Genomic DNA, 129,076 nt, shown 5'->3' with positions numbered 1-129,076 from the left:
TATTCATCTGTAATGCTTTTTGATTTGCGGCATGTGTTACAGTATATCTAGATCATATACTGTGGAAACTTCTTCGCTTTCTGTGTTTCTGTAGTTCAGGTTCAGCTATAAACGTGATGTGAGTTTTGTGTCCTAAATTCTTTAACCACCTTAACAAACCCTTATTACTTTATTCCTGGATTTTTATTCCTGCACTCAGTTTAAGTTTCTTTTAAGTTGAAGATTGAAACTTTCCATTAGTTTCTACTTGTACCTAATTCATGTGCCACTATTGATTCTGAAGAAGTTCAGTGGGTTGACTTTGGGGATTTAAATCAGATTTGAATACTTGAATCAGGAACCCTTGTCTTCTGTTGAAAACTAAAAAAGTTTGTTTGCTTCAGCAGCCTGTTAGTGTAGGGCATTCCCTTAAGCCCAAGAATCCATCTGGTTTCTCTTCCCTGGACTAATTCCACTGCAGCAATATCTTTATCCAATGTGGTAACTAAAACTGTGACATGTAACAGGTAATAGAGTGGCACAGTGTTCCAGACATGATCTGGCATACTGGCGATTGCAGTGTATTGTACAATTATAACATAACCTCCCTTAATTTAAGTTCTAGACTTTAAACTATAAATTCTACCATTGTATTTACCTTACAGTATACTGTATGTGCTTCCCGGTCTAGAAGATGTACATGATATACTGTATTAACATAACCACCTAATTGTTCTTATAAGTCACTTCCTCAAACTCATTGTTTCCAATTTTATATTTGACATCAAACTTAACTAGTTTAGTCACTATACCAGCATGTCAATCACTGATATAAATCAATAAGATATAATCAATACATGTCCCTAATACAGATCCCTGTGGTACTCTGCTAATTACACCAGACCCAATTCAAGCTGTCCATTATCCAGGTGTTAGTCCAGGTGCATGTTTCCTTGAATCTCTATCACCTGTGTTCTCAACAACCTGGAAGCTCCTGAGCCATTGGAAGCTCATGTTAGAAGTGTCACCTAACATAACACTGTCCGTTTCAGGCCCTGCGATCCTGTAGCCTTGATAGATGCCTTTATTTGACCACAGTGTGTCTGCTGCAGCACATTCTGGAGGTCGTGAACCCACTGAAAGTGCTCTGCATGAGCACACGGCTCCTGACCTGTGGAAGGTGCACTGGCTTCTTGTGATGTTCGTGTGGAGTTGAAGGCTCTCCTGCTCACAAAGTCACATACTCTGTTGAAGAACAGGTGATGCGTGCTGGGTTCCATCAGACTAGGGCAGAGGTACCAGCTGTGCCCTAACTCCCTGAGAATTAATCTTTCATTAGGAATTTTATTCAACTCCTTCTGAAAATCTAATTATACAGTACACATCATATGCTTAGTTAGTGGCCATTACTGCATATGGTGAAGTTGGTTTGTCTTAGTTGAATCACATATTGAGATTTCATATACCCGCAGAGGCAAGGTAATCCTGCACTACTGGGACTTTGAGCCTGGTTAGAAACATACAGTATCAGGCAGCTAAAGCACATTTGTATGAAGTTATATCTGCGGGATGCAGGTTAGTCTTTATCTTGGTGTTTTTTCTTGGTTGTTTCTTTATATTACAACCCATATATTAGCAATGCTAACCACAGCACCACTGTGCCTCTCCTCATTGTGACTCTTTAATTCTTACTCTGAATGGAGAAGAAGTGAACACGTGCTGTATCTCTGTACACCCCTAAATCATAAATCCTTCTGCTATCAATTATGGATATTGTTGTTTGTATTTCCTTGTGAATAAGACTCTAAAGAAAATACTTTAAAGATTGTTTGGGGATTTTTTCCTCTGCTATAGTGTACTGTATAGCGTGTTGAACAGATGGCTTACTTCAATTATATATATTTTGATTTTGGAATAAGTGGTTCAATTATGAAAACAGAAACATGCCCATAACCTAAAATCAAAACCTTTAGAAGGAATTTGGAGAACAAATAGAAAATAATTACATGCTTGCAAAAATACTTTTATGCTTTTGCTTTTGCAGTATATAGAATGATTCCAGACTTGTCTGTTTTCATGTGTGACTGTGGGAAATATGCACGGTAGTGTCCATCACCTTACTGGAAACGTAATTTCTCACAGTCAGTACTAAAGATTATTTAAAATGTTATTACTAGTAGATTTATTATTTATTATTGATTTATTTTATTACTGGTCTATATCTATCTTAAATTGCCCTTCATGGAATTAATAAATTATTCTGAATTTAATTGGTAAACTAAAATTCTATTGAACTTAGATCAGACCCAACCTTTCATGAGGAATGAGCCAGGGTGCCGCTGCAAGAGTGTGGATGGAGTGATGGGAGGAGTGTGAGAGAAGGCAAGGGTGTGCAAAGGCAAGCTCAGAAAGCAAGATATATATATATATGAGAGCAGAAGTGGGAGAGATTAGGATCTGACCTTTGTCCCAAATTTCTGTTAAAAATTCCATAATATTCTCAGTTCTGTTCTAAGAAGTATGATGTATGAAAAATGAAAAAATAGTATATTTTGTATAAAATGTATGTGAAAAAATAGTTAAAAACCTGCTATAAACATAAAAAAAATCATTTTATTTTAATATACTGTATTTGAAAATATTTGTCTGTAATGAAGTTTAAAAGGTGGACGATTTTTTAGGTTTTTAATCTAAACAAAGTGTTGGTTTATTTTTCCCTCATGGACAGTTTTTTAAAAATGTTTTAGTCTAATCTTTTTAGTGGAGCATACAAATGTGCTAATTGTCTTACTGTTGTTATTGTTCACTTGTTTCAGCTTGACCAACTTCGTATTGGAGACTTGCGACAATATTTTGATCTAATGAATACAAAATCAGTATTATAAAATGTTCACTCACCAACAGATTTGTTGAAAAAGATATTGTGTTTGTCTTGGTGTAGGTTACAAGCAATGGCATTTCCTGTCTTCTCTTTTTTTTTATTCCTTCAGCTTTTTTCAAAGATTCTTTTTCCAAAGAATTGTGAGTGAAGATCACAACTGAGCAGATTCCCAGTTGTAAAGAGTGAATATTTGGCACAGTTTCATTTTTGTTTAGCCAACTGGAAATAGTTTTCTGGTGCAGTGAATATTTTGTTTCTGTAGTGGACTATAAACTAAGTAGCAGAATGGAATGATAATGCTAAATATTACTGGCTTTACTGAAAAAAAGCTGTAAAATGTCTTTGCAATTTTTGTAATACACATTGTTAATTAAATCCTAATTGACAGAAAGAAAATAGGAATTTCTATATATATAAACATACATTATATATGTGCACATAGTTATGTGTACAATATTATTATTATACATTTGAATAATATATAATTTTACTCAATTATAAACGCATTAATGTTTTATCATATTGGACAACATTTTGGAAAATTGACAAACTAAACTGAGACAAGACTGAGGCCGTACTCACAGGCTTCCAACATCAGCTTCGTGAAGTTGTGGAGCTAACTTCAGTGTTGTTGATGGTTATGAAATGATTCCTCTTGTGGAAGCCAGAAACGTTTGTGTTGCTTTTGACCTTGTGTGGTCATGTTAGAAGCATCCACTGGGAATCTTTTTCTGCATCTGTATAACACTGTTATATGCGATCCTGTAGCCTTGATACATGCCTTTAATTCACCACAGTGTGTCTACTGTAGCACTTACTGGGGCTCATGAACCTACTGAAAGTGCTCTGCATGAGCACATGACTCCTGACCTGTGGAAGGTGCACTGGCTTTTTGCCCCCAAGCTCTGGAACTCTCTCCCCAAGGATATCAGAGAGTCACCTTCTCTAAACTCCTTCAAATCCAGACTCAAAACCCTCTTCTTCAGAAAAGCCTTTACTTAACTGGTTCCATTCTTTGCCCCTCTGCTCTTCTTAGTACCACCATCCACAGTCTCCTCTATATATTTTAATTGTGTTATATCTTGTGTATTCTTCTTATTTATTGTGGTTGTCATCCTGTAAAGCGCTTTGAGAAGCCACCTTTAAAGGCGCTATGTAAAATAAAGTTTATTATTATATTATTATAATTATTATTCTTGTGATGTTCGTGTGGAGTTGAAGGTTCTCCTGCTCACAAAGTCACATACTCTGCTGAAGACCAGGCTGCACACACCAGGCCATGGAGCAGGAATGTATGCCAACTTTCATCAGACTGGCACCAGTCATTGTGACAGCCATTCTTTTCACCCCAGGCCTCCTTTCAGGTTGCTCCACCTGGTGGTGAGTGTGAGCAGTATTCCCAATGGGAATACCCAATACTTTCACAGTATTCCCAATGGGTCAGGGCCCGGCGTCCAGTCCAAAGTGGGGCGCCCTGCTGCACTGCCCGAGTCAGAGGGTCAGAAGGTTGAGCCCCTCGGACCTTATGACCTGCGTTCCTTCCTCAGTGCTTCTCAGATTTGGTATTGAGAGGGCTCAGGTCTCTCCTTGCCAGATCTCCAGGTTGCCTGCCTCCCGATCATTTTCCTGCAGTTTTTTAAAAAAGCGAAAAATTAAAATCTGCCAGTTTGGGGGGAACAATAACGCTATATTTTCTGAGTAATTACTAAAAGTTGGCTTGCCACAGATACATGGTTAAAAGTGTCAGTTTAACTCAAAGTATTTTATGTTCAAATTGTACAATGGGGGATACTAAGACTAAATTTAGAACATTTTGTATAATCTTGGTCTCAAGACCTAGATTATACTGTTCTAGTGGAACAGTGGAACATGAACCGTGGGACACTTCTTTACACAAAGGGTTGTGGGAGTGTGGACCAATCTGCATCACGTCTTTCAAAAAATGGCTGGATGAGATGCCCTGATCAAGTTCTAACAACCAAATGGGTTAGATAGCACGAATAGTCCACATTCATTTGAACCCCTCTAATAGTAGGTTTTTTTCCAGTGCATCAGACATTGCACTTCTGAATTCCTACTATGAATACAATTAATTAAAAATGATAAATTGCTGCTGTGGTTAACAAATTCCATGTGCTGGGAATACATCTGTATTTCCCTGGTAATCTTTGTAAAATCCCAGCTGTAATCACCAGTAATGATCTCACTTCAATTACAACACATGTAAACAGAATATTTCTTAAGTCTGGGTGCCACTTTCTGGTTATTTGTTTAGCATTTGTTTTATACACATTTTAGCCAAACTTATTGCATAGATGTTGTCTCACAGCAGATTGTATAAAATCAAAGTCTATATTGAGGATGCATCAATATACAAAACTCTTTTGTTGAGGAAAGAGTGTAATGAGAAAAACGAGTTACAAAAAAGGTAAAATATATTTTTGGAACAATGGTATTCAGAGGAGCTATTAAATTATATTTAAGATGGTGTGGTGGCTGTGGGCTGTTAAGGGAGCTGTGGACAAGAAGGCTGTAGAGATCAGGTGGTCAGTAGTGTGAGATGATGATGTGGAGATCAGGTAGGTGGTCAGCAGTGTGAGATGATGTAGAGATCAGGTGGTCAACGGTGTGAGATGATGTGGAGATCAGGTGGTCAGCGGTGTGAGATGATGATGTAGAGATCATGTGGTCAGCAGTGTGAGATGATGTAGAGATCATGTGGTCAGCAGTGTGAGATGATGTAGAGATCAGGTGGTCAGCAGTGTGAAAATGACAGGCTCTATCACCAATGATAGAGGTTTCAGATGAAGGGTCACCCTGTGAAATGGAGATGTTTTGTTCATTGACCCTGGGAATTGAAGGGGTGTTGGAGTGGAAGTTGGAATGCAGATCTGGATGTGGGACTTCCTCTGGGGTTGAATATTTTTTCCACCATGCCTCGTTCCTTCATACAGCATCTCTGTTCTTTTTCCCCACACACCTAAGGAAGGCTCTCCTTCCCAGTTGTTTTTCTTTCATTTACGGTATTTCTTTTTATTTTAGCTGTGACATGAACCTCTGCTTCTTCCCTTGCAGCAAAAAAGGCTGGAAATACCTTCTAGTTTATTAGAGATCTAGAGATCTAGTTTATTAAATGTTCATCATTTGTTCTGAGGTGCATCTTAAAAAACACAAAGGAGAAGCAGTCAATCCCCTTTATCCTTCTTTGAAATTAGACCATAACTAAATTAAACAAAGACAGGGGCAGATAAAGTCAACATTAAACCAGATCTAATTTCAATACTTTCAAACCATTGCATGCTGGTTATAAAAATGTCAGTTCTAATTGAAAAATGATTGGACACAAACAGGAAAGTGGAAGGAACTGATATCACTCTTGGGACAATTAAAACCTACATGAGATTCTAATTTCTAAGGTATGCAACTACCATAAGAACACAAAACCAGTCAAGACAGGTTGTGCAGTAATTAAGTTGTATAATTCACTGAGACATTAATTTGGAATATTGCAGACATTTTATTTTCCATATATCACAGTTGGTAAGTATATCTTAAAAGAAAGACAGTAGTTGTATTCTGAGGATGCTGAGTCTGAATTAAAGATTAAAATGAAAATGATTTCTAAATAGGGAGATTTTGTAGCACTATATCAAATACTTCAAGGAAAAAGCAACCATTCAGTCTGTTCATCAGGAAAAATGCTGACAGAAAACAAAAACACAGTTACTTCACCCTCAACAAACTTAAGGAAGAAGTCTCAGGAAGGCTACTTGTAGGTGAAGTGTTTGTTGTTTGTTGTTGTTGATAATGACCTTAAACATGGAGCTGGGATACAGCTAAAACACATAAAATGCAGAGACGACAAAGCAGTGGTTTATAAAACCTTAAGCTGACATTAAGCCCATTGTAAACCTAGAATACGAGCAGGGCAGGAAACTTAAAAAGGTATCATCTACCAGTATAAACAGCCCCTTTAGCTGAATGGATGTATTAAGGAGAGTGTAGCTCACCCCCCTCCACTCCCCCCATCTGGGGCACACCTCTGTGTCCCCAGGTGTAACAGTAATAGACTTAGGAAACATTTAATCTCCTCTGCAAAATATCACTCTCATCTGCTGAAACACGGTTGTACTTTAATCTTTGTTGATGATGTTTGTCTGTGCTTGTATTGTTGTGTTGGGCTCTGCCGTTAAACACATTTCCCTCAGAGGATAATAAAGCATGAATAGAGCTGACTAAATGGAAGGAGGGTTGATACACTGTTAATATTGTCAGACAGGATGCCCAGGATATGTACAGTACAGCGTTTATTGATGAAAGTGTGTGTTGGGGAAGGTTGATCTTATAAGCCTTAAGTCAGCCATCAGGAAAATTTCTTGTTGTACTTTCTTTTGAGAAATAAATCAACACTTGTACTCATTCTACCTTTCTTTGTTCTAGTTTATTAATTATATAAACTTATTGGTTAATTTTGACTGCCACTGTATACAGTAGGTATCCTCTGAGTAATATATAAGCACGAAAACAGCTATAAGATCAAAATAGTTTGCCTGCAGAAAGCAGGTTTGCGAAACATCTGTGTGGAAGACAGCTCTTGAAAGCGTTTACACCCCATGGATCATTACCATTCCCAAACACCCTCTGGGTTTACCAGCAACACATGCACGCTGCGTATTTCCGAGACTCCTTCGCTGCATGTCTTAAAACAGAGTGTGTTTAAAATGCACTTTCCCAGCCGAGCTTTCAGAGTGATTTGCTTTGCATGCCACATTAATCCACTCCACATTTTCAGGGCTGAGCTGTCACAGCTCCACTTGTGAGGTGATTTTTTTTTGTAGTCAGTTTTTTTTTAGGAGCGTAGCAGCAGGGTGTCGGCTTGACAGGCTCCCAGCGGGTGGTGGGCACAGCTAGCTGTCGTGATAACGTCTCCAGCTTTTCAGCATCTCCTGCATGCAGCCAAGGTTTGTGGTGGGCCCTGCACTGCTGGTAGGAGGTCCAATTATATTATCTAATTTGCTCGTAATTATATCACACAGCGACTTTAAGTGTCGTTAGAGAATGCTTATTTGTGTTTTAAAATCTCTAAAGGGAAAGGCGGAGCTGGTCCTTCTAAGGTGGTAGCACTAGACAGGCAGGCTGCAAGAGAACCAATTCTATATAGGGAGCAGAAAAAAAATGTTCTTCGACTTTTGTTACATTGAAAAACCCCTAACGTTCACACAAAAAAAGAAAGTAAAGGCAGGTAGTCAGAATGTTTTCTAAATTTAGTGTTTTGTTTTATTTAACTACTTAGGTGAGCCTGTACACAGTCGATCGTGTTTATTAAAACAAACTGCACACAGTCCTGAAACCATCCATTCACCCCTCTCCTCGCTGCTTTATTCACTACAGGGCTGCAGGGGAGCTGGAGCCTATCCCAGCACAACGCAGAATGCTTTCTGTATGGGACACCAGTCCATTGCAGGGCACAGACACGAACACGCACACATCCACACCTAGGGGAATTTTCCCAGTGCCCAATCAACCTACCAGCATGTGTTTGGACTGTGTGAGGAAACCAGAGCACCTGGAGGATACCTGTGCATACACAGAGAGAACATATCAACTCTATACAGATACTGTAGCACGCCAGGAACTGAACCCAGGACTCCTAGCAATGCAAGGACTCAATGCTAACAACTGTGCTACCATTTCATCCCACAGGTTAAACTGTCGTAGAAAATATAAAAAATGACCGGAATAAAAATACAGACTCAGGCTATGACACAGTTCCCAGATGAAGACAAGGACTCTTGTAGACAACAAGACAGAAAGTTCTAAGATTACAGTGTGTAATTGGTGAGTGGGGTCAAGTTCAGGACTACTTTAGACAGCTGCAAACATAATGGACAGTTTTCAAAAGCACCATGAAGAAAACTTCAGATTAATGGAAGTTGCAAAGTGTTAGTATTGATAAACATGGAAATAATCCTCATAAAAATTGAAAAAGGAAATGCAGAATTCAGGTCTGTAGAAAAAAAAATCTCATTTTTCACCTTAATTTAACAGAACATCCTTTCCCAAGACACTTTAATATACAGATATAGGTGTATGAAGTAGGATTCAAAAAGACAAGTTTCAAAGAGGGAAAGGTTTTAAATTATTGTAAGCAGCCTAAAAACACAGTTTAATTTCTTCAGAGTTAACCAGCTCAGCTCAGAAGACAAGCCAATGTTTGCCAATGAGTAGCTAATTTAGTAGCTTTCTTTTAAGATTTATTTGTGACATTTGGAGAAAAAATAATATCTATAATACTTCAAATTTAATTTAACTCTGGATTATAGATCTTAATTGCTAGCCTTTATTTCATTTCCATATGTAAGTCAGTTAAAAACCAATTCTCATTTATAGTAATGACATGGAAACATGTGTACGGTATGTTGCGGAGAATTTATTGAGGTAATCTAAGTGGAGCAGTTCTAATCTTGCTCAATAATAGAACAGTAGCATTGCACCTGGGATATGAACCTACGTCTAAAGCCAAACTACATCTTCACACTGCTGCCAATATAAGAAGTCACTTGGGTGGTAGTATTATGCAAATAGGAGCCAACTGCTTACAAGTCAGTTATGAATTACAGGAAAGGTCTTATTAAAAGTACTTTTATGGTATTTCTGACAAAATTAAGTCAATAACATTATAAAATAGAACACAATACTGGAAATACAATAGGCTCCTGTGGGACACCTTGAACAGGGCAAGAATTGATCTAGTGGTTTGAAGACTAAAATATGTTATGTTATTCAAATAACTCTCAGAAAAGAATATTGAATTCTGAGGTACTGTAAAACCCAATACATTTTGCATTAAGTGGGAAAAATAAATCAAAATCCTTTGACAACAAATCCTCACTAAGGAAGATATCCATAGACATATCCACAAAATTAGTTATTTTAAGCAAACTAGTTCAAGATTTCCTGAAACTATCCAACTGCACTGGTAATTTTACACAACACATAAAGACTTAAACAACAGAAGCAGTACTGTATGTTTTCTGTACAGATATTCAAATATATAAAATTATACTTGAGATAGTGCCGTAGTTTAAATTTGTGACAAATCTTTTTTCCCTCTATTTTATTATTTTTAATTTAAATGATTTTGAGGACAATACAATTCCAAGTTAGATCAAACTATTTCAACATTGAAAAATGCCAAGTGAATAATAAGAGTTTCTGTCTTGTCCACATCGGACAGATGTGGTACCGCAGAAACATTCACAAAGGCTGAATGAGCACAGAAAAACCATCATCATCAGAAACATCATCATACAAAGAAATAGGATCATTCACAGAAACATCACTGTCCACAGAAACAGCAACATCCAAAAAACAGTATCATCCACAGACACATCATCATTCACAGAAGCATCATCATTCATAGAAACAGTATCACCCACAGAAATAGCTACATCTGCAGAAACATCATCATTCAAAGAAACAGCAACATTCATAGGAGTCTCTGCTGAAATTTAGTTCAGTAATTATTTTGTCTACTTCAGCACTGCTGCTGTTACAATAAGACAAAGTGGGTGAGTGGGGCTATCTGTTTTGGACAATTACAAATTATACATGCAGATATACAAAGTGAAAGCAATCACATTCAATTCAATTAGCCCTGTGTAACTTCTTGTCTCTGGACATATCATCTGTAGTTTCCTATTTCTTTTCACTTACTGTATGTACTGTACTGTATGTGCCTGTAATAAAAACTTCAAAGTTTAATTTCAGTACTAGGAGCGTTTTTAAGATCTCTCTGTAGGTGCGTCAGTTTCTGTAATTCTACCTTCTGCTTGTAATAGTCACCGGAGGCATGAGTGCTGCCAGAAGTCAATGTCACTATTGATGTCTGCTGTGATGCTAATGAGTTTGCCATGTGAAAATTCATTCTTCTTTACTTCTGTCCTGGAATTATGACTGTTGACTGTCATTATGAATGCCTTCAAAGGGTGAAATACAAATATTGTATTGTCTTTGAAAACAAATCTGTTAAACAATAGTTTTACAATTGACATTGGTCTGCTTGTGGCCCGCCATTATTTTGACTTATAGGAATGAGTTATAGCCCTGGATTGCTCATATATTCAACTTCCTCCCTCTAAGAAGTACAAAGACTTTAAAGCGTCTTGGGTAAGCTGGAGTGGTATTGTCTAGAAATATCTCTGTCTGTTTTTCTCTCTACTGTTGTACCTACACGGGCTTCTGCTTTGGACAAGAAAATGCACATCAACAGAGAATTAAAAAACAAAAAACTCAATGCAAAAAAAATACAACTGGCTTTTTTTTTGTTTTACAGACATTCCAACACCTCCAGGAAACTTGAACTCCTACCAGAGGGTCTGACATTCATTTGCTGCTACATCTGTACTGGAGCACATGTGCACACACAACAGAGATGGAGCCACTACAATGGAAAAAAACGCCCTGGCCTTGAATTACAGCACCCACATTCTCCTTCCGAAACCACTGCGCTTTCGCCAAGGACTAATTATTCGGAGTCACACCAAAACGGATTTAACCCTGCAGGTCACGAATGAGAAAAACATCTTTTCAAATAGAACCATTAACTGCAGTTTGAATGATATTGCTGATGGTACTTCTATGTGATAGCGTTTTTAAAGCACAATTAAATATATATTTTTCATATTTGCTTGCCATAATACTATTTGTGTTTTTTGTATGTGAAAAACAGCAAAATCAATCACAACTTAAAACGATTGGCACAGAAGCGCAGTAATCTGCTGGTTAGTGTAGGAGTTCATTTCTGCCTACTTTTAATGAGACCTTTTGATACCGCACTGCACAGTGCATTTTACCAATTGGCCTATTTTTATTATAATCTGATTTTTCTTTACTTACTGCTCATTTAAGAGGAATTGATAACAATTGATAACGATATCAGCTTGTATTGATTAATAACTGCATTTGATTGGACTGCAAATGATAACTGCAAACTCATAACATCATGCACATGCTGTGTCTTGCATTTATTAATCAAACCTGTGATGTGTGCAATTTTAAAAGAATCCTTGGGTGTAAGAGTCATGTCTAAAGCATTGGGATTTCGCTATGAGCGCTTGAATACTGACTGAGGCTGGTTTAACTAGAAATGGGCTCTGTGACAAGCAAGTGGGGAGGATGTGTGGGGTGTGAATCATTAATTCTCATGACAGCACAGTTGTCAAAAAAGTGAAAAAATAAAGAAAATAACACATGCTAATGATTAATGATCATTAAGGCACCCAAATTCTCCTTTATGTCTCCAATTTTTTTTTATACTCAGCTGTGGAACCATTTGATGGCAGTGCTGTTCTGCTGAGGACTGATTAAAGAACGACCGCAAGAAATGGCCAAATCCTTGCCTGGAGAAACAGGCAGAGCAAACCCGACAGGCTGGAAATCTTCACATGTTCCTCAGCGAGATGGAAATAAGAGAGCAATGATGTTGGGGGGGGGGGGGGCTTATTTTAAGATCTTGGCTAATTCCCACAAATACAAACAGATGTCTGTAATATTTTAGAAGTCAATATGTGTCTTAGTTTAGTACTATTAGCAAAGGCAATAGAAGGGACATCCCTATTTGCTTATTGATGAAAGATCTTACAGAACATTCACAAAACCTTGGTTCCCCATTATTTTATTACAGACAAATGTTCTTCCGAGTCCCACCTTTCTTTCGTTTGACCACTGACTGAAGTTGTTAAAGTAGATGAAACATCGAAGACATGTCCTGACCTCATCAAAAATTGTTCTTTGATAACGCACTGGAAAAGCAAGGTTTTTGACTACTAGCAGGATAGAAAGGAGCCACAAGGAAGACCTGGTTTTTGGTTTCTATTTATTCTTACGTTGGGTGTACCTGCAGCACACAGGGCGTTGATTGTGAAACAGTAATGGATAAATGTGGGTGAAACATGTAAGATGTTGGGAGTAATTCCGTACTGAGAGACCAAAGCATAGCATGTGGGACCTCTAAGCAGTTTTCTTACAATTAACCAACTCTGAATGTAGCGCTGCGCTTTGGTGAAATTTATTGATCGCCTACAGTTCTAATTGGTTGCTCTTGACTTGACCCTGCATAGATGTGTCTTTCAGCTGTTGTCCTCGTGTCTCGCAGGCCACAGCCGGCATAGTTTTGGGTCTTGTGAGCAGTATTTATATAACTGCAATAAATCCTTGGTCGTAAGTTAGTTAATGTCTATATTATATAAATGATTTTGTCAGCATACTGTTGGGTGTAACAGAATACTTTCTAACCAAAGTTTATGTCATTTCCTACTTTCAGACCAGATATTACAGTATTGCTAAGGTAGAGATGCCAAACTTAAGTCTGAGAATAGAGGGACTTGCGCTTAATTTAATTAAAGATGTAAGAAAGAGGCCCCTGAAAGTTAGACAGCTCGGCCAGTGTAATAGAGTTTTCCCCAAACTATGTACCACAAAATATTATGTGGTAATGCCTGACCATGTAATTCTTCCGGAGAAAAAAAAAACAGGACTCTTTCTAACGATGAGTGCCACATCCACCAGCCAAAGACCAGAAGGGATCAGCAGAAGAGGACGCCTTATGATTTATGTCTCTGCTCTCAGACACAGAAATTAAGCTGGCAATCCGCGTAAGAAAATCTCACATTTATTGTGCTGGTTAAAACATTTTTTATTGGTAAGATTAGTTTCCCTTTTAGATGTCAAAGTTATTACAATTTTTGTTTTACAGTACCATTTGATGATGGTGTTTTAATAAGGTTTGAATATATTTTTTTCACATTTTAAGAGTCTGCAAGAGTGTGTTAAAAGATTTAACAAAACAGCATCTACTGCAAACTCATAACTGTAGTTGCATGAGTAAATCTAATGAAAACAATACTGTAAATACGTTCATGCTGACTACGTACAGTATAATGTTAAGAAATAATTTCTGTTAAGGCTGTCTGATGTGTCATAGTGTCCTGGTACTTGCTGTATGAGTTTTAATTCAGAATTCGACAAACACCATGTGAAAATCATGGGTGAATTGAAAAGACTCACTTGATAGTTATCAAGATGTCAACAAGACCAGTTACTGTAAAATAATAATAGTGAGAGTCAATTTGAGGTGTGATATACTTTGATACGTCTATAATGCACTACTATTTAGTGTGATTAAACAAAAAAAAGTTTGATTAAGCAAAACACAATATTACGTACTGTAAATACATAAATGAGTAGATAAGTATTGTATTTTTAAATACAATACCAAAAATTGTACTGGTACCAAAATAACAGATCTTTTCTGCTGATAGGAATGTAACTGTGTTCACAGAAGAAAAGGTGATATTTTTGGAGTACTTCATTCCTATAGTCAGGTGTTATCTCTGCCATTAGCTACCAAAACTGAAACCAGAACTGCTTCTTTTAATGACATGACTTAAAGCTTTTTCACAGCCACTGTATTTCTTTGTTCAATAACCAAGGCTTCCAAAGAATATTTGTACACCACATTTTCATGAGAACATTAATTTGGTTATAGTCTTTATTGCATGTTCTGGGTGGCACAACATAATGAACAAATTCTTTCGTCCTATACAAGGAGCTTTGCTACTGCAAAATCACATATGTTTGGCAAAGCCGTTTGGAAGTGAAGGGAACAGGATTGTTTGCATTGTTTTTGAAATTCCCAGACATCTGAAGTACATTCTGCAGTCTGGGAAGGGAAACCAATGTCTACCATGTCAATCTCAATACCAGTGTAGGACATGATATTAATATGTACAATGGGTGGGCATCTGTCTCTGAACACCTTTCCAGTTTATGGTGTGTTTTAAGAGCAAGCAGTGCCTATGAATTATGGGAATGAATAGTAATTCACTCTCACCCTCTCTTTACATGCTGGAAAAGACAGCCACCTTATAATTCTGCTTTATTTATATAAAGTCAATGTTAGCAGCTACAGAAAACTGTGTTGAAGCTTGTTTAGAGGGCTCTGCTTTTGTGTGATGAACACCCCACATTCTCTGTTTCCATTTGTGTGCCTAGTTAAATAAACCTTGAGCTTCATCTGCATAAGAACACAATGGGGTTTGCAAACATGCAACACTTTGTTAGTAGTTAATTGATCCAAAGGTCTCGGCCAGCTCTTTGTTGAAAGATGCCAGGGTTCATTGGCTTCACCAATATGGCTGGGAAGCTTGTTCCACACTCCTATAATCCTGTGTATGAAACTGTTCCTCCTGCTCTGTGTTTTTAATGCCATGTCAGGTTGTTTAGATTTGTGTTCCCAGGTCCATGTTTCTAGAGGACAAACTGTGAAATTCAGGACATGAAACCTGTAAATCAGAATGGAGTATTTATCAGATATTTATCAGGAGTATTTATCAGAATTAGGTTCTAATATATTGTTTTCACATTTTATGAATCTGCAAGAGTGTGTTAAAAGATTTTACAAACCAGCATCTATGCAAACTATATAATATACAGTAGGTGGAACCAATCTTGAATAGCTGGCTGAAAACAAATACAGTACGTGAATTTAGTGACAAAGCTGTGAAGACGGGTGCTTGCAGTAAAAAAAAAATGTCTTGACTGAAATAGGAGACAAATTTAAAACATTTGGATAAATCAAAACACTGGCCAAACATATCACAAATGGGATCTACTATCCTCATGTATTGATCTGATTCTGCTGAAGAACTCACTGACCATGCTGAGAGTTTAGAATTGCCAGTAAATGAAGCCCCAGTTGACAGTGTCAGTATTATCAATGATCGAGCAGACTGAATATGTTGACTGTATTTATGAAATAATTAAATAACTACAAAGTCATGACTGATATTCCCACGGATTATGGACAGGGTGCTTTTATTCCAAGTATGAGCATTATGCAGAGTTGTGAGCATATTGGGGGTTTACTGATGAGTTCATTACTTAAGAATCTCAAGACACATCGTTTTTACTTTATGTATGTCTCTCATTTTGGTTTGAAGAACCTGTCTTTCAAATCGAATGCAGATTCCTCGTGATTATTCCTGTTGCATCTGGCAGCACATTAAAGGGAAATCGTCATCTAATAAAAATTCAGACACTGAAACATTGGCGATCAATGTGTTAGTGTGGTATCTCAAAGGGAAAGACAGTGGAGCAAATAATTAAAGGATGATGCTGAAGGAGATGCAATCTGCCAGACAAAGATGTAGCAGGTCTTGCAAATGTAATCTGCTCCTAAGTGCGAGGTTATGTCAAGCACTAGCAACTGCTTTTCGCGTACTGTCTGGCACAAAGGTCACTGAAACCTCTGTGTCCTTCACAAGCGTGTTGGATTGTCTCCCTGAGCTTGAAGGAGACGGACGCACCCCATTTCTCCCACTGAGTTAGGCATCGCATGTGTTTCATTAAAATAGGGAAAAAATCTGACGTCTAGGATAATAAAAAATTGTACAAGACAGGGAAATTGTTTGCAGTCTACCTCCTATCCCATATTTTTTATGCGTCTCAACCTTTTATTTTTTCTTTTGGTATTTCTTCTGGCTTTTGCTCTGTATTTTTGTATTACATATCCTACTTTTACTTTCATCCTACTGGCAGTGTACCATCCAGAAGACGAAATACAATTGAAATGAACTAGAGAATGTTACTCCTTTTCTAGCCTAAACAAATAAATCAATAGATCAGTTGAAAGATTACTGTCAAACTCCGTTAAAGATGGTGAGACCTAAGGCCACTCTAAATGTAAATTTCAAACTTTTTTATATAGGATAATATTTTTAGATTTTTCCTGAAGCATTCCGAGAAACCGATTTATGACTCTGTGTTTAATGATGTCATAAAAAAGGTGAAATATTAATTGATGATAGACAAAAAGGCACATCTGATAACTTCTCTTCATTTTTATAAATGTGTGTTAATGAAAATAAATTGTGGATTTAAAATTATCCATGTGAAATTAATATTCTTATTAATGAACAGTATATAGCTGATGCCTTTATCAAGGGGGACTTAAAGGAAGTGTAAAATATTAACCATGCAAAATGCAATACATAGTGTACGATAAAGAAAACAATATGACGTAATACTGGATCTCATGATGAAATTTCACATTTTTTAAAATAATTTACACATTTTATTATACTCCAAATGTCTAAGAGTATTGTTTACATTAACGGAATCATAAGAAAAATGATACGAAGCACAGATATTATACTTTTAAATCACGCACTCTAAAGGAAGTGTCTATGTATATATGAATAATAAGGAGCAGAATGTAGTATTGTTTCATATTTTATGTTCAGATTAGTCTAGATTAGTCTTCCCAATGCACATTTATTCATTTTATCAATTTAAATCTCTAAACACAAAGTGATATATATCTGCCCCAAACTCACAACATTCATACACTTGGATAAAGAACAAACATTTTTTAAATTTTTTTATAGACAGGAAAATACATATAATAGAGGGGAATATTATGCAAATAGCTCATTGCTCTCTCTTCCAAACACTTTTCTTTCCTGGCGAGGGCTGTCCTGTGAACACATAATAAAATACAGCAAACTTGTGTATGTGGATGCTACAGAAATCAGAAATTTTAATGGCATAGCCATTCTTCAGCTTGAACATGTTTAAGTGATTGAAATTTATTTGATTAAAACATGCCAGATGGTATAAAATACCAAAGACCGTAAAACTCAGAGCCTTTTTCCCTGATCTCCTTTCTTGTGGAGAGCACTGTGCAAACAATTCATGCCCTGTTTTAAGTCAAAGGTGCCACAAATTTTATTTTTTAAACTGTTTACAAAAAGATGATAGTTAAAAATGATGTAGATTTATAACATATTTACTTCTGAACTCCATCCGTGCATTCTTTTCAACTCTGAAAAAGCTGATTAACTGAGATTAAACCCACCCACTGTTCCTGACACATAAACAAGTCACGAGCAAAATATAATCAGTGTAAATGTTATAATTTTGGTTTCGTAATTAGCACATTTTCAACTAATCAGGCCCTGTAAAAGGTCAATCTAGTTTAACGTAAACATGGCAATATTGTATGATACAGCCCATTTACAAAGAAAATCGTGCATTGTGCTGTGTTTGATCGTGAGTTTGCAGCGTTATTTACAGTACAAGACTCACCGCAAGTATGGTAAGACTGCACAAGTTCCGCTCCGACATTTGTATCTTTTACCAAAGCTGGTTTTAAGGGAGGGAGGGATACTAAAAAGCTTTTTTACAAGAAGAATAACAGAAATACAGCACTTTGTGAAAAATAAATGAATAAATAAATGAGAAAACACAATGTTTCGGCTGCGAAGCCTTCTTCAGAAACCTTGTGTTTTCTCTCTTCTCTTTTCAGTATGGAATAAACCTATTGGAGTGTATTTAAACAGGTGCAGCGGAATATGCAACACAGTGTCCAAAAATGCCATTGTACAGTATAGGAGCTCACTTAATTTCTACCATAATTATTAAGAACCATGCTTTTCAATCTCTCGCAACAGAAATCCACTGTTTCTCTTCATCGAAAGTATGGATCTCAGAATAATATTCCAGCTGAAATAACAATCTCGCATGGAATTGCAGCTGCCCTCGGGATGGAACACAACAGCCATTTCTGAGCCAGGAGGCTGCACAATAGCAGGATCATGGGAACAGCTCCAGCAAGGAGTGGGCTGGGAAACTAGCAGTAAACCAAATCAAGCATGTGGAATTCAGGCCGCATGGATTTCTCCAACCTGAACTGGGTTTGGCCATGACACCGGGGACAGAAACCCCCTGCTCTTACGATAAGCACAACAGGGTTTTTTTCAGCCCTGAACAATTGATGGGGATCTTGTTTTCTCACGTGACCATTTCCTGAAAGAAACCGTGGTACACGTTATCAGCTACACCAGCATGGCTGAGCAATTATTTAACTTATTTATTAGTCGCATTTATGTGGCATGTTACGTACATATGGCATAGCAAGTAGCGCAGGATCCCTGAGATGGAAAACATTGAAATACCGGACAGTGTGATGTTAAGTCCTCTTTCATAAGAAGCTTCCTCACCCCTAGTGTTCCTCATCTTATCTCCAGTACCTCTCCACTTTCTAACCATTTTATCCAGTACAGGGTTGTGGGGGAACCAGCGCCTGTGGTGGCGAGCACTGGGAGCAAGGCAGGATTCACCCTGGCTGCGTGTCCTTTGCCAGCCCATCGCTGGACACACACTCATTCCAGGGCCAAACTACCAGTGTGTCTCTGGACTGTGGGAGGAAGCCAGAGCCCCTGGAGGAAACTCAAGCGAACACGGGGAGAACAAGCCAACTCCACTCAGAGAGCACCCCAGGGCCAGAATTGAACATGGGGGGGGTGGGCCCGGTGCCGCAAGGCAGCAATGCTAACCATTGTGATGCTGTGCTAGCCTTATCCGTCGTATATTTATAGATGATGCTTCCACTGTCTGCTTGTGACAGTCTGCACTTGTTGAATGTCGTCCGCTGTGTGTTTTCCCAGTCTTGATTTGTAGTGTTTGATGAACCTCCAAAATCAGTATCATCTGTGGGCCTGACTACATGAATTACTCAGGAACAAGTAATAGGTTTATTCCATGCTGGAAAAAAAGAAGAAAGAAAACACAACGTTTTGGCCGTGGAGCCTTCTTCGGGTGTGAACGCTGAAGTACATTAATTACTCTACCAGCATACGGATTATGGATATAAATTAGGAAGAGCAGTTGTCCTAATGCAGGTACACCACTAATTACATCACTCCAATTTGAGTATTCAGCCTCTTCCCATATCTTCTGTTTCTTATCCATTATCTGGTTCTCAGTCCAAACTTATGCATTCATTTAAATGCAGGAATTCCGCAATTTGAGAATTAATCTTTTATAAGGACATTTATCAAGTCTTCTGAAAATCTAAATATCAGAATTTCTGTTTGTATCCAATACTTTGGAGCTTGTTAAAAGAATAAGGTAGTCACTTTATTAATCTTTGCATTTTGCATTCTTTTGCAATACAGATGATCCTGTAGTTTAGTTTTAATTATTGTTAAAAAACAAATCTTACAATTTTATACCTGTAAAAGAAGAAAGAATTGTGTCATTGCTTGTTTTGGTATTGTCACCCCTTTGATACATATGGATGCAAATGTAACGTAATTACAACGCATTTAGTTAAAGTACTATGGGTATAGCTGGATAACATCAAAGTAAAATAAAGTTTCTGTGTAATTCCTATACTTGAAATGTATTTTCCTGTTTTTCTTTAACTGTGCCCTGTTCCTTTTTTAATAAGGGCCCATTTTTTTTAAATCAATCATACAATGCTTTCTTTCTCCTTATTCCTAAATGTTGTTCCAAGATGATCAAGTCATTACTTTTTAACTATTCATTAACCTCCTCATGGGGTAAGTCTATGCTATGGTTCCAGTGACAAAATATATGAACTCTCTGTCTCAGTCCTTCATAATATTCTTTCCTGAAATTACAAACCTGTGTCTCTGCATTGTACTCTGTATAATTCCCAAAAATACTTCAAAGCCAGACGACACTATGATCACAGTTCCGGAACCGTTCTCTCCCCTCCATTTTCCTTACTCTTTCTTGATCTTTTGAGAACCCATGCTCAATGCAGACATTCTCTGTCGTACTCTGACAATGAAGTCTATAGGCATGTCTACCAGGCAGTTTCTGCAGCTGACATTGTTTTTTATTTGGTTTTGTCCCAGTCTACGTGAGGAAAATTACATTTTCCCATGATTACCAATTCTTTTGTTCCACATATGTTCCTAGTTTTATGATGATTGCACTTCATAGTCCTACTGTATCACTATACATTTTAAATATTTTTATTGCCTCTTAATTCGTCTATGTTGACAAAGTTCCTTCCTTTGCTTGACTGCTCTTTATAATGTATAGAGATACACCCCCTCCTCTTCCATCTTTCCGGTCTCCAGTAATGTTGATTTCATAACCTTTGCTCTCTATTAGCCATTTTAGTGATTCCAATTAAATCAGAATCATATGCTTAAGCAATGATCTCCATTTGTTGCATTTTGGTATAAAATAATCAAATTCAGTCAATTACAGTTATCTTTTCTGTGTTTTTTTTCTGTTCGACAACAGTATTTGAAAGGATTTGTTAATTTATAAATATTGAAGATCTGTGTGTCTGTGCAAAGTGAAACAAAGCCCTAAAACTAATTCCGAGAAGTCAGGGGTTTGTACCCATGCCTTGTTTGAAATAATCATGACACAATAACTATATATAATTTCTAAAAACCTCCATCTATTGTCAGAAAGCTGTTTATTCCTCCAGAGCCATGCTCTGCAAACACAGGGCCCAGGCTGGGACTACACACCTGAGGGGACACCAGTGCATTGCAGGGCACACACACACACGGACAGTTTCAATTCATCAATTAACCTGTCCAGCATGTCTTCAGAAGACTGGAGAAAATCACAGCAGCTGGAGAAAGTTTTTGGAACATGAGGAGATCCAGCAAGCTTGGCTCAGAAGGTGCATCCATCTGCAATCGAACCCAGGACCCAGGAGCTATGAAGCAGCAGTGTTAAGTGCTCTGCTGCCCCTAAAAACTACATGATTGAAATTAATTCTGACTTAAATATTAATATATCAGTAGTATTCATGATATAAAACTGTCTTTTATTTTGAGGTAAAACGAATCCTAAAAATGGTTAAGCTTAACCTGACCAGTGCATCCTAAAATTACATATGTTTGTGAGGAAAATATACAAACAATTGCACTTTTCGGAAGAGGAGGAGACAGTTTAGAATACCAAATGCAAACTACATGAAACAATCAAGACTGATTATTGACTGGATAGACTGGTATAATTGTTTAAAAAACAAACAGTTTCTGATGCTGATTGCAGGGCTTTCAGAAATGGTAGTGTGAGATGCAACAATAACAGCTGTCATTAGCACTGCTTGGGTTTATATACAGTATCTGCTGGAAACTGCAGCGTCAGCTCTTGGAAGATTGGTAAGCAAAACAATGTTTATTTGTTTAAAGGGGTGTAAGAACAATGAGTTATGAAAATGCCCTTTTCCTTATAAACAGTTTTATGGCTTTTCAGTGTCACTGACTTCTAATCCTTTATGTGTAAACAAATCTTATATGTAAAAAGCAACAGTGAATGTGGTTGTAAGCAGAGGGAAGAAATGCACTTTTGCTTTCGATTAAAAACCAGTCTCTCTTCTTATTTGCTTTTCCTTCATAAATATTTTATACTACACATACTGAAATTTTTAGTGACATCACTTAAGGGCTCATGTGCAAACCTCTCTCCAAGTATGGGTTCTTTAAAGGAAAATGTCTTAAATATCTTTAAAATCTTTTCCTTTATAGACGAATGACAGAGTGGAAACAGCAAGTTAATTGATGCCTAGAGTACTGAAGGTACTCTTGGCCAAGTGACAGAATTTGAGACTCTAAGCAAAAGTGTGCCGGATAAAATTCAATTACCTCCATAGAATTAACTGGAAAAATAATTTTCACATTCTGTACATAATTTAAACATACAGTACATTTCATAGCCACTATTTAATAGTACACAGTACACAAAAAAGCACCAACACTGGAAAATCTTATGTACTGTACACAACAGTGAACATACTGTATGAGATGTCACACAACACTACACAAACTATGCCATATTTTCAGACAGGTTTTGAATACTGTTCAGAGCAGAATTGTGCGTGTGCTCTTTTTTTCTTGTATACTACACTATCAACTTGAAAGCACTATGGTTTTCTACAAGAAAATTACATCAGGGCAGCGAAGGATGTAGTTTACATGAATCTTTCATTTTTTGTCTGTTAAATTAACATTAGATTTTAACATGAATAATGATTAATGAATAATAAAAATGATTTCTTTTTTTAAGCAAGTGTGGACCCGAGAAAATAAAAGAGTTTTAATATTTCCCTGCAGAAATTTAATTTCTAAGGATAAGTCATCTCTAATGTCCTACTCCAAAAAATATCAGAGACACAATTGCTCAGTGTTTTGTACAGCATGCTACTAAAACAAGATATATCAATACATCTGTGTATTCTTTTGTATACCTCTGTTGAATTAATAAAAGCCGGCACACAAAAATGCATATGTGAAATCCGACGAGGACAAGGACCATACTGTCCCATATTCAGCCTAATTTCTACGGACCTTGTTTTGGTGTCTTGGTTACTTTTTCCGTGATTGTTCATGTTGGTTTTGGGATGGAATAGTGCAAAAGAAAAATGGTTACTTTTGGGTAATGAGGTAGAGGGATAGTCTTACAGTGTTACCCAATCTAGGCACGTTGTAGGCTGGGCTTCCTGAAATGAGCAAGAGACCGTATTCTCTCCCTCTCTGACAACATCCCTATTGTTTCCTATTGTGTGATTAATATTCTACTGTAACCATAACACTTACGGGCTTTTTTCTTTCTCCCTTTGGTCTGTTTTGCTCTGGTAGTCCAGACAGTACTGACACCGGTTGTCTGCGATGCTGCGGCAGGTTCACGCTCCTGCTGTTTCGGGAGAGCTGTGCAGATGGTGGCCTCAACAGGAAGTCCTCCCCCCTTCCTTAATGAAACTCCAGGGACTGCAGAGAATCCTGGAGCCGAAGCTATCCTTCCCTTCCAAGCCCTCCTCCCCAGTATCCCACAGAGCTGAAATAAACTCCCAGCATTGCTTGCACACTTGCCTGGCCTCAGCTCACTCCTGCGGAGCTGTATGAAAGTGCGATTTGTTGTTCCCTTACAGAAAAACCGAATAGCTGTGTTACAATCAAAAAGCGAGGTGGTGAAGCCCTGCTTTTAAAAGGGTTACTCTTCAAGTTCGAACTGCAGCCCTCAAAACATTACTTTCTTCATGTGAAGGGCATTAGCTCTGCACATTGAAGTTAAGGCTGGACCCATCCAGGACCCTATACACTGTAGAATCACATGTAGTGCAAGATTTGATTATTGAGTGTGACTGGCTGGAACACAAGCCCTTTAAGGGTGTGGGAAGGTAAACTCCTGAACCAATGAATCACAACGTTTTTTTTTTTTTAATGTAAAAAAGGCCACAAATCTGTACACTGTTGCACTTGGCTGGGATAAAGGCATCACTGAGATTCTTTAATTCAAATGGAGAGAAAAGGCTCTGGTTTGTCTTGTGTAGCTAGAAGCTCCTTTCCTGGCGGTGCACTGAGCAGGAGGCATCTGGCTGCTCTCTGACAGTCTGTCAGACTATGGGGCAGCTCTAGAGACGCTCCAGCTAATTATACAATTAAGGGAAGAGCCACAGTTCATGGAAGAGTATTTGCAACAAAAAAGAAAAGATTGTTGAGAGACTATTAATTTTAGCGGGGGAACCAGACGTATTTGTCCAATCCTGGTCGCGGACAGTTCCCAATGCACTGCTTATTAATAGATCTCTAAATCACAAGTTTTTAAACCTTCACAAATACAGTATATAAGTAAATGATCAATTTGCATGTACAAATAGGTCAGAAGGGGTCACCTCGGGACATTTCGAGATGCAGGAATTTAATTGTGGAAATTTAATTAATCTGTTCACAATCTTAAGAAATGGATAAATTAAGGACAGCGCATAAACCTGATAGATTGAGGTTCTGCTAGTTCAGATCTGGACATCCCCACCTTGGGTCTCTTTCAAGGACAGGCCTCTGGCCTGGCAAGAGGCACCACATAGGTCAACAAAAAAAATAAAAAGAATAGACCAAATGATTCTTTAAAGATCAATTTAAAGTCCCAGAAGGCTTCATTCGTGTCTTATTCAAAAGGAACCGTAACTACTGTATAATTCATTTTGGTGATGATTGATTTCATTAGATTTGGAAGCAGGAAGTTATGGGAGCTCTGGCAGAGTCTGTTCAGGGGAAGGAGGGAGAGGGGAAGCCCAAGATGCTTGTGCAAAAGACAATAATGTAATAATTGTAGCTGTCAGAAAACATCAATGGAAACACAACAAATGAATGAAGATACAGTAACAGTGACTGTATATTAAACAATTATAACTGATAAAGAGAAAAGAAAGCACACACACAGCACAGAAAGCTACACAGGATGTCCGGTTGTTTTCAATGTGCTATAGTATGGTCTTCTTGAAGTCTGAGGGCTCATTGAAAGAGCTGTGTGGCATTTAGGAGCTTCACCAGCATCATTTAACTCTTCTTTCTGCTGAACACTGCGGATACGTTCTGATTAACAAACATCTTCTGAGATATTGTTTCCTTTGCAAAGTATCCAAGGAAGAATACTGTATACTATATATGTCTGTATTGGTGTTATCTTTACTTTGTCCTCTGCTAAAATGCAGTATGTTGATATACCGTCCTTGACATATGGAATGAGACTAGACTGAGGTAAAATCATGTAACTCTTACATAAGGTATTAGTACACTTTTTAGTACATTACATGCAACTATTACAACAATATTAGTACTCTTTAATGAATCCTAACTCAAATGATGGAAAACAACTAGATTTGTGAGCTCACATTACTGTCCAGATACTGTGTAATGGTTCAGTCCAGGTCTCCTTCCATAAATGCCTTTTAAGACGTTATGCTCACATCCAGTATATTATTGGATGAATTACACATAACCGCATACAAATTTAAACAGCTTTCACTAAGTGGAATAACATTTGTTCAAAGTGGAAAATCTCAGACTCAGGATTCCCAACTGGAAAAAGAAAATGAAAAAAAAAATGTACGTATCTAAAGAATTTATAAAAAGGCTTAAGGGGAAAGTTTGGCTTTCTGTGATATACAGTAATTAATCTAATTATTTCAAGATGTCAAGACTGCTTCTGCAAGAGCCCCTAAATTCTTGATAGGGTTCATGGGTGTCTACAGTATTACCTTTATGTAAAATTGTTATAAGGAATGTGCCACAATAGTCTTGACTTTGTTTAGGAGGTTCTAGTATTAATCTGATCTATAAATGTAAGAGATGCACGGATTTTGTGAAAGACTAAATGTATTGCATGACTATAGAATGGGATGTCATGATCTTTTTTGACGAATCAGTGAGATCCATTGACGGTACTGTGTGATGACTGATCTGTGCTGCTGCAGATGTGACAGAAGTGGCTGGTCAGAAGCAGCGCTCTCCTCACTTTACACTGCATTCATGCTATTTTGACTAACGTTTCAAAATGTGTCATTGGCTAAAAGATATAGATATTTGCAATATATTTGAACAAAACATTTAGCACAATTCAAAATCTAAAAGCATGATTAGTAAAATTCAAAATATAATTATAGAATTGGATTTTGCCATGTGTTGTAATGCATTTTTTTCTTCTAAATTAGCCCCTTTTGGATGCATCTTCTTGTAAAGGCTAATGAAAACAAATATATTCTTAAAGTGGTCACGAGAGGTACTGTACACTACATGTGAGCTTCGAGCTGTCATGAGTGGAGCAGAGCAGGGGGTTCTGAACTCTGGAGGGTCCGAATTCCAGGTGTGATACTGCTGTTGTACCCTTGAGCAAAGTACTGTACGTTGCTCAAGTTCTTCAGTCTGCATTCTGCTGTACGAGTGAGTCTCCAGGTTGTCCTTGTAAATAGTTGTTTCTCTGTTGTTCTCTTACCTGGCTGAATAAAAAATAATTGATATATTTCTAGATGGGCTGAAAGGTTTCCTCTTGTTTGTATCTTTTTTTATGCGTGTAGAATACTTCTACTGGAATGCAGTAACCACCTTGCATGTAAAATAAATTTATGTTTCTTCATACTGTGTACTGTAAGCTGAGCATATTTTGCATTCTGCATAAAATGTCACATTAAAGCAAAGAGCTGACGTGTGATTTAGCAATATTACTGAGAGGCCACATACTTTCAATGTAAATGTTTTAGATGTGGGAGCAAAATACTCTATCTTTAATTGGAAAAGTCTTTAAAAAATACATTTAAATATAAAGCACGCAAATATTTCAGAAATGGCCCATTATATTGTATCTATTTATACAATATCGTAACAAGTTCACTTCTGTCAAGCCTCCTGGGCTTCCTCATCTAGAAAAAAGTTTGGCCTAATATCCTTCAATTGTTAAAAATTTGCGTCATCGTGCAATCATCTGGAGACCTGGAATTACGAGCTCAATCTTGTTTGATTGTGAAGGGATATGATTGTTCTACATTCGGGGTGGAAATGCTTGAGAACTCTGCTTCCCAATGTGTGTTGTGAATGAAAGGAAAATTGCCCCCCTGAGTCAAGTCAATGACCTCAGTGAGTGAAAAATATGCAGAGGTCAATAAGGTCTATCAGGCGGCAGTTAAATATGACTGACACCGACTGCAATAAACATTCTGCTTTGTGATTGTCCGTTCGTTTTTAAGCACTAGCTTTTCAATACTTTATGAACAACCTTTTTTTTTTCTTAACAAGTGCGCTCTGAAGAAACGAAGAAATGAAGTTCCCTGGATGAGAACTGTTACATCGACGTTAAAGATGAAAAGTACGACCCCGCATTAAAGATTCAAGCAGGAAAAGCCTGTAATATTAAACCGCCCGAGGTGCGACTTCAATGACCCCTTAATGAAATATTTGCTCACGGTGCACTGCACAGAGCCCCGCATAATTGCAAATGCAAAAAATGCAGACTTGATTAACTCGCGCAAAAATGAAAGTTTTTGCGCAATTTAAATCGCTTATCACCAAAGTAATGAAAGGCTCCTATCTGTAGGCAAATCTGCACCTAATCAAGAAACGTAAACTAGTCCTCGCAAATTTAGAAAGAAGCCGACTCCTCACAAAATGTGAGACGTGCAACAGTTCTCTTTAAGAACGCATGCAAGTCTTTTTTAACAGGCATAATCAGGGCGGGAGCTCTTCGTATTTTATTATCAGTGATTTTTCTTTCTTTTAAAAATTACTCAAAAGATGTTTCATCACCGCCACATTTTAAAATTAAATCTTTCAAAACAGGACTAAGAATTCCGATCTTTTTTTTCACAAACCACGGAGATGATCAATTAAGACAACACGATTTTGTCTTTGTACCGCCTCTCCACGCTTGCATAGCAAGTGACCGTACACGCTATGAATAACTACTGTAGATGGGGCACAAAAACAGCAGATGCGAGGTAACTGCATTTTATGACAATCATGAAACAGTGAAGAATCCAAAAATGTCAATGGATTGGAAACTCAGCAAGAGCCCATACCGGGAAAATTTAAACTGTCTCCCAAGACAGATAATCAGACGCACAGGGTGGAACATAGGAAAATGAAATTGTTTGTTTTCTGGATCAACAGAAAAAGTTGCTCCGCCAAAGACGGAACCGGCAGAAGGACTTAGGAGAGGCAAAAAAAAAGGGTTAAAGATGATGATTGCAACACATGGCTGTATAATAATGTTTGTCGAGAACAATATTGTTTTTCAGTTTGGGAAAAAAAAGGCAGGGGAATAAATTATGTCATTATGTCGTGAGTATTGGTAGTGTAAGCAGCTTCAAGAAAAGATGAGGTGGTATGATAATTAAAATATTCTCGTGAATTAAAAGGGTAAAAAAAATCAGGAACTCAACAAACTGAATGTAAAAAAGGTGACCTTAATTAAAAAAAATAACTTGTGGTAATTACAATAAAGAATTGGGCCACACTATAAAAAAGGCAAAAGAATGTAACAACACCAAAAATGAAGGTTGAAGTACTAGACAATCTGAAAACTGTATGACATGAGAATGCACTTCCTACCCCAAAACAAGTTTGTTTACACTTTCGGCACATTCAGTTTTGCAATATCAGTAAATTGTGTAGCGGTGCCAACTATAAATACTAAAAATTAAGAGTTTTACTTGACCAATGAATTATCCATCTCCAACTCCTGCTACTGTACAGTAGGTCTCCCAGGCCAGCTCTGGGTAACTCCTTGTCTAATTGTCTTGGCACTAAGCTCTGCAGCAGTGACTTCCACACACTTTAGGAGGTGAGAAACTGCTTGAGTTCTGAAGCCAGAACCATTCAAGGTAAAGACTCTTCAAAGGCTAAATAATGCCAGTGTGCTGCCACTGCTGCCTAGACCTTGCAGTAGAGTTATTCATAGCATATGACGTTTTGGCAGTGCAACTTATGAGAGAAAAGTCAAATGCATCACAGAGCTCTAAACATAATCTCTTTCCCACCTTCCCTTGCTTCCATGACGTCACCAACGACCCGTCTAGACAACACGCGAAACGAGAAAAGAACCAAAAAAGAGGTCTACCATCAGGTCCTGTCCCACGAAACAGGACAGTTTTAAAAAAGTACCACTCCGGAGAGAAACGGTGCTTCTGACGCCTTGCTCTCGAGAGGGTGGGATGAGTGGCACATCTCTCTCCCATGCCTGCTGGCACCCAGACACCTGGCCCACTAGACCTGAGCCCACCATGGAGGGGTCAGACTACTGTGTCCTACCCTTTGGGGGAATCCTGGTCACATAGGGTGCCTGTTCAAACCCTTGATGTCAGAATCACAGAATTCCTAAGACTGGCTTTAAAAATTGAGTACTTCTTAGGATTAGTATTTCTCCAATGGCAGCAATCTCCCTGCCATTTTTTTTTATTGGTACTGTATGAACACTGCTGCAGACCAATGTGTTTGTCTTTATACTGTATGGCAAAGATTTGTTTTTAAAATAAATACATCACAGTATACAAGTACAACACATATGGCTGGGTGTCCATATTTATGGACTGGGATAGTTAGATCCTGAAAAACAAACTCTTTGCATTCAAGGGACCATTCAGAGGAAGTAACCCTGAGGAACTGAGCCAGTTTCTCTAGAAACTAAAGAGACAAGGAAGCTGTTAAATAAAATGTTGACCTCACTTTTCTGAGTTATTAGCCATATTAAAAAGTTATGTTTCACTGGCAGGAGGGAAATACTGGGTGATGCAATTGGCTTTTAGCAAATTCAATACAAGATCGCATAAGGAATCAGAAAACAATACATTTATGCCTTAGTGATATCAGACATAGTTCAGACTGTAATGCTTTAAATAATTTAAATTATTCAGAACTCCCCACGTGTGTGCAGTGCTGAGGGATAACTCAGGTTTCAACCTGAATCTAAACAGTTTTATTGCCAATTACAATATGTGTCCAACCATGACCCTTCTTCATGTGATAGATACATCGAAAATTATCATCAGAACAGGTTTTGTAGACACAGTATATCCTGTCACACTCCGTCATGTCACTTAAATTGAGAATAAATAAATACATTTAAAAATATAAAGCTTTGATACAGATCTTTACACATGAAATCCCCTCTATTTCTTGTTTAGAAAAACACAATACTGTAGTGCCAGGGATGTTTGTCATTCAGCACTTTCGTATTTAATAAATAATGTAAGAGCAACAACGTAAGCACTAAAGATAAAATGTCATTATAAGCACTGCGTTTTTCAGTGGTAGTTTTTTGTTAAAGTAGTATATTTATATTTATTTTACAAGATTTAATGTTAATTAAAAATGCTTGTTATCATTGTTTAATAGGCAGATGTTAACATGCTTAACTGTAGTTAATTTTGAACTGCAGCTGCTGTAAAATAAAACTCAATTCATCAATAACATAAGGAGGGAAATTAAGGGTGTGCTGCAGAACTACAAGCTGGTGTTGCACACTGGGGTTACACCTCCTGAGTGTAGTCTGTGGGTCCCCAGAGAGCCCAAGCGACTGTGGGGAGCTCTTGCTGAACTCCGCTATGCTGTTCCTGCTGTGCACTAGTAACCCTTAACACTGGTGGCTGTGGGGCAGTGCATTATCAATATTGTGTGCGACTGTTTCCTATCCAGGCTGGCAGAGCTACAAGACGGGGGTAGGTCTAGCAATACGCTTGTCTCTTGGTGTGATACCTTCATCTCTCTCATCCCACAGATTTTTCCACTGGTCAAGACATAAAAAGTTGTTTATCGTTGAGAAAGGCGAGAGTTTGTTTTAAATTTGATATAAATTCTAATCACTGTGTTTGGCCTGTTAGAAATTTAAAGTCCAGAGTTGTTTTAGTTTGTTTTATAGGTGCCTTTATTATTTAAATTTGAGAATTTTTATTGCAGAGCATACAAATACATTTTTGCATTTTAATGAAAACCCTGCAAAATGTACAGATGAATTTCAATACCCAGGATACAACATGAAGTTTCTGAAGCAATAAGTTGCCAATGAGGGATGTCAAAAGGCTGCTGCCTGTAGCTCTTGGGTCCTTGGCTTTATTCCATACTGAGGCACTTTTTGGTTGGAGTTTGCATGTTCTCTCCAGCTGTATGAGTTCTCTCCAGTTGCTCAGGTTTACTGTAGCTAACAATTGCTGCACACTGCACTATCAAATTTTGAATACGATTATGTATATCACTATATTTCCTTAATTAGCTGAGATGCTGTGTCATTTGCTCGTTTAAATGCATCCCGGAGAACAATGTTTAAGAATTATAAATATAAAAATCATCACATCTGGAGGGACATACAGTATTCAAGGTTCTTTTGTCATACTTTGTATTCTCTTGAAATGAAATCAGCCTCAGGAAGCTACATGCATTTTTATGCCCCACCAAAAACAACTCCCTCACTCTCTCACTCACAGTCGTGCGTGATCTACTGAGCATTGTAAGGTTTTAAAATTAATTTGGATTGAAAACCCATCAAGTGTATTAATCAGGGCATGTTGGGTAATTGATTTGCAAGGGAATCAAGGACTCTATCAATAAATCCATTGTTTTCAATTGTATTAGACTATTGCTATATGCTAAAGAATAAAAATAATGAGGCCCTAATAAAATTACTATCACAGAGAAAAGAACATCACTTTTTCAATAATGGGACATTGTGCCTAGTTACAATAGTGTCAAGTGACTAATGTTTCAGAACATTGACATACACACTGATTCTGCATAGGAAACAATCAGGATTTAAGCACCCAAGTGACTTGAATACGAGGCTCATGGTTTGGTGAATTTGAGAGTTCTGAGCAGCTCCACCTGGAGTTCTGTTAATGTGACATTGTAATGAATAGGAAAAATGCGCAAAACTCTTACTCCTGAAGGTACAAAAATAATATTTAAGAGGGAAGAGTGAAGAGAAGTGCTATTGCTTTGTATCATGTCAGACAACATACACTGTACAGTACATACAGCCTTTGTCATGTCGTGAAAATGAATGCGAGCAATTATGTACAGATATTCGAATGAGAAAAGATTTTAGATAAAACAGGAAAAACACTGTGTTTTGCAGTCATTTTTTATGGTTTTTCATGGAAGCTGTTCAGTGTGGAAGTGTACAGTAGGTGGTTACTGTATTTGAAGGAATTACCAAAATGTTTTGCTTGCATGTGTGGAAAAACAAGGGGGGTACTTTTGTTATTGTTATTATACGTGGTGACGTGGTGACATTACTAATATAATATGTATTTTTTTTTATTCCGGCAACCGTTTTCGTTTCAAACCTTTTTGCTTCAGCCACATTACCAGAGGAAGCTGTGCTGGAGGAACATTGATTACTCAAAGGTCTCTCACTATATTTTTTGATCAGAAATGCCCAACAAACAAGCAAAATAAACTCACATGCAATAAGGTCTACATTGAACTGCAACTTTTTGTTAAATTCGATAATAACTGCATAGCAAAATAATGCATAATCTCCGGTCTTCATTGCAAATTCTTGCGTCTTTGCGTTTAGCTCCTTTGAAACCAGGGGCTCTGAGGACTCGTCCTGATACATGACTTTCCCAGACAGCTGCTGTCTTAAAGTGATATTAAACTTCTACTATTCTCTCAAGATCTTCATATCCTGATAGACCTACTCCTGCTGTACTGTAGGTAAGAATAAAAACAAACTGAAGCTGATGAATCTCATGTCCAAGTGGACAGAAAAGCTGCTGGTAACTTGTTTTCTGTTTCTATATGGTATTTTAAGGTTTGTGGGTTTTTTTTCAAGCTGTTGAGTCCACATGCAATTTCATGTTTTGTTAACACTGTATCTCATATTTCTGGACATTGAACAGTATAAATGACATATTAAATGTTTTAACTATGACATAGGAAATACTGTACACATATTCAGTTCTGTTTGTGGATTTCTGTTACAAATACAAAAATGCTCTTAGATAATTCAGACATAAACCATACAAAAAATATTGCTGTAGTAACCAAAACAATTTTACCTCAATTTCTGAAAGTTTAACTAAAGAAAACAAGTTTAAATTTGACATATAATACTATGGTTTAAAATTATTAATGGCTTATTTTTATGCTGATGGTTCTAAATATATTTGGGAAATAAACTCATGTGAAAGAATATTGTATTTGCTTTAAAAAGTACATGTATTACAGTACATTTCTTGAGTCTCATTTTTAAGAGTCCATTCAATGTTAAAATGGCAACAATTTTAAACCCTTACATACAGTATATTAGAAAAGAATAGCATATTGTATATATAACATACTGTACTGTACTGTATATTATAATGACATTTAGGAGTGGGGGATAAGACAGTTGTTATTTTCTGATTTTTTGATTGCTGTTTTTTGATTGTTAATAAAAATAAGTAATATAATTTTTTAAAAGGTACAGTAATAGCATATAAAGTAAGAGATTTCTCCTCTTTTGTTTGGTAATTTTATTATTGCTTTCAGTATGTGCATACCTTTTTTTAATAGGACGTTTACTTTAGAATTGTGATTTTTATTTGAATCACTAGTGAAGTATTTAAATAATTTATTTTTGCCAAAGGACTTATTTTATCTGTCTCCTCAGAGCGATATCCTGAAAAAATACTTAAAAGAGACTGGTGCTTTGATGGCATAAGGAGAATGGAAACTTTCTGAATTTAGTTTATTTTACACTGCTTTTCATCTAATGTTTAAAAATTGTAATTAAAATGCACTGAGAACTTCACAAGCAAGTATTAAAAGCACATTAGACACTAAAAGAAGGGCAAACAGAAACAACTGTAAAAAACCCATCTACAGTAGGGCTTATTTTGTCATTAAAGAAAAATAAGATAGTTCTAAGCTATTAAAATAAGAGTAACCACTGTATCTCCTCATTAAATTATGCAAGTATGCAGTCACAAATCTCAAATAGGTATTATTAAAAAAAACAAAACAAGATTTGACATATTTGTAAAAAACTGTCCTCTGGGACTTGGGACCATGAAAACAAATAAAAAAAACAATACCTATCATGTACCTACAGTATCATGTATATCATTGTGCTAGAAATTCATATGTAACCTACTGTAGGTACAAAGGTTAAAATTGTTTGCTCAATTATCTTAATCATAAAATAGCTAAAGCCAGTTGTATTCCTTGCTTTGTCCTAGTGCTGAAGCTGACTCCTGTCGTAGATCAGAAATGCACATAACTCATTAAAGCTTTCTCACCCATCAAGTCACAAGTTATTTCAGAAAACAATTTCATTTCAAAGTGTATTTTATAGGAGACGGAAGCTTTTCATGAACTCGTATAACTGAATTGTTAAAAAAGCCACCCATTATGTTATATACAGAAAGCCACATAGAGCCCTTTCTGCTTGAATCTCAGCAGTGTCTCTGTAAAGCAGTACTTCAAACAAATTGAAATAGCACCACTTCAAGAGGAAGCACAAAAATACTCTTGGAATTGGTGTGGTTTATTTCTGTTCTTGTTTTTTTGTAATAGAAATGTTCAACAGAAAGTATTTCTGAACTGCCTATTTGTATTCCGTTCTACACAGTAATATAATCATTCATAAAATGTATAAAATATAATTATGCATAAAATGTCTTATACCTTTACAAGTTTAAAAGTAAAGTTTGAAGTGTGAACTGCTTCTTAATACTTATTATTTTCTCCTTGAATTTAAATGCCTGCTGAATATAGTCCAAATATGCTGGATTGGCATTCATTGACAATCTGAAATCTGTAGAAGAAAATTTACAGTAAATAAAAAATACACTTTTGAGCAAACAATTGAGCAAACAGTACCTTTATTTAAGATGGGTTTTTTGGGGGGGAGGTGAGCTTTTTAAAAATGAAATGCACAGCTGGTGCATCAGCTAATGGAATTAAAACGGTCAGCTTTAAATACAGGATGTTTTGTTTACAAAGAACGTATCATACAGACTGTAACTCATGTTCTTCAAATTGTTATCACCCTCGCCACATCCTCCCTGATCAAACTGCACACCCAGCAGGCACAGCTGATGGACAGAAGCAGGTTTTCGGGGATGGTGCAATCTGCTTAGCCTCTAACACTCAGAGCCCGTCAGTGTGTGATGCAGGAGTTATCTAACCTAATATACTGTAACTGAAGAAACATACTCAAAAACATCACAATGAAAATCCTGCAGGAACAGCTTGCTTAAAAAAAATTATAATACTCACAAATCCATAACCAGAGCTTTCTTTTTCACATACAGTATAACTCTTACAAGAGAAATCACTAAAGCTTCAGGGGTAACCACGAGCCAGCAAGAGAAAGTTTAATGCAAGAACATTTCTGATATGCCAAAGAACCCTGGTGAGCTGGATGCTGAAAGAATAAAACCACATGTGCATTAATATGGGACGAATGACTAAATAAACATATAACTTTACGTCGGGACTAATTGCCCTAATTTGTAACGTAAACACACAGTTTTTAACTCACCAGCGTGTCTTGAATGTGGTGTTTCTGCACAGTTTCAGACAACTGGTGGAGCAATAATGAGAAAGTCAATTTTTCAAGGTCTGCAAAAGTAATTTCCCCCCCAAAAGTATTTAATTTCCTTTCTCAAGGAAGCTTCATAAATGTGGTACAACCAAACGATTTGCCTATAGAACTTTAATGGGAGTGCAGTGGCCACGTACTGTATATACAGTACTCATCCATTTGAGGAACATATGCAGATGTGTAGGAGAAGAAAGAAGCCTAATTTAACATAATGTATTCCACCACCACCCCATTTTTGAAAAGACTTTTTAAAATTAATGTCAACCATTTTAACAGTAGCTTATGTGGTGTCCAATTTTAAACTTATTGTAAGGGAAATAGCCAGTGTTTTATAGCTTTAAATTTAAAATTTTAATTTAAAAATACAGATAACCTTTCAATAAATTATAACAACGTAATTAAATATATATATATATTTATCCTGATTTCAAGATATGGTACACAAATCTCTTAACAGCAACTTAACTTTTGTCACTTTTTAAGACATGTTAAATTATCACCGTACACATCTTTGGAGGATGTAATCTCCCTGACTCGTTGACAGCTTGACCCGAGAAGGTCGGGATTCACATCTGGATTCACGTCACACAGCTCTTGTAACTGTGAGCAAGGTACTTCACGGGAACTGTTTCTGTAAAATATCCAGCTGTATCCAGTGAGTGCAAATAGCCATAAGAAAAAAAAACATCAAGCAAACTAAATAACTGTAGGGAGCTTTTGGGGGGAATAACCCCAATCTTCCTGAACTGGTGCAGGTATCATAAATGTCCATTGTTTTCTCTCAAATGCAAATTGAAATGTCACTACTTTCATATTAAGACAAAATGACAGTAATCTACTCTGTGAACTGACCAAACAATTCAATATACAGTAAGATGTTGTAATGTGTTCTAAATATATTCGATTTATAATATTCATTTTTCATGTAGAAAATCCAGTTTTCTTTGTGTTGTATTTCATTTAGAATTTATAATAATGTTTTAAAAAAGATGAGAGAAGAAGAAATACTAACTCACATCATCATCACACTGAATAATAACAAAATTAACACACTATTCTAACGAGTAAGGATCAAATCTGATGCCTGCAATAACAGGTTTAAGTGCAGTAGGAAAGATGTCACAAACTGCATTGGAAATACATTATAACTTAGAACACTGCAAAAGCCTAATAGCAGTTGTTGTAAAAAAAAAACACTTTTTACTTAAAACCACGAAAGTATTAGCACATTAATGAACTCTTGTGCTGCATTTTCATCTCACACTCTGACGCAATGGTTAAAAGAAAAAAAAAGTGCTACCAGGGTCAAGTAGCCTGTGTCCAAAATAAATTGCATGCTTTTCTAAGGCATAACCATTTTAATATTGCAGATTTATTGTAAGTTGCTTTTTGGAGGCAGATCATATGCATGTGGTCAGTACTGAGTCTCTGACCCAGCCTCCAGCTCACATTACACACTATTTATAACATCCCCTCCACTTTCTCCCCCCTTAAAGCCCTTCCTTGGAACCACCTTCCACTGGCTTCAGCCTCCCTTTCTGTCATCTGAGAATCTCTTCAGCGGCTTATCTTGGGCTCTGTGTTTATCCAAAGCAGCCTGGCAACTGTCGTGAATGATCTGGATTATCTGAGGAGCTCCCTTTTTTAAGAAAAAAAAGTTTGCCTCTGTCTTTTTTAGGGGGAGAGAAAAAAGTTAGTTGAGTATATGAGGTGAAAACTAAAAAGGGGTGGCGTTATTGGGATCTTTGTGTTGCTTTTTTTTCCCGGTTTCTCGTTCTTTTCCTCTCTGGAACCTCACGTTTGCATGACATGGATCACACGCTGTTCGGCTGCCTGCGCAGCCCTCATGCCCCCGCGCAGGGCTTGCACCCAGCCTTCTCGCAGTCCTCCCTGGCCCTCCACGGAAGATCGGACCACGTTTCTTACCCTGACCTGTCCACCTCCTCGCCCTCCTGCATCATAGCTGGATATTCCAACGATGAGGGCCTGTTCGCCAGCCAGCATCACAGAGGGCACCACCACCACCACCACCAGCAGCACCACCACCACCACCAGCAGCAGCAGCAGCAGCATCACCCCTCCAGCTGGCACATTCCACAGATGCCCTCTCCTCCCGCTGCCACCCGGCACAGCCTCTGTCTGCAGCCCCCGGACTCCGCAGCCACAGATCTGGGGCCCAGCCCCCCGAACCTGTGCGCGAGCACACCCAGCCTGGGCAGCACCACCCCCACGGGGGCATCCTGCGCACCTGGGGACTTCGGCAGGCAGGCGCTGTCTCCCGCAGAGGCAGAGAAAAGGAGCAGTAAAAGGAAAAGCCACGGCTCAGGTAAGACTGGGGGGCCGCCGTCCTCGTTCTCCTCTCCCCCCGACCTGCTCGCTCCCCGTCCGTCCGCTTGCGGTGTGGGAACGCAGGCGCGTGCTTCGCGGCTCACCCTGCAGGAGCCAGAGAGTTAAAGAGTATTTGCTGCGGGGAACGCTCACTGCTGGCATCCAGTATCAGGCAAAGTTTCGAGCCTGTCTATTTCAGCTGCGTACTGAAGGCTGAGCTCCGCCACATACAGTATTACAAATGCGCAATCGTTTTATGGAAAATATTCTAATTTATGGATTCCCAGGGCTATTGAAAACATTATACAAAAATGTTTCCCTGTGGGGGAATAATACAATATGTCCATCTCTCAGTGACGAGATTGTTAACTGAGTTTTGACAGAACATGGAGCCTTGCGTGGCTTATTTTGAAAGAATAAAAAGTGTAGTGTAGTGAGAGATGTAATGACCTGTAATGGCTGCACACATACTGTCCACAGAAGATCTGTAAGGAGTAGTATAAAATATGTACAGTTTGTAATATGTTAGTTTAATTTAAAGAATAGATTTCAGCAGGCAGGTATGATACAAGATTTGGAATACTATCATGCCTGCATCTCTTAGAAATGTTGGCAGGCACCTTGATTCTGTTCTTACTGAACTTTTGGCTGTTGATAAGAGTATGTAAAAGATCTTTTAATTGGCTTGTTTCAAGGAGCAGGTAGTGTACTATTTTTCAGCATTTAGTTAGTTTGCAAGTGAACCACTTTGTTGACACTGTCACGTAAAATATTTGATTTTAGATTCATTTTGAGGCACGTAACACGGAAAATAATGAGGAGTTGTAAAACCTTCTCCAAAAATGTAAAATTTAACACCTGAACATCTTGGGCCTCCTTTAAATTTTTTCCGACATCTGTGTATAATGGCTCATACCGTGTCAGGCTAAAAAGACTGAAACTTGAAAGAGACTAAGCATCTGAGGCAATCAGATAATTATTTATGTTTACAGAGATAACTATATAATTATTCACAAATATTCTAAAGAATTTTGGTATATAGTATTTTAAATAAGTTGAAATTCACATTACCAAAACATTTAGGATTTTTCACATGATAATGCTGATTATTAAAGTCCACAGTTATATTTTATAAATACTGTAGATTTCTAATTAGGTTAACTACGCAAGGGTGTGTTCCCACGTTTTTACAGGTAATTCAATTATTTTTTATTTGAAATATGATGATGAAATGATGGACAAAGTGCTTGATACATGTTTTCCTTGCATATTGCAGTTGAACGTTTAATTTTAATCAAATAGATTAAAATCTGATGCACGTAATAAAATCAAATGTTGATAAAGTCTCACTGATAGAAAGGATAATATGTACTCAATTATATGCTTTATATCATAGAAATATTTCTGGATTGAATTAGAAAAAACCTATAGCACTGCAGCCCAAACATCAAAAGGGTTATAAAAGTTTTCAGTGCATCTCAGAAAACTATTTTAACAGAAACAGAAGCTCCAATAATGTTTACTATTTGCATCAGACCTGTAAAATTTACACTTTTGTCTGTCATTAGTTAACTTGAACAAAATGCCTCCAAAAAGCATCCATTCCATACAGTATGTACTTCTCTACTCAAGAAAAATTGTAAAATAGTAATTCAGTTTACATTTAAATTGTCTGGGATACTGAAATAAAGAGGAGATTTTTACACTCTGCAGTTTTACTACTGGAGCAGAGTAACAAATAATGTTACCTTGTTAAATAGGATTTATTGTGAACCGTATAATACACAAACATTTAAAGCAATTTTGTCCTAAATATTTTAACATAACACATTTAATGAAAGAATTACAAATTATATTCTGAATTGTACTGCTCATTTTTGTCTCAATAGATTAAGAAAACAGTTGGGATTAAAAAATGGAACAGATTAAAAAAAAAATCTTTGTAAAAACCCCAGGCATCAAATTCAGCACGTTCCATGTCCGCTACAGTGACAAGATAGTCTGACTTCAAAGTCAGCACTTCCTTTCAATGTTATAAATAATGTCACTTAGTGATAGTTAAAATGTAGGAAAACCGTACAAATTTGTCTAATCTACGGCATTAGCATCTGATAATGAACTTTACTAGGTGTAAAATAGGAAACAAAAGATTAATACCTGTACATAGAACTGTAATTGTGAAATTTTCAAAGACGGAAGAGCTAGTCTCAAATATTTCATACTTCTGTGAAAATAAATGTATAAATTTAAATGGAAGATCAAACTTTAATCAATGCTATTGCAGCCCTCTAGCCATAACAGAGTCACGACATAATAACTCTTGGTTTAAACCAGGATTTCATTTTGGACAAATTACTTTTTACTGAATGTCATTTTATTGCAGCCTCTTCATTGATGTACTGAATTTTTTTGTTTCATGAAAGCATTTGCAACAGCTATGACTTTCTCATTACATGCACAAGTGTGGCCGTAAAAGAGGTGCATTTCAAGGCTTGAAAATAATAAAAAGAAAGTGGACTGCTGACATGAATTCTTTATTAACTGTGTCAGTATTTAGTTTTTACCTCAGAATTAGTTATTGTAAATATTGGATATCTCATCCTAACAAATATCCACTCATCTTCAGAGAAAGTAATGCCTTTTTTCTTCTAATTACTTCAATTATTTCTCATCCGTGGATAACTTTTTCTATTTCAACAGCTTCACTTTAACAAATCTCTTGCAGACATTTTAGTGTACACTATTGTAACTATTTAGATAAATGAAAATAGACTTATCGTGCAGCTGTTGAAATGTTTTGTTATTATTTTAAATGAAACTAAATATGAACTTTAGAATCTGAGAAAATGCACTGAATTATTAAAGAATAGAATTACAATGATGATTATCAATCATCATTAAAACAAACAAGGCTTGTTTACTATTTGTTTCTTTGCCACTTAAAATATAAGTTACTCAAAAAATAAGTTCACAAAGGTCAAATGCAAGGACCTAAGGAAACTCAACTAAACACTCAGCCCTGTGTTCAATGCTAGTGATTGGTGTCTGCCCCTCTTTGGTCCAATAGCATTCTTCTGAAACAATTCCCCCTAAAATTGCACTTCATATGGAAAATAAACAGTATTAATTTTTATTAGAATTAATTATAATCTATCCTGGTCTGAATTAATTTCCATCATCAATCAACAATTTAAGACATGTTTTGGCTTTAAATAAAATATATTTTTTCATTTGGTCTTTAACATTTTTTCTCCTTATTTAGATAATGGTTAATTAAGAGTAGTTAAATAGTTAAGGTTAGGGGGGCTCTAGTGTCTAATGAAAACCACGGCATCTGAAATATAAACTTTAAAAGAGGGTCTCACAACCTTTTTTTCATTTTTGTATTCAAATAACATTCGTGCTCAAAAGTATATACAAGAAAAAATCTGTAAGCCACTTGTTAAAATAAGAAGAAAGTTCTTCAAAGCAATGTATTTTCCTCTGATGCGTGTTATAAACCTCACGATCAGTGTCTGCTATCCATGCACTTCCATTATCCGTCATTAACATCTAAGATCAACATTCGTTTTTTTCACCTTCACAAAAGCAAAAAGGAAAAGAAAGACTAAAATGGTGTTCACCATGCTCAGAAATAACCCACTGGACTTAATCCTGGAATTACCAACAGCCTTTATCTACCACTAGGGAGAAAGTGGGCATTCAGAAGGTTTTCGTCTCTTCTTTGAAGAAAACTGGGCGCAATATTTCACGAAACATTTGGAACATAAATTATGAAGTTCAGCGAATGTAAAAGCGCTGAGGTCAGGATTGGATCTTGTCTGTAGAGGCATGAGGCCATTTTCACCGAAGGCTGCAACTGCTGAGAGAGCCCTGCTTGAAATTCTGAAGCTCCAGACTCATTCCTCCATCTTTAACTTCACAATCGTGGTTACAGAAAAGTAAACACTTACAGTAGAAAACTGCACAAATTTTAAAAGTCCTAACACCAGTTTTAAAAGACAGTACAAATAGTTGTATTATCATGGCATCAATTGTAAATCCCTCCTTCTGTGCATTCATACAAAATTCAAAGTGATTCTTTTATTCATGTTGTAGATTGTCTTTTAAAAAAAATAGAATCACTTAATTCTTTAAGTGCCACTAAAATACCGCCGGAGTATGGTACACTCACTTCATCTTCCTCAGATGCTTACAGTCTTGCATCATAGCTTCTACTTGTGGTTTTGTACCAATTTCATCTTCACATTCATCACTTTTCATTGAATTGCGACAAGGTTTAAATCTGTTACAATTCACTCATTTGTCACGGATATGTTATGATTTCCAGCTGTATTTTAAAGATAACAATTCCAAAAAGCACTCCTTCAGTTCTGCTTTAGATCTCCAACAATAAAAGCGAACATGTTATTTTTTATTACTTTTTCCCCACTTCAAAAAAGTATTCCCACAAATGTAGTCTGTTTTAATCTCAGACCCTGAATAGTGTTAAGTAGCAAGCCTTTGCGATTTAAACAGTCATTGGTCTCTTATGCCAGGATTGTACAGTACCTATGCTGTTACAGGCTACTATAACTGCTATTTTTCTGAGAAAACTTTTTTTTTACTTTACCAGAAATGGCTTCAGGCACTGTTTCACTACAGTAGCCTATTATTTTACTTCCCTTGCACAGCACCACTGCATATATAAATCACTTTTAAACACAGGGAATTATTAGAAAATTAAGAAGAAAGACTTGATCTGTACAACGGAGAATATAAGAATTTTATAGCCTGTCTGCTCTTTCCACCTCATAAAGTAATCCTTGACTCTTAATGTAAAATTCAGATAAGCGACAGTTGATCATACCAAACCGTTTGCGTGAAGATGAGTTATGGGTTTGAATGTTAAGGCTCATACTCAGTCATGTAATAAAATAAATGAAATATTTCTACAGTTTTTTTTTATTTTTTGAAATCCTTTTTCTCTGCCTCCAAAGTAACCTGAAGCAAAAATGAAGACAAGAAATCAACTATTATACATTTATCCACCTACATTTAATACATTTATTATACATTTGTTGTGACCATTTGTCCCAGCCTACAGAATAAATACAGTGTTGAACAGTTTTCAATGATCCTTTTTCTTACAATATATGTCTCTAATAGAGAAACCTATGAACATGAATACAACAGACAGTTTTTTTAATTGTCATGGAGCCTTTCCCCTTTATGTTCTGATAACAATATACCTTTAAGTCATCAGTCTTCTTTTAGATCTTTTCTTAGATTTTTTTCTGCAATGAATAGCTGCTTTTTTCACATAAATAATAATAGAAAATATTAGAAACAAATCTGTACATTTATGAGATGTCAGTTTAACTAGGAGGTACTAAAGGGGTGTTTTTATCAACAATTGAAACGTTAATTCAATTATTATATTGAAGTATTATTTTGAAATATTACCTGGAAATGCATTACTGACTGTGAATGGGGTCTCCAGTGCATGACCTACAGTCATCTGGGACAACAGCTGGGAATCTGGTGGTATGAAGTAGGGCTGTATTCGCGCTTGGGCTGAGGCACAAGTTCCATGAATTTTCTTTCCAGGCAGCAGAGCAAGCCGGCAGCCGATTTCAGAGGACGTGTACGTTTTTTTCTTTGGATTCTCTCAGCTCAGCTCAGGTTCAGTGTGCACTCATAGTTCCATATGGTATATGAAGACGGCAAAAGCTGACTGCATTTCTGCTGTCTGTCAACTGGCATTTCTACGAAGGTTTCAATGAAAACATCTAGCAAATCCAAAACAGCAGGAAAAATAATTTAAATGTAGTGCATCAAGCTGTTTTACAAAGGGTTCCCTTTGACTTCATGGACCGTGTAGAGCATGTGTCCTGCTGATGACAGGAAGGGAGGATAAACGCTGCTACACCTCATGAAACTGCTCTTGTTTCTGCAGACATGTCGTGGTCAGTCAGCCTCAGCTTTGACAGTATTCAGCAAGGTGCCCATTTTCCAGCTGGAATGTAGCCTGGTCTGAAACCTCATAAGGAACAATCTTATGTTTCGTACTGTATGCCTATACAGTAAACCTATACTTTTTTAAATTGAAATATCTGAGGAAGGTAAAGCAGAGACTACTGTACCTCCTGCTGTCTCCATGATAAAATGTTGAGTTTTGCTATTTAGCTTAAAAGTATCCTATAAATGTAAGTTGGGATTGCTGCCTGTTTATCTTTATACCATGTGTGGGATGAAAAACAGTCTTCTCTTCTAGTCAGAGTCTAGTTGTCTTCTAGTACATTCAGATCCATGGAAAATGAATTGCTCTGCTGTACTGTAGGTATATAGTGTATTTTCTGTTTACTGTGGTATACAGATTTTAAGATTATTCACGATTTCCATAGTGAATAATTCTGTTGCATGTCTAATATTTACATTGTTTGGAATGCTTGATAATCATACAGTATATGCTTTATTCTCAGATTGTTCTCTGCACATTTATGGTATATTTTGAATTGTTATAAGAGAGTCCACACAGCTGTAGATTCTGTGAATGAGGTCATGACGCCAAATAATTCAACTTGCTGTTTCATTGCACTGTAATATTATTCTTTTGTTTGGAAAAAAAAAAGCAGATTGCAATTTGTACTCCAAATCTTCTGAAAGCCCTTCTCTTAAATTCGGTAACTGTCTGCCAGGGAATAGTGCAGCTGTACTGAAGGCTAAGAAAGAGTTTCCACATCCTAGTTTGTGGGTAATCAAGGGTGTTTTGCAAAACACTGTTGGAGAAAAACAACAAATTCTCATTAAGATGATAAGATTGGATAAAAAACAAAAGGAGACATTTTAAACCATTTAGCTCATTTGGAGTTTCAATAGCTGATGGATCAGAGGATCTCATCTAGCCATTTCTTGAATGAAACCAGGGTTTTAACAACATGACTGGGCACAGGCATCTCCCAGACTCCCACAATCCTAAAGAAGTGTCTCCAGTTCACAGTGTGAAATACCTTTGAAATGCATGAGCAATTGTTAACGTTACAGCAACAACCCTATTGTATTAAAACCCTGAAGTATACTGTAGATTACTCAACGCCCACAACCATTCCTTCAGGTGGGACTGTCTCTCTCGCAGGTCATATTTTTAACTGCTTTGTCAAAGCCTTTGTGCAGTTATCCGAATAAGACTAATTGCAGCTTTTGGTTGGCGTATGAAACAGAATGTTTTATAGGTTTGCCGAATCCAAAAAGCATGATAATGATTTTTTTTTTTACTATAATATTAAATAAGATAGGCTTTTTATCCCAACGGGGATATTGCACTGTGCCTATTAGATATGTTTCTCTTCACACATTAAATTGAATCAAATGAGATGGTGGATTATGGTCAGTAGTTACAAAACATTTGCGTGAAATAGGAGCAAATTAACTGTCAAATATAATTGTCCAGGGATTGAGCGGAAAGCTAGCATGCCTGTAACTCTTGTTCTAATTTATGTGTTTTGTTGATGCAGGATCCCTTAGAACGCCGAATTGTTGAGCAAGGATTTACTATGGCTACGTTTTTGATATAAATAAGAAATGCCAATGGCAGAAAAAAAAATAATTTTAGCCCACCCGTGTTAAAACAAAACAGAAAATAATATGTACTATACCAATGGGGAAAAAAGCATTTAAACAAAAAAAAACTCAGGACTAGGATACATTGTGCTGACGAAACCAGTTCGCAGCCGCTAAATGTTTTGTTTGCTTCTTATTCCCGTTATTTTTCTTTTTTTATACTCGAAACATTATTTAATTGTATTCCAATATGTACAGTATAGATGTTTACAGATGTATAGATGTTTACAGACGGGGTGATTCGGTCGTAAAACAGTTGCAGATCAAACATTTTCGGTGTACAAAAAAATCACTTGACTAACCTATCCAGTTTTAAAGCTTTAATACTGTAGTATAAGGTTGTAAAATATAAAACAAAGGTATTGCAGAGATTCGGCCCAGAGGCTAAATGAGCTTTAATTACATTGATTGCTTCATATTCCGTTTTGTTTTGTTTTTTTAATATACTCTTCTCAAGCACTTCCAAAAAGAATTTAACAACTTACTGTACGTAAGAAACGAAATGACTACACGGAGAAAGTTTATGGCCCAGCTGAATGACCTGGAATTGTGAGCGATTAGGAGATTTTATTTTTGGCATCGCTCTAAAAAATATAAAAATATCAAAAATATCACTACAAAAAAAAAATATCAGAATTTACAGCAAGCACTTGACTCCTTTAAGAAATGGATTAATGAATCTGCAAATTAAGGAACCTTCGAAGATACCACACGTAAACACGTCAGCATTTATTTTATTTCTCGGGCTGCTCAAGTAATATTCAGCCGTATCCATGTGACCAAGCGGGGTGTTGGCTTCGACAGCATGGCTTGGTACAGTAGCTAGTCCGAGCATTCACGCAACAGCCGCTGGGCGCTGCGTTGAGCTCTAAACGCCCAGGTAAAAGCATGCCATCATACAGTATAAACGCGTTCACGGCTTTCCTTGAACTTCTAGGAAACTGGTGGGTCCTCTTGCTACAGTGGATAATCTGATATGAAACAGATCGTTTTATCATAATGTTTAATTAGGGTTTATTGCACTACAATTCTGTAGCCCCAAAATGAAGAGGCAAAGTGTACTGTACATACGGCATACACAGTATACGGATCAACGTATAGTATTACATATAGTCTTATATTTAAGACGCTGTAGTTTTGCATGTTCAGAATGTGTAATATTTATTACAGCCCCAAGGTTAATGGGACAGAAATATTAACAAGTTTCTCTGTATACTGTGTCTTAGCCTTACGTTTATCAGGTTAAAATTCAAAATAAATTCTGTGTTCAGAGCACTGCTAACTACTGTATATTATCTGTCATAGCTAATAATGGGTATTCGGTTAAGATAACTAAGACTGCCTGACACTGACAAGTTGAAGGAACTGGACCTTTTTAATCATGAACAGAGAAGGCTACGAGGGCACCTGATACAAGTGTTCAGAATCCTCAAAGACCCTGAGAGTCTCATGGACTTCTTCGGCAAGAACAGAAAATATAATATATACTATATATAATATATACATGAGGGTATAAGTTGAAACTACTGTATGAGGAAGTGCATTTATAAATAAGAACAGGAGGTGCACAAAGGTTGTGGGAGTCTGGGACGAGCATTCCAGAAATAAGATACCTTGGATTCTTTCAAGAAACAACTGCATGCGATTCTCCCAGCAGGACATGGTGCACTTCTTTACACAAAGGGTGGTGGGAGAGTGAAACAAGCTGCAATTCATGCTGTTGAAGCCAAGCTGTTATTCTGACTGATAGCTTGGATACAATGTGTTGATGAGATCCGTGGATCAATTAGCTACTCAAAACCAAACGAGCTGAACAGGCAGAATGGCCTCCTCTTGTTTGTACTGTACAGTATGTTGCTTTGCTGATGGGCTCCATCTCTTCCAGCCTACACAGGCTGTATCCATTCTCAGTGTGAACGTAATCGGGCACTGTTCTGATTAAGACAGTGTTGTTCTGTCACTGGCAGATGTTTATTTTGTCATTGTCACTGTTGAAGACCTGGAGTAAATGAATGAATGCACAGCTGTAGCCTTTATGCTTTATGTCTTTATAATAGCACGATTACATGGGATTCAGTATAGACTTGGGCTTTGTTCTTGATTGGGTATCTGCCATGATGAAATATAATAAACAAGTTTTAATGAAGAATGTAGAAAATGTATTCATTTTACCTCATACCATGAACTGAATATGTTTTAATGTACAGTTTGTCTGTACTGAATAGAGGATCAGTATTATTTTTGCATAACAGCACACTGATATGGAAACAATGTGCAACAATATCTGAGAACAGGAGGTACTTCTTTACACAAAGGGTTGTAGGAGTGTGGAACAAGCTGTCCAGCCATGTTGTTAAAGCCAAAACCCTGGTTTATTTCAAGAAATCAACTGAATGAGATCCTGAGATCAATTAGCTACTAGTTACTGAATGGGCTTGATGTACCAAATGGACTTCTTTTGTTTGTAATCTCACTTGTGTTCATAGATAATGTACACTTTCTTACTGAACAATTTACTTTAAACCCTTCATGCCGTCAGTAACACAGAAAATAACCTTTACCTATTTTTTTTTCCTTCACTGGTACAAAAACAAATTTAATAATGCTATTATTTATTTGAAAATATTAACTTCTGTTATGTTATAACTCCTGATAAGTGAAGTGCTGCAGGCAGCTACTCTGAAAATTAATTTGTCTTCAGTGAAACATGAATCATAACAGAAGTTTAGGTCAAAATAAAAGAAGAAAAATTTTCATTTAAAGTACTGCTTATCATGAATTTAAATAAATTTCATAATTGTGCTTTGGAGAGACTGAATCAACTGAAAACATATAGAGAACACATAAATAACAATGAAACATCATGTAAAACCATGCAAACATTAATTACAGAAGTTAACAGAGATTTTGAGCTGTGTAAGAATTTCACATTTGAACATTTATCAGTGAAATAAGTACAACAAACATATTGTAGCTCCAATGGAGCTACTGTAAAACTCTTGACTCCGAAACTTTATATAAAGCTACTGTATATACAGTATAACTATTGAATGAGAACCTTATACAGCTACTGTCATTGAAAAAACACTCTTTAACAAATTAACTGTCTTAATAAAGTAAAGGGGATCACAGAGTTTATTTACAAGTCAAAATAGATGTGAACAGCGTGCAAGTTAGTTTCACAATTGAAATAGCATGTTCGTGATGCATATGAGAATCAGGTGTGTGGGAAGAGTTTGTACTCCTGGAGCAAGAATGATCAATTATTGAAAAGGGAAATTGAACATTAGTACCATGTCTCTACTACAGATCTAAACCCAAGTTATAAAAGCAAAAAAAAACAACTGTTGTTGTTCCTTGTCCAAAAGACTGGGGAGACGTGTCCATCAATTTTGCTATTAAAGAACATCCATGCTCTCCTGCACTTCTGCTTAATAAAATTGACCATAGATCTCTGACACCATTTCAGTCACGAAATTTTGAAGAGCAACTGAAATGAAGAGTGAGGATTCTTGTAAACCAGTTGCCTGCCGGCATATTTCTGATCTGTGGCACAGGGCATGATCTTTTTGCAATACAACTGCATAATAGATTGAAGTAGGAAAAAAGTTTGAATGGTTGGCTTTTCACCATTTTCAACCCCCCTTCACACATCAGGCTGTCAGTCAACACCAGTGATACACATCCCCGGACTGCACTGGTTTCACCACTGAATTGGGGACAATAAAATTTCAATATTTCTTTGCATTTCCTGCAGTTTACTAGACAGCTTGGAAAATAGTAAATATAGTTTAAAATGTGTGGCTTCACGTTTTTTTAATCATTTTTGCACCTACTGTGATGTTTATTTGTACGGCATGTGGCCATTTCGTCAACGATTCGGAAATATTGTATGATTTAATACCATAATACAGTTATCTGTGCTTGATTAAAGCTTTCATATCTAATCTTATTTTTTTTTTTCTTTGAGGACATAATATTGTTTCTGAGCCAAAACATTTGAGGGTGTATTTTAATCAGCAGCACGCATTGCATTTTGCTGTTGTCTAGCCTGCCAAAATGCATTATTCCTGTCAATAGTATTGAATGAACTAAGTAATGATATGGTCAGAACATGTAGTACAATAATTTTGACCCTCCTGAGAGTTTGGATAAATAAAACAGAACTCGGGGAGTTAGTTCTAAAAACAATATCACGGGACAGCAAGAAAAAAAAGTCAGCCAGACTTTAATATTTGCATGAACGGGCTGCTTGTTTCTTGTACAGTACATTGACGTGGCATTAGAGTGTCAGCTGTTGTATTTTTCTGTGTTAGGGTGAATTGCATTGGTAATTAAGCACGTTAATGCCAATAGGATTAACACACACTTCACAAATGAACCCAGATAAATTAGCTTGCAAACTGTGATGCCTTGAAGTGTGAGGTGCAGTGTGTGTGTTTGAAGTGTACAGAGAAAAACTCCAAGCCACAAGCGTGGTAATATGAAGCGCAGTGGGGTAGAAAATAATAGTACATGCTGATTTATTTTCCAAGAAGAAAGCTAGATAAAAACGTTTGCTAATAATTAATATGCAATAAGGAAAGAAATAACTGTGAGATGTACATTTAAATGGCTAGTAAAACCTAAGAGGGGAATGAAGATCCCACAAAATGGAAAAATGAAAAAAAAACACTGCTTTGTTGAGATAACTAGAAGTCCATGAGGGATGTTGAAATGTGCAAATTAACTTTAAGGTGGTTATTCATTCGCATTTCCGAACTCACGCAGTTTGAACAGAAACGTGGTGTTTGTGCTAGCAGTTGATGTGGAATTTTGCAGAATGCTGGACACTGACTTTTCCTACATTGTTTCACAGCAGATGGATGATGTTTGCATAACTTCTCCTCCGCTCCTATTTATTTAAGATAAAAGCTCACATCCCTTTAGGTGTGAAGCTAAAATTCATCCTGGCATACAGAGTACAAAAATGCATTGAAAGATGCAGTAAATATATATGTATATTTAATTTCAGCTTAACAGAGAACCTTGTCTCAGTTTGCATGTCGATACAATTCTTTGCCATTCTTTTTAGTTAAATATCCTTAACTAGCAGGATCACTGTTTTTGCAAACACATGAATGCAGAACGAATCTCTCTTCTCCACTGGAGCTCATTTGTGCTGGTTATTACCACTGTTACTGTCAGTGTTTGGACTTGTTGCAGTCAAAGATTTAAAGTTGTGTGTGTAACGTCAGATCTGCCATGTGAGAGAAAGCAGAGTATTTTTTGGAAAAACATACTTATACCTTGGCTCCAGCATTTCTATGCAAATCATAACCTTTGATTTTTTTTATGTTTTAGCTGAAATACGCTTTATAATATGAAGCCTTTTTTTTAATTTAATCTTAGAATAATAAAAGTATCAGATTCAATTTAAATGATGTGACTCTTAGCTGGGAAACAAAAAAAGCCTGGAAAAGTACAGCTGCCAGTTCCACACACACCACAGTAGGCAGCCCCGTACCCCTTGAAGTGTGAATAAACTATTCCAGAATGATACAAACAGTGATGGGCAACCTTAATTGTTTTAGTTACCTGATTTTTTTCCTGCTTGAATTTTTTTTCAGATGTGCACCTGCAGTTTATCACGATTTTTTTTATGGTGACTGGAAAATGTTCTGTTTTTCATTTCAGACTCCCAAGATGGGAACTTTAAGTCAGACGTAAGCAGCAAACCCAGGAAAGAGAGGACTGCATTCACCAAAGAGCAAATCAGAGAGCTCGAAACAGAATTCGCCCACCACAACTACTTGACGAGACTTCGAAGATATGAAATTGCTGTGAATCTAGATCTCACTGAAAGACAAGTAAGAAATAACAGTAATAATATCCTTCAAATGAATGGTTCTGATTTACCTATTCAACTCTACTGACTTTTATTCTATTTATTTGTGTTAAACCTAAAAACTACCCTGATACCTGTATCTGAATGAATGCATGAAGAACTGATGTTGATCCAGATGTAATTCCTTCATAAGTGACCTGGCACTTGAATCTCAAAATAAACTTTGTAAGCTGACTAGGCAAATTGTTAAGCTACATTTGCTATGAAGAGTTTGTTTTGAAACAAATACCAGAATCCCTGATGTTGCGCCAATTTTTTAAAAGTGTACTGGTGTTGTATTTTTCAACACTTCAAAAAGTATTCTTGTCCCCACGTACTGTAGTGTGATCTTGTTTTACTTACAATTGCAGAACACGGAATGCCAACATATTTAGCTTTATCTGATCTAATTTTGATTTTCTGTATATGAATAATATAGTGTACAGTAGCCTTCAAATATATTCATATACTTGATAAACAATAACGCAAAGTTAATTTAGAATGGAAATCTGTGTGTACATTCAAAAGTGGATACACATTGATCGTAGAATAAATCTGTCTATGACTTTCAATATGATATGTAGAGTATAAGTTGAACATCTGTCAAAAATAGCTACAGTACATATAATTCTAAATGCTTGATGTTCAGATTTATTCATATACCAGTGATCAGCATTATGTAGTATCTTCTTTGGCTCTTAAACAACTCATTAGGGATATTTGACAGAACTTGTCCATCACCCATAGCTTGTGGAGTGTGCCCATGTCAAGTGTGCACATGTACAGTACAATAACCAATCAAGAACACTGACTCTTATGCTCGCTTACCTATTTGGTCATTGAAATCCATTATAGGCTTTATATTGTTACCCTGTTTGTAAACTCAGTTGTAACTAAGCTTGAGATTCTTGATAGAAGGCACCATTTTGTGGCTAACATATCCTGGTAATATTTCATAATCATCTGTCCCTGAGTTCTAACCAGATCACCAGGACCAGAAGCTGCAGAACAGCCCTGAAGGAGTCATTCTTTTTGGACATGACCTTCTCCTTTCTGAGATAATCATACCATTGGGAATATTGTCCAAAAACCCAGACAGTGTCTCATCCAATCACATAATTTGTTCATATTTGATTTCTGAAACAATTATTTGGCAATCAAGGTGACTTTCAGAAAGAATCTCTACACATTTTGAGCCTTTACACAACCAGATGACTAAGAGGCACCAGAAGATTACATTTGCAGCATTTATTTTTCGACATATTAACAGAACATGAATAAATGTTCTGTGTGGTGAGAAATGCATTTTACAGTTATGATATTGATACTTTGAGTATTCCATTTCATACATTTATTTATCTTTTAATTCAGGTTTTTTCAATAAATTTGATATATGCATTTCCTTTGCTAAATAAGGTCTATGGACAGTTTCTCAAAGGTCTGAATACATTTGGAGACTACAACTTCAGAGGCTGAAACAGCACAGTATAAAGTTACATTTTATTTTAACCTACAGTAAAATCAATATCTCTGATAACTGTACTACAGTCAGGAATTTCCTTAAAAAAGAAAAGTTCCTCTGAAAGACGTTTTTCCTTTTGACTACTATTATTAAAAAAAACAATAGCTTTCCCAATCTTTATTTTTCCTTGACACAATTTCATATTAAATTTAATTAATTGGACCAAATTTATTTTTAAAAGGTCACAAAAATGTAAACATTGTGTACCTCAGAATCAGAACTCCTGCTTCTAATTTAGTGACATTATTTGTACTAGCACTGATTTAATCTGATTTCTGACTTTCAGTCTGCAGAACACTTTCAAACGCAGCTAGTGAATACTGACATATATTGACACACCCACCAGTTAAAAATATTTAAGATTATTTTGTGTATTCTTACATAAGTTGCAGGAAGGTTGCATTAAGTTGCTTTAAGAAACAAAGTAAAGTAAATAAGATTGAATAAGCATACATTTTAACCAGAGGACAGGAGTCCAGAATTGGCAGTGAAAATTGAATGCCAGCATTTCTCTGTTGTGAAATTCTGTAACTATTTCGTTGTAGAGCACTTTTCATCCTGAAGATGTTGTAATGAGACATAACTCTGACACCTTACTGATGAAGCTGCTTGTCTGAAGTTTCGTTGTGCCCTGGGAAGGTTTATCTACACTAAAACACTGGCTGTATTATCTCTTTTCATGGACAGAAATAAAATCAATTCTGTCCCGGAGGTCTTGCCACTCTTCATCCTCGTGTGAATATTTATTTTCCTGTGTTTCCGGCACATTTTTGGTTTCTTTTTTGCGTTGTGCAGACATCTGCCTGCAAGAGTGCTGTCATGGGGAAAAAAACCTTGCTATTTCGGTGTCACATCGTGTGAACGAATGTGAAAATTTACAGTAAGGGTAAACTGAGCCTGACAGGTTCGCGTGGGGAGTTTGTGTCAGTGTGCGTTAGCTGCAAAGGAACACTTAAAGTTTAATTTCAGACTGAAAAGTACAACGATAGAAGGAATGCAACTTTTCTGCTGTTAAGCCTTCTTCTCCCAAAACATTTTGTTTCTTTCTTTCCACTTTTCACTGTGGAAAAATGTACATTATTCTTCGCCAGTAATTTCTCAAAAAAATCTAAAGTAAATGGTTACTGCTCCAGATTCAATCCAGATTAAATCAAGTATTGTGCCACAGTATCACAATGATCCCTTGGGAATTAATGTTGGCCTTTGTCTGACAAAATATTCAGAATGACTGGTTTCTTAATTTAAATATCTTGTCTAAAATCACAGTTATGTAACAAATACTTCGTACGATTAGTTTCGTCGAAAAGAATTTTTTTTTATATATTCAGGGGTTGACGTAGAACATTTTGATTGCATTGAGGGACAGGATTGAACATTTTCTTGTTGCTTTTTAAGATAAAATAAATATGATACTATTTGTATTTTACACTCTGGAATCTGACATGATAAATCGTAACAATAAGTATGATAGAGTATGATATTGTATTTTTTCACTCAATAATTGGCAGATCCGCCAGTTCCCTGCTGGGATAGGCTCCGGCTCCCCCACGACCCTGAACTGCAGGAATCTGGACAGATGGATAATTGGCAGAATAACGTTACTACATTCGATTTTTTCATGGAAATGACACAAATGCTTTTCCTAAGACTCTTTCCTTTCCAGATAATTATAACAAAGCATGCATGAGGCCCCCCTCTTCAGCACACTCCCACTAATAGACCCATAAACACTCAGCAGTTGTGTTTTACTTTGTGGCTTATTAGCGGGAGTCTGAAATAAGCTATCTGGTCATGCTGTCAAAGCTGATACCCTTCTTGCTCCAGGAATTGGCTGGATGAGATCCTTGGAACAGACGCTATCAAACAAGCTGAAAGGGCCAAATGGTCCATTTTTAAGCTTTAACATTCCTTTTCTTTTTATGTCTAATGAATACTTTAATGACTAAGAGAACTGTTATTCCCTATCTTCTATTTTAATGGTGTCATTTGTAATGTTATTATGTTTTTATGTCTAGTGGATGCCTTAACGAACTATTGTTCCATATCTTATATTTTAAAATTAAAAAGATCATAAAAATATGACATGTATTTTCTTACTAAATATTGACTGACTGGCAGAGTGTCACCTCCATTTGGGTCAACACATGTGTAGAAGCAGATACCGTCAAAATACATCTGAACATTTTTTCTTTCTCTTTTCTCTTTTTTCTGTTTTAAAACTGCAGTATTTCTTGTGAAACGTATCATAACAATTGCCAAAGAAAAATGGCATATGCAGTATAAACAGCAAAGTTCTTTGTAAAAAATAAGACCTTTTTATTTTTATAAAAAATATACATTTAAACTATATTTTTAAGAATCATAAACTTAAATCACTGCAAAAAAAACATTGATTTCATTTCATAAATGAAGAGTTACAAAAGGCCAGCTGATTTGGTAATGACAAGGAGTTTGATCTTATGTACATTTAAGTCACCGTAGTGAACGTCATCAGTATCACCAGTGAAACACAACCTGGAGGTTTGTGTATATAGTAGAAACTATATAGAACTGCTTTGAAATCTAAGAACAAGAGGCAAGTCCTCACACAAAGGTTGGTTGGAGTGTGGAACACACTACACTGCCCTGTATTGAATCGAGCTGTTAAACCCAAACCCCTTTTTCTCTTTCAACAAACAGCTGGAAGAGATCCATGGATCGATTAACTACCAAATGGATTAGATGGACCAAATGGCCTTATTTGTTACACTTGTTACATTAACCTTCAGTAGCTTTCTTACTAGTAAAGCTACTGTATGATGGTGATACCAGGCAGCCAAAAGAATGTTGATATGCTACAGTGGCAACCAAAGGAGTGCCAGCCCAAAACAGCCTATTTTTTATTATTTATTATCTTATTTTTATTATTTATTTTCTGTATTTCAGTTTTTCCACTTTAGTTTCCATAACAAAACAGGTGAGGTCTGTTCTTCGGGTTGCAAAGAGAAAGCCATAATCCAGACGATTTTGACTCTTCCCTAAACCACGTACTGTAATAGATTATTAGTGGTGACAGGCAGAGGAAATGCTCTGGTATAGCATGTAAACATACGTACAGTATATAATCTTAAGATTTCTGGAACCTTCATAGCATAATCTTTGTAGAAATCCATGGCAGATCACAAATTACAGGAAAGTTACTTTACCTTCACTGATATTGTTACAAAACAGTTTAAGAGTCTTTACCTTGTTCACAAGGTTTACAGGCTTGTTTTGTGACTTGAATGTAAATTGTTATACAGCCAAGTGAAAGAGTTTTAAAACAAAGGAATAAAAATATTATACTGGACACTATACTGAAAATTCACAGGTGATTAAATTCTCATTGCTTCCTATAAGGATTTAGGCCGTGAATGTTTTTTGAATAGAAGGTCATATATTAAGGTCAGATGTCTTTCTGATGATACACCTGCTATGTTGAAATATTTTTACATTAAAATAGTGTGCTGTTGATATATATCCATTCTCATAATGCAGTACTAAACTAATGTTGTGGAAAAAAAAATTAAAAGAAAGTAAAAGGAACTGACTCCTGCATGGTTTTGTTTATTTAAAATTTATTTTATTTTTTATATAAAATAACATTAAAAATAAAAGTTAATATGTATGTAACATTTGAAATGTGTTTTTAATGTAATGGATGAATGTTGCATAACAAAGACAGGCATTCAAGAAAAACACAGACCTTTAAAACTGACAGTACCTCTGTTATTTGAGCAACACAAATTCGTGTAGAGAGCGGTATCTGGATCGAGTAACGAGCTGTGTGTGGGATTCTGGGCAGATACTCCTGGGAAAACTCTCTCTGCTAAGAGCTAAAATAGTACGGTACAGGAGACCGACCAGCACAACCAAAAACAACATTTTTGGAAAATGTTATGTTTAAAAGTTTTTAAATCTTTAAGCCCTTTTGTGAAGTCCTTTCTATATGAACTCAGCATAGAACATTCTACTGTATGTACTGTAATATAAACTATATAGACTATAGTTCATAAATTATACAATATAGTTTAAATATGATAATTTGATTTATATGAAAGTAGATATGATTTGCCAACTTTGCTGACTTCTTCAGTTCCTGGTACTTTGTTTTCCAGTAAGAAAGAAAACAACATACTGGTTGTAAAGATACTGGTTTTCCCTTTAAAGAACATTTAAATATGGTAACTTATTTTTGCTTAAATATTAAACTTATTCTACCCTGTATGGTACTTTTTATTCACTTATTGTTCACTGAAGCAGATGAAAGAAACACTTTTTGATGAAAACACACAAACTTTATGTACAGTATGTGAAAATTATAACCTCCACATTCTGATCCTTGACTCAGCAATTGGTAGGAAAATATCAATTTAATCATTTTCTGAAAAAAGAGTGTCACAACTGCTTTGGCTGGGCATACATTAAATGGTTAAGCATTAAGTTAGTTTTTAAAGGTTAGAATACCATAATATTTGTTTTTCTTTTCAGCACTTGGCAGAGGATGATTTTGTAGGTCAAAAACTTCAACCTGTCACTGAAGCATGTCCAATCAATAGTACAGCATGTATCATCAAAACCTAACATAAACGTTTATCCTATTAAATTACTTCCTAACCGTGTGATCACAGGGCACAGCGCAGCACTCCTTAAAATAAATCAGACAGAACAAACCTTTTGCAAAGTATCTGGTCCCTGGGAGATGAGCAGTGTGGGTTCACTTCTTCGCCAACCTTTTTAAGCAACAGCTTAATCATCAGTCTGGGAGACGTAAATACTAAACAACTTGTCGACTCAGGGAAAGAAGGAAGAGCTTGATGCCAGAGAGCAGATGTGCCTGATACATCAGCACATAATTGCTGATATAGAAATAGCTCCAAATGCAAGTCTTACAATCATCATGTCCTTACATTTGAAAATGTTTGCCTATTCACTGGTCTGTGAAGCTTGGAAAGCGATTTTAATAAATGATTCAGAGCTGTGAAGAAGGCTAAAGGCCTTTCTTCTTACCATTTATATTTAAGTCAATTAATCCAAGTTTTGTTTGATAAAATCACTCTGTCGTAATGGGATCTGATGTTTTGAGCTTGCAACAGGAATGCAGGAATATAGATAGACAGGAATATGGATTGCCAGCTGTTAGCCATATTATGTATGTTTCTTCTAAAAGGAAGAGGTTTTCCTGCCAGAATACCCTCTCATGCAGAAGAAAACTTTGAAAGAAAAATAAATTCCCTCTCAAGACACTCTGGTGCTATTCTGTTTTAGTGTGGACCTTTTATTTCATATCCGCTTCTAAATTAAAATAGCATACGTCAGTTTTGGGGGTGGCTTAGCATAGTGGGTGAATCTCTGGACTCATGAATAGTAGGTGGGGGGCTTGAGTCCTTGCTAGCCCAGTTGCTCCAGTCCACCCAGTTGTAAGTGGGCACCATCTTACCATTAATCCCTGTGAAGGACCAACATCCCACCCAGGGGGGTGTCACATGCCCTCTAGTTCACTAAATGCTTCAGAAACCAGGATGAGCTCTGGCTCTAATGTGGGGTTTTACTTGTATACCTTTCCTTTGGCACTGCATTGCCTTTAGGGCAGATCAGTGGTTCTGTGCCTAAGGATCTGTGCCTGTGGCTGGAAGGTTGCCGGTTCGTATCCTGTGGCCGGCAGAGGAATCCTCCTCGTTGGGCCCCTGAGCAAGGCCCTTAACCCCAACCCTCCAGGGGTGCTGTATAAATGGCTGACCCTGCGCTCTGACCCCAAGCTTCTCTCCCTGTCTGTGTGTCTCATGGAGAGCAAGCTGCGGTATGTGAAGAGACGAATTCTTAATGGAAGAACTTGTGTATGGCCTATAAAGTGATCTGAATCACTGTCTTACCTTCACACTTACGCTAATTCATCAAGGATCAATACGATGCTGGGATATTCAGGAGATAGTGGGCCTGCCAGAAAGCCGCCCAGTCTTTAATATAAGTGCACGTGTGCGAAAGAGAACAGGTCCTTCTGCTACGACGGCAGCTCTGATGTGTGTTCCTTTGCGTATTTCCCACACAGGTGAAGGTCTGGTTTCAGAACAGGCGGATGAAGTGGAAGCGAGTGAAGGGGGGTCAGCAGGGGGCCGTGGCGCGAGAGAAAGAACTGGTCAACGTGAAGAAGGGCACGCTGCTGCCGTCTGAGTTCTCCGGCCTGGCGGGCCTGCACCCCTCCGCGGACTCCCTGGCCAACGAGGACAGCCGCGACAGCGACCACAGCTCCGAGCACGCCCACCTATGACGCGCGGCCGAGGCCTCGGGCGCCCACACTCAGGAAAGAACGACGCGCCAGGGGACGGCGGGCGTCACACACAGCCGTGAACAACAAACAGTGTAAAAATGTACAGAGGAATGATAGATGTCTTTAACCAGACCTGTGAGGATTAAATTCTCAATTGTTTTTTTTTTTTTACCAGTCTATGATTTCCACCACAGTTTTTAGAATTACAGAATGTTAAATTGCAGATCAAAGATCAAAGAACATTAAAAGATTGTAGAAGTCTATTTAACATGTGAAACAGGGATTTGCTGGGGACACTTTAAAAATCGGACGTCCTTTCATAGAAATTGAAGTGTAAATAAGAATTAGTGGGTAACCACCTCCTATTCCAGCCTGTTTATTTGTAAACCAAACCTGGAGAAAGTGCCTTAATATAAAATCTGATGAGCCCAAAGCATTCTGAACATTCCACTTTGTGCCTTACAATGACAATGGGCAGATATATGCTCTGGTTTGCACTCTTTAACTCATGCCTTTAACAGTTTCTACTGTAAGAAAGAATCTGGGAAAGCACACAAAGCAAAGACGTGTTCAGCTACAAATACGCAGCAAATATATTCATTCTGTAAATAACTATCAGTATTTTCTTGCCTTCATTCTAACAAACATGTCTTATTAACAGTATACCAGCTCACACAATAATAAACATTGCTACTCTGTCGCTCTTCTGGCTGTGTGTTGTTATTGATTGAAGCCTTAAAAAGACTTTGCTGAAGTTCATATGAAGCAAACGTTAAAAGAAAATGTTTATAAATACTTCAGAGATCTGTTAAGTTAAGCAAAAGTGTCAGATTTTCTTTAAAAAAAACTATAGCAGGCATTGTAATCTACTGTACAGCTTTTGAAACTTGAATTAATTTGGGACTATGCAAAAGGTTCAGTTTGCATGAATGAATCAATATGAAGTCTCCTGTCATCTTTAACTTGAAACAGAAATAATAACCCTGCCAAAAAAAGTGAGGAATGATTTTAAACACCTCCCATTTGAAACTTATTTTATTAAAAAAGCCATTTTGAAAATCATTGTAATGTGTTTTGCTGTGTTTGTGTGAGTATGCATTGTAATTTATAAATTTTTAGCACCTTAATACTTTAAAACTGAAATTTCTTGAGATTCATTACCTCAAGAATCTTTGTAGTCTATTAAGAGAGTTATTCGGAGGCTTAAAGTTTCCTGGTCCAAAAAAGATTTTGAATGGATTTGTTTTCAATTATGGCCAGATCCATTTGTGTGCTTTCATCTGTAACCTTGATTAGTCTGCCAGATTTCTATATTATCTAATTTGTCCAGCTAGAACTTTGAAACATACTTGATCAAACCGGACAACAAATTGTATCCCCTGAGAAATTATTCATAGTTAAACTGTCAGCAACGCAAGGGAAATTTATTTGCAATCTTTCCATATTGCAAGAAACCCTCATACTGTGCTAGGTTTTCAAAATACAACTGGGGATTAATATGCAGAGATTAAGTAAAGAGGAAATGTACATACATTTTGAAGCCCACTTACTGTAATGTGTGAGCTGTTTTCCATTGAAAGGGCTGAAACCCTGCAGAGCACGATGAAGTGTCTCATCCATACATCATGTCCAGGTAAATGATTTGTTGTCTAGCATTCAGTAAAGGGCAGCACCACATAAATTTCATATGTTTTCTGCCAGTCCTGTGTGTGGTTCCAAATATCACAAGTGGGTTAGTGTAGTACAGCACATACACTACACAAACACTCATAGTGTCAGAGTAAAATATAAACATATCCTCATGGGCTTACAGAATGCATGGCAACATAATAAAAATTGATTTAAGCAATAAAAGTTTCTAGAAGCATGAGGTGAGATTATAGCTAACATTTTTTTGTTGAAAATACAAATCATTAGTGATTAACAACTGAATTAACACAATTTCATTAAGGAGATAAAAAAAACCCCATTAATCTCATTTTCTTCAACACAGGGCTATAACTTGAGTTTGATAGAATGAAACATTTAATTATTCAGTGAAATTGCAAAGAAATTGAAAGTTTATCACTGGAGAAATATGTGTGGTATAATAAAGGCCTATTTCAAAAACAAAAGGTGTTGAAACTGAAATCAGAAAATGGTGAAAGGCATCAAGAGCAGGGTCCAGAAGCATTCTGTAGTTGGGCTGGGAGAATTCTTCACAAAACCGGGTGGACCCTCTGTACCACATTGTTATGAATAACGAACTGGGAGATCCAGAAATTAGTGTATTTGAAAAAAAACGTGAGAAATTATTTGAATAATAGAGATTAAAGGGCGTAGCCCTCACCAAAAACAGTCTTGAGAAAGTGCCTTTAGACAAGCTGTTTTGTAAAACAATATTCTGATAGACCCCAAGATTTTCTTTGGCATTCTTCAGTCCAGGCAAAGCAGGGCAGAATAGTTCGGTTTTACTTCAGAATTGTTTAGAGAAGATTTCTCAAAGGCAGGCAAACATAAAAACAAGAGTTTATTCACTCACAGACTGATCCGATCTACCGTGAGATCGGATCTGTGGTAGATCCATTCCAGCAGGACAACTCGGAACGCACAGCAGAAAGCAACACTGACTTTTGGAAGAAATGCAAAAAAAAACCAAAAACTGTTCTTTACCAGCCAGCGAAATCACTGGCCTTGAATCTAAATGACATACCATGGACAGGCAAAAGGAAATCAGTAGCAAGTCATTATCTCCGCTTCTGGGATTTGCATAAAGGAAAAATGCCAAAAAAAATGTTCCAACGTTGAAGAAAGTACAGCTATCGAATGCGCCCAATAAGTTGAAAAAGGAGGAGATGAATTTGAACGTGTTAGAACTATTTTTGTCCTAACTACAGTATACAGTTATTATTATTCTTCCCCTTCCAATGATGTCAATTTTTTTAACTACAAATTAGTTATGCACATTTTTACAGAAAATATTTTGATCTAAACTGGAATAAGAAAAACTAAAATACGTTGGGTGTGTAAGTATTTGTCACTCCGAGTCTATACTGGACGGAAGCACCTTTAGTAGCAATTATACTGTAGCTGTAAACCTTTTTAGATACAAATCCCTGCTAGCTCTGCACACCAAGATGGTGCAGTCGTTGCCCACTGTCCTTCAAGAACTTGCTCAAGCTCTGACGCTTTGGGTGGGGATTGTTTCTGTCCAACAGTTTTCAAGTCCTCCTACAGACTGTATTTGGGATTCATGTCATGGTTGTGACTGGGGCTCTCAAGGACATTGTTTTCTTGTTAAGCCATTCCAGTCTGCTTCGATAACATCCTGCAGAAAAGTCCATTTCTCTCCCAATTTTAGGTCTTAAGCAGGGTTAAGCAGGGTTTGAAGATACACTTCCCACTTCTTGATGTTCTCTACATGAGTGAGGGACCTTACAGGGACAGTTGTATTTATTCAGAAATCAAGTAAACCACAGAGGCTCTATTGCACACAGCCAAAGGCCACTCAACAAATCGCGTGACTTGTCAAAGCAATTCCCTGCACCTGAACTAATTTCCGTTTACTGTGGCAAAGGGGGTGATTATTTATGTAATCAACATACAGGATTTTAGTTTTTGATTCTCAGTGTTTTTCTGACATTTAACTTTCTTTCACCATAAATGTGTTCAGTCTGAGCATTCAGGTTTTGATTAAGAAGGTTCACATTTATAAAAATGTGTATACATCACTTGTAATTTAACAAAATTGGACATAATCAGAATGGCTTTGAATACTTTTCCAAAGTACTGTATATTATATGGAGGTTCTTAACTGGCGCTAGAGAGGGATAATGGCAGACAAGGCAATCCCACCCAGCTGTTTCAAATCACAATCATTACTGACTTTTGCTATACTGTATATATAATACTTGCACACACCTGTTATTGCATTTTTATTACACTCCATCTATGCACAGACCATGTGTGAAACAACATGCAGGAAAGTGAAAACAAGGCAGAACAAACAAGAAATAATTTGCTGTTTATCTCTGGGTTCTTACAAAGCCTGAAGACACACAGCACTTTTTCTCTGCACCTCTCTGAAGTTCATAAGAAGCACACTGTGGTCACTCAGCATGCTCCTGTATCTGGAGACGCCATATGTCCTCACGATCCCCTTGTCCACTGCGGCTACCAACCCCAGGACCTTATTCCCATGTTTCTGTCTCTTCTTCTAACATTCCACCTTATTAGTCTATACTGGAGCTGTTTTTTCTTAATCTGGCTTCCAGTCCCGTTTCTTCTGCTTTTCCTACTTCCTCTTGTTTATGTCAGTATCCTGTCCAGACTACTCAGGCCTAAGAATTTCAAGCCATGTGCCCTCTTTTAATGCCCGCCTTCCCTTTTTAGTGTAAAGTCTGTATTTCCATATCTCACCCGAAGCTTCCTTTTGTCTCTAATTTTGCATGGGTAGCTTTGGGGGTTCACTTGTTTGTTCTGGGGTTCGAGCAGCCCTGAGTTCCTCCCTCTCGGCCCCTGCTGGTCTCGACGCTGTCCCCTCGGCCCTGGGTCTGTCTGGCTCTGGCGTCCTACCTCTGTTCGAATCACCAGGCGTCCCACGGGCTTCAATGTCTTCTCATCACCATAATGTCTGGATTTCCATACTTTGCAAATCTGCTCCATCCATCTCTGTTTCTGCATTGGTGATTTTGGGGTTCACCTATTTCTTTTGGGGGGACAGGTTCCTGGCCACAGGACGAGGAGGCTTAACACCTAAACCAAACGGGTTAAGCCAAAACCTATTATACTTAAATACTCAATAAACATTCAGAAGACGTCCGATTCTTGGATGTTGTTATTCCTCGTGAACTAAGGGATTGTGATTTTTTCTATTGTTCTTGTATGTGATGTACTGATGAACTTCTGACATCTAGTTGGGTGAAGTTTAAGAATATTTTCTGTATGTATTTATGAAGCTTATTATATTAATACAAACCTTCAACCTCTTTGTTTTGGTTACCTCGGGACAAATGATTTCAAACATGTTACTTTTCATCTTGGGTGAACCCTCTACCTTGTTCCATTAGGGAAACCCTTTCCTTTTGCAGGAAAAGGCAATATTGTTATAATTACACAGTAAGCCAAAAACAACACACCGTACTAAATACTTTTCCACGCTATATTTGAATGCTTACTAAGCCTTTATTAAAGAAAACGTTTTGTTTTCACTTCATGAACAACTGTGGTTGTTAAAACAGTATACAGTTTTCTGAAAATCCCAAAGGAAGGGTAGTGTACAGTATGTAGCATCTGGTGGTAAAAGAAGGTAAAAGTTAAAGCTTTACTATACAGTATATCAAAATTACTTTCTTTTAAACAAAAAGCGAATACCTTTGTTGTTTCATTGCAACAGGTCACCATGTGTAAGAAAGAAAAAATGCTAAAAAATGAAAGACCATTTAACAATCTGTGCAGATACAAAGTTAAAAAGTTTAAAGAGGAAGAAAAACCTTTTCATTGCCCTCAGAATGCCTGTATTGAGTTTCTCACAGTTTTCGCAGACGGTTTGGTAAGTTTCCAAGTACTGGTCTTGCCTTTCGTCTGGTGAGGGGGAAAATGCCATCTGTGAAAAATCCAAGACTGTTTTATGTATATCTAGCTAATTAGGCATAGGCTGTAACTGCTGAATCCAATTCAAGTTATAACACACAGTAGACGACAGCCATTAGCAACCTTTAGGAAAAAATGAAATCTTCAGATACACTTTGAGATTTATGCGTAACATCCCTAATCCAATTAATCTGTAGTTAACTTGCATGTTTATGTCTAAATCCAATACAGAAATCTAGAAATCAAGCTTCTGTAGGGGATCTGGACATTTTTCTATAAAAATCTTTAAGTTGCTTATTTAGCACGAAACCCGACAGAGGTTATTGTTACATTAAGTCTGGAAAAAGTAAAAATGCATTTGTGTAGACTGTTGCTGGTTAGAGGCGTTGATATCGATTGTACCCACCTGAATGTAGACTTTAAAAAAAAAATAACCAGAAACTGGCATTGTCCAGTCAAATGGCAGAAAGCCAGATGCCATGGTGAGTGATACCTGCCTCGCCATTTTAGATCCCTTATGTGGTGGCTGCAACCCTATTCTCCAGCAGTTCTGAGGAAGTGATCCAACCGCGTTTACAATGAAAGGTGAACCTTTATGCCTGCACCTGTACATCTGCCATTACGTTTTAACATGTCCTAGCCTAATGACAACTGCACCAAATTACACTTTTATTACAGTACAGTAATATACATATACAGTACAGCTTGAACTCACATTTTAATCTCTTATATAACGGGGCAGGAATACACATTTCTACGACATCTCGGAATTAATGAACGTAATGATTTTTTAAAGTGAAAAAAATAGTTATGCTACTTTTTTTCTGTGAACATTTTTTTAACCACTCGTATCCAGTATTTTGCCCTTTTTTTTTTTTTGACGGGACACTGTTGAATCAAAGGTATTAAAATGAGTAAATCTCATCAGGAAAAAAATGTACTGTGAGGCCACCTCCTATACTGTAGGTGCGACCTGTGAAACACAGTGAACTGCTTTGTCACGTGATAACTACCTGTCCCCTGGATCTGATCTGATTACTCGGCGCACTTTGGTCTAGTGGAGTGCACTTTCATCTATGGACTATAGCTACTGTAGGTCCACTGAGTGTTGAAGCGCTTGAGGTTACCCCAGCAATAGTTAAGAGGCATATTTATACCGCAACAATGGCACTCTTTGAAAAGCCCGTAGTGTCGGTCTCTCAGGGTATTCGTATGATGTTTTATCTTATGACACCGAATGAAACGTCTTTCGCGCAGAATGACGAGGTTCCGGAATATGTCAAGCAGGTGAGCCCTATTCATAATTCATAACGCGATTTTCAGATCTTGCCAAGTCTCCACGACTCAAAAGTCCGTTTCAACGGAAGAGCAGAAAACCGACCCCGTGCCTTCTGTAATTGTGTGCTATTGGTTTGATTGGTCAGGTTTACTTTAACAGTACTTACACTCCAAAAGTAACTGATTGCGGGATGCCTCTGCATCTGTTTGATTTCATATTGTACAGCTAACAGTGGTCCAATAAGTGGTCAAGGTACAGTACGAGGAAGAAAACATGTATTTCCTCTTTTGACAACAGCTACCGTATTTATCATATTATGTGTGTACATTTTATTACAACGCTATCGGTAATTATTGACGTCAACCTTTTTATACATAATACACACCAACTAATGGTTTTGTTTCATAATCTACTTTGATTGTTCTTTTTTACATATGTGTTTAATTTTTTATGTGGCATGACGTGAACGTCACTATAAAATACTCCAGTAGTTTTATTACATTGTTGGAAAAAAGTAATGTGCTAATTAGTACGTGTTGTGAAAGGCAAATTATGTTAGCAATTATTTAGTTGTTAAAAAAAGTTGAATAGATTTTAGGGATTTGTAATAAAATCCATATTTGATTGTGTTTGAAGTGAATAAATCCGCAGGTCTTTAATGTTTTATGGATTATACAAAGCAGTCTAAAAAATAAAAAGTTTAAACATTCTGTAAGTACTGTATATATTAAGACACGGTCATCTTCTCTGAAGGTGAAGAACATTACTTAAAAATAATAATTAATCTTAATTATTAGAACACAGCTAACTAAACGTGCACAGTCCTTAACTGTGCCTGACTTCATTTTCCTACGGTATCTTCATGTCCATACAGTACATGTGTTTATCACGGAACAGTAAACATTTGAACAGGTTCAAATGAACTCTTGCCCTGAGAGAGAAATTTAAATGAGTGTTACATTGTGTGCTCAGCTCGGTATGCTACAAGGCTGTGCTTCTTATCCATTATTTACCAATTTATTGAAATCCAAATTACATAACTTGACCACATATTGCCTTTAAAGAACCCCTTTCCAATACCTTCTTGGTGTCTTCTTTGAATCAGGCACTCGTTTAACCTTAACAACTGCTTTGAGAGAGGCACATTATAGTCACACATTAGTCTCATATCTCTGGTGACCTGGAACTCTTTCCTTGGAGAGCAAACATGTTGGATTGAATTGTGGTTGTGTGGCACTGTGGTTGAAGTTGAGGTGAATAAGCATTTCTTGTTGAGCCTTGAATAAGGGTCTGTGGAGTCTGAAGACGTAAAAAGATTTAAGCATGCTTCATGATACTTCATCATATCTTGTACTGTAGGTTTCACAGGCAGAGGGTACAATTTGCACTAATGTCACTTTGATTGCTGAAGTGATAATACTGCTTTACACAGCTAAAAAGCAGGGTGGTAGCTAATCAGAGCATCTGCTAATAAAATTCTTCATCACTTAAGCAATTAAAGAACAGTGCAGTTTTTTTTTAATAATAAGCAATATGGGTGTAATTGTTCTGTAAAATATATATTTAAATATATCACAGATACTGTATGTATTTTAAGTAGTTTTTGTTTATGCACTTCTCCATAAATTTTCCATCATTTTGCAGTGAATGTTTAAAGTTTAATCTTTTGGTTCTTGACACCACCTCACTTAAAGAGTCTTTTTACACAGGCAAGCAAACAGCTGAAAACTATAGTGTATTCTGCAAAGTGTTCAACATTTATATTGTACACCATGTCATGATGTTGTTAAACATATTGTAGAAGATTTGTCATTTACTGAAAGTTATTTTCAGTGTGTTATGCAAGGATAGAAAATAAGATAATGTTTGAAATGAATACCCCCTCATATTTAGTTGAATATATAAATATATCATGAGAAAATGGCTTTTCACCATGGGAATGTAAAGGTTAGTGGTCAGACTATTTAGTTCTCTTAGTTTTCATATTGAGCACTTCAGTTCCCAGATGGCTACAATCCCCAAACTCTTAAAAACTCCCATCAGAGGGAAAAACACACATCTGCGCTACAAATGTTGTCATATGCCACACGAGATTTCACTCCAAAGAGCAGCAGCCTATGCAAAAATATCTAAACCTCCTGATATTTTTATGAACCTAAAATGTGACGCTGCTGCTTTCCTCTGGACTGTCCATGATAGTGGTCAAAAGTATCGGACCAGCTGGAAGTCTTTCTGAAATCCTGAAAGGAAAAAAAAAAGCTGACAGACACAAAGTTTCAGATCCATTTAAAAAGAAAATAGCACAGTGGATATAGGCAGTGTAGTGAAGTGTACAATACATTCTCTTCTCAGTCAGAGGGCTGCAGGCAGCTTTGAAAGTTAATGGAGGTAAGATTCCTGAAGATGCAGGATGGGGCAGCAGCCCTGGGATAGTGCCCTCCTGGGGCCCATTGTAACCCATCTGTAACCTCCGTTGTGCACTTTGTGGCAGGTGAGAAGGGACAGATACCATGCCATTACAAGACTAGGCGCTGTTCTTGTCATCTCTCTCCATTTAGGCCCAACAAGCCCAAACCTTCGCATAAACTAAAACGACCAAAAGACTGCTCCAACACCGAGGAGAAGTGTGATCCAATAACCAGAAGTTAGAAATGTTTTAGAAACCTAAAATTAAATAGGGAAATATTGTATGTATGCTGTTGAACAGTAAGAATGTATGACTGTGGAAAAATGTATTTTTTAAGGTTACTGTAATAACTGCGGTTGTGTTTTTTGTTCCTTTTTTTCAGTAGATACAATGTGAGTGATCACACTGAGGCAGTTTAAGCCTTGCTGGGTCGACGGACTAATTCTTTTTTACAGGAGCTCTGTTGTGTGCTCAGGTTTCAGTGGTTTCTTCACTGCCTGATCCTGGACTTGTGCTCTTACGCCTTAGCTCATTTCACAGTACAGGTCCACCTTTCCTCTCTCCGTTCTCTTTAGGGTGACATGTTCGTGCTTATACTTTTGCAGTGTGGCTCAATATTGCAGTAACAGAAGGTCTTGGTAACCTGATTGTCATTTCACTATGGTAAATAGGGGGTAGGAGTGTCTCTGTGTTCTGTGGATCTTGGATAAGACTCACGGCTGCTAAATACCATGAGCACTAATCCACACAATATAAAGATTAATGCATATCTGTAATTTGCTTAGGCCACACCATTTTTTGTGGGAATGATACTGCTGGAGCTGTTTGTGAGCTGGGCTAAAAATGGAGGGCTGGTCATTAGAATCAATGATGGAGTGACTTCTGTCTCAGCAGGCATGCTGTCCATGATTCCAAAGTAAGTAATCCTAATTCACTGAGGAAATGTGATACTAAATAAAGATAAATAAATCAAATGCGTGTCTAGGGAAATGTAATCCACAAATTACCAAGGTTTCATAATTCAGTACAATAGCAACATTAATACTTGAAGTCATCTTTTAATAATATTTTCTTAACCAGTCCCCTAGGTTTCTTTAATTTGGCTCTATCGTGTATTCATCAGAAGAGAAATTTCACTTGTAATTCGCAGCTTTATGAACAAAGTAAAAAAAACGCTTTTTGTCCAGCACAAGGAATAATAAATGATTATAATGTTAAAATTACGCCACAGTTGTAAAATTACATAATTGTCCCGTGATGCAACATTTCATAATGTTTAAAAAAAGCAGTAATAATATAAACCTATTCGCTATGTGAGCAGTGGTTCAAAACCCGGGTGGAACACAGCTGTGTTAATACTGTCACTTAAATTGCTTTAGTAGAATATTCAGTCATTCAAATGGGTAGAAATGTTAAGTGTTTTTGAATAAAACAATTATCCTAAATAAATTAGTAATCTTAATGCAAGATTATTAATGGAAAATTCAAAATAGTGTATCTTAATATTTACAATATACTTTATTCCACAGTGGATAAAGGAATTTCTCTATATGAAAGGTGTCATCCAGTAAATGTAATGTATTTAAACGAAGGTATATAGTGTAAAGAGAAGATCGTTTTTAAAAAAGGCGTTGCACACCCAGAGAAATCACCTTAAATTCAGTTTGCTACTGATAATGAAAAACTCTAAAGGTAGTAAAGAACATAACCTAAGCAAACAGCATTCAGAAATGGATTAAATCAGAAGGAGAGAGGGATTTCAGATTTGTTAAGGATGCCAGAGTTACTGTATTTTGTTTTTCTAAAAAACTTTCAGGAACATTTGTATGTTTCACTGTGAACAAATTGGTGAAGCTAACTTTGTGCTGATTGTGAAGATCTGTTCCTCATCAGCTCTGCTGCAGTCAGTTTTAATCCCAAAACAGCTCAGATTTCAGAATGGTGGCACTGTCCACGGTGAATTTTCAGCAAGGCCTTCTGTGCTTTTGTTTTATTTCATTTCCATGCTGGTTTGCAGAGGGGTCCTGCCGCAGTCCTCCATGTTTCTGTGCTGGTGCACAGGCCAGAGTTAGGGGTGGTGCCCGGAGCAAGAAACACTCCCCAGCTCTGCGAGGAGTGAAATCCTTACAGCAGCATGTGACAGAACATGCACATGTGGCGTGTGCGTGTTCGAATCCAGGATTGGATCAGCAGTGATCAGCCCACCTGCAGTGCCCAAGACACATGCTCACCAAGAGCAGTTGACAAACGTGCACCTTGTCAAACCATTGAACTCTCATTGCAAGAGATTTAAATGGTATTAGACACCACAGACCAAACCAGACTGAAGGCATTAGTATATCAACCTTAGACAGAGCCTCAGACAGATATGTGAGGCTTATTACTCATTCATTACTAGATCTGTTAGGATGACTTGTTTTGTTTTTTCCTCTTTTGTGTTCACATACTGTACTGTACTGCAGGATTCCCTGGGCATTGTGTATGTACAGTACAAACAGGAACAATGACATTAGATTTTTTGCAGAATTAAGAAAGAGAAAACACCATTTGGGCCATCCAGCTTCTTTGGTTAATAGTAACTAATTAATCTAAGGATCTAATCCAGCTACAACAGACTATATGCTGCAGTTATATTATGTAGTTATATATAATGAAGTATATATAGTATGTTCTGTATAGATCAAACTTTGTTACTGCCTTGTTGCATATGGTGCAATTTCATATACAGTACAAGGGAGCATGTGGTAATCTATTCAAGAACTTTATGTTTTTATGAATCTGTGCTTTCTTCATCCATAAAGGAAAAAATACTTTTGGCTCTGGGAGTAAGATATTCGTTAACTAAGAAATTTTAGTATTAGCAGTTTGACAAAAATGAAGGATTATTGCAAGAAGACTGAAGAATAATGAAAACAAACACCCCAGTGTCAGATGTAGGGAGGAATATCTGAAAACTAAAACATTTTGCTCTGTCTATTAAAGCTTCTATTGTTTGATGCACAAACATCTAAAAGGCTCCTTTCATTATTTCAGGCTGTTTGTGAGGAGTCTGGAGCTGTGCAGTTATATTTATGTCTGGGACAGCTACAGGCTCTTGGAGTTGCCCTGGGATTCTCCGTGGACTTGGTGGCTGGCTTTTCTTGGAGTAGACTTTGGCTATTACTGGCTTCATCGTTTCTCGCACGGTAATGGCATTCATACACCTCTGTCGTTTTTCTTGTACTTCTAGGATTAAATAACACAAATCTTTGTTTTAAATTCCACATGCAGCCTGGGAGAGACATGCTGCTCCAGAACACAGTGTAACACACCAGGTTTGCTCACAGTGGAAACCAGCACAAATTTCACTGGTTATCCTTCAGTAACCAGGTGCTATAGTATTACTATCAGGCATTTGGTGAACTGCAGCACATTTGAAGCTTGTTTCCCAGAGAAAGTTGAGAATCCCTCAATTATAACAGTGAATAAGAAGTGGATCATTATCCTGCATTTTCTTTTTATTACACCCTGCTGGTGCCAGCCTTTTCTATTTGTAAATATATACAGTGGAAGTACAATCAGTTTGTAAAATATATACTACTATAGTATAATCGCACTTACCACATATCATTCTGAACCAATACTTTCACAAATTGAAAAAGATAACCGCAACTACTCTCATATGTATTTATAGAGAATACTCTGGTTCTCTTTATTTGCATTTTTGAAATGTTTTGTATTTAGAATCGCCAATAACTTTATACCCTCCCAGCTGTTGGTCAACTGGTCTTACTGGAGCAACCTCTGAGAGAGAGAACCTGTGTGAGTACTGCCTTGACACCACCCCCACACCTGTCTTACACCAGTCGCACCTCAGACATCATGAGGGTGCCTTTATTCCTGTGCTGTGAGCCCCACTGCGCCTTACAGGGCAGATAGCACTGACTGGAGGAGTTGCCTGCACTTGCTTACCCAACCCAAGAGGCGTCTTCTTGTGCTCGTCATAGGAGAATGCTGGTGCAGTCCAGGCTTGAACCAATACTATCTGGACCAGAAGGAATACTGGTCGTAGCTCCCTGGAGTCCTACAATGTTTTAAGCAATACTGTATGTTTTGTGACCTGCCAGCTTTGGTTAAATATATACATAATGAATGTGAATAATTACAAAGCTCAACCATGGATACAGTAATCTTGTTTTCACTGGTTTGCTCTCTGCGGGATCCTGTGTCCAATTATTTCCATCTACAGTAATTAATGGTTAATGGCTTGCACGACAGGACTTAATTAAATAATACAAATGGCTAATATTTTTTAAGCTTCAGCATTTGCAAACATCCAAGTTCACATGCTTTTCTTTATTAGTAATTAAATAATTTGCCAACTAAAATACAAAAGCAAAGCTATTTTTTGGAAACGTTCTAATACAGCCATGGCCAATTAATTGTGTAGAGCAGTTGTGGCATTAATGGAAAGAAGACATACTAATCTAAGAACATTTTCTGATATTTTAAACTACTTTCATTTAGTGAGACACATTTTTTCCATTTTTCCATAGTGTCATAAGGCTTCATTGACTTATACTGGCATTTACTTAATCTATGTTTATTACTTTGTTACCAGCAACACCTGCTTTTGGACAACGAGCCAAATTCATAATGATATACCATAAATTACCTTTAATAAATAAACACAGCTGTCACCATTTTATTTTTCCAAGTACAGCACATCCAGTGTACTTTGCTGAACTGCAGTACGACAAAAATAAACGTATAGAACAGCACACAATGAGATTTTGCCAGGTCTGGCTCAGTGTGCCCCTGTACTGGATGAAGTGGTTCTTAAAAATGGATGGATGGCTATTTCTTGAACTGATGAGTATTTCACAAGTTGTAATCTGGTTGGGATTTGAAGCCGTGTTTGAAGCATATTAAGTGAAGTATATAATCCAACACTTTTTTCTTAGAGCATAAAGAAATATTGAATAAAAAAAGATCAACACAAAAACGTATTAGTTTTACAACGGTTTGATATTCACAATAAGGAAGGAACTACAGGAAGAGTAAAGAATGTTTTGGTTTCCCCCCATCAGCCCGGCGGCTGTGGTCCCTGCTATTCACAGGGAGGGGCGGTGACGTCACCGCGCTGGCAAGCCGGCTCGCACAACCTGTAATGTCGGCCGTATGCGTTACAATATTAATAACACGGAGTGCATTATTTCATAATAGCATGTCCATTTAAAATTGAGACTGGGAAGTACTTCTTTACATGGAGGGTAGTGGGAGTCAGGAACAAGCTACCCAGCCATGTTGTTGAAGCTGATACCCTGGCTTCTTGCAGGGAACAGCTGGATGAGATCCTGGGATCAATTAGTGACTAATTACCAAACAAGCTAAATGGGCTGAATTGCTTGAGGCCTTTCTTATACTGTAGTTTTAGTTTATTTTAATAAATTAAGAGGCCAGAGCAGAAGAACAGAGCAATAGTATCAATGTTAATAACATAGCTGTATCAGTATAAGTCATTGCTTTCCCTGGCTCAGATGATGCCAATCATCTCAATCATCTTGATTGATTAACAGGCTCCTCATCCACTGACCTGAATGAAAACTGGTCTGAGAAACTGGACAAGAGTTTAAACTCAAGCTCAAACTCCATACAGTGTATGCCTGCTAGTAATATGGTGAAACTGAACTTAATTTTTCCAGCTTTTTTATTCCATCCTTTATGTAAGATTTTTTCTTACCTACTGTACTGTATATGTTATTTTCAGGGTAAAACAAAAGTATTACATAACAGAATAGGGAGGGAAAAAACATCTTTGTTTCTCTACACTGATTAATATTTTTCAGGTTATGAAGTACGAGATTTATGGTACCGTGTCGTAGTAGTTTGTTGATAGATGAATACTGTAGGTGCTCCCACAGTCCTTACTTTGTTATAGAATCAGTTTGCTGAAAATAGCTAAGATAGCATAATTTAAAACATACAGTATATTGCTGTTTCTGCCTGGATCCATTATTACATGTACAGTAATTTTCATTTCGGTCCATGGTAAATTCAACTATCAAAATAGTAATTATAATAAAAGTGAATCTGATGCAATGTAAACTGTTTTTTAAAACTTTTTAAAAGAGGAACGGGATAATTCTTCATTTCCTTGTTCCAAACAATACATACAAATATTTATAAAGACTGTCAGTAAACAGGTTTCTGTATCTAAATATAATTCCAGAGAACAATCTTGAAAATATATCTATATACATTTTTTGTTTTCTAAAAAGGAACTTTCAGCTATAAATCTTTGTGTTCCTGTCTAGTCTATTACCCAGTGGATATTTTTTACATTTCTTAACAGGCACTTTTTAAAGGTTGTGTAACACTGCACTAAAAAAAAAGAGGTTGGTGATAAATGCTTACTTGTTGATTTGATTCGTAAGCGGACTCAGGCCAGTGGGGAGAACTCTCAGATGAAAAAATGCACAACTCTTTTGGATTTACAAAAGGAAATGGCTTACAATGCTTATCCAGATGTTTTCTGACCAGATGTGTTACATTATGATTTCTGAGGGCTAGTTGTCCTACCTGTGCCTTCGCAGAGGAAGCAGTAAATAGTAAACATGTTAACTGTGATTTGGCAGGAGCTATGCTGGACAGAATGTTTTCATTTCTTCTACTCACTCTTCCCTCTGGATTATTATTGCTACCCAGAGAAATACAGATGCAGTCAGCACTTTCCTCTACATATGTGCAAATTAATACTTGTTAAATTATGTTGCTGCTAGAGTGTCAAGGGACAGAACTAAGAGCAGTAAGTCTTTTTATAATATGCCTTCTTTAAATATCATTTTCTCTATCGTTTCAAGGAATTGTGCACGAGCATTTTAAAAGAAAAAAAATACTAAGAACTATTACCCTAGACATCCCTGAGAAATCATTTCCTACAAGTGCTAATGGCATTTAAATGTATACTTTTCATCAGGCTCGATTTACCATTTGTACCAAGAAAAAAAGAGGACATTCTAGCATATTTGGTTGCAAGTGGCTGATAGATCTGTGGATCTCACCCACATATTACTTTAAAGAAACTATAAATTAGAATTTGTTTGCAAGAAAGAGAAAGAAAAAGATATCCCTATCGTGAATGAGTATTTTGGGGGCAGCACGGTGGAGCAGTGTTCTCCCAGTGTTCATATGCTCCGGTTTCCTCACACGGTCCAAAGACATGCTGGTAGGTTAATTGGCTTCTGGCAGCTGGGGAAACTGGCCCTGGTGTGTGCTTGTTTGTGTCTGTGTGCCTGTGATGGACTGGCGTCCCTCCCAGGGTGTATCCTGCCTTATGCACGTTGCTTGCTGAGATGCGACCCTGAATTGTATATAAGTTGGAAAATGCATGGATGGAAATGAGTATTTTGACTGTGGCACCACTGGGGATAGGCTACAGAATCTTTGAGATAAGGGGGTTCTCACTTTACCCTGATCCCAGAGGTGTCAGAAAAGGTAAAAACAATGTCCTTTTTTACAATATGACCAAAAACAGAAAACAAACTCTTGAGTCCTTCGTTACCAGAAAGCCGGGCAGCTAAGCTTCTTACCGGCACCATCGCAATCCAGAGTCCACAAAACAGAGCTGTTGAACAGCTCTCTCGATTTCTTGCTGGGCACTTGGCTCTTTCTCACACCATGACACGTTTCAGTGTTTCTGCCCTCCGTTCTCAGACTGCAAATACGAAACAGTGGAAAGTGTCGCGTCCTGGTTTTTAAAATAGCTTCCTGACCAACTGTAGGGTGACGGGTGACTGCGTGCAGCAGTAGTTTCTATGTGCACTTGCAATGTATCTGAGTCGATGATCTCCATCTTACCTCCTCTTAGCCCCTTTGTGCATACACATTTGAAATTTACAACACACACTGCAGTGGGAGGCGAGCACATTCGATCATGGTCTCTCAGGAACCGCTCTCTTCCTGCCTCACCACACCTTTCCTTGAACAACGTTTAATCCTGCTGAACCAGAAACACCCGAGCTGTTACCACCGGAGGACCTGGCACCTCCAGATTCTCCTAGAAGAGGGGAGAATGTGTTCAGCCAGACCCATTTCACAATTACATTGGAGTATGTCAGGTATGCTCTTCTCTGGTTATTAGGTCATTTTAGATGGATGTCGACTAAAGACCCAGTTGATTTCTGGATTGGGAAGGTTTTTTGCTGGTGCAGGGCCAGCTGGTTCCAAAAGCTGGTTACACAAGGTAGCCTCGATCTTTCCAGCTACTGTACAAGATGCACTATTGCTTCATGGATGCACTTTGCTTCTACCAAAGCATATATTACAAAGGCATTCCTTGAACCAGCCACTGCTTTTTAAAAAATATCCAGATTTACCATTTTATAACCAGTAATATCTGATAAGGACTATTTCCAATTTTTACAAACAGTTGTTGAGATAGATGTTGAGGTTGTGTGTAATTAAAGCATATCTGTTTTAAAATATCGAAATTGCTCCCAAAACCTCGTTTTTAGTTTACATTATTTAGAAGCTGGCAAATAATAAACAAGGCTGGCATTACTAAATTTGTTTTATTTTATGATTTTTGTGGAAGCTGAATTAAAGCAGCACCTTTGAGAACTTAAACTTTTCCTGCTTTTGATCCAAAATATTGCGTCAGTGGCTACAAGCAGTCCGTGTTTGCTGAACAGTTTGGTTCCAGTTGCAAAGAAGCAAACAAAGAATTACTCATAACTTTCAGCTAGAATCTTTTTAATAATTTAAATTATGGATGTGTAATGCTGAAAATTAAAATCACCCAGAAAATGAAAATTATTTTTAGTTTTGTTTTCAGATTTTTGACTTTTTAAATATAGTTGATCTGAGTGTTTCTCATCAGAATTTCAAATAGTTTAAGCAGTAATTTATAGCATCATAGCAACAGTTTTGAGAGGAATTTTAACTTTTGGCATAATCTTTTCCCACTGGTAATAATGGACCATGAATTAAAATGTGTGCAAGCAAAAGAACAGAGAAAAAAATCGACATACAGTATAGTGTACAGATATAGGCATAATAAATAATCCAGCTCTAATAACTAAAATTGTAAAACTTCAAACTGTCATTTTATCATTTTTCTGGTGAGCAAGGCGGTGGTCCCGCTCTCCAGCATCTGTGTGTCTGGAGTTTGCATGTCATCTCTAGGTGCTTCAGTTTTCCTATCACCACACACAGACATTCCAGCTGTGACCAATGGGCTGTTCTGAATTTCGTTTCTCCGTGGCCCACAATGAGCTGATGGACTTGACAAGTCACAGACTATTCTCATGCTCTCATGCTTCCAGGCTGTACTCTGGTTTGCCATAACCCTCACCAGGAATAAGGGGCTTTTTGCTGGTGGATATATTCTCTGGACTTCTGCTGCATCGTGCTTTTTTGTGGAATTTGGCAGGGATTCTTTTTTCCTTCAAGTCATATACATGAAGGCAAGGTTTCAGTGTTATGAAATGGAAAAGAGCAATGATTAACTGAGTGGAATAGTTTCAAAGCAAAGAAAACTCTCTCGTAACTGGGTGGCATCGTTATGTTTGGATCTTAGGCGAAGCACGCTAGTCTGAACGATACTCTGACAGACAAATGATTTCTTGGGATACTGTATTGTGAAATTCCGCTTTTCTTTTTGTTTTGGTACATGGGTTGAGTTTTTATGCTGTAAGTGAGTGGGATATGTGGTTTATTTTAACTTCTGCATTTTCCCATTTGTGCTGTAAAGTGCTGGATTTGCTCTGGGTTTCCAGCTCTCACTGTGTATCCATCTAAAAAAATGAACTGCATAGCCCCCCCTTGTTTTTCCAGATTGTATTTGCATAGACCCATAAAGCTTTTATGAGGCATCAGCTATGAGCGATGCTAAATTAGGTGAAATGAGTTTGTCCCTAGATGTTGACATTTCCTCATCAACTGATCTTGTGAAACAGATGTAGCTCAGGCTTCTAAGCACTACAGTTTGATAAAGTGCTTTTCTGTATCCCCACACATTTATTATCTCAGTTCTGCTTAAAAGGACGGGGGTCATGTTTACTAATTCCATTATGGCCTTTTCTCTTTCACTGTGTCTCTGTTTTGCTCAGTTCATTCTTACTATAACAGACTTCAGTTAGTAAAGATGTTATATCCCTATTACTCAGGCAATGATCCCACACTTTGTTGGAGTGGGCTCTCCTCCTGCTTCCTAATTTACTCAGATGCTCAACTGCATGCTAAGGTGCTTTTGTCTTGGCTAGACATTTGTATGGCCAAAGGCGTTCCCCACAGTCGGATGGGTTTCTTTGTAAAATACCACGCCTCTGATAATGTTCACTGTCTTATGCACCTTATACATGCAACCACAGTCATTCTGTCATCTGATGCTGAGAAAGCCATCGTGGTAACTTTAATAGAAATAGATGCTGACCTGAATGGTTGGAATTTTCTCTGCAATAAAAATGAAAGTGCTCTCTTGACAAAATTTTTTACTTGATCCACTTTTTTACTGTGATTTCTCTGTCTCCCCACTTAGGATACTGAGAATGCGTTCAAGAATAATGAAATTCTTTCTGTACGGGGAGGAATTGTCAAACAGTTACTCTGTAATGTAAAAGGTCTGAAGGAGGACTGTTTTATAAGCTCTCAGTTATTCTCCTTCAGTTTTCACGCATTGCGATTTAACCCTGGCCCTCCTGTATCTTGAAAAAAAAAGTCTGGTATCTCTATGTCATCTTTAAGATTTGATGTATTCTAGAGTACTTCAGTGGAATGATTCCCAAAAGACATGGAGGGCATGACATGTCCAGTCTTTTTATGCGAAAGTAGACTCCCTCACAGTATCGTTCTAGCGGCAATAAAATTAACATATGGCAAAATTATATTTCTGTTAGTTGTTTGCAAAATTCAAACTGCCATTGTCTTGGAATTGCTGCATCGATTGACTAGCTTGTTCGATCACACCTACAGATGCAGCCATTCAAAATGAGCGAGGTACGCCGCTGTACAACGCGGTAGGCACAACTAAACTAAAAATTAGACACAAGAAGAGTAGTGTCTGAATCACTGTGCCCGTCCTTGTCAAACCCGAAAATACTACAATATACTGTATATCTCTAAATATAACCTATGCGGGTTGTTCGCATGAACTCGTATTGAGCAGTATTTCTCGCATTGTGAACGCACTGTATGTACACAGCGGTCCCGCAGGGTGTAGGCGCAAACCCACGTGAGCCCGAAAGCGCTACATTATTAATAATATCTTCCGTGTCGCATTAACATTGGAACATTGGAATTATACCACTGTTTGTGCTACAGTACATGAATATAATTATATCGTTATTAATTTCTTTAGATACGCGATTCCATATTATATTCCCTATTTATCAAATTCTAAAAGTATGTTTTTGTTTACTTCGATAACGAGTGTATTCGCAGAAAAGTTTAAAACGTTATCACTTTTCACAAAGTATATAAACTTAATATGGTCAGAAGGAGCACGTTAAAATGTTTCTGAAATAACCACATGTAAGACTTAAAATGTTTAGGGAGAAAGTGTAATACTGGTGTGTATTTTTTCTTTAAACTACCAGTACCAGCCATATACAGTTTACATGTTTATGTTCCTAAATTAATATCGTTTATGACCATCAGATGCGTTATGCTCCTCTTTATTTTATGCTGAATACTAACATTTCCCTTTAGTTGTAAAATTCAATATACATATTCAATACTAAGCTGATTAAAATGTGCACAGTAAAGAGATTAAATCATTAAATCTTTTCACTAACGACCAATGCACCATGAGTGCCCCTGTTGGTCATTTTGTCCAGCCAATCACGTACCGTGGTACGCTGCAGTGGCTTGTGGGTAGTTGCGTGCGGTATGGGTTTGTACCGCGCAGTTTGAATGGCTGCATCTGTACACTGGCATCGTGTACTTGCTCCAACTACTGTAAACCCAGCTTCTTTGCTACAAAAACTGTCAAATTAACTCCAAACATTACAGCTCTACAGTAAGTCTAGTGCCAACAGGAGGGATATACTGTGTGTGAAAATGGGGTACCTGCTGTGAAAGATCCCTATCTTGCCTTGAGTGTTTGGCTCAGGCACGTGAAAACTCCAGTTCAACACAGTTGCAGCACAAGGTCCAGGCCTTTAATAACATTTAGCTTATTAAAATAAATTATCCGCAAGCTAAATCTCATGAGCAGCTCTAACTCTTAACTGTTGAAAAAACATTTAAGCTCCAGACCTGCTAATTCTTCCCTTAGCTAACTTGAAATTCACTCACATGTAAGTCAAAGCAAAGGGAGAGGGGGCTTGCTTGGAAGCCATCGAAACTGTTGGTAATAATAGACATCTGATGTGTATTTTCAACCCTTCCGAAATGTTAAAAATCATTCTTCATGTATAATTTGATTTTGATGAGTTCCTGTGCTCTCCGTTTAGCGCTGAGTCTGGACTGTGTTTTTATGACCGTCCTTCCCATTTTTGGGCTTGCAGCTTTTTTCCAGCTCCAAACCCATTTTTCCCATGCCCTTGTCTTTTTCATTTACTCCGCATTTTTTCCAGTCACTGTGTTATTTTCCAGCAGTACCCCTCTTAGTCCTGCCATTCCGCTTCTCGTTCTGCCAGCCTGCCACATATTCTTGTCACCCTGCCTGCTTTCCAACCACTCCTGCTCTTAACGGCAGATACAACAGCAAAAATATCATCCAGAGCACAATTTATTGACATTTTGATACAGCTTTACTAGATGTAAGCTATTGCATCCTTTCTTACCCAATGCCAAGGGAAAACTGTTTTTTTTATTTCCCTTTCTATGGTGATATTAGAGTGGTACAATAACAAAAAATAAAGCATATTTCTGTAATCGTAAGCATATTATTCTGACGATTCTTGGTTTATTTGGTGAAAGAGGATATGGGAATAAATTAGTCTACTGTACTGAAGGCAGATGTGTTAAGACCTGTCCTTATGACAGACTCTGGCTGAGTCCTCGAAATGAAATGCAAATAAATTTACTAATGTGCAACAATTGTTCCAGAAATGTGGAAATGAAAACATCTTACAGTTTTTGTAAGATTTTGAGTGCAAGCCGAGCTGGTATGGTTGCAAATTCCTGCAAGCACTCAGTCAGCAGAGTGTATCAGAAACAGCAAAACACAGGCAAAACGTTTGCCAAGAGAGACAGCTCTACACATGAAAATGAGGGAGGGAGACAAGGGGAAACTCTTTCAGATAGTCTTTTAATATCAGACTCTATCTAAAATTGATATCCTGCATTCAATGCAGGAGATATCTTATAGGACTGCAGAATTACCAAACAGATGTAAAGTCAGATACACTCTGTGAAAACTGCCTTAGCAACATAGCAAAGGCTGAAGCAATTCTTGCAGATTCTGTTCACTCACAGAACATCTTTCCAATTTAGAAACTTAACAAATTCTCAGAGGAAGACTGGGCTATTTGAATAGATGACCTTCAGGAAAATTGGATGCCTTAGGAAATGAAAGGCCTCTCTTCCTTTTGAAACAGAAAATGCCTCCTTGAGAGCTGGCACTTCAGTAGGAAGTCCCATCTTTGATGTGAGACAATACCAAAGCTCCTGTTTGCTTTGTAATCAGTAGAAAGTCCATCACGGTTATGAGAGTGCGAAGGCTCCTACCCGAGTCAAGGCCAGTCTCCTTTAGTTTTTGAAAATCCTCGCTGTCATTATTCCTCCTGCTGTAATTAGCCATGACATAGGAGTCTGTGCCCTCTGGTCCTACCTTCACTCTATTTCCCTTTCAGTCTGTTCCTTGTGTTTCTTCCTCCATACATGCTTGGCAGAGGTGTCTGCACAAATATTACTGTTTTTCATGATCCACCATTATGAGCCTTTTCTTCATGTTAAAAGAAATGAGCTGTACTGGCCGAATGTACATATACAGTATGAAATGCCCTGTTTAACTTACCTCCCATGATAATTATTTGGCAGCATTTGTCAAGGTGTAACAGGTGTGTGTACAGATGTTCAAACACAGCATAACTTATAAAAAGGAGTGTGTGATAAAGCCTTAAATGCACTATGAACAAGTGCCATGGGAAATGTTATGCAGTTGTCTTACCTTATAATCTCACTGTTTAGAATATTTTACAGCGGTTCAGATTTCTGTGGTGTAGGGGGGAGTGCTGTAGATACTGTACCCGGGTCTGCATGAATATGAAAGGATTTGGGGAAAGTACCTTATCTTTACAGTTGTATGAGTATACTGTCAGACATGAACCCTTTCTTCTCTCTCCCTCTCTCTTTATCACTGAGTGAAAGAAGATCATTTATGCCATGTCTCTGAGGTTGTTTTTCAGAGAGCGAAAAGAAAAAGCTCAAACAAAACATGATAGCTTAAGAAACAACACCATTGTCAGCCCAGGACTGAATGAAATCAGAGTAAGCCAAGAGACTGCAGTTTCCTAACACCTACTGACATTTGTCCAATTTGAATTGCTGCCAGTTAAACTACCAGAAGATTTTATTTTTATTAAAAGCAAAAGTTTGCTTTGGACTCTTTTGTTTACTAACATGAATTACCTCCATTCAACATCCATCAACATTGTTTTGCTAGTGTGCAGAAAAGGAAGATAAAGTTAAATAGTCTGTTCCTCAGCTTCAGGCAAGAAAACAATACTCCCAATTGTCCAATATATAATTTCCTGGCAATTGAAAACAAATTAATAATTACACCATTGTCAGCTTTGAGTGCTATTGGTTTGCTTTGTATTTCACAAAGATGTTCCAATTTGTTGATTGCAGTTTGAGATTTAAAACAACGCTGTACAGTACATACATGGAGCAACCTTAAAACTTTATGAGAAATGTAATGTGTTACCTGGACTCTACATTGAAGATCTTGTGTGACTGCTGTGGATTCTAGTAAACCAGAGCAGATTTTATCCACTCATATTTTGTTTAAAGTTACCTAGTTAACAAGCCTTTTCAAACTTCACTTTCTGTTTACTGAAATGAAGTACAGTGAATGTATAAATGTGTATAATTTCTAGAATTTAATTTGAAACTGCCTACCCTTCCCAGATTCCAGATTAAAACTCTAATGATTACAAAGTTACTGTAGTAAAATGAGGAATGTGCAGACTTTTATTTCCCTTTTTAAAATCCGTATATAGATTTTAATTATTAGGAATGTTTAACACACACGTGGGGCTCATGTCCTCACAGCAGACTGACAGCACTGTCCTGGACATGACTAGCTGGCAGGAAATGATGACAAAGAGTCAATAGTCACAGGGGTCACGGCTATTGAGTCTGAGAGCATCAGATGGACATCCCCCAAAGATCTTGCAGTTATAGTGTGCAGCAGTTGTTAAGACAAACAGATAGCATTGATCCAAGAAGGGCTATCCCTGTGGATTACTAGATGGATGTTATTGTTTTAAGAAGAAATCCTCTGGTGAGAAAGCAGGGTTAACCTTGTTGCTGGGGGCTCCATAATTCTTCCCTTTGACTGGAAGTTCCTGGCCACGCAGGTTGGAGGGCATACAAAAGAATCAAAAGCTCCAGGATGTGAAGTCTCTGTACTGTACATGAGAGGATTGCCTGAGGGACGCTGCAATAATATTAACAATGGCCAAGACTGCAAGGCAGGGCTTCAGCTCTCTCTGTTTTCATTCTGCTGCCTAAAATGAACGCTTTTGTATGCTTCAGAGTACAAGTCATGAGATCTCATGTGCTCAGCTCCTGCAGTCTAGAATTCTGCTGCCCTCATGTGCTGCATTTGTTTAAAGTTTAAAGTCCCCTAAACACGCAAAACACTTTTCTGGCTTGTTACAGTATGTTTCTCTGAGAAGGGAACCATACATTTAGACTTAATCACAAATATCATTTAAACTATTATTGGGAATGCAAGCATAAAGTAACTTGAAAATAAAGTGTTCTTTCAGTAGAGGCAAAGGTGTTATGCAGTAGCAGATTTGCACTTCTGATTTGCATTACTGGAATCCATAGTCAGGGCAGATTAAATTAGAGCAGTGACATGATTTTCCTACTTATAATTAAAAATGCAAAAAAGATACGCCCTTTTGTGCTCTTAAGATGAGCTGCTGTTTAATGATATTGTGAATTGCAAAGTAAAGTTCACATTGTTTGAGGGTATAATTACAAGTCTAACTGATTGCTGTGATTAATGTTTTAAATGGGGATAAGTGATGACGTAACCCATAACAAATGATTTACATTGTTTAAATATTATTTTCCTTCAATTTATGTCCAGCGAAATCCAAATCATTTGGTTAGAAAATTTCCAGCTGATACTTGCACTGGTTAATATTACTACATACTGTACTTGTATTTTAGGCATGGTTATGCAAGTTACAATGTATTGATTGTTCATCTTTCTTATAATGCTTTTGTTTCTGTGCCACTGTGCTATGGTCTTTACTTACTGTACTTGCTTAGATAAAGGACTAAATAAAGACCTTGAATTAAAGCCCTTTGAGGTTTTGGCTCCAGAGCAGATCAGCACTTTGAACCATGAAACAAACCCAGTTCTCCATTACAGGCTGTTGTGGTGAACAGACAGGACTCCTCTGACAGTCAGAAAAGACATCAAAAAGATTTGCAATTAGTACGTGGGTTGATGTTTTGCTGTTTGCAGGGCGAAAGCAGGATTCCATGTCATGAAAACCTACTTTAATTCAACAGTAAAACACAAACCAGAGGACATGAATAGAAACTACTTGAAGTGCTCTTTACACTAAGGGTTGTGGGAGTCAGGAGCAAACTATCCAACCACATCGTGAAAGCATCGTGATACCCTGACTTTATAAACAAATGACCGGATGAGATGAGATGAACACTAGCAATCCTGTAGTAATTTGTGATTAAGTAATTTAAATAATTAGTAATTAATTAGTAACCAAAATTCTCCTCTCATTTGATAATTTGTCAACAAATATGAAATATTAGTAGTAAAATGTTGCTTGGGGTGACTGGTAAATATTTAAACGAATATTACGTGTTCTCATATTATTTCTTAGTGGATTTCACCAGAATACCATCAAATATGAAAACATGATTGATCTTTACACTAAGTGCTGTCCTTAGAAATACAGAACAGTCTGTTTCCTGTTATGTTTCCACTTTCGTGCTGTTGTATTACTTTCCCCCTGATGGCTGATGGCTAAAGTGCTTTCATGCGCTATTTAAGGAAAAACTTACCTGTTTTCCTAACGGAAGCTCAAAGAGGCTGCTCTTTCTGGAAATGCCAGACAAAAATCTTTAGACAATAATTTTCTCATATACAGTATGGTGCTGAGAAGGTCTGCCTTTATTCATAATCAGATCATTCTGGCAGGGAGTGGAGACAGCGCAAAGTATTGTGATGACAGAACATGGTTTGTCCAGTGTAGCAGAGAAAGGCTGTTGTTTAATTTGGCATTTCTTATGAAGACCTCATGGTAGAAACACTAAACGTTTTTACACCCCATTGATAATATGAGCGACAAGGTGTTCAGTCACTAAGCAGATTACAAATCAATGCCTCATTGAAACTGCTCTGAAAGCACCAAAGGGGAGTATATTTTTTACTTTGATTATTTGTTTAATTTTGTAGTGTGTTTTGAAATGGACTTCTGTGACCTTAGTGTCAACAGTAAAAACTCTGAAAAATCTTTATTGCTACAACTTTGCAGATTAAAATAAAAACTATTGACTGAACATTAGAAATAGCTGATTTATGTAGCTACAACTCTGAAAATTAAGGGATGTACTTGCATGTCATGGAAGTTCGTTTTCAAGTGGAGCTCAGAGTTTTTTGGTAGGAATGACGCACATACAGTAAGAGTGGCACGGTGGTGCAGTGGTTAGCATTGCTGCTCCACAGCACTGTGGTCCTGAGTTCACACACTGGGGGGGTTATCTGTGTGGAGTTTGCATGTTCTCTCTGCGTTTGTGTGGGTTTCCCCCGGGTGCTCTGGTTTCCTCCCGCAGTCCAAAGACATGCTGGCAGGTTAACTGGCTCCTGGAAAACCTGGCCCTGGTGTTACTGTGCGCGAGTCTGTGTGTTCCCTGCGATTGACTGGCGTCACATCCAGGGTGAATCCTGCCTTGCTCCCATTACTTGCTGGGGTAGGCTCTGGCTCCCCCACAAGCCTGTATTGGATACAGTGGTTAGAAAGTGGAAGGATGGAAGGATTGGAGGATGGATGAGGACATTAGGACAGTCTGTAAGAAATTGTGCTAACTAAAGATGGTACTCAGGCCCGTCTTGGTCATTGGGTTGCTGGTACAGTAGCTTATTTATCCAAGAAGCTCATCCTACCATTTCTTGAAGGATCATATGGAATCTGCTGGAACAACATGGTTGCGTATGTTGTGCTAGACATCTACAACCCTCTGCGTAAAGCACTGCTTTCTTAGTCACAGATCCTCTTAATTTTCAGTTGTGGTTTCAGGTCCTTCTGCAGCGCCTTGCTGTTCTTATGTACATTATGTTTCTAGTCTAAATCCATACAGCTGACAAATTAAAATTCGCAGCAGCAACTTGTTTTGTTTTTAACCTTTTATGAGATATAAGAAGAACAGTTGGGGGTAAATTTCAGAAAATCATAAAGGGAAGGTTCATCTTTAACTTGAATCGTCTAAGAGTATTTCCTACATTAGCACTGATTTTCTAATGAATTTCACCCCATTGCATAGGATCCTGCTGGGTAATACTGTCACTTCTAAATTTGTCTTTCATGCTTGTGGTGTAATGATTCATTAATGCTAACAATAGGACTGTTCTTTTAAAGCTTGGCTCAGTGTAGAAAACTCTACTCAGCTGGGTAAATGATACAATATAAAGATGGTTAATAAAATGTTCAGAATATTTTTTAGAAAGAGATTGGAGAAGCTGCCATTTGTTAGATCCACACAATATTCTAATTTTCTATTTGAAACTAATCAAGTGTGAAGTTGAGGATTTTTTTAGGTTTATCATTTGCAACATTTTAAAAGATCTATAGAGTATGGTTACACTCACACTACCAGCTGTTAATTATTATGATAGTTGTGTTTACTATTATATTTAAAACGCTTCTTTATTTAATTGTATTGAATTTGATGGCAGTTATGTTTGTCATCATTTTTAAATTAAAAATTAAAGATTGTTTCATTGTTGTACAATGAAATAGAGACAAAAAAGTGTAAAACACATAAATGTTTCTTTTCACAGTTAGCCATTCATATTTAACAAAAATCTTAAAGCAAGTCTTCAGCAGTCATATAAGAATAAAAGTAAGGTATCAAAAGAAAGGAGGCCTTTTGGCCCACCTGGCCTGTTTGATAGTGGCCAATTAGGCTAAAATGGTTTCAAGGCCAGTAAAAATTCTCTGAAAAATGCAAAGCTATTACAGTGATGCACAGTGCAAATTAAGATATCAAAAATATGTTGTAAAGAGATAAGCGTTTTGTGGTTCTTGGTCTCAAAGTCACTAGAAATCTGGATGAAGGTATGCTGAGTATGCTCCATATAACAGGATTACAGATTTCAACACAGTCCGAAGGCGGGACGTTCATATACAGGATATTTAGATATATACACTGTAAAGCTTCAATATAATTGTGTTACAGATGGGCTAACATCAAAGATTAATCGAACATATTTCTTACATTATTATTTGTCAACATACTGTATAAGCAACAACACCGAACATTTAAAATGAACGAGTATGATGTGGGAAAGGTTGTTGGACTGTGCAGTTCAAGCTCTGAGTTCGCAAGTGTAATTTATCAATGGTGCATGCCATGCACGTCATGGGATTAACTCGATTCTGTCAAGCTCACAGCTTGCTAGACACCCCATGTACATTCCAGCTCGCTGACCGTGACCAGGCCTCAGTTCTTTTCATTTTTTTGATTTTTTCAAAACTACTTGGCCCTATAGAAATCTATAAGAAAGTTAGATAGATTTGATATTTATTCTTCGTTCTTTATTTTGTAACGTGAACCTTATTCTATGTGAGCGTGAATTATATATTCTCACTCTTTCTTTGCTTCAATACTGCTTTACTAGTTTTTATTAGAAAACTGCTTTTCGCAACAACACTGAGAACAAAATACACTTTCAAAGAAAATATCTATTCAAACATAATCACTTACTGTAAATATTACACACTCGCCTATTTTAGATCTTTATATCAGTGTCTTTGAATAATTCCATTGAATAAAAAGCCTGCACAACAAAAAAAATTAAATACCCTTGACAACAGTATATATCATTAATACAATTAAATATTCGTAAGTTACCTGATGGAAATAAAAATCTAGTTGCTTTTAAACCACCCAGAGCAACATCCTCTGAATTTTGTCTTATGGGTCTGCAGCCCATTATATCTGAAAATAATGCAGCTTGAAATCTCTAGATTTCAGCTTTTCTTCTTTGTGGGAAAGGGTTTCACTGGTATTCATTCTCATCATTAAAGAGCTTCCCATCTGAATATCAGCTGCCAAAGTATGTGGTGTCCTGTTGAGTCAGAGGATCAGGACATGGGTTGCAATGAAGCTTAGCAGTTTATACTTCCTACCAGTGACATGAAGCATCAATCTTTCAAAGGAGCAGTGAGAAAATGAAAAAGGAATTATGGAATCCAACAATGGTTTAATTATCTTTTTCAGTGGTGTATTTATTTTATTCGAATTCGGTTTTGACAAGCGGAGAGGTGAAAGTATACAAGAAAAACACAATAAAACTTTTTAGGTTTGCTCCCTAATCACATTTGTTCCTTTCTTAATTCTGTATAGTGAAGCTCACGTGGAGTCATCCATGAGCTAGACCCTAGAGACAATTTGAGATTTACTTATCTCAATATTTCTGCCTCTGTTTTTTTCCAAAATATCCACTCTCTGGGCCAGCTGTTCCCTGTTCCCCTCTGGCACAGGCATGCAGTCGTCTGTTGAAGGATGAGGGTCACTTTGCCAAGTCTGTGTGCGTCCACCAGTGGGCACCTACTCTGCAGGAATTCCTGAGGGCAATGAAAGAAGCCAGCTCCTGGCTGTTTGTTTTCCAGTCCATGTCTCATAGCTTTGACTAATGGAGAAAACCACTGAGATCTTAGGTTTACCATTCCCCAAGCTTTGCAGTCAGAGAAGGAAACTTAATGTACCACAGGGAAGATAAACCATGTGCTTCATCCATGGAAGAGAGATGCTGCCTTTTGGAGAAAAAATACATTCCCAAGTGTTTGGTTATACTTCATCTAAAGACCTCTTTCTAAACCTCAGCAGATCAACAAGAATTTGTGTAATACTTTTTCGAAGAGTGGGTTATTATTCAAGTTCTTAGACTAAAACAAAACATTTGAAAGAACAGCAGTAATAAGAAAATAGTTTAATTTGATTTTTTCTTTATGTTCTGTATAAGTTCTGTTGAATCGCATTTAAGAATATTTGGTGTTTTGGAAACAAATTATATGCTTATAAGAAAAGTTTTAAAATATAGCAATAGGAATTTTGTTGCTGCATAATTCTACTGTACTGTTGTTAGAACACATTATAATAGAATAAATACTATTGAAAGTTTTGAAAACTGCTACAAATAAACAGATGCTGAAGAATGAGAATGCACTGAATGATCTGTACATCAGTTGCCATGTTTAGTTTTGTTCAGTACAATTGTATGTCAAATTTGTTTCATATTAATGCATTTTACATTTTTCATATGGTGAGTAGATGATGACTGATGTGATTTCAAGTGCTATTAAGATGCATGAACATTAAGGATGGCACATCATTAAGTATTTACAGCTGTACTGAGAAAAGATTAAGGGGGAATAGTTTCTTAAAAATTACTTTATGATGGCTCCGGTCTCAGGAGACCATAAATATACAGTACTTTCGAAGCAAAAAACTTCTTCTTTAATGTCAAGACCGCCTAAATTTAGTTTTTTTGGCCTTGAGAAAAATAGTCCAATAGTTACCAGTTACCAGTGCATCATTGCCAAATGTTTGAGTCATTTTGTGTGAAGGAATGTCAGTCGGAGTGTACAGTAACTGCTGGCTGTGCAGTCACCACTGTAGACACACAGCCTGATTCTCCTGATTGGCAAACTGCCTATGTAGTGAGTTTATTCTGGAGTGGGGAGCAAGGTTTGGAAAACTGTTAAAAACTAAGTATCATGATCATAACAGCTTTCGTAAAGTATATTGCTCTCCAGTGCTGAGTTTTGTTGAATGCTAATTATGTCCTTCTTTGAGTGCATTTTCGGGGCCATTAAAAACATGTCAACTTTTCCATATCAAACCTATCCGTGTGGTGGTTAGGATTTTCTCTTTCTTTTCACAACTTTGGAATCACCAGTTAGTTTCTTTCTTAGAATCACCAAGTCAGCCTCCTGCACCAGCCTGACAGAGTCATGAATCATTTCACTCACTGTGAGCTCCACAGCGATTCATAGGAGAGTGACTGCTGACTGGAGGAGCTGATTCTTCAGGGAAGCTACTTTCATGACATCATGTACAATTAGCTACAGCAGGTTAAGTTTCATTCTGAAAAGAAATCGGAGGTAATCCAATCAACCAACCACTAATCCTACCAATTAAAAAAGAAATACTTGATGACGGACATCCATTGTCTTGAAGAAGACATATTTTCTGTTAGAAAAAAGACCTCAGTTATTGGTTTGGAGTTTAAAAAATGGCTGATGTGTCAATGTTTGGGTCTGTTGGGGCCATCCTTGAGTTGCTCTTCAGGGATGTTGCCATGATAGTTTGTCTGAAAGAATAACAAATTATTGTCATGCTATTGTAAATTGTAAATACAATGCTTGGATGTGCACATACATAATGTAATAAAGTGGTCAGAGATCCTTTCTACAGAATGCTGTTAGTGTTCTGAAATAGGTACTGCTTGCCAAAGTGCCTTGTGTGACAATAGCACAAGACCTGATGGTGATCTAGGATGGATGGTGAATTTGGGATCTGTCTCAAAAATCAGGATTTGGCAGCTCTGAAAATCACATAGCTTGTGACTTTGGAGTCTTAGACTGACATATGTAAAAAATGCAGTTCAGTCGCAGTTATGTTTATTCAGCTGCAGTGCACAGGATTTTGTTACACTCAGTTTTGAAAGGCAGGGAATGTTTGTAAAACAACCAAGGAGTCCAGTCTTTAACCTGCACCTTTTAAGTGCCCATGTAAACAGATTCGTCACAGAGTTTAACACCTGTAAGCAGATAATGTACTGATTTATTGCATTTAATTTAATTTAATTACTGACAACTTTCATTCGTGTTATGTCAATTTGAACATATTTCTTTTTGGAATCACTGCTGCCAACTGTAATGTAATAATTTGTAAATAATTGCAAACACACCAAGAAAAAAATCTATGAATAATAATAAATAGTGTAAACAAAATGAATCAAGTCATGGTGGAACAATCCCGCCACCTCCCTAAAATAAAGCATTAGAGACTCCCAGCTGTCTCTCTCGTGTGTGAGCACATTTTATTAAAGGTTTTTGTGTGACCACACAATTGATAAAGACGCATCGGCTCATGTCAGCTGAACTGACCAACCGGGAAAACAGTAAAATGTTTCTTTTTTTTCCTGTGTTGACTTCTACATGGATTTTTAGCTTATGACATTTACTGTAAGAGAGATAAAATAGTGTAGCCACCTTTCATGAACCTTTTATTGTTGCTACCCAGTGGGAGTCATAGCTGAGCTTTCCAAACATCTGAAATGTTTCCTCACCTCTGTTCCTATGATCACTACTCACATTTTCCACAAGAATGCGAAGTACAAAAAAGCCTTTGTCACATGAACTCTTAATCTACTGACACCTGACTTAAGCACTGCACGAAGATCCAAATCTAAATTTCACGCTTCATTTCTGTCATTTGCTGTTTGCTCTTAACACCTTAGCATCGTAGAAACGCAGGAAAAGTAAGAAAGATCTTTTCCATAAAAGCATCTTCTGGGAAAGCATTTTGAGAGCTGCCCCCCCCACCCCAAGTCGTTCTCTTTGGATCTTTTGCTCTCATGTTGGAGGCAAATGGCGCATAACTCTCCCTTGTTCTGCACTACTGTCCACTCCTTTTGCAGAAGAGAATACAGAAGTTTAGGCACGACCCTCTTATTTTCGGAGGTTATGTTTCGTTAAAGATAACCTACAAGGATTTTGTGGGCAGGCTTGAGAAGGAGGTTCGTTCCGTTTAGCAATGCCAAGAGGTTAATTCTGCCAAAATGCACAATGAAGTGTGTGGTCCGGAAATGGTTTCGAGAGGCCAGTGAAATTTAACAAGCATGTTCAACTGGATATGAAGCCCAAAAAAATGAAGACAAATCCCAAGATTAATGTTGCAATTATAACAATACAGAGACAAAATCTAACCTACTGAATTTTTACTGTACAAGTTGTACCATAGTTTGATTCTATCTCTACGTAATTCATTTGTAAACCAAAATGGCTTACTGCTATAGTTTGACATTGAGTCTCATTGATTTGGTGGTCAGTAATGTCAAAAATCGCTAATTTCCAAGAAGTCTTATTATCACTCTCTTCACTGAGGATTCTGAATTTTTGGAAAATGAATGTATTTAAAGCAGACTTGCATACCCCAATTAAGAAATTTGTTTAGTTGTTTGATTGACAAGATGTTGAGTATAAGTAAAATTTACTTTTGCCCAATTTTACCTGCCAGTCATTCTGTTAGTTAGAGCAGTGGTGTGCAATCCTGGTCCTGGAGGACCAGTTTTCAAGCACTAGCAGCTGAAGAGGTTGGAGATGCTGTTGAATTCCCACTAATTACCTGATGTAGCATATTAAGAGTCGGTAGTCAGCACAGTTAGCCTGTTAGGAGCCAATTAGCCAACTTGGTTTGATTAAGAGCTGAACTGGAATGAAGACCTGGGCACATGCCAGTCCTCTGAAGTCAGGATTGACCAGCCCTAAGCTAGTGTTATCAATACTGTCCACCTGACAGTGGTAGGTTTATTCAGAGGAGGCTTGAAAACATCTCCATAACAGAACTGTGGTACAAAAAAGGTGAGTTCAAGGCAGAAGGAAGAACATTGTCACCATAATCTGTCAACGTACGGTAAAACGGAAAAGTGTGTTGGGAGCTTGTTAAGAACACAATACCTGACTTGAGATGTACTGTATAATGAAAATGAAATGATTCAGTGGCCAGGTTGCAATCACAATCATTAGAAGAAAAAGGATAGTGCATGCCCCCCAAAAATCTTCTTGAAGCCACTAATGTGTTTTTCTGCACATGTGCTGAGCATCAAAAGAAATTTCTACCTTCAACAAATTCACAGCATCATTATCAGAAAAACGACAACTTGTTTATTGCAAGGGTACCGGAAGTTTATCAAACAGACATTTCATTTGTTGTGCTGATTAATGCTGAATAACATTCGTCATCAACAGGGTAGTTTCTGTGAAAGTCGCAGGTCATTGTCTGTGTCCGTGGCCGCAGGTGGAATAAATATAAGATGTACATCTGTGACACATGCTCAGCTCCAGGTTGCAGATGCTGTCTTGTGGGACTCGGTCCCATTCTTCTTGTAGAACCTGGACAAGCCTGTGCCAGTTCACTGGTGTCTGGGCCCTAGAGGTCGCAAGTCATCCCAGCTCATTCCAAAATTCAATGTTCAATGGGGCTCATACCTGAAAAGCAGGGCATCCATGGTCGATCAAATTTATTCAAATAAAAGTTTCTAGTAAGAAAGGCACCATTCCCCATCTTGCAGTCAGGTTGCCCTGAACTACAGTACATGTAGAGTTCTATAGTGACATCTGTCAAGGTGGTTGACACACAACTGATTTATTGCTACAGAAGACTTGGCTCCGCTTGTGGCACATTCACCTGAGGCACTGCTCTAACATGCTGATGGCATGGCATGCTGATGGCATGAAGGTGTGGTTCTTCTGATAAGGAGGGTCTGTTGGTTCCTTTCTTTGAAGGTTTCACATGGAACGGGTTTACTCACCTCATCAGCAGTAGCCTGATCACACGGAGGAAGTGATTTAATGCTCATGCAGCTAAGTGAGTCAACATGTATCATGGTCAGTTAGGAATGATAAATTAATGAACACAACTCCAAAAACATTTCATTAATATAAAATATGTGCATACATTGTTTTTCTAACAACATAAATGCATAAATAAAGGAAAAATAAATGTGTTCAGTATATGCTCAATATATGCAATTCTGTTTAGTCAGATGTCCAATATTACTTTGACTCAGTTTGGGAAAATCAGCAGAACTTGAGGAGGATTGCCCACAGTCTCCATGAGTCACTATGGTCATTACATGTTGTCTTTGGGGTTTTCTTGTCTCATGCTGCATGATTATTCCTTACATTTACATAGGGCTTTCTGGACACTCCTCTCAAAGCGCTTTACAGGTAGTGGGGACTCTCCTCCACCACCACCAGTGTGCAGTCCCACCTGGATGATGCGACGGCAGCCACAGTGCGCCAGTCCGCTGATCACATACCAGCTCTCAGTGGGGAGGAGAGCAGAGTGATGAAGCCATTTCATAGAGGGGCATTATTAGGAGTGCATGATAGGTAAGGGCCAATGGGAAATTTGGCCAGGACGCCAGGGTAACACCCCTACTCTTTTTGAGAAATTCCCTGGGATTTTTAATGACCACAGAGAGTCAGGACCACGGTTTTACATCTCATTCGAAGGACGATGCCTTTTTACAATATAATGTCCCCGTCACTATACTGGGGCATTAGGACCCACACAGACCACAGGAAGAGTACCCTCTACTGGCTCCACTAACGCCTCTTCCAGCAGCAGCCTTAGCTTTCCCAGGAGCTCTCCCATCCATTTATTGACCTGCTGAGCTTCAGTGGGGTGCTGGTTGTAAGCTGCAGGGTGATATACTGTACAGTAGCTGCGATCAGAATATGTTAAAGGTTTATATGTGCATGTTTTAATATCTGTTAACCAGTATTCAAAACCATGTACTGTACATCTTTCCTTCTCTTCCACAGAAGTGAATATAATGTGGGCAGCTCACCAGGTGCATCACAGCTCTGAAGATTATAATTTATCCACAGCCCTGAGACAGTCTCTAACACAGCAGTGCACCTCCTGGGTAAGAGCCTGGTGACATGCAGATCACAAAAAAAACATTTTGAACTTGGCCAGCATCAGCACCAGAAGAAGTACATGTTCATGGAAAATCAAAACACTGAAGGATTCAACCAAAATGAGAAGAAAGCAATAGGAAAGAGCTCTCAAGCCTCAACCAAGAACAGAGAAGAAACGTTCATACTGTACTGCTTAGGAAAACCGCAGGGCAGATATCACTAACAGCTGCAGTGAGATGATTTGATACTGTAGCAGGAAACGACAGGATTGGTTTGATGAAAATGACCAGATGAATATTGAACTTATTGATGACAAGCACAAGTCTTTCTGTGCATGGCAGAGGGAGCCAAACTTGAAGCAGAAGAGGCTGGCACACAGACAAGCAAAAAAGAGGACTAAAGGATAATTCATGACGTGGAGAACAGCTGGTGGACAGAAAAGGCAAAGGAAATGCAGATGTCAATGATATCCATGATTTTATTGCTGCCACATGGGTTATTCATGTCCATGAATTATTTTTTACATAAGGTTACAAGTTTTAGAGGTGAATGTATTGGTTTAGAGCTATTTGGTTAGCTTTGCTGCCCTTGTTATGGATGGGTGCCACATTGATAAGGGGTATTGCCTCTGCTGTGTGTGACTGTTGAAAGAGTTTTGTTAACGTTCAATGACATCTTTTATTTTCTTAAGCACGTTCGGTAAAATTCCATTAGGTCCTGGAGATGTGTTTGTGTTACTGTTTCTGATAATTGCAGCACTTGTGCCTCCCCAATGCTAATGCTATTTGAAACAGAAATTTGGCTTTTCCTAGCTTGAGGTGTGTTGTCAATTTTTAGCTTCTTAGGGATGTTGGCTCCCCATGTCCTGGCTAAATTCCAATCCCATGTGTTACAATCTGGCCTACCTAAAGTTCCTACCTAATGCAATTGAATCAATTCCTGACGTCTCCACCTGAAAATGACAACAAGTGAGCCTGTTCCAGAGTCAGCTGTTCATGTCTCAGCTAGGCTATGCTTCACTGATGAAATGCTCTTCTTTGGAGCATCTGCAGTTCATTTCTTTCACCTTTTCATCACTTTGGTGAAGCTTTATCTTGGTCTCATATTTCCATAAAAGTTCCATGCTCTTCTGGCCCATCTTTGTATTAATTCTGGCTCATATCTGTACTTCCAAGCAGATTCTGAAGCCTGGTGGAGGTCATGTCATGGCCTGGGCATGCATGGCTGCCTGTGGAACTGACTCACTGGTCTTTATTGATGATGTGACTAATGATGACAGCAGCAGAGTGAATTCTGAAGCTTACAGAAACATTCTGTCTGCTAATGTACAGTAGATGAAAATGTTTCCATGCATATTCGACAGTGCTTTATAAACCAACATGACAATGACCAATGCAAAGAAAGAGTTTATCAAGAGAAAAAAAGTGGACATTCTTTAGGCTGTCCAACGCTACTGTGCATCTAGGCTGATTTAAGTGCAATTGACCATGTATTTTTCCTGCTGGAGGAAAAAAAACTGAAGTCAGGACACCCCCACAATAGTCAAGAGCTCAAAGTAAAAGCATTCAAAATTTTGAGATGCTATAAAACATCAAAAGACCAATGCAGGAAAGAGTGTGGGGAGCAGACTTCATGCTATTATTGTATGCATAGTAGTACCGCAAAATAAAACTAATATACTTATCAACATAGTAATGTTCACAAACACAAAATGCAGGACCGTTAATACAAATAACGATTTGGCTAATATGTTTGGAAGGCATTGTATACATAATGTTAGAATTAAATAAAATAAATTAAAATAAAATAATAAGAAGTAACATAATATTCTAAAAGAGAAAATAGCATTGTTAACCAATGTTACATACAGTACACCAACACATGTTTTCACTGTCTGATTTCTTTTCCTCAGGTGTTCTATCTCCCCATGGCCTTGGCCATTCCTCCATCAGTATTTGCTGTGCACATTCAGTTCAACCTTCTCTACCAGTTCTGGATTCACACAGAGGTAAATTACGGACTGAATTTTCCTAATAGTGTTCACTTTAAATCTCTATTGCGGGTTTAACATGGACTGGAGCAACACACTGAAAGTTCACTGTGCAATCGAGTTAGCAATATGAAGCAAGTCTCACGAGAGGCTCTTTTCAGGTCTGTGAGCAACTGCTCTTCTAATCTCTGGTCTGCATTCTAGTAATGACTCACTGTCTGCCTCCTGAGATACTGGCCGCAGTTGTGTGGAAAGTAGTTACCAGTTAAGGTATCTCACAAATAATCATTGTCGAAAGACAATTGACAAAGTGGTTGTGTTGCATGTTATACTCCTGCATCATGTTTCTAACATGATTCTGCATAACGGATGTGTGATGTCTCAGAATAGTGGTTGTGGTTTTATGTTCTTTTTATTTGAAACCAATGTTTTCATTGACCGTGATTTTGCAATGTGCAAAAGCACCTAAATGAGCTTTACCTGGGAATGCAGCTGAAGGTGGCAAAGCGTCTACAATGTATGCTGTAGGGCTGAACCCTTACTCTTGATGAATACCTTTTTATGTGTACCTGTTTTTTCACAGTGTCTGCAGTATTTATACTATAGGTATTGAGATTTTGAAGTTTTCATATTGCAAAATCTGTAAAAATCAACAACGTTTTGATACAGATAACCAAGCCACTAATCAGCCTAACTTGCAGTTGATCAAAGCACTTTGCTTTCTTCATTTTTTTTCAGAGCAGATAGTAATGAATTTCCAGTGTAGGGGTTGAACGCAACCTGGTTAAAATGAATGCACACAGAAACATGAGAAAGAGCCAGTTCCTTGTCCTCCAATGTCTGAAAAGACACCCTCCCCCCCTCTATCTCAGTCTGTTCCCTCCTCTGTGTTTTAGTGGAAGGCTTAATGGTTGCAGGCATAAAATCAAAACCTGCATTTAATAAAAAATAATGAGACTTCATAAAATATTGAACACGGAAGCATAAACGAATTCTTTTATTTTTCTTTTTTCTAGTCTGAGGGTGTATCAGCTTTACAGCCTTGGATAGCGGAGGGAAAAAATGAATCTCAAATGCCGTCTTTTTAGTACTCTATTAGTGAAATCCATCATAATATTAATGATTTTTTTGAAAGGATATAATTTATGCCTTCTGTACGGAGCCTTTTTGATGTCAAATAGTTTATTGGCAATGAAATCCTCAGGCTTAATCCAAAATGAAAGTATAGTATGGCATGCCTAGTTTCATTCAAGATATAACTCAGCTGTTGCCAGACACCAGTCCTTACTGGAATCAAATCTCGGAATTAGAATGCAGTTCTATAAGTCTGGAATTCACCCAGTCCGAATTTCCTCCACAGTCCACAGCCATGCTGGCTATTTTAATGAGCGTCGCTAAATTGTCCCTGTTTGGGTATGAGTGTGCTCTGTAATGTAGAGTGGAGCTCTGGCTCACTGTCTGTCTACGAATAGATGGATATTGCAGATTGTTATAGATATCGAACTGCTTAGCTCTGGTACGGAAATGGTGGAGAAAAGTGAGAAAATGTGGGAAGGGAAAGGAAAGAGATTGTGGTGTCATGGATTTATTAAGTCTGTCCGCAGTAGGTAGGTCTGCATGCAATTAAGTCCTACTCTTTCTTTACAGAATGATTTAGCTGCTGTGGTGTGAAAAATCCCTGATACTTAACCAAGAATTAATCAACATGTTACAGCGATTGAGAAAATGATTGGTTTCCTTAGGGGAAAAGTTCTGGAAAACACAGACAAATACAAATTTATTGATAGTTATTTTTAGACCTTGACCTGCTTAAGCGACACGAAGCGTAGTGTTTAAGTGATTACTCTAAGTTGTTTGTGAAACTGCCGGGTTTTCTTCTCATTGTCAACACCATTTGGAGATTCAGAAGAAAGCACTTGTGTCAAATTAAACATGGAACGTTCTCAACTGCACACAAAAATAGTATACATGATGACTATAGTGGCAAAAAAATAGTAGTGGCTATAAAAAAAGTGTCTTTTCCTGATCCAACAACAGTTACAAAAGATTAATTGAAGGAGATGAAAATGGAGTGGTAATTCATACTGAATGGTCTTTTTTGCAGTTGTTCTCTAAGGAATAAACAGTCAAAGAATAGCTCCATGTAGTACTAATTAATCTGATTATGACAGAGGCTTAAGTATTTTTAAGTATTACAGGGACTAGGAGCACTTAAACAAATCACTGGGGTGTTATTTCAGTTGTTCTCAAAGCCGTGAAGAGTGTTTATTCATAGCCTATTAACTAGGATATTTCAACAGTCACTTATGACTAACTTTCTGTATAAACAGTACTAGCACAGATGAGGCAAAAGTACTACAGGTACTAGAAGCACTTAGATAAACAAACTTCCAGGGTCTGATGGTATTCTACCAAATAGTACTTAAAGAAACAAGAGCTGTTATACATAGGCCATTAGCACACACCTTCCAACAGGTATTCAGGACATGGTAATTCACATTAACTAGACGATTGCAATTTTTTTGCCCTTCCATAAAACAGAACCAACATGTATAGACTAATAAGTCTAACTCTGCCCCTACCACTAGCTCACACTGATGGTTTTCTTCTCACACTGCTTGTCTAAATTTTTTAAAGTTCTATGATATTTAACTTGTTGTTGCTGCTGCTGTTCTGTTTATGTTTCTGGTTATTCCTTTAATGCCTTTGTATTTGAGCAGCATATGGTACATGCAAATAAGCATTTCATTGCACTTGTGCACATGACAAATAAACTGAACTGAGTTCCATTACATGTACTGTAAAGTTATGGAAATGAAGATTAGAACTATTCAAGAGGACCATCTGTATGGCAGTGAGGCTCTAGGGTATAGTCAACATGGATTTAGAGAAGGCCAATTCAGTTTAACTTTGTTGGAGTTTTTTGAACCCAGAACAGCTGTCCAGTAATGAAAAACAGATAATATAATAATAGTTAGAATTCCTTTATAATAGTGTTTTTTTCTGATGGATACCAATGTGCTTTATATTTAGGAAGGAACATACTTTGTCAATGTATTGCATCAACCAAACAATTCACTGTAGATAGGTCAATGGTTTCTTGTTTGTAACCTTTCTTATGTCCACAAAAGACAAGGTGATAAGTGACTGCTCAGTCTTATCTCTGTTAAATAAGTTAAGGGTGTCATAAAGGTCAAAGTAGAAAATTAAATGATAACAGCTTTCTAGGAGTTAGCCAGCACGGATTTTGAAAAATACTTATTCATCTTACTAGACATCTTTTACCAAGCAACAGCAACAACAAATAAAATCAGAGCATATCGCATGATACTTTTAGATCTCCAGAAGGTTTTATTAAAGTTCCACACAAACAGTTAATTCTCAGACTGAAAGCTGTAGGAATATAGTTCACTTGAACTGAGAACTGGTTAAAGGAAACCTCAAATTGGTGTGAGGTTATTTATGACACACCACATACAATAATATTTGACCAACTGTTCTTATTGATTTATGTCAGTGATCTAGACTGGCAACTTTATTAAATGTCAACTTTGTAAACGTTCCAAAAGCCTAAATGTTGCAAACACTGTTGCAGCACAAACTGTACAAAAAGCTCGGGAACCCTTTTCAGATCCAGGCATATGATTGACACATGCAATACAAATTTCACCACATGCAAAATCTTATCGGCATGGATTTGTATTTCCTATGTTTGTTTGGATGCTTTAGATTCTCGTGCCATGGGGACTGATGAATTAAATATTCAGTTTCAAGGAGCTCTTAATTCTGCAGTGGTTGGGATTCACCTTAATCTCTGACTTCTTCCTGCAGGAAAGTCATATAGTGTACATCTCATGTTTGGATAAACTGGGTGGTAAAATGATTTAGTGTGTTTGGGACCTGCATTCCCCTGCCTCTGTTGTAAGAGAGATATTTTACGTTTTGTCCTAATAATGAGGGTGCAACATTACAGACCTTCTATGACAGAATGATCTGCCATTTCCCCCCCCGTTGAGTTTTTCATGATTTTGGTACTTTCCATCTTCTGCAGATTGTTTTACTTCTAATCTATAAATATTGTTCTTTCTGTCTCTGTTTTGGAAATCTGGCTACCTCAGTCTTTCCATGGTTATTTGAGTTGAGAACTGCCTCATCAGATACGAAAACACTTGGGTGGGTATAAATCAAGAACTGAAAAGGATTTCAAAGTTTTACTCGACACCGACATTAAGCTTTCCTGGTGCTATGCATTCCTGAGTAGTCTCTACCACTGGAAAATCACAACAATTGAACATCTATTGCTATATAGAGACTCCATTCCTGCAACCAGTAGGAGGCAGTCTTAGAAATGAACACTTTATTATTGCTAGAAATGACCAAACCTAAGTTTTGTTGTTATGACTTCAGGAATTTCTTCTAAATACACACCATTCCTAGTCTCTGTCCGCAGAAAGCACTCTTTGTTGTAACAGGAACTGCTGGATCACCTGCAACTGCTTATACGGCAGCACAACCATAAAGGCCATTTCAAGATCACCCAGAGGGCATCTTGTTCGTACAGCAGTCTTAGTAATTGCAGCTGCCATTTGCATTAGAGAAACATGAGGACGACTGGCTGACCGTTTCATGGAACACGTCAGAGCCATGAGGGTTAAAGATCCTCCAAGCATGGCTGCACTGTCATGCTGTGAAGGGGTGACCGAAGGAAGGAAGCATGAAGGACTGTCTGTCCTTTCTTGGGGATTCTAAGAGACTTTCTCCAGTAAGATATCAGAAGCTAAAATGATCCTTAAACTAGGTTTGCACTTTACCCCGGCTCTCTTGGAAGAAATGATTGACTAATTTCTTTGCCAATCTCTCCATCATGTACAGATTTCTACCTTTCACACTTATTACACACTGGAGTTAGTTCCCTGACGTCAATATCTTTGCACCTCTTCTGTCACACCCCACACATTCTCACATTCTTTCATTTCGTTCTCCTTAGTCAGTCCTTTTGTCTTATCCCTGCCTTATTCTCCCATGCATCCAAGAAAGACTTCCCAGCTAATACACTGTGTTTTTTCTTCTTTCTACTTTTCAGCATGGACTGTAACCCCTGCTTGTGCCTTCCACGCAGCACACATATTAACATAGCTACCCATATCTACTGTACATGTTAATGCATATTTGGGTGTTTTATATTAATACTGGAAGAGAACTAATGCCACAGTGAGCCATGTGTTGGACCTTTTTGGACGTTATGTCTTAAGTCTGCAGCCATTCTGTTTAATCTCTCTAAAAACTCTTATTTAATTTATAGCCTGTTACCTCTCTGTAGGCTTACCAGAATGAATCAGAGGGAATTTAGACTTTGAAGGCTTATTTATGTTATCATGTCATTATAACATACTGTACAGTAAGTACTGTATATTATTGTTTTTATAAATACAGATGCATGTACTGTATGTGTCAGCCCTACACCTTGGGATATGAATTTAATTACAATTTAAATTTTCTGTGTAATGTGCTTTTGTAATGGCCCTGAAATGATTGTATATTTTCCCTCTTCAGCTCGTTAGTAATCTAGGGCCAGTGGAGCTGATTATGAATACCCCAAGCCACCACAGGGTTCATCATGGTGAGTAAATGAAATGAAATAGATTCTGAGTATGGGAATAAATATTAATTAGCTCTTGGTGTTCCAAAAATGCTGTGAGGTCTAACTTTTAAATCCTTGTAGATTTAAAACACACTAAGCTAGAAGGTTTTCCTAGTAAAATACATACCGCACTGTATATACTGTACACCAGGTCATCTTATTCACAGGGAGAAGTTCCTGTTCACCGATAACAATGTGTATATTGAGAAGAAATTTTCCTATACCATACTGTATAGAGAAACCATGAGTATACTGTACCTAGTGCTCAAGTAAGTCAGATAAGAAAATTCAGTACTTTATTGTTTTATATATACCTTTATACTGTACCTTTATGGTTATGAAGTGATCTTCAGGAAGATGCAATGAAGCAGCAGATCCAAAGGTTAACACAGAGGAAATCACATCCAATGCAAGCAAATTTTGAATTGGTTTTCAGAGGTGTCCTGAGAAGCTATGGGCCTCTGAGAATTTTCAGGATGTTTTCTGGCTTCTGAGGATGTTCTAGAAGCCTCGGGCCTCTCAGAACATTCCAGAGGTCTCGGACTTCTGGGAATGTGGTAGAAGCTTGGGGCCTCTGAGAATGTTCTAGAAGTTTCAAGAACTCCCCTCTGGCCAAGCCTGTTCTGACAACTTGAGCATGCAAAACCATTGATGGAGAAACATCCCATGAGGAGAAAGGCGTGTTATTTTCAAGGTGAAATTTAGCTTTGTGACTTTGATGAGCCATAACAATAGGATTGCTTTAACAAGCTTTTATCCTGATTACCTTTACTGTACACGACAATAACATTACATGACAATAACATTTTATAAAGAAAAATACTGTAATTGGAGGCATAATAATGCTGTTTTATTAGAACTTTGTTTACTATTATTCACAGTACACCCTTCATACAGTACCTGTACATGGTCATCAATGTACACAGTAAATATTCTCCTGTCAAACACAGGGCGAAATCCTTATTGCATCGACAAGAACTATGGAGGAACTTTAATTATATGGGACCGGCTTTTTGGTGAGTTTACACACATCAATGCATTATTCAAAGAAAAATTAAATAAAAGACAAGAGTCATCTGAAGTTAAAATGACTTTGTGACCTAGATATGAATATTCCTGCAGCCTAATATATGCACTATAAAGTAGCCTTTATCTCAACTGTTAGTCAAATGCCTGGCTTTCAGCTAATTGTTTGTTCTCTGCTTACTTCTTGTCCTGTAATAAATTACATGTATTAAAATTTTGAAGAGACTTAAGAAGAGACCTTAGTATATTCTACTTGGTCTCTTATAACTACAGTATATTGCTGAATTTAACTGTGATTTCCGGCTCAACAGGTACATTTGCTCCAGAGGGAGAGAAAGTTCTTTATGGTCTGACTCATCCAATCAACTCTTTTGAACTCCTTTGGGTGCAGGTAATCCTTTGCATTGTCTATGTTTAGTACTATGAGTAACGTGAGTACTGTGTGTCTTTTATTTGCTTTTGTCCTTTGGCTGTTCATTGAAATCTGTTGTGAATTAAATTGCCTTATTACAGTTTTAGAATATGCATTATTTTTTTCAGGGGTCAGGTACATTAGTCTGGGAACTATTATTAAATATGCTGTCTGCCAAAGAAACACACTTCCAGAGATAGCAAAGGTCTGATATGAGGAAGTTGCAGTGACCTTAGAGACAAGTCCGTTTTCCAATTGACCCTTAATACGGACAAAACCATTATGCTATTAGGTATAGCACAGTAGCACAGCACAGTAGGATCTAACATCACTGTAGAAGTCGTGAACAGCACCTTTTTGGGGGCATATTTACCCACATTTGTTATGTCAAGTTTGCATCTTTTTTACTTGTTAAATGCGATATTTTGAGTTGTCTGCAGACAGAGATAACAGAGAGATGGTCTATACAATATGTGGCTCTCATGGGATGTTTCAGTGAGAATGAACCTCAAAAGCCACTGTAAAGAAAGACAGGTGTGGGTAAAACACTTTTATTCTTTTTGCCAGTAACACAGAGTCTGGGGCAGATCATATTCTGATTATGAGTGCATCAATAAAAACGTGTTAATACATTAAGAAATCAAAAGAGCAAAGTTACATTTCATTTAATTTCTGTGATTCCGATGAAGGCAAGTGGTTAGGAAACCCATTTTTATCTTGAGAAAGTCCAGGCTTCTGTTGAATGTTACACAGTCTGCAGTGGGAAGCAGTTTTCTAACAAAACATCATGCATTTAGTTTTAAATTCCCTGAGTACAGAAAACAATAAACAGCACTGAGATTTTAATTAGGGAATAGTTAGAAAATGAAAAAACAATGGTGAAAAATGGGATGTGTGCTCACAACAGTGCTTATCAAATGGAATTAAAACTAAACAATGAAGAATATAATCAATTCCCCCTTTTAATCTTTGTCAAATAGATTTAAATGTATGCAATCTCCTTGATATCATTGATTTATTTGATGTCAACCAGTCAGTCAATAATCATAATAAATGACTGTAGAATTGTCACGCATCTTCAGACATTGAACATTCTAAGGTGTTATTTGTGTATCTTATTTCTCTGTTTGTTTTTTTTATTTTAGTTTCATCACTATCTCTATATCTGGGACTCATTCTGGAATACTCCAGGCGTCACAAACAAATTATCTGTGGTCTTCAAAGGCCCCGGCTGGACTCCAGGCAAACCGAGATTGGGGCTGCATGAAGACCTGCCTGAGGTTGGAAGGGATTTAATATTTAACAATTATGAAGTTGGCATTATTTCATAATTATGACATAGCTTTGGGAATTATGGTGGGATTTAATACCTTTATGCGAGTCAGACGTTTTTATGGTGCTCTGGTCCCCATTCATTCCAACGGTCATGATGTCGTAAAGCCTGAAAAGTCTTATTCTACCTCAATGAGAACCATTGTTCAGTTCTGTGAAAGCAGAGTGTGAGGATTCTAAAATTTGTTTAAAGATAGTGGGATGTTCAGTTTGAAAATGAGTATCTGTGGCTTAATGGATTCTTCCCAGTGTAATTGTGAATTAGGACTTTCAAATTCTGCTTCAAATTCCGAGAGGGTTTATTACTGAGTAAAATGAACAGTGCTGCTGTACTGTATAAGTGGTCTTGATTGCCATTGTAAGTGAGAATTCTTAGTTCTCACTTGATTGATCTGATGAAATAAAGAATTCTGTTTAGTTACAGTTTGCTCAAGAAAGCTCAATCAGTCATCTTTACATGACACTTCAAGGACAGGGTTTCTTAGCTAGGAGGGAAAATAAAGTGTGGCACTTTAAAAGGAATTTTCCTCAGGTCTAGCAGAGCTTGAAGTGTATACTGTAGCTGTGTCTAGGAAGCAATCATGACTGACCGCTTTACAAAGCAAACAAGAACATGCACAAAAAAGCAAGACTGCTGCCTTTACCTTGTCCACACTGCACTCTGGGATACAAGCAGACATACAAGGTGAAAAAATACATTTGGGTGAAAATGTACCCAGGTGTGAAAAGGACTAGGTACTGTATGTGTTTATGTTTTATTCCTGTTTGGGAGTTAACTAACACTTAGGCTTCATACTCCAAAACTGTTCAGGGTTTAACCAGACACTTCAGACATTGGAGAAGAAACCAGCTGGCTGCAGGTGAGCTTCTGTAGTGCCCTCATGTGGCCTGGAGGGAAGCTGGTTACCCCATCATTTCCTCACGTCAAAGTAAAAAGTTAACCACTCTTCTAGCACTTCCAAAATTTCCTGTTTCAAGAAATAGAAAGCTATTAAAAAATCGCCTGCTGTTTTGGAAAGAGGTGATGCTTGTGGTGTATTTGGATTGGTTATTGCGGTCCGATTGTAAAAGCACAACCTCCCTTTAAGAAACACTACTTGTGGAAGCAAGAGGGAGGAGCACCTGGTATAAGAGTCAGACTCCTGGTCCTCCTCCCTTCAGGTCTAGCAGAGCTTGAAGGAAGCTGGAGTCTTTTCTCCTTCTCTCGGGATTGTCTTCCTGGGACTTCGAGGAGAACTTATTCACTAATTGACTACACATTGTGCTTATTCTGTTACTTACTGGGCATTTTGTGAATAAACCAGCACTTTTCTTTAAATGTGACTCTTAAGAACACACGAAAACCTGTAAACGAGAGGAGGCCACTAGACCCATCTCACCTGTTTAATAGTTAGGTAATTGATCCAACGATCTCCTCCAGCTGTTTTGTGAAAGAAACCAAGTATCAGCTTTAACCACTTGGCCATGTACTGTAGCTTGTTCGATATTCCCACGACCCTGAAGTTATTATGGGTAATGAAGTGCCTTCTATTCTCGCTTGTAAATGCGCTTCAATGTTTGCTGCTTGTGCCCCCTGGGTCATGGTTCACTGCTCGTTTCGCAGAAGTCCTCTGGGTAGACTTTGTCAGTGCTCTTGAGGATTTTCAATACTCCTATCAGATTCTTGTGGATTTGCCTTTTATTACACCCTGGGCTCCAAGCTTTCCCCTGATAAAGAGAGCATTCTGACTCATAAGCTGATTTCACTTGCCTTTTCTTTTCAGATGCCGTTGATGAGGCAGCTTATCATTAGCTGTGAATACCGGCAATAACTGTATCAATAATATGCACTGGCCAGCTGCTTGCCTTTCCCCCCTTGTCTCAGCAAGAGGGTTCTTCGAACTCCTGGATCATTACAAAAGCTTTGCTCACTTTCCAATTAATAAGAACATTTTATTCTTTTAAAAGCTGCCCTTCCTCTATATGGGGTCGCAGGAAGCTCGTTGATCAGCGGGCGTTTTGCCAGTCTGATCTCAGCCCTGTGGATTTGTGCTGATGTGGTTCCAATTGTGTCAGGGTTTGAGGCAGAGGCAGTCATGGCTGATGGTCGTCAGGGCGAAATGAAGGCTGAATTCCCCCGAACTGACAGCTGAAGAACACCGTCATGCACGCCGTTCATTACAGAAAATACGAACGGCCTATGAACCTGTATAGAATATAGCATGCTAAGCTTGGGTCACAAAGAGATCCGTCGCACGGAGCACTGTTCCACTTGCTTTTAAACAACTGCAAGCCTGTGGGCACACTCTATGGGATCAAACGCTTTGTGCTCTCCCTCTGAGACAGGGGTTGAGTCCTGCCCCGCCAAGATGCTGAGTTGCCGGCTTTGAAATAGAGCTGACTCTCCACATATTTTGCTGGTCTTGCTTGAGAGTTAAAAAGTGCCTCTGCAATTAAACGTGCCTAAAACTTTGCATGATGATTCTAAACATGTGGACAGCTTAGGAATTTGAATTTGCAGCAGGCATGGCTAGAAAGGCCACTCCGAGGAGGGCTGCAAGTGCTGGTATTTTTTTATAAAAAAGTTGACTAAGTTGATTTCTGAGCCAGAGCAGAGACCAGGCTGAAATACCTAAAAAAATCGTTTTGATCTAGAGAAAAGCCACATATGGCTAAACTCAGTAGTCAGCCTCAGAGTGGGCCCCTGTGAAACCTTGTGAGCTTTGACAAAGCCTAAATATAAATGAGGGATGATTAACGTGCCGGCTGAAAAAAAAAATGAATAATAAAAAATAAAGGAAATGTTGTAATAAATCAATCTATTTAAAAATGTGTTTTAACACCTTCCAGCCAAAAGTGGCCGGGAATTTATTATTTTGTCATGTACACCTCCTTCCAGGCATAGGACCAACCAGTGCTATGGCTCTGTAGAATAAATATGGAATAGGATTCATAACCTGACAGGCCTCATAATGCCTGTAGAATACAAACAGAGACTAAAGATGTATAATACAGATGTATCAAGTATCACGTATGCCAACAACAACGTGCATTGTCGTACATGTTTATGCTGCTCTCCTGTGTCCTTGAATCAGTACGAATGGTACGGTATACTGTAAGGTGCAAATGATTCTAACTGTTAACTCAGGATAAATGAATTCTCTGCTAAGTCCATACAATAGCCCTCTTCGTTTTATTTAACAGGGAGGTCGTTATGACCTTCAGATGGGGCCGGGACGTTGGACAAATTAGCACCCTTGACAGGATCACACAATAGACAGAGCAGAGGAGACAGGAAGAGGACTTTCTGCTGCAGCTGTCTCACTGTATTTAAGCCATCCAAAGGGGGAGATTTGAGGCTGAGGGAAGGTGGTGGAGGGGCTTATACTATTTTAGTAATTTTCGTTTATAATTTGAATGTCAATGGTTTGGATTGCAAAAAAAAGAGACCCCACAAAACACAAAATGTACTGTAGGTTTATTCCATGCTGAAAAAAAGAAGAAAGAGAACACAACGTTTCGGCCGTGGAGGCTGAAGGCTCCACGGCCGAAACGTTGTGTTCTCTTTCTTCTTTTTTTCAGCATGGAATAAACCTATTACTTGTTCCTTCGCAGCCTACGCGTGCTGACGCAGCTACCCACCCAAAATGTACTGTATACACACGTCTTGACAAATACTGCGCAGTAAGCCTTCAATAATGTTTTAGGGTGGGAAAAGGAGGCTGACTACTTGCTTTCTCATTCCGGACGTTTGTTTTCAGATTACTGGAAAAGAGATTCCACACAACCCAGCATGGCCAGCTGCCCTGCAAGCCTATGTTTTCACACACTTCATAGTGTTGATGGGGATTTACAATGAAATCGTCGCTACAAAAGCTGTAAGTATTTGTCTTAAAATGAATTTATGAGTTTCCATAAGGTCTGTCAAATAAATCCAACCAAAAGTGGAATATGCCTATGGCCACGTTCTACTTTAACATAATGTTTAACCTCTAACATTTTTTTTTCTCTACTGTGGAAACAGGATGACCTATTCCAAAAAAAAGAGTATGTAAATTCAAGTTTTCCCAGGAGTTATCTTTGGAAGTCTTTACTCCCCAGGCATACTTTTGGTTCGCCAAAACTTGCAGCCCCACCCTTCTTGAAAAGTGAAATGGAATGGCTTTCTTCCTGTAAACCCTACCTCCATCGTGCTCTTTTTGTGTTGTGGCTTATGGAGAATAGCAGTGAGAGGAAGAACTATTCCCCATAACCACCAGTGACTAAAACATCTGCTGGTGGTCCAACAGCAGATACAAATGTCTTAGCTGTCAGGCTACCCACATTCTGCCCGAGCCAGCTTTCAGAATACATCAGTCAGGGTTCTTAAGCAACATAACATCAATCAAGACATGCCCCAGGCTGCAAAGTAAAGTAAACAGTTACTACAGAATTTTCTTATTTAAGTAAGAGACAGTTCTCTCAAACATGGAGAATAAAGCTGTGTATCCTGTTTATGTGCTTTTTGGGTATTGCTTTGACTATTTTATAATAAATAGGTATTGTACCTTTAAATTAAATATTAAATATTATTAATTACCTGCTAAAGTTCTCCTTAGAAAAGGTGCTTTCACCTTCATGCAGGAGATACACAGCATTACACCTTAGAATAGAAACTAAATTTATTATAGTGATTTACCAACAAGGGGCAGCTTGAATTAAAATGCAGATTGCAGTGCACAATGCAAGTACAGTATGTCTTCTCTGTGTTCACACACGAGACCCATGGGAAATCGTGACAGATTAATTACCAAGTTTATTTTTTACAGAAGGTTAATACTCTTTTAGATAATTGGTTTAATCGATAAGATGTACAAATAAATCAAGGGTTAAAAGAGCATACAGTGTGATAGGCATTTGTTTTGGGGGAGATCCTAGAACAATTAACATACAGTATTTATTGTCATAACCATCTTTTATGGAGAATTGGATGCAAAATATAAGCAATTGAAAAATGCATGATGTAACAGTACAGCACACAGATGGTTTTGTGGCAGTCAGTTGTAAGTGCAGTATGAAGTGGATCATTATAAAACACGTACAGTAAATGGATTTGCACACTGAAATCACATGAAAACCTAAGCACGTATTTTCCAAAGTTTTGTCTAAAAACTTTCTCCAAGTTGCAACAGCCTTTTGTTTTAGAAATCCTTCACTTGGAAACTTGGCATCTGGGATTGTTTACCCCCTCCCCAAATGACATTTGAAGGAATACAGTAGTAATATTTAAGATAAGAAGAAAGCAATGGTTTGGCACAGGGTTGGCCAATCTGTTGTTTTGAGGACAGATTGATGTTTTATAAGCTTTGACAGTCTTGCTCAACTATGGCTAGAAATACTCTCCCAGTAGTGCAGTACAAAATTCAGTTTCAGCACTTTTCCTTCCAAGCTCCGGAGACCACATTGACATCATGGTGTTCTTCCCACAGTTCAGCTTGCAGTCTGGGGCCTGGGGTAGCTGTTATTAGAATTTCTTCTTCTGCGTTCCCTCTGCAGGACTTTCTCTAGTCTTTTGCCCAGCAGGATGTACACACGCATAAACACAGACTGGACACGGTGCAACCTTATTTTTCTTTGACACACTTAAGCTGGGATGGAGACTTGTGCAGGTTTGTGAAATAGTACCCCAGATCGGATCCCAGTATGACAGGTCAATACATAGTAGAGCGCATGTTATCAGCAGGATTGAGTGTTTGGTGGATGTTTGTTTTGGCCACGTTAATCCAGGATGAAGATTAATAGCGTAATTTAATGCAGAAAAAAAATAACTAAATGGAAAGATTAATTACATAAAGGCCATATGCATGTTGCAACTAATGCAATAATTAAATTGAACAAGCCTACGCAGAGCCCTCTGTGTCACTCAGACTTCAAAATCGTCATGCTCATGCTAAGAGTACAGTTGCTTGTGAAAGCATTCTCATCTGTGAGAGAAGATAAGGATGCTTGTACTGTGGTGTATGATTCAGGTTCCTGTGATATCTATTATACAGTAAAAAGGGGACATTCATGTACTGTACCTAAAGGGGAATTTGTAAAGGAAATGTAATGGAAATTGTACTGTCCACAGAATTCATATTCTGTACTATAGAGTATATACATCCAGTGTAATGTTTATTTTAAATGTAGATTACAATGATATGCCCCCATATACTGCAATTATTATTTTAAATTGTAATAAACATGTTTGGCATTTTCTGTTATGGGTACATTTGTCAGCCTTCTGTGAAAGTACTTGGAATTTATATTTTTATATGCCTTTTACTGCATAAAACTTTTGTGAAAAATGTCTGATTACAAAAGGGCAAAATGTTTTCTGGTTTTCTTGTTTCCAAAGTAGCTCTTTTATGTTTATACTCCTAAAATGCAACTAAAATCTAAGGCTAATCTAATCCTTTCCCCCCTTAGGATTTATCACAGATAACATTTCTGCTGACTGCTGGCTTCATTCTTCTGACTTTGACATCTCTTGGATTTCTCATTGACCAAAGGCATGGCTCGTTTCGTATTGTTCTTGATTGACGATTGAGATATCTGTTAGTGATATGTTTTCTCACCCAGGTGCCCTGTTTCATGACCAGCCATTAGGTTACAGTACCGCCTGATTTTGGCATGGATTTTGTATATTCTGTTCAGCTCTGTAGATTTCCACAGCACCATCAACAAAGCTTGTGCAGTCAAATTTCCCACTGACAACAAAATACACCAAAGACAACCAAAATGTGCCTTGTGCATTTTAACAAAAATATATTAGGGATAGCTAATGTTTCACTGAGTATTTCCTCTTCTTTACAAGGAATTTGTACCATTTTTCATGTGTCTGAGAACGTAAAGTAAGGTTGTATATTTGTGAGAGCTGCCAGACACATAGCGCTACTTACTAATGACTACTGTCATTCTGCTGGCAATGTTGATTTAAAGTAGTGTTCAGCTGTTACTGTAGCATTAAAGCTGTGAGATAAACTGTATTTCACTCTGCAGACCGAATGCAGCCATGCTGGAATCTGTCCGATGCTGTGTGTTTCTGGCTTTCCATAGGCTGGGCCATGTGAAAACCATGGTCCTGGCATTAGCTGTGCCCACTGAGGTAAGCGCTTGTTACTAAAGCTTATTCTAGCTGATTTGCTACTTGTGTCTTCTCTGGTCTCCATTGTTTATTCCAGCCTTTGGCACCATCAAAGCAAAGCAAAAATAAATAATTCTTCTTAAAATTATGTTAACACCATGCTGCAGCCACCTTGATAGTACAAAAACACCTACTGTACCTCCCAAATTGATTCTGATGTCTTTTGAATAGTTCTGCTTTTTTGTTCCTGCTACTGCTCTCCAAAATGTTATTCCATAAGTACAGTATATTGTGCAGTGATTGTTGGTTGATGAATAGCCTGTGTATTATTGTATTATTATTATTATTAAGTAATATACAATTTTTTTTCCAGATTATATGAATTTGTTACCAAACATCTCTGTAATCCTATGTGAATTTTGAATAAATCCACAACACAGTATGTGGAAATAACAGAAAATAAAATCATTGATTAATCAGAATTTTTTCTGTAGTTTTTCAATAACATCTTCAATAACACATGTGCTTAATTATTATATTTTTTTCATCTTAGTTAAAGAGGTATGCCAAAGGCCAAGGTACCCTTGCAATATACATTACCAGTACTTCTGGTCCATTTAGATTAGATAGTTGGTTATAAAGTCTGTGTGCAGTGAAGGTATAACATGAAGTGTGTCTGATGATATCTGGATTTGGTACTGTCACCCCGGAGGCAGTCACTGCTGTCCCTAGCTAAGCAGAAAATTGTGTACTTCTGTTTCTTCAAATTGCCTAGGAATTCACGTAAAGTGTACTGTATATTTCAATATGTTTGCTTTCCAGATTGTTATTAGGACAGTAGTAACCATTAGTGATTGCGTTTGGTCCTCTAAGATATGTTACACTAATGTTGTCTTGAATGTTCACGTCAATAATTAAACAAGCTCTTAAGTTCTGTAGCTAGCACTGCTTTGAATAATGTATTTAAAGAATTCTTAAAGCTGTTCAGTTGACTTACTATGTAATCACTTCAGACGGGGTACAGGCTCGTAAAAGTGAAGTCTAGTTTTACTGCAGCAAAATAGATGCCCCACAGGTTTTCATAATAAATGTAAACCTTTCTCATTGCATTGCACCGGCAGCAGAGGAAATGTAGGAGGTTTAGGGTTTAATTACTTAATTGGGGACATTTCAGATAGATACAGCAAATGCCAAGTATATAGAACGGGCTTGATTCTTAGCATATTTGACAGACACCCTTCAGGGTATTTGGCCCTTTGAAAGGAAAGCCTCTGTTTGGAAAGCTTCGTAGATTAAGATGGGTTTCGTTTAGGTGTGACAGCAAGTCATTACTGAGTTCCTTGGGCCAGTGTGTGAGCTAGCTCCATTACCAGCGGCTTGAGCTGTGATGTATGACTCCAGATGCTCGGCCCAATTGACCATAAAATTGCTCTTCGTTTCTGGCATTGGAGAGAAGCTCTAGTTTGCAGCCGACCCTCTCATTACTCTCTTCCTTCCCTGCCATCCCAGTTTTAGGGAAACTTCTGGAATGAATTAGAAACGTCTGCTGTTAACTAAGGAGCTGATGAGATTTGCACGTGAGTTTGGAATTGCTGGGTCTTTTATTGTGTCAGTGGACATCTGCTCCTTCAGGTGGTAAAAGCTGGGGAGAGATTTTTCAGAATGTATTTGCAATACAAGAACCAGTGATTGTTAAATCATTATTAATTGCGTTTTAAACAAATAAACTGTGGATTACTAAAGTTATGTAGACCTCGGCCTTTAAAATGCCGCAGGAATTTTATTGAAAAAAACTCTGTAAAGCAGACATCAGAAAATAGTGTCCTTTTCAGATTCATGAGTTTTAAGTATGGCTGTATGTGCGCAGATTTTGGTTGCTATGGTCTACTATAATCTGCTTTAAAAAAACATTACAGATACTTTAAATACATTTAATACTATTGAATAAAGTCCTTCTATCAAAAACAAAGACTATATCCAGTCTTTAACTTTATATTGACGTTTGTGCCTTAAAACAGGTGAGGTACATATGCTAGCATAATGAATTTCTACTTACAGGACGTGAGAGTTTTAACACAGAACGTGTCAGTCGCCCTGCATAAAAAACGAAACCGAAATAAACGAATGATATATTGTCACATTGCTTGATGTAAATAGCCAACACTTCTGCTTCAGAAATGGGGTCTTGAAGTCGGTCCAATCGATTAACAGTGGCTTAAGCAAGGAAAAATTAAATTTAATGGCATTCATCATAAAAAAAGAGGCAAATGATTTTTTTTTCCTGCCAGTACCTTTAAAACAGATTTCCGTGATATATGGGACCCTTAAAGGGCTTACTGCAATTTATTATTGTGCAGCAGTTTTCCCTAGTAAAGTGCCAGCACTGACCAGTAAATCTCCATGTCAGTGGTCTCTCCCGTTGTTTCGAATGGCACACATGGAGCACACGCCATGGGGGCACAGTAATTCTGCTTTAATGATGTAACACTTGGGTTTGCGAGACTGTTTGAAGGCTGCGGGAACGTGGGGTGGTTAAGTGCTTCAGACATTGCATGTCCCACAGTAATTACCGCCTGGTTCCCAGTAATGACTGCTGGCGACGACCCACCAGTGAAGTCATAGCAATTTAAGAGGAGAGCTCATAAAAATACACCTGCCTCGTAGTGTAAAATGAGTCTTTAATGTTGGTTCTTTGAACTCTGCATTCGCAGCCCACAGTGTTAGCTAAATATTGTTCTGATGTAGTTCGTAGGTTAGCATCACCTGAGCTTCTGTTATGACCAGACATTGATGTGATTCAGTCATAGCAGTACTCTAGTTACGTCTTTTAGGTGGAATTCGTCTGTGGTGAAAATGTTTCCCACCATATTGCACATTGTTTTTGTTTCATTTTGGCGTTTGTTTTTGTTGTTTTTTTTTTAGAGGGATGTGGTAGGAAGGGGTTAATCCTTTTAAATAACAACTTCAGAAATACGGAGGAATTCTGCTGCCCAGCTACCACTTGCCCTGTTGCTTTCTTTGATGGGAAGTGCGTGTTTTCTTATTTATACTGTGTAGAGGTGGAAGTTTTTAAAATGGATGGCACAGTGGCGTGACCATTAACACTGCTGCCTCACGGCTCTTGGGTCCTATGTCCAGTTTGGGAATCCTTCTGTGTGGAGTGCCCATGTGCCCTGTGCCCATGAAGGTACTCTACAGGTGCTCCTGTGTCCTCCCACAGTCTGAAGACCAGCTGTGCAGGTTAATTGGCATCTCCTGTATGTGGGTGCACCCTGTGGTGGACTGGTGCCCCAACTGGGGTCCCATCTTCTGCCCTGTGCCTGCTGGGTCAGACCCTGGATCCCTGTGAAACTCTCAGGATAAAATTTACTGAAAATGGACACATGGACGTTTTTCAGATGAAGTCAGAACGAATTGCTCTGCCAGAGTTTCTGTAAGTCTTCATGGCTGTTAATGCCTATTTGCCTGTGTGCTTTGAGGGTTGTCAGAATCTTTTTTTTTTGTCATTTTTGTTTTTCCTTCAGTTGGCTCTGCAAGGCAAAGCAAAACATATTACGGACACTTAAGCGTACTGTAAATATACATGGTTTTGTCAATTTTAGTCTCATTTCTTTTATTAAACCTTCAAATAATTAATCAAAAGTCATTCGGAAAGCTTCTTTTGAAACAAACAGTATGGCTGTATGTGCTGATAGCTGCAATGGCTTTTATTTTCTAATGGTCGTGGTTTTAAGTTAGTTCTTTAGATGGGGGAAGACACATTTTAATACAACACTGATAACGCTTAGTGTTTATTTGATCTGTTCCCTTTGAGTAGTTTTTACCGCGAGTTACAGGGTATCTGTTGCTGGTTAAGATCACTGCTACTGACTAGAAACGCGTAGTTGAAAAGAAGCACAGAGATCACTAGAGGAGGTCAGGAAATAATAGGAAGGTCTGGAAACTTTAAAAATGACATCATTGTGAAGAAAACAGAGCAATGCTCCGAGGAATGGAAAGGAAATCTCTCTTTTCCCAAAACTGAGGAATTTAAAAAAGTGGAGCGTAATTTCATTTTTTCTTCTGGTAAACACTCCATCTACCGCCTACGTATTAATCCAAGTTGAAAGTCTGCTGGCAAGGAGGTTATTAAAATTTGAATGCAGAGTACTTTATTTAGTTTTAAACACATTTTTTAAACAAATGTCTGTTTTGTCCAGATTTAGCTCATGAGTTATTTTTTCTATTCTATAGACCTATTTTACAATTGTAAACAAAAAAAAAAATCAACAAAGCAGCCTGGAGAAAGCAAAGGCTTGCAGATATCCACATCCACACTTCCATCAGACATCCCTTAAACAATCCCCCGTGAGATTAAGGTGAAATTCTGTAACTTCTATTTGCTTTACATCTAGAGAATGTCTCTGAAAGGAAATAAAAAGCACTCCATGCTCAGGGATAGGTACAGTATTTATTGCACTTTTTGCACCACAATGATACCTGTTTTTATCTCTCTAGACATACAGTATATAATCATATGAAATTACAGTGATAAAGAGTTTTTATTTGCATCGTTAGTGAAATAACAAACTTAAATAATTAGTAGCCATCCCATACAAATCTCACTCCAGCTGACTCACAGTTTGAACAGATTGACTTCTGCCTGACAATTTAATTGCCACATTCTGACTTGAATAAATAAGTACCGGGATTCGTGCTACTAATGGAGGATGTTATTTCATGCAAATTAGTCGTTTCTGTATTCTCAAGTCTTAATAAAAGCTTTTGGGATTTTCGCAAATACAAGCTCTACAATGTTTAACCCCAGAGAGAATGGAAGGAACGCTGTTTTTGTTTTAGAAACAGTCTGTGAGTGACAGGACATTTAACACTTAGTGTGTTAAATAAACTCACCTGTTATTGCTTTACAAGATAGGACACAGAGCACAACAGTTTTAAACTGCAAAGGCATTGCTGGAAATTTTAAACTTGACACCATATGCTGAAACACAAACACGGCACTCAGGCACTTTTCTTCCAGTGACACTTGCAGTTTTCATGGGGCACTGTGCAAACTGGGCTCTAGAAATCAAAATGAACACAAGTAAGGCAAAATACAGCCCTCTGCTAGAGTGGAGAATATTACATGATGAATAATAGGGGGCAACAATGATAATACTGAAAGAATGATGATTTTGTGTTATTTACTAAATGTATAAACAGTATGTATTAGCACAAGGGTAGTAGCATCATTTTACTTTATGTACTGTAGGATAGACTTTACAACATTCAATTAAAAAATGACAATAAAAAACCCCGCATCAAACGAACACCCACTTCTTCCATAATCCGGCTAGTACCCAGACATAAACCTTATAAAATGTGTCATTTATCGTGTTCCACACTATTACAGAATACAGACTAACAAATACTCTCCCTGGGAGTAAAATATACAACTAGTTTCTTGCTGTTTATAGTGCAATACTTCAGGGTTTAGGGACAGAAACACTCAGGTGTTAGAACAAAGAAATCCTGAGTCTCCTCAATGGCCCGAACAGGGTGAGCCCTCCACTGCAGACATCGCTGGCCAGAGTCAAGCCTGTCACTGGAGTTCTCCGAGCAGGGCTAGTTTTGACAGCAGCCGCCAGGCTAGAGAGGACCAGCTCGCGGCCACAGCAGTGACCCCAGTGGCCTGGTGGGCCCATGTCAGCTGGCAGCCTTGCCGTCTGCGCTGCGTCAGTCCTGCAATCAGTAGTGCTGTCTGGGACTCGCTGTACGGAGAAGAAGCAGGTGGCTCTGGCAGAGCTCGTTCTGGAAGGAAGTGTGTTGCACTGACTTGACATTTCTGACTGGAAAGCTGATTATCAGTTGGCTGGCTACTGACTGAGCCTATGGACGTAACATTCGGCTATAATTTATAGAGCGCTGTGTTAATGCTGGGACCCGGCTGCCTCTGGTTTGATGAGCTGTGATAAGGCTTTGTAGAAGATACCCTTTATAGACCCAGGGCTTCCTTCAAGGAACCCTTGAGTGATGAGCCAGTATTTAATAGTTTTTCTTTTTTTTGGGTGAAATAAAATTTACATTACTCTGCTGTTTTTGACATTTCCCTGGTCAACCTGATAAAACGGAATATCTCCTTGGGCCTCCCAGTGTTGTTTATTGGCATTTTCTACATCTTCCCACAGTGGGGAGTACGAGGAAAAACTCCTGTATTGGAACTTCTGCCGAAATTTCTGCTGCCTCAGCTCTAAAGAGGAAGTTCGAGCACGAAGGCTTCAGGTTGCTAAGGAGGCAGAGGAGGGGAATGATAGCCAGCTTACAGGCCCCACGGGACCTATAAATCTTTTCCGTTCTCTTTGGAATCCCATTGAACTGATTTACAGAAAGTCCAGCGAGACAAAGGTCTGTGGCTTCGGCTTTCCCGAATGTACCATCAAAGTGCAGAGGGTTAGATTTTGCAAGGCAGATGTCCTCCCCTTGATTTATTTTTTTATCCATGTGTTGGATCCAGTCCCATCCCTATTGCCAACTTTCCAAGGTCTCTTGCAATGGAGAAGACACCCTGTTTATTAACAGCAGCAAGTCATTAATCACAGCTACTCCTAAGACCTCAACAGCACTACAATATTTGCTTTGTTTGTGCCTTGCTCTGCCCTGGCTGGTTAACTCCTAAGTGGAAAGGGGATTAACATTGACAGGCTGTTCTGAAGGACTTTTATGGGTCGACCGATTAAAGATTTGATCAATGTCATTTAAATTCTTGAAAATCAATGCATGACACTATGTCAAGGACAATAAATATTATTAATAAAATGTGCATAAAAGGTAGTTAATGGAAAGGTAATGAATTGATTATGATGGGCACACAATATGATGAACTGTGTCAGCAGGCCATTTTCACACTTGAGTTTTTTCTGTGACACAGCTATTGTTGCAACAACTGTGTTTAAAGTTTACCAGTGCCTCAGAGGATGTTGGAATCCTTTCCGTAGTTTCATTTTAGGTGAGAGATAAACAAATATCAGCATGTAGCATCCGACTGCAGGGTTTGTACAACCGGGGACATTGACAATAGCTTTTCTCCACGTGGTTGCCGAACCAGGAATAGCTCTGTGATTTGGAAACCGAGGTGCAGTATCTCTGTATTTATCCCAGCCGTGTGGAACATGGTTCATGTTGTGTTCTTCCTTTATGTAGAACTCAGTTTTGCACAGGTGTTCTCCCACATTCAGACCTCGGAGGCCGATCACTGCTGACCTCCAGAGTACAGGCAGAGCCATTCATAACGCCTTTAATTGCCTGTTCAGGTTCAGTGGTAAAGTCAGCCCCCCTCCCCCCCCCCCCAAAAAAAAATAAATGCCAACAGGCAAAAAAAAATTCTTAACCTTAATAATTTTGTAGTTTACTGTATATATCATGTTACACTTTTATGGACCCATAGCTGAATGAAGATGTTTCTAAGATTCTTATTCAGCTTTTGCTGTGGTTCCATCCTCCTGGATCTGTGCAGTCTGCCTTCACTCATGTTCAACATCTAGGACTTGCGGGTCTTTCTTCTTAAAAACTGTATATTGATGTGTCAGATGTCAATTAATAAGTCTGCAAATTGTGTTAGTTTTGGAAAGAATCATGCTTCTTTTTTTTAGCAAAGCTGTCGTGCCACTGTTGGTAATTCTACAGCCAAGGGCAAATTGCAAATTGTATTACAAATATTTATATTGTGCAATACAACTTTTTTGTGTACTGTTCTGTTCTGGTTTGTTCTTTGTGTGTTCTGGACTGTGAGTAATTCTTCTTAGTGCACTTCTCACTGTACTGATTATATTGTATGTATTGTATTATTATTATTGTATCATTCATTACACTGTTGCTGTGTTGTCTGGGTTAAGCTGCTGTTGCACTGCAGTTTCCCTACCTATCTAAATCAAAGTCTCTGTATTCCAGCATGTTTCTTATGATGAACATGTTTACTTGCTGACCACTAGAGGGAGCTTATCCTTATCTTGACACAAAATCAATGGATTAAAGCACCTTTCCGAACCATTGCAGGTAACCGCACTGTACCTGCATTTTAAGGTACATAAAAAAACGACAAAACATAACTGATGAAATATTATCGAGGAACTTTTCTTTCTCAACAAGGATCTCATGCTTATTTAAAACGAAACACAGGAAGATGTGACATATTACTGCTAACTTTACTTTTAATTACTGTTAATATTTTTTCCTGGGTCCTAAGATATGGAAGCATGTTTGATATAAGAGTTTTACTATTTCAAAAGCAGTAATCATACAATACATGATAACAATCAATACGGCTTGCATCATAAAACCATTGTTTTTTAGTTATTTTGGTTTCTCTCAGGGAAAATAAAAACTCTTGCACTGACAAAGTCAAGAAGACATTGTCTTTTATTTGCCCAAAGTAGTTAAACTCACTTATTTGTATAATAATTAGAACAACACATATAGAGTAGCTGTTTTAGACCAAAGTGCACATATTCTACCACTGAAGTGCAGCTTCCTCCAAAATAGTGGAAGCAAATCAGGGGGAGAAGTCAGCTTTTACAAGAGTAGAATCCAGGTAAGGTAATAGGGTTAAAACCCCTACTTTTCTGAGTGCCACGGGGTCTTTAATGACCTTGTACAGTAGTTTAACGTGTCCTCTGAGGGACGATGCCTCCCACTGTGCAGGGTGCCCAGTCACCATGCTGCAGCACTAGTTGGGAAATTCTAGTGCAGAGAGAGCGCCACCTACTGGTGCTCCAGCTCTGCTTGCAGCCCACCACCTGGTTTTTCTACGGCGATTTACTATCCCAGTGCTGACCAGGCCCAGCCTTGCTTGGCTTCTGAGATCTGACCAGATCAGTGTACAAAGTGATCAAGCTGGTTTGTACTGCGTTTATACTATGGTAGTACATCACTAAGGGAATTTGTGGTTTTCAGATAGCATCGAAGGTAACAAAAGTAAAGAACCAAAATGTACTTTTCGCTTCATATGCCTTATTTGCAGTTATTCAAGACATTCTCAAATATTGTACTGTAGATTTCCCCATGGAACAGCTTTTCAGTTGGATTAATTACAAAATGTGCTTAGAGCCCCACTATTGCTGTTTTCTAATTGATTACAGACATGCATATGGGCACCCCCTTCTCCTTCAGTGTCATAAGCTAATTCATTCAAGAAATGGAATTAATATTGTTTGTTAACTTGTATTTGTTAGACCTATTCATCCTTGCCAGTCTATAAAATTTATGAGGAATTATATAATTCTAAGTCATAGCATGTGGTACTTCTATAACTCCATCGGATTTTCTAAAGAATTGCTACCCCTGCTAAGATGAACAGTGAGCGTGCAATAAATTTATTGAAGCAAATACAGTGCCGAGAATAAGTTTGTGAACCTCCAGTGTCATTATGAAAATTACAATTTTGAACCATGGAACCCCTGTGTCATCAAAACCAGTCTTCTTCAGCAGAAAGATTTGAGATAAGGTGGTATACAGTATAAAGTATATAAAAAGTGCTTAATTAAATGTCAGTCCAGGTGAAATAATACACGAGTCATTAGTTTACTGATCACAATTAAGGGTGTAATTAGAATCAAGTGGTTAATAATAATGATGCCTTACACTTATTTATCTCTTTTCTGGACACAACTCAAAGCGCTTTGCATTTAGTGAGGACTCCCCTCCACCACCATCGGTGTGCAGCCCCACCTGGATGATGTGACGGCAGCCATAGTGCGCCAGAATGATCCTCACACACCAGCTCTCAGTGGGGGGGGGGAAACAGAGTGATGAAGCCAATTCATAGATGGGGATTATGAGGAGGCCATGATTGGTAAGGGCCAATGGAAAATGTGTTGCCTGGCATCCTGGACAAACTCCTTCTGACAAGAACCTCGGCCTGACTGTCAGGCATGTTGGTGGGAATGTCATGGTTCTGGTGATCTGGAGAATGATGGTGGGCCATCCATCCGTCAGCTGAAGCCGAGTCAAAAGTGGCTCATGCAGCAAAACAATGATATTAAACAAATGCAGATCTACAACAGAAGGAATTTTGTATTTTGTACTGGCCACAGTCCTGAGCTGAACCCCAATGAGATGTTACGTCAGGACCTGAAGCAGAAGAACCTTCAGTCGTCACCAGCTTGAAGCTTGAAGAGCCTGACAAACAGTTACAGAAAATGTCCAGATATTGCTGCTCAAGGAGGTGCCTCCACTTACTGTATCTAAGGACTGACATACATATTCACACGAGGATATTTATTCTTGGATCATTTTGTTAATTACATAATCAAAAAATATCACGTCTTTGTTATACATTTAATCAAGCTAAATTAATCTTGTATTAATACTTCCTTGAGGATCTAAGTATGTTTGGGATCGAAAATAAACGAGAATACAGACCAATCTAGGGGGTTTGCAAACATTTTTTGGCACTGTATAGTTTAACAACAGTAGTTTATTGCCCTGAACAAATTAGTGAATCCCATTGTCGATGATGATGGATGTCAACACTGTGACAGTACTATGAAGACACTGAAACTGTAAGGTCAGATGAAACAGTTGCAGTGTTTTCTCCTACTGTACTGACGTACACAAAGCTAAACCTGATGAAGTGGTGCACAAATTCAGCTTTTAAGCGAGACAAAAATAGTAAATAAAATGTTGCTCATTCCCATAAGTTGGGGCAGTGATCAATTATCACTGTTAGTCCTTAATTTCATCCTACGGAGAGGGGTATCATAAAATGAATCAGCTCAGCTTGTGGGAGGCTACTTCGTAAGTCATAGTAAAGGAATGGGACACAGATGTTTTGCGCTCAGGCAGTTGCACTATAGGCATTATGTGTTACCTAACGTGTAGGGAGCCATATGGAAGAAGGAGTTTGGAAACATCCCATTACAAGTAATATATCACTGAGCTGACAGCAAGGATTTCGACTTGTTTTGATTTCAATCATGAATGCAGCTGCTCAGCTGCTGTCTGAAGTAAATTTAACCCCTTCTCATGTACTGTATTTTTTGGAGAGTCGTTTTCAAGCCCGTTTTGCAAGCTCATACGTGGTGGTGTATTTTTGCAGGGCTAAACATAGATCATTCTCCTTCCCCTGTGCTGTGCGTTTTAGGATGCGAGAGCTCAGTGAAAGGCTGGAGTTAAGCACACGGGAAAAATAAAGTATGAAATGGATTTCTGGAAGGTGGCCCTTTCTGTGTTTCGTACAATTGACAACTTCATACTGAGAACAGCATGTTCCTGCTTTTACAATCTGACGAGTCTCCTGCAGCCGACAGATTTAATCTCCACACAATAGGTTTGCACTTCCCTTCTGGAGTCTAGGGCAGGGGAATTTAATCAATGAAGACACAGGAGACAAGGAAGGTAGTACAAAATCTGAAAGAAAGCCAATGATTATGAGCAAAATGCAAATAATTACTGAGTTTCTGATTATATCACAAGACTTCTCATGAGGAAAGTGTAACATGGCATACTCCTGCTTTTTAAACAAAGAAAGTGTTCAATAATCACGTTTACAGCAATTTGCTTTTGGATGCAGTACATGTCTAAGTTGAAATACTGTAGCTAATATGAAATGTAATTACTGTAAGTTTAGACATCCATAATGCTGTTTTCTGAAGTATGGTATAACCTTTCATTCCTTTAAATCAACTGTGTGTACATTTAATTTAGAAAAGAAACAACAGGACTTTTATTTAATATAGAAATATTTCACAAATAAAATCAAAGTCTGCAAACGAACAGGGTGATAAGCTAATGTTGATTTTGGCAGACGTTAAGATCAACCTCCAGCTGTTTAATTTGTTTATCTCATAAGTAAATGTTATGGCTCAGGAAGGAATGGTTTTGGGATCACTGAAATGAGGAATATACTGTACTGTACAGTATGAATTAAATATTAAATACACTGATATTCCATCACCTCCATTACTGCATGTGCTAATTTGGTGAAGCTATTTCAGGGGCTTTTATTGATTTCTTTTGATTTAATGCCTGCATCTTTGGACCATTCAAAAGCATTTATATTGAGACTGAGATTTTTTTTTAACTTTTAAACAAACGGAAAACAAGTCACAAAAATTGAAAATAAGTCCCTGAAAGTGAGGTAATGTGAGCTATGCTGTGCTGGACCCCCGCACCTCCCCCGCCCTCCAGGGGAACCTGTTGCCAGGACAGGTAGTGAGAAGAGGAAGACAGGGAAAATTCCAGGCATCTGCGCTCTCCTAGGAAAACAGCTGTGGCTTCCAGAGGAAACAACCATTTTTTCCCATCAGTTGAAACCCTTGATAGACAAGGGCCTGGCTTGGCAGGGCTCATTGAGTAGGATGCACTTTATGGCCTAGAAGTTAGAAGAGAAACAGGTTCCGCAGTCCAGCTTTTGGCAGAAGCCTCGTCTATTCCCCTGACGTGAACACATCTACTTGACCTCACGGCAGTGCATCATGGGAGATTCTTTTGCCTCTCCTTGACTCTTATGTTTATTTTCAATCTTACATTGACCTGGTGTCTGCAGAATCTGTGAAGACTACACTCCTGCCAATAATGTATAATAAATAATATGTAATGATGCAGAAGTAAACTAATCATGCTAGTGTGTGAAATTGGGCATGTGTTACAAAAGTTTAAATACTTTATTTCTTTGTTTAAGCCTTCAGTTGACATAGTTGAAACACTACATATTGTACTGTAACTTTCTCAGGATCAAGCACTTACTTTTAAAGCATTTGATATTTTAAGCATGTTAACATCAAGCAGATTTACTTACACATGAACTCTATAATTTGTGAGTTAACCTGCAACAAACAATGGTATTGTCTCTTACCAACAGAATTAAATTTAAATTACCTTTTTAAAAAATCTAGTTTCTATTAAATAAAAGTGTTGCAATGTACTATGCTCATAACACACTCAATATAAATAACTTTGTGTATAAATACAGACTTCAAGTCAAGCTTTTATTTCTTATCAAGAAAATAACTAGTGACTGGGACATCGACCATCTCTCTTGGCTCAGATCTTATGATTAATGGGCTTTATATTTAAAACACTTACAGTAAGTGCTTTAAAGTCCCCATTGCTTCCTATGGGGGTTTAAAATTTGCAAGTGTTTTGAATACAGAGTCCAATGTATTTATCAGCATGGCAGCAGTAGCCTGTAATATCCATTAAATGACGTACGTTTGATTGTAAGTTTTTTTTCTTTTTTCAGGTTTTCTTTCTGCTGAGTGTGGTGTATTGGGGGCTGAAGACATTGTGCATACTGGCTGGCAATGAGAAAAAACACCAGTGAAAAAGTACCTCATGTTAAAGCAAAATCCTTCCAGCAAAGGCTCATTGTTAAAAAAAAGACCGTGCCTTTGCTTTTCGTAGTGATTTTTAAATGTTTTTTTTCTTTCTGGAGTGCACTGCACCATCATGTCATCCAACATACTATTTCATGTACAGTATAATCCTGTTGGAATTACAGATGCTATACAGTGATACTGTGTAAAAAATTATTAGGCACTTGTAATTTGTCAGATTATTTATAGATTTAATAAAATTAATTTGCTAAAAACTTCAAAAAGGTGGTATCTAGCTATTATGGCTAGTACTAGTGACAGGCCTCATGTGACAGCAAAAAACAGTCATCAAATATACTTTCTGAAAACATTTAAAAGAATAATTTGACAATTCAGAAGTAGTTAGCTTCTGCAGCTAAATTTATGTTTCATCTTGTTTAATATTTTCATATATTTCATGATGTTTATTATATAGGAACATTTTCAATAGTAATCATCATGAAGCAAACATATACAGTACCTGCATTACAGACATACTGTATGGTACATTGGTACATTGCTTTTACAGTATTTACAGTTCCATCTCTAGTCTGCCCACTCTCTCTTTCAGGGGAGTCTTGAACTCCAAATGGTACCTCCACCTTCATTTAAATTCCCATGTCCAATCCAGCCCATTCCACATGGTGACCACTTGTACAGTATGTGTATAAAGAGTCATTTCCTGCAGCCTAGTCACAACAGAGCAGAAATAAAGTGCTCATCTGTCCAAAACAAATGTGTCTAGAATGTTATGTAATGTTGGCTTTTAATGAATGATACATTTTTAGACATCTTGCCTCGGTGAGTTTTTCACTATGCATTAATCAGCACTTAATTACTGTGTGATGGTTAAATTTCCTTTCCTAGATTATGTCCAAAGCTGTTGCTGATGAACTGAAAAATTATAGTAAACTAAATTGTTCATCACCAGATGGCGTCACTGTGACTCCGTAAACAATATATGAGTATTGTATCTTCATTACAAATAAATCTGTACGACTCCTTCCATAATTGAAAACAGTGCCTTAGCAATTTCACATCTTTTATAATTAATTTCTCCTGTTATAGTAATTTTATACACTGCATGCCTCTCCATATTGAAACATTTACCCTTTCAAAATATTTTGACAAACTTCACTGTATTCTGACATCAGGAGTCTACACTGGATAATATATGTGCAAATTAAATGGTATTTTAAGTTACTGAAACAGTTTCTAATGAAGAAATAATATTACTTGAGAACTGTTTTGAATTTACAGTCTATTGATGGTTAAAGACATTTTAAGAATATCGCTCACAGTAGGGTGCCTCTTATTTTTTTAACAGAGGCCTCTTTCTCTGAGAATCTCTTTCATATACTGTAGATCACACCACACAATAATGGGTTTTCTGAATTATTGCTGTATTACCAAGAAACCAAATGACTAAAACAAAATTAAAACAGCTATTCTGCATTCTCTTCCAAACTAGAGTTTTTTCTTTGAATAATGCTTTTGAAAAGTAGCATTCTGTCCAAAGTAGTCTAGTAGCCCTTTGCAGTAAAGAGAAATAGTATCTTTATAGACAGTTTCACCCAGTTCCAGTGAGGAGTATTCAGGATATAAAGTTCAAGGTATAAAGAATCAATAATAATGAAAACGATAAAAGTACAGGTGAAAATGCTTAAACAGATTTTTTAATATTATGAAGTTTATAGTGTATATGAATTATTTAATGAAGAGCAAAGGCTATATGTTCCTACTTCTTTGTATTTGTTTTGAATGAAAGGGAAATGAAAGATTAGAAAAACAACAGCGCGCGTCTTTTATCTCCCAGTTAGAAAAACAAAGTCCAACAGCAGGGCCCTTTGTGCACTCGCGCATGTGGTTTGCCAGCTGTGGTTTGAGCAAGCCCTACAGCCCTACAGGAAACCAGATGCAGTCCGTGAAAACACTTCTGAGGGCGACTGCTGGATTTTGACAACTTCTTAAATCGGCTGCCACTAAAAAGGGAAACTCTTGACGTCCAATGTTATTTCATGCATTGTTTGGACTTTTCTCAAATTAGTTAGTGCCTGTGCAGCGCAGTGTCATGGCTGTTAAACCTGCTTCATTATAACTTTGGGGTCTTGGTATCTTAAATCTTAAATGGCGATCCTCCTGTGGGGAATCTGCATACTGTTTCCATGTACACATGTCTTTCTTCCACCTTCTCAAGCCAGGCTGGCTTAGTTATTTGGTGCCTGTAATTGCCCCATGTGCTTGCTGCAACCAGCTGGCTGATAAGCGACGGGTGAATACGCTGGCCCGCTGGTAAGCAATTAGTCTATTTATTGCCATTTCCTGCACATGTGACTAAGGCACAAGCGTCCCACAACCTCTTTGTTATTATAGAGTCTTTCTTCTCTCACACCCCAGGAAGCTTTTCAGTTTTCTGAGTCTGGCGGATCTGCACCTTGGGTCCCTTTCTCTGAAGCTACTGTACCTGGACTGTTGCCTAGAAATGATGTGTATATTTCACTAAGCCGGGGCTGTCTCGGATTAAGTAGCATCCTTTTAAAGTTCAGATTAATCCTGGACATTCTTTAAGTGGGGTTTGTCACCTCATACAGTATCTATGCGTCAAACCCACAGATTGAGGGAGAAGATTAGCTCATTCAAAGCTATGGTTCTCTCTAACTACAATCGATTCTAATGTTACTAGGCAGTCAAATGGTAACGTGTGATCATTTAAAAGCTGAATTCTCAGTCATTCCCTCTCCATCAGAAGTGGTACTGGCAAATAATTAAAACAA

General features: G+C 37.7%; 2 protein-coding genes across 3 annotated transcripts; both read left to right on the top strand.

Moving 5' to 3' along the window:
• The first annotated feature begins 37,050 nt into the window (after positions 1–37,050).
• Positions 37,051–59,858, top strand: LOC148823168 (homeobox protein MOX-2-like). Its single transcript, XM_088929178.1, has 3 exons — positions 37,051–37,880; positions 51,161–51,333; positions 58,940–59,858. The coding sequence occupies exons 1-3, from the start codon at positions 37,364–37,366 to the stop codon at positions 59,156–59,158; spliced, it is 909 nt and encodes a 302-aa protein (XP_088785304.1). The 5' UTR covers positions 37,051–37,363; the 3' UTR covers positions 59,159–59,858.
• Positions 59,859–65,802: 5,944 nt separating this feature from the next.
• agmo (alkylglycerol monooxygenase) lies at positions 65,803–127,038 on the top strand. Of its 2 annotated transcripts, XM_088929143.1 has the most exons (13): positions 65,803–66,016; positions 69,201–69,331; positions 71,449–71,600; positions 95,391–95,494; positions 97,402–97,497; positions 103,033–103,099; positions 104,071–104,136; positions 104,458–104,537; positions 105,704–105,838; positions 109,631–109,747; positions 112,317–112,399; positions 112,890–112,995; positions 126,191–127,038. In XM_088929143.1, the coding sequence occupies exons 1-13, from the start codon at positions 65,894–65,896 to the stop codon at positions 126,269–126,271; spliced, it is 1,341 nt and encodes a 446-aa protein (XP_088785269.1). In that variant the 5' UTR covers positions 65,803–65,893; the 3' UTR covers positions 126,272–127,038. The 2 variants fall into 2 exon arrangements, with proteins under 2 accessions (XP_088785269.1, XP_088785270.1); XM_088929144.1 differs by lacking the exon at positions 69,201–69,331 and having other exon boundaries at positions 65,979–66,016.
• Positions 127,039–129,076: the final 2,038 nt, after the last annotated feature.

This window comes from Atractosteus spatula, chromosome 12 (assembly GCF_055471065.1).
Source record: "Atractosteus spatula isolate fAtrSpa1 chromosome 12, fAtrSpa1.hap1, whole genome shotgun sequence".
NCBI classification, from domain to species: domain Eukaryota; kingdom Metazoa; phylum Chordata; class Actinopteri; order Semionotiformes; family Lepisosteidae; genus Atractosteus; species Atractosteus spatula.
The sequence above is the reverse complement of the archived record's forward strand: the minus strand, read 5'-3'. Positions and strand labels throughout refer to the sequence as shown.

Excerpts from the sequence above, each read along its gene's own strand:
- agmo (XM_088929143.1), top strand. The coding sequence starts at position 65,894 with ATGGCACTCTTTGAAAAGCCCGTAGTGTCGGTCTCTCAGGGTATTCGT. Across the intron at positions 66,017-69,200 it reads TTCCGGAATATGTCAAGCAG|GCCACACCATTTTTTGTGGG; the intron begins GTGAGCCCTATT and ends TAATTTGCTTAG. Across the intron at positions 97,498-103,032 it reads AGTTCTGGATTCACACAGAG|CTCGTTAGTAATCTAGGGCC; the intron begins GTAAATTACGGA and ends TTCCCTCTTCAG.
- LOC148823168 (XM_088929178.1), top strand. The coding sequence starts at position 37,364 with ATGGATCACACGCTGTTCGGCTGCCTGCGCAGCCCTCATGCCCCCGCG. Across the intron at positions 37,881-51,160 it reads AAGGAAAAGCCACGGCTCAG|ACTCCCAAGATGGGAACTTT; the intron begins GTAAGACTGGGG and ends TTTTCATTTCAG. Across the intron at positions 51,334-58,939 it reads TAGATCTCACTGAAAGACAA|GTGAAGGTCTGGTTTCAGAA; the intron begins GTAAGAAATAAC and ends TTTCCCACACAG.